The sequence below is a fragment of the Lepidochelys kempii genome, chromosome 2 (genome assembly GCF_965140265.1).
Source record: "Lepidochelys kempii isolate rLepKem1 chromosome 2, rLepKem1.hap2, whole genome shotgun sequence".
NCBI lineage: Eukaryota > Metazoa > Chordata > Testudines > Cheloniidae > Lepidochelys > Lepidochelys kempii.
The window spans coordinates 39,123,531-39,235,090 of NC_133257.1; the positions used below are offsets into that span (position 1 = coordinate 39,123,531).

At 41.6% G+C, this 111,560-nt stretch overlaps 1 protein-coding gene across 8 annotated transcripts; it reads left to right on the forward strand.

Annotated features, from left to right (window-relative positions):
* Window positions 1-1,206: 1,206 nt before the first annotated feature.
* RNF19A (ring finger protein 19A, RBR E3 ubiquitin protein ligase) lies at window positions 1,207-97,860 on the forward strand. 8 transcript variants are annotated; one of them, XM_073330439.1, is made up of 13 exons: window positions 1,207-1,429; window positions 4,381-4,537; window positions 6,528-6,648; window positions 8,063-8,887; window positions 56,101-56,866; window positions 66,310-66,518; window positions 69,169-69,313; window positions 70,097-70,259; window positions 78,519-78,633; window positions 81,305-81,466; window positions 82,962-83,175; window positions 85,668-85,811; window positions 87,098-89,368. In XM_073330439.1, exons 5-13 carry the CDS (start codon window positions 56,271-56,273, stop codon window positions 87,786-87,788), a joined length of 2,439 nt encoding a protein of 812 aa, XP_073186540.1. In that variant the 5' UTR covers window positions 1,207-1,429; window positions 4,381-4,537; window positions 6,528-6,648; window positions 8,063-8,887; window positions 56,101-56,270; the 3' UTR covers window positions 87,789-89,368. The 8 variants fall into 8 exon arrangements, with proteins under 8 accessions (XP_073186540.1, XP_073186543.1, XP_073186544.1 ...); XM_073330442.1 differs by lacking the exon at window positions 8,063-8,887 and adding an exon at window positions 21,637-21,700; XM_073330443.1 differs by lacking the exons at window positions 6,528-6,648; window positions 8,063-8,887 and adding exons at window positions 51,111-51,277; window positions 54,032-54,181.
* Window positions 97,861-111,560: the final 13,700 nt, after the last annotated feature.

Consider the following 111,560-nt stretch of genomic DNA (forward strand, 5'->3'; position numbering starts at 1 on the left):
TGCTAATCAGCACTCAACAATGTTGCCCTACAGAAACCTCCAATAGTTCATTCTTCTCACTGCACTTTTATGTTTTAATGGGTATGAAGTCCACAGAATAGTAAATAATTACTTTGTGTTGGTGGTGCTGCTGCCGGCAAAACTGTGAAGTCCCTGCACACTAGTTCAGTAAATCAGTTTCATGCTTGGATAAATTAACATTAATATTGCCCTAAATCCTCTTGCAAATAAATTAAACTGCTCCCTTTCCTCCTTTGTTTTCAGTGACAGCAGGGGTGGCCAAAATGCAGCCTATGGAGTTCTACAAAGGAGCTCCAGGCTGCTTGGCTGGAGATGGAGCATCACATGCTGGGAGCGGTAATCTCCTAAATGGGTTAGCACTTTCTTGTTTGGAGTTTGTCTAGTGGGACCAACTAATGTGGTATGGTATTGCGACATAATGCTGTGTCACCCAGGCTGCCTTAAAACAGCAACAAGCTATTACTTGGTGACAAGTCATGACAAGACAGTCTTCTGGTTCCAAAAGCTGGGTGGAGTGCTAAGTGGGGGTGGCCTGGGAGTGATGTTGGATGGATGCATGCACAGGCTTTTCCTTCTTTAAGACGGGGAGCGCCGCCAACTCTTGTGATTTTTATCATGGATCTCAGGATATTTGGTGTTTTCCTTTAAAGCCCCAGCTCTTGGAGTCGTGAGCGTTTGTTTTTAAACAAATCAGGGTGGTTTTAGCCCTCTTCATAATGGGGGTGGGGGAGAGACTTAAGAAGATAAAGTAGGGTCCCAAGACGCAGCAGGCAAATACAAGGAATCCCAAACTGCTTATTTTCTAGCAGCTCCTGATTTGAGCCCAACGGTAAGTGTGCTCGGGGGAAGGGGGGCTCCTGGCTTTTGAATGCCTGGGGTTGGCAAGAGGCCTCCGCTGTGAGGGGTGGCAGGCAACAAGTCACCCCGATGGGAAGTCAGGGGAGCTGTTCAGTGTGTGTGTGGCGGCGGTGGGGGGCTGGCTCGGCATGAAAACAGCCCGTCCCAGCAGCTCGTTACCCCGCCCGCAGCCAGGCGGCAGGACGAGGGCCTCGGGGCAAAGGGCCCCGCCGCGTGTGAGGTGAGCCCCGCGCGGGGGTGGGGGCTCGGAAACCAAGCGGCCCGGCCCGGCGCAGCCCAGCTCGGCCCGCCCCGGTCCCGGCAGCGCCGCCTCCTGCCCCTCCCGCCTCACACACAGACGCTTCCTGCGCGGGGCCGGGCGCAGCGGGGTCGCGGCGGCGGCTGCCGAGTTAAAGGTCCGGGGGCCGGCCTGGCGCGGCTGCAGGGGCCCCTGCTGCCCGGGGAGCGGCCCGGACGCGGTCTCCGCGGCGTGCCCGGCAGGGAGCCGCCCGAAGCGCCGGGGAGGCGCGGGCGGAACCGCCTCTGGACAGGGCCCCTCGGGCCGGGGTCGGTAAGTGAGAGGCTGGGCAGGTAGCGCGTCCCCGGGCCCCGGGCGGGATCCCCGCTGCCCCGGGCGCTGGCAGCGGAGCAGCGTCCTGGCAGCCGGAGGCGGCGGCGGCGGCGGCTCCTCACATTACTGGCGGGTGAAGTCATCGTGTCCATTGTCTCCCGTCAGCTCCCGGCCGGGCCGCCAGCGGGGGGAGCCCGGGCTGCGGCGCCGAGGGGGGCGCGTCCCCCTCCCTCGCCGCACACAGCCGGGAGCTCTGCCAGGGCCGAGCTGGGGGGCGCCGCCGCGCTGTGGCCCCGCACGGGGTGGGTCAGGCTCTGCTAGCGGGGGCCGAGGCTCCCCCTAGGGCGAGGGGGCCTGGGAATGGCTACCGGGTGGGGAGACGTTACTAGCCCCATGTCCAGCTTTGCCATTAATCCCCAGGCGGGGAGAGACTGTGAGGAAACTCCCCCCTCTTCCCCAAAAATCATTGTGGGGCGCCTGTAGCACCCACACCTGGAAATGGGTCTGGCGCAGCGACTAACACACGCCTCTTGAATTGAACCTTAAAAGTAACCCTGGGTGGAGAGCGGGAGAGAGACTAATGCCCCCACCACAAGAGACTGGATTACATCTACTTAAGACCCATCATCTATGTAATGGGCCAGTGCTAGTGTAGACAAGCCTCCAGGGGCTGCTGCTGGCATGTTTAATATGTGGACCTGATTGGAGGGTAGTTAAGTGGTTAATGCCCCTTGGTGCCTTGTCTATACTAGCATTTTTACCAGTGAGTTTGCACTGGTGGTAATGTAGGAGCGGGAGATTTTCCCCCAGAAAGTCTGGTGTGGACACAGCCATAGAGCCTTAAAATTAGTGGGTGAGGGTGTGGTTGGGCTAGGAAAATACAGCTGGAAACACAACCTTAAAATGAAATATCCAGGGAGGACCCCCACCAAACAAATGACTGAGGGACCTGAACTGGTGCAGGTCTGCAGGTGGCATCCCCTGGGGCTCTACCCATAAATAAGGACATAAGGGGCAGCTCTGCTTGAGGGAGTCTCCTATGTCTTTTGGTTATGTTTTAAGAAGCAAGATGTAGAACGCTAGTATCTGCATGGAGCAAACAAGCAGGGGAGGAGATTGGCATTGGTATTCTTGAGGATTCTTAATACAATATGACTATTTCCGCATGGTGGGCACAACAGCTTTCATTTCTGTTAATGTTTTAGCGGGCATTGGTTTTGATTAGTGTTTTATATCAGCTATTCCTCAAAATGTGATGCTAATCATCACCAAGGTCAAAATTGTGAAAAGGGCAAAGTGTATTTGAGGAGTGGGGAATTGCAGGGCTGAATGCTGCAGATAGGTCTAATCAGAACCTTAGATTTTCTTCTTTTATTTCCCTGGATATTTTTCTTTTGTCCCACTCACCTCCAAATAAAACTTCTAAAACAGTATTGCCAGTGGAAAGGCTGGATTTCAGCATATGGTGAGCTACTTTTCACTGTGTCCACTGCAAAGGAAGGTTTTCAGTTTAGTATTATGATTGAGAATGAAATGTTCTAATTCAGCTTTTTCAAGAGATCTGTCAACTGACTTGTGGATCAAATCTGAGGGATCCAAATGGGAGTAAAATATAAAATGGAAATTGCACAAAAGTGGCAAAATTCATTTGCAACTACAAAAATGGTGATGGCCTTATGTGACTGCACTGTTTTGCTAAATTTTACTCATGTTGAACTGTGAAACTGTGTTTGAAGCAGTTTATGTAGCCCAGTGCACATGTAAGTGTAGTTAAAAATCAGGAAAACGTGTAGGCATTTTGTTTTCTGTATTCCCAGAAAATTAGTGCTGTTTTGCATTTTATTCAGATTGGAAAATGAAAATAAACCAGTCAGTTTCACTTTCTCTTGCACAGGCAGTAATGCTGCTGCCTTTTGGGACTACAGTTCTACAGAAAAAGGCTTATGTTTTAAAAAAAAGAATACATTAGTCTTGAAATTAGAAAAATCTGGCAAACATTTCTGTTTTATCAACACCCCCCTCCACCCCCCCCCTTTTTTTTTTGGAACAAAATATAAATATTAAGGTAAAAAGTAGTCGTCGCTTTTAAATGATCTGAAGTCTTGGGCCTTGCTCAAGCTCTCTGCATTTCCAGCCATTCTTAGCTTTGCAAAAATGAGGATAGGTTTGATCATTAATTCTAAAATTGGGAACTGAAAAATAACTGTGTCTTATATATGCAAAATGGCAGGACTTGTATGCAAGAGTCATCAGAATTCTTAAATTTCTGTTTAGTTATGACAGCAGTGGATCAGGAAGAGGGAAGATATTTGACGGATGCAAATGTGTACCTTTATAAAGTATGTCTGTCTTGTCCCCTGAGTTAACAAAATGTTATGACTGTTTCCCTTCTTATTTGTCCAGTAAGTAGGTTGCTCTTCCATACATCTTATTAACTTCCTTTCCCCCCTGCCCCTTTTACCCTGTTGTGGTACCCACCACAGTGCTCTTGCGGGCAGGACATCTGAATCCTTCCTTAGTACTAAAAATCCTGCGTTGAGGCCAGTGACAAAGGGGCTGTGAGCTTTCAAGTGCAGCAGCTATTTTTTTTGCACCCATGTCCTTTTATGCCCAAGTGCATTGTCTCTGGTATGTTGTTACTTTATTCTGGCCCTTGGCCTTGGAGAAATCATTCTCTAACATGCACCCTGAATTATAATGCAGTCTGCTGTCGATAAGTCACCAGATTTTGGAGAAGAATTTTTAATAATTAAAACAGGAGCATAGACACACAAGCACTTAAATTCCAAAGTGTTTGGTCTGACTCCTAATCTGTAACAGGAGCCAAGACTCAAACTGATTCTTGCTTACGGTTAATAAAAGTTCTTCATAGGACCAGTTCTAATGTTCTATGGTTGTTTACTCATAAGGGAGCTAATTTTTATTTTCCTTTCCCTCTGTATTTATTCCAGCTGTAAGTTTCCAGTGTCACTTCTGCATTAGCTGATGGAAGATGTGTAACTATGGATGAACCAATGCACATGCACAACTTCAAGATAAAAATGGTGTTGTATGTTGAATTGCTAAGTACAACTCACTTGCACAGGGAGATAAACTTCCACCAAGAAGGTAACAAGATGCTTTAAGCTTTGTTTTTCAGTGACTTGTGATATTTTTATTTTCTGTAATAAAAAGCTACATAAATACCTAGTAGAATACAAATTTTTTAGTACATTTGATTAGTGGCAGAAGGTGACTTTTTTTTTTTTTCCCTTGACTCAGACTTGTATGCAATTTGCCTTCTTGATACTCAGTCTTCCATGTTTTGTGTGTGTGTTTTTTTTGTTTTAATCTTGAGTGAGGACATTTTCAAGAAAAACACGAGATATGGCTATCGTTTCATTTGTAGATTTCTATTAGTCTGTTATACAATAAACTAAAACTAGAAAAATGGGAAAAAAATCAATAGCCATAAAAGTACTAATCACTTATCAAATATAGATAAATGACCCAAGCTAGGATCTTCCAAACTAAGGACCATTGCTAAAAAGAATACAGTTATGATCCCATATAGCCACTACCCTCAGTACTTTCCTTATCAGAAGGGAAGGATTGGCAACATTATTAAAATGTAACTACATTCTGGTGTTCTATAAAAGTTTTCAGTGAAAACAGCTAACTTCTGAACATTTTTTTGAGCAGACAGGGCCATCCTTACCCAGTTTCTAGAGCTCAGGGCATAATATTCTGTGGGCTTGCAGGGCCTTTTACCAATGAAAGAGCCTTACACAGCAATATCCTTAGCCTCTATTTATTAACAGTTACCAAAACAGAATGCATATGCTAAGCATATATAATGATCACCACTCCCAATAAGGCAGATGAACTTTTCCTAGTGGCCAGTCAGGATCTGGTCATCTGGAGACTCCAGCGTCTGCATGATATAGTTGGCAGGGTATTGAGGACTGGCAGCTCTGATCTTGGGTTGTGTCCTGGAGTTGGTTCCAAAGAACTTCCTTTTGGACCCCAGTTTACGTTGTTAAACTTGAGTCCTGCTTAGCTAAACCTTAACCAATCATTTTAAACTAAAGTACTACAAAACAGTATTTTTAACCAATTCTAGCCCCTTACGAAACAATATTTTATCCAATCATACCCCACCACCTTAGTTGATTTAAATCTTGCAAAATTAGTCATGCAACAGACAAACCATGCAGTTAAACAATAGAGAAATAGGGACCATAAAAACAAAACAATAAAGAACTATAGATTACACATTCACAACTTTTGAGAAGTGGTTCCTTGCCAGACAGAATGCTATCAAACAAAGTTTTCTTTAAACATCTTAAGATTTGTTTCTTTATCTGGTGATGGTGGGTACTATTGGGACAGGAGCACCTTCTTAACAGCCCAATATTTCATTGTTTTGATGTAATTTAGATGGAGTGTCAGGATGAGACGTTCTGCTCCTTGGCTCATGGCTGCTGCTGTCCTAATGCAGAAAAAGGCTTCAGACCTCACAAAACATGTCTTCAGAAAGACAATTGAAAGGTGCCCATCAGGAATTGAGTTTGCTGCAGCTGTGCTTATCATAGCTTAACTGTTCCTTTATATTTTCTAAGTAGTTCTTCCTGACATACTTCATTTTATCCAAATAATCTAGAAAATACTCTATAAAACACCTACTGGCTTTTAATGTGGTAATTGACATAGCTCTGGACTTTCTAAAGCTGCCAAACAATGTTATGGCCATCTCATTTGTAGTCCACTGGATTTTCTGGCACGTGGGGGATGGAGCTTTTCTTTTAAACTAAAGCTCATTGCCCTTCCCTTCAGTAGTCCCACATATTTTGTGGAGGAACTAGACTATGCCCTCAGGGCTGTTTCTATGGAATTCTCTCATTTTATCCTTTTCACAAATTATCCGTGTCACCTCAAGTTTTGGGAATTTTTTTTTAAATGAGTATCAATTTTAGCAGTTGACTACTTTAATCAGATTTCATTGAGAATAAATTGGCTGTTTTGATGGAATCTGGGCAAAAATTATTTCAAGTCAGTGATGCCTTCTAGTTTTGAAGAAAAGGTACTTGACAGAATGACACTTTTTTTTCCAAAACAGGAAAAACTTCCTTTTCTGCCAAAGCTCCAAGACATCAGCACAGCCATGTTCCTGTTTCCATATGAGTAGCTCCTGGGAGCCAGCTTTATCCCATTTAATTTTTGGAGAAACAGCTTTCAAGGTGAATTATAATGGTTGTGAACCTCAAAGAGATCATTTTATTAAAGACTGGAGGTTTGGGCTGGAAACTGTGCCATGTGAACATGGGTTACTGAACATAGGGATTTTACAGTGCCTATCAACTTAAGGGAAGCTTACTGTCAAGTTTCTATCATTACAGCACCAGTGTTCCTAAAGTATGGTATACCAGGAGTATATTTTTTTATTCCCTCCCTCCCCTTTAAACACTGTCTGCAGAACCTGAACCACAATCATGATGATGACGACAGTTGTAGCCCTTCAGAAAGGGGAGATGTTGATGGGGCCCTACCTAGACACTTTACTCATCCAGTTCCCTTTCTGTGAAGGAACAGAACTTTCAGTATATTCTAGTTAACTAGCTTAGTGGTAAACAGGAATGGGCATGAGGGAGAATGTTGACTGATACTTCTGCAGTAAATCTTTTTCTGGAGACTCCGATAAGACATCAAAGTAGAAAAATTTTTTTCCCTTCATGAAGAGGGTGGAATAAACTGATCCATTCAAACCAGATAGTTTCAGTCTTCAACTACACCAGTCCCCCAGAGCTTCAAGTCACCTTTTCAGGCTTGAGGATTTGGTGCTGTACGCTGTCCAGACTTCAAATGCTGCAACTCTTCCTGTCAGTACGATCTCTTCTTAGTCCCTCTCATTCCGTGATACTTTAATCACTGAACAGCCAGACATGGTAGAAGTGTCTTTTTGGTTATAATTGGACTGACCGCATGTTATAACAGAAACCAGCAGGCTGTTTGGAAATCCACTTAGGCGCCAGGATGACCTAGGCCCTTTGCTTCATCATCATCATCTAGGTAAGCATACTAATGCTGGTTGTCCTGTCTTCCAAACATGTAGCACCACAGGGACATCTGACTTTGAACGGATGGTATGTCTGTAGTGGCCTAGCCCAATTGGCAAGGGGATTGAAGAGTAGAGCCCAACAGGAAACTGGTTCTTTTGGTCAGTTGTGCAGAAGTATCCTCGCTTCCCCCCCATCTGCTCTTCATGTTTCCAGAGCCAACAGTTTTACAATAGACTTGCTGATTTGCAAACAAGTTCAGCTGTGAGATCTGAGTCTGGAAGCTAAATTCTTTAATCTTGACCAATTAATAATGTATCTTCAAGGAAGATTTCTTTTCCACAAAGGAATCAATGTCCTGCATCAAATACCTCACCCTAGGAGATCTAAATCAGTACTCCATTCTTTATTCTTTTGCTGTTCAACCTAGGAATACACTGCTTATTTATTACTTTTCTCCAGGTGGTACTTTGCACTTGTCTCAGCTTCCTACCAAAAGTGATCTTTTTCCCCTGCTTCCACATAAGGGTATAGCTATTTACTTTTGTTGCCTTTATAAATTAAATAGCAAGATACTTGTATTTTGTTTTAATATTAGGAGAGCCTAAATCATGTCTCCAGAGGAAGTCAGAAGCCCTGTTCATTCAATTTGAAGGTCATAAATGGAGCTGCCACATTTTCAGATTGTCTAACCAAATGGACCCTGAATGGTATCCAGAGCCTACAAAGCCAAAGTGCTGGTGTGCCTGGGAATGTGTAAGATTCCCCATTCAAGCATCCTAGGCTAGGAGAATAGAGAGAGGAACAGTGCAAAGCTACCTCCTGGTGATTCTTCCCCATTTTCCAAAACTCTGTGGTCTTAAATGTCTGTACCTGAACTGATACTGCATTTGGTCACTGGATGCCAAGAATATTTCTCAGAGTTCCTACCTGACTCCTCCTCCTTCTTCTTGCCACCTTTGCTTGTTCCCCTTTTTGTTGCCCAGGTTTACATTTTCTTGTGTGGTGGACTTCTAGTCCCAACTCTTATCTGCATTAGTGGCAGTGAGTCTCAGAAAAATGAACCTTTCTACCTCTTCTGTGATCTGACACCATTGCAGACACCCAACCAGAGTAAGAGTACAAGAAAGCCTCTAAGTCTCAATGGAGGAATACAGAGTTTTCACTATTAACAATTAAGTGACAATTCCAGGATAAAGTAGATCATGGATTAACTAATTTGTTTTCAGCTGTGGAAAACTCAACAGGAATAAAGAGAAGGATGCACCCTTCCTTGCAAGAATGCAAAATATCTTCACTGGGACAATCTGCACCTTGCCTGACTAAGGAAGGAAGAACAAAAACTCTTGTTTTCAGCACTTGTTTAGCCAGATCATAGAAAAACAGCTACACAGATAAATTTCTCCTGTATTGCCGATTCAAGGTATTAGACGTTATTTGATTAAAAAAAATGTTCAAATCATGGTTTCCACAATACTTGTTTTTTGTTTTCACTACCTGCAGTATAACTAGTGTACTTTTAAAGCTAGATCTTTTGTTTTCAAAAGACTTGCAAGGAAGGTCATGCAATAATACTGCAGACCTGATTAGGTTTTTTTAGTTAGGTGATTAACATTGCCGGGGGCTTACTAGGCCTGAAAGTAGTGCCATTATGATAGAGAAGATGTATGGATAACTAAGCAGTAAACTGCAGCAAGGTATATTTTATAGGCCATATATATATATATATTTTTTTTTTGCAAAGCTTCTTTGACTTCATTGCAGTTATGCTTTATTTAGCTCTATTTGGCTGTTGATTCATGCCTTTGGTTTGTGCTGCCAACCACCAGAGCAGTGTATCAATAGTAAAGAAATGCATATCTTTGACATGTTTTAGTGCTACTGAAGTACATCAAAAATATAGCGGACAGTTTTGATCATTTAATGGTAGTGTGTTTGGGGATTGAAAGGAAAATAATTTCACTATGCTTAAAAAAATTTCAGAGAAAAAGTTAGAACTCTAAAGGGAGCAGGGCTGGGGGCCTCCAGTTTTCAATACTGTAGACCATATGGCAGTGGAAGTTAAAGGAAGCTTAAGTAGATTGTTAGAGATACTCAATCCTGAAAAGATTGAGGCACATGCTGAACTTCACTCATGCGAATAGTCTGTTTCAGGTCAGTGGGATGACTCAGATATGTGAAGTTAAACTTGTTCCTAAGTGTACACTTTTCTTTATCAAAATGGTCTTAAACAAGGAAGCTCAGAGATGAATGACTGGAAGATAAACCATGTTTGAGTGACTTCCAGTTATGTGTATTTAATTCATTTGTCAGTGATGAGCAGTACCAGTGTTGCATTCATTAGTAGTTGGTACATTAATCTCAAATCACCAGAAAGGCCAAACTAACTAATCAGAGTATGGCTTTGAACAATAATTCTTCTTAGAGTAATTTTACATGTCTATGCCCTAGTAGGTGTGTGCGCGCGCCTTTGGCACAATTGTCAGAGGACCTTTTCCCCTCAGCAGTACTGGTCAGGGCAGCTCGAGTGCCCTCCATCACTGTGCACCACTGCCTGCTGGTATAAGAGGGCAGAGCTGCCCCTGAGTCCACTCGGTTCCTACTGACTGCCAATGATGGTTGTTGAAGTGCTTCCAGACTTGCTCTTGCAAGTTTATTTCCTTCACTCTTTGTCTGTGGTATGTTTCTCACTTAGTAGTTAGAGGTTTTACCCAATTTTATTTTTGATATTAGAGCTATGCCTCACTCTCTGGGGACCAAGTCCTGCTGGTTGTATGCCAGACCGATGCCAGTCAGTGACCTGCACCCCAGTTGCCTGAATTTTCTGTCTGGGGGTGTCCCACATCAGTGACAAGTATCACATTTGCAGAGGGTTTAAGGCTCGCTCAAAGACAGAGCAGCAAAACTTAAGTGTCTCCTTATGGAGGTGGCACTTTGCCCTCCATAGAAGCTGTCCGGTTCAGAACATACTCAGAGTATGGCGATATTGGAGCAGAGTGTGCCTCCCAAGATGTCTTCAGCACTAAGTTCTATGTCTCCAGTACCGAAGAAGAGACTCCGATCTGAGAAGGACCCGGTACCTCATCCAGCTAAAAGCAAGATCTCTGGGAGGGACTCTGAGGGGAAGCTTTCCCTAGAGTGTTCCTCTGCTGCAAAGACAAGTTAGTCAACTCCAGAACCTGTGCCAGGTCCATCGAGGCCAACCCCTGAAGTTTCTATTTGTTAGACCCAAGACCCAGTCCTGGTATTGATGCCAGCACAAGCATATGCTTCTACAAAAGAATTACTTAACCTTTCTGTACCAGTGTCCCCATCTATGCAGGAGGGGTTTCAGATGGTATCCGTGACTGTAATCCGCACTCTAGCCCCACAAGAACATTCAAATATCAATGCTACTTCTGGTACCTAGGAGGCCAGTATATTCCAAGGGCAAGCCGCAGTTAATATGCCCGGTAATGCCACCTCTGGGTTTGGCTTACTTGTCTCCTGTCCACACTGGTTCTGCTCCACCGTGATTGCAGGACTCAGTCATCTTTGTCAGATTCAGAAATGGGGCCCACCACCAGGTCTGTGGCCGTTCTGGACACTATGGGGTGTCCCTCCCCTTGATAGAACCTCTCCTCACCTGTCTGACTTGACTTCCTCGAGGGTGCACCAGGTTCATCAGTACCACAGACCGGGTTCTTAGATAACCAGTACCATGCAACTGGCAGTTGCTTAGATGGCTTCTCCACTGAAAGAGGCAGATCAATCATTGCCTCAGTGTCCTGGTGTGTGTCCTTCCTCATCTCCAGATGAGTTTGTAGAAACGGTGAGCAATTTTTTTCCCCCCAGCACCAGAGGATTACAGGGCTCACAAAGAACTGCTTAAAAAAGGACTCAGATATTCAAGCAGAAGAGGTTCACCAGAAATCCCACAAGCCAGTAGACATTTTAGCTTCTGCGGGACCCTCCCAAGTGGTGCTTCTGATTAAGCAATTCTGGAACCAGTTTAAATGCTTTGGCAGACCCCTTCTACTGCCTTCATTGAAATAGACAGAGAGGAGATACTATGTCCTTCTAAGGCCTTCAAAGACCTCTTCTCTCACCTGCCCCTTGTCTCTTGGGTGGTGGCAGCAGCTGAGTAGCGGGAGAGGCAGGGTCTCCCTGCATTGACTCCAAAGAGTAAAGAATCAGAGGCTGGACCTGTTTGGTCATAAACTTTGACAGAAGGGCTGCAGCAAAGAATTGCTAATCAGCAAACTCTCCTAAGTTGTAACAACTTCGCCCTATGGGAACACATAATGAAGTTAAGCTACAAGAGAACTCCAGGTGAGAGTTCACTCTTATGGTAGAGAAGAGTAAGCTGGTGTAAAGGACAGCTCATCAAAACAGTTTGGATGCAGCAGACTCAGCAGCTTGTTCCATGGCATCTGTTATTTTTGAGGTGGTGTTCATGTCTGTAATTCTCTGGTCTACCTCTTGTAGTACAGTAGGCCATCCAGGATTTGCCATTTGAGAGTCCATCCCACTTTTTGGAAAAGACAGACTATAAGCTGCGTAGCCTAAAAGATTCAAGGGTAGCACTGAAATCCCGTGGAATTTACACATGAGCAACGAAGAGGAGAGGATTCCAGTCTTAGTAGGCTCATAGATATAAGAGCTTTATACCTTGGCCCCAAGACCTGCTGAGAAAAAGGTGCAGGAATTACTGGAGGTGATCACACACACACCCCCCATCGTGCAACAGCAGGTTCCTCTCGACCAACAGCAGAGTCTAAACATGCATTTTGACAGGCCTGTCAAGGGCAGCATACCAATACTTGCAGACCGATCTGTTCCTGCCAGTTGTTTATCCCACTTCCTCCATACTTGGACTCATGTCATATTGGATCGTGCAAGCTAAGCATAGTGGATCTGGGGTAATCCCTTGAATTTGTTTTTGTCCCCAGTCTCTCTTCAGGGATCAGTCTCATGAGACTGTTCTTCAACAGAGGGTCCAATCTCTCCTTCTAGCAGGAGTAATAGAGGAAGTTCCTCTATTCCTCAGGGGAAGGGTTTTTATTCCTCTACTTACTTATTCCTAAAGCAAAAGGCAGTCTCACCTATTTTAGGTCTAAGAAAGTAAAGTTTTGCATCGTTACACCTAGCTCCCCTCATTCCTTCCGTGGAACAGAGCAACTGGTATGCTGCCCTTGACTTAAAGGGCACTTACTTCCATACAGTGATTTGTCCAGACTGCTCCAAGTTCCTCAAGTTTGTAGGCCAAATGGAAGCACTGTGAATTGGTAATGTGTTCCATTAGCTATCAACAACCCCTCTTGTTTTCACAAAGTGTGTGGAGTCAGTAACTGAATATCTGAGAAGACTGGGAAACTGTGTATTCCCTTACTTGGGTGACTGGTTGGTGAGGGGCCAGTCTCACTTCCAAGTGCTGTCCAGCATGGCAATCATTCTGGCCACCTTCAATGCATTGGTCTTACTCGGTTAAGACATATCAATTCTAAAACCTGTGCAAAGAATAGAGTTTATTGGAACACTCCCAGGTGCTATACAAACCAGAGTGTTTCTGCCCCATTCAAGATTCCAAGTGCACCAAACCCTTTTATTGAATCTAAAAGCATATCCCATTACTACAGCACACATTTGCCTCAGACTTCTGGGGCAGATGGTAGCGTGTACCTCTCTGGCACAACACACCAGACTGCGCCTCAGGAGCTTCAGGGTTGGCTGCCTTCAGTCTGTGTTCCCCATTGTCATTGTCGAGACAGATTATTTCTTGTTCTAGAACTAATTTTGTCCTCTCTGGACTGGTGGACAGGTCCTCAGAACATTTCTACAGGAGTCCTTTTCATTTCTGTGCAGCCATCGCTCACAGATGTCTTGTCTTGTCTCTGGATTGGGGGGAACGCGCATCAGAATCCTACAGGCGCAAGGGATGTGGCCCTCACAGGATCTGAGGACTCGTACAAACATCTAGAAACTACAGTAGAACCTCAGAGTTAAAAGTATCAGAGGGGGTAGCCATGTTAGTCTATATCCACAAAAACGAGGAGTCCGGTGGCACCTTAAAGTCTAACATTTGTTTGGGCATAAGCTTTTTGTTTTTTACCCACAAAAGCTTATGCCCACATAAATCTGTTAAGTCTTAGAGTTACAAACACTTCAGAAATGGAGGTTGTTGGTAACTCTGAACAAAAACGTTATGGTTCTTTCAAAAATGTACAATTGAATATTGACTTAATACAGATTTGAAACTTCACTATGCAGAAGAAAAATGCTGCTTTAAACTTTTTTTAAAGTAAAACAAGCACAAACCATTTCCTTACCATGTCAAATATTTTTTTAAATTTTCCCTTTTTTTGCCATTTAACACAGTGCTGTACTGTATTTGCTCCTTTTTGTCTCTGCTGCTGCCTGATTGTGCATTTCCAGTTCCAAATGAGGTCTGTGGTTGGCCAGTCAGTTTGTAACTTTGAGGTTCTACTGTATGTGCTACCCATCTAGCCTGCTCAGCCTTCTGTCCCCGTGTTCTCGGCGGGAAATCTGTTAGTGTTTACATAAACATAGTTTCTATATTCTCTGTTAACAAACAGGGAGGGGCCACCTTCTTCCCAACTGTGCCAGAAGGCAATTCTGCCTTGGGAGTAGTTGGCGGATCGCTTAAGAAGGTCTTCAATGGTCATTTCATCTGGCTTTGGCCAGGCCCATCTTCCAGTTGTGGGGAGTTCCCCACGTGGACCTGTTTTCAACAAGGGTCGACGGAAAAATGTCGTTAGTTCTGCTCCCAAGGGGGGAGGGGGAGTCACAGCACTAGGGCTTTGATGGATGCTTTCCCGCTATCATGGATGAATTCCCTGTTGTATGTGGCCTTTCCTCTGATACCATTACTATCCGGAGTCCTGTTCAAGGGCAAGCAGGATCATGCTTGCTGTAGGCATATAGCAGCAGCATGACCTCAACACTGGTTCTCAACTCGGTTAGCATTATTAGTGAAGCTTCCTCTACCCCTCCCATTAGATTCAGATGAGATTTCTCAGGACCATAGCTGTCTGTTCCATCCCAGTCTACAGGCCCTCCACTTGACAGTATGATTGGTTCCTGGCAAGCACCATTGGGAATGGCTGGTTTGAAGAACATTTCAGAAGGTGCTGCTTTATAGCAGACAGCCTTCCATTAGGCATACTTGTCTGGCCAAATGAAAGCATGTACTGGAGACACACATTTCTCCGCTGAAAACAGCTAAAAAATGTTTCCATTAACCACATTTTGGATTATCTATTGCACCTAAAAACAGCAAGGCCTAACAGTTCCATTAAAGTATATTGGAGTGATTTTGGTATTCCACCCTCCAGTGGGTAGGTAGTAAATAACTTTTTTCCCCCCCAACCCCATAACTATTAGATTTCTAAAAGGGTTGTACAGACTATACCCTCCAATACAAGAACCTGTTTCTCCATGGAATCCTTGTGGCACCTTAGACTAACATTTATTGGGGCATAAGCTTCCATGGGCTCTAGGCCCTCTGAAACCTGTTTTCCCCATGGGATCTCAACCTTGCGCTAACAAAATAACGGGGCCTCTCTTTGAGCCTCTTGTGGCTTGCTCCCTATTCCGCCCCTCTAAGAAAGTGGCGTTTTTGGTAGCGATAACCTCAGCAAGGAGAGTGGGTGAACTGGGAGCCTTGGTTTCCAGACCCTCCTTATACAATTTTCCATAAGGCTAAAATTTACATTTGCCCTTACCCAGAATTCTTGACAAAGGTGGCTTCCAGTTTCCACATTAATCAGGCAATGTATTTACCAATGTCTTTCCTGATGAACAGAAGCTTCATTCATTGGATGTGAGGAGAGCAGTTATTTTCTACTTGGGCCACACTAGATCCTTTAGGTGTTCAGTGCAGTTATTTGCTGCAGTTGCAGACAGGATGAAAGGCAAACTGGTTTCAAGTTGGGATTTCCTCTTGTTGGTGCTACCAATTAGGTAATGACATACCACCCCTTAGAGCATTAGCTCATTCGACTAGAGTGCAAGCAGTTTCAGCAGTGTTCCGAGTGCAAATACCTGTTCAAGTCATTTGCAGAGCAGCAACCTGGTAATCAGTACACTCTTGCTACTCATTATACCGTTTTCTGTCAGTCCAGAATAATGCTAGTTTTAGACAAGTTGATCTACAGTTGCTGTTCAGGTAGAGTCTGAGACTCACATTAATCTGCTTGTGAGTCACCTACAGTGGAATGGATGTGCAATCACTCAAATTAAAAGGGTTACCTGCCTTTCCGTACTGTTGGTCTTCGAGATGACACGCATGTCCATTCCACAAACCTGCCATCCTTCCCCACTCTGTTGGAGTCTATGTGGTAAGAAGGAACTGAGGAGGATCAGGGGCGACACTTCCCTCTTATACTGGCATGCAGTGGTGCACATCAGTGGAGGGCACTCAACCACCCTCATTTGTACTGTTGAGGGAAAAAATTCTCTTGACAACTGTGCATGAGGTGCACACGTATGCCTGCAGTGGATTGGACACGTGCAGCACATCTCAAATAACAAGAGTTACATTAAAGTAGGTAACCATTTTTTGTCTAAAGCCATACTTTAATATGTATTTTGCAAGAACTTTAATTTCTGTAAAATATATTAACTTTGTTTTTCTTTGGTGTATGACTATTTTGTTCTCTCTAAAAAAGACTCTCTTTTCAGTTGAACTATGGCTTAGCTGTTTGTAATGCACTGCAATGTGAGAATGCACTCTTGCAGTATTTGTTAGGACAAGGGCTCTTTCAGGCCAATGGTTGGCTTTATCTAGTTGTGGTGTTACCCAAATACCATGATGAGCGCATTGGAAATATCTAGATGAGTGGATATAGTTTCTGGGGAAATTATCTGTCAGTGCAGGTATATGGCAGACTTTTTTTGAACATCTACTGCATGGTTACACATAAATAAAATGAGATTAAATATAAAATTATACACAAACTGTATTTGAAAGGATGTTGTTAAGGTTGTAAATTGAAGGAGTCAAAAGATAAATGCTAGAATTAAGGAAGGTTGTGCATCCTTAATTCATTCACCGGTATGTATCCAGTCTTAGTGTGTGTTTGTTCCCCCCCCCCCAGGTCCCTTGAATCATTTAGTGCACACTTAATGAGCAGCTACTCAATATTTTGTTTTCTTCTTGTTCAATGTGTGGCTCCATGCCTTACTCACTGCATACTGTTCAAACACTGCTCTACACAGAATTTTTAATTTCCTCAGTCTTTCTGTGGCTCTCATTGCTATAGTGCTTTACAAACGTTAATTTATCTTCTTAAAACTTCTTTGGTGGAGTGTTAATCTCACTTTACAGATGAGGAACTGAGGACAGAGATAAAAGTAAAAAGTATCCAATAATTTTGGGTTCCCAGTATGGGACAGGACCCGATTTTATCCCCCCCCCCCCCGGAGTACTTAATTATATAGCCCTTCATATTCAGGCACAGCTCCCACTGATGTCAGCTTCAGCTGTGAGTGTTCAGCCTTTCTGCAAATCAACCCCACAATATCAAGTTGGGCACCTAAAAAATGAGGAACACACAATTAGTGACCATGTGTGACCTGATTTTTTTTCCCCCTTCCCAAGCCTGATCTATTCTGACCAGTTCCCTGTCAAAGAGGCAGGACTCTCAAATCCATGGCACATCATCCCAGTTCCGTTTTCTTCCTCACATCATCCCAGTTCCATTCTCTGCCTCAGTCCAGTTTTGCTCCACAGATTTTTCATTCCAGGCCCACTTTCCTTTCCTTTCTTTCCCTATCCAGGCTCCCAGTCCCAATCTCCTTCCCCAGTAGTCCCATTTCCACCAGCCCTGTTCCTTGTCTAATCTACTTCTCTCCTTGCCCACAGTTTTGCCCTGCCCATGTTCCCCAGTGTCATTGGTTCCCAGTCTGTCTCTCCCCAGAGTCCTCTTACAGTCTGTGTTTTCCCTCCCCCCCACCTCAGCTCTTTGTCCCAGTCTATGTGCCTAGAAAATTCCCCTCCCCTTGAGTCCTTGTAAGATTTGTCTCCCCTTCACCTCAGCCTCCCCACCCAACTTGTTCCCAGTCTCTCATTCTCTGTTCCTCATCTGATCTCAGCCTTCCCCCCCTCTTCCACTTGAATTTCCAGTCCCAGTTGTCCCCCTCCTCCCGCTTTCCAGTCCTCGTCTGCCCTTACACTAAGCTCCTTGTCCCAATGTACTCCCCCAGGCCCTGCAGATCCATCTTGTGTCCCCTCTGCATTTGAATCAGGAAGCTTCACGCTTCTTGGGCCCGGTAGGGTGGTTACTGAGAGCACAGGAGAGAATCTCTCTGCTTTCGCTTCCAGGGCCAAGACCGGCCCCCACATGGACCCAAAGCAATTTCAGGGAAAGTTCTGCTTATCCCAGGGCTGGAGCATGCTCAGTGCTGATAAAATCTCCAAAGATTCTAGTTGTTTAAACTCTTAAGTCTCTGCTAAGCATTTGTGAATTGTGACCCCCCTCCCCACCGATGCTTATAACATGACCAAATTTGATTGGATTTTCACAGGGCTGGCCAAAGGCACATCCTAATTTCAAGTCCCTGCTCCAGAGTGTGGGGATACTAGAGCCCTTCAAAGAAAAGTTCGCAAATATTTTTTAACGTAGGCAAAATGTATTTTTCCCCCCTAGCCTTGTTCTTGGGAATGGCTGATCTTAGTGGCAATTTAAAAAAAAAAAATTTGCCTGAGGCAGATACCCAAATGGTTTAAGTTTGGTGAAGTTATAAGTAGTTTAAAGTGGAGTCTTACAATGGGAGGTGTCAGACAATCTTAATAGGCTGCGCTTCTAGACCAGCATAGAAATAAGAAATACTGTTGATAAAATGTAGAAGTTGGGTGAGTCATAACACATTTGACTGCTTGGTACACTGGCTTCTAGCTTGAACAGTGTAAGGTGGTTTTTTTTCTTCCATCTTAGCGTATAATTATTTGCTTAACCTCCCCTCAGCCTTAGAGGGAGCTGCTGCTTAACTACAGTATACTACATCCACCCTTCCTGCAATCCTGCTGTTGCCTTTTGGAGTCAGCCAGCTTCTTAAGTGCTGCTTCACTCCATGTGTTGCACATTGCAGCCAATTAAATGTACAAAGTAGTGTGCTGTTTTCACACTGCAGCCCTGGATGATGCATCGTAAAAGGCTAGAGTGAAGCATGCCATCTTGTGAGCTCAGAAGCTTACTCTTTTATGTGAGCCATGAACTGCAAAGTGAAACTTACCAAAGACTTTATAAAAAGAAAAGGAGTACTTGTGGCACCTTAGAGACTAACCAATTTATTTGAGCATGAGCTTTCGTGAGCTACAGCTCACTTCATCGGATGCATACCGTGGAAACTGCAGCAGACTTTATATACACACAGAGAATATGAAACAATACATCCTCCCACCCCACTGTCCTGCTGGTAATAGCTTATCTAAAGTGATCATCAGGTTGGGCCATTTCCAGCACAAATCCAGGTTCTCACCCTCCACACAAATTCACTCTCCTGCTGGTGATAGCCCATCCAAAGTGACAAGTCACTTTGGATGGGCTATCACCAGCAGGAGAGTGAATTTGTGTGGAGGGTGAGAACCTGGATTTGTGCTGGAAATGGCCCAACCTGATGATCACTTTAGATAAGCTATTACCAGCAGGACAGTGGGGTGGGAGGATGTATTGTTTCATATTCTCTGTGTGTATATAAAGTCTGCTGCAGTTTCCACGGTATGCATCCGATGAAGTGAGCTGTAGCTCACGAAAGCTCATGCTCAAATAAATTGGTTAGTCTCCTTTTTCTTTTTGCGAATACAGACTAACACGGCTGTTACTCTGAAACCTGTCAAAGACTTTATGAAATCTTAGAATGGACAGGCTAACTGCAGACATGGCACAATAAATTGAAACAGAGCAGGACAGAGAATAATCTATTAAAAATAGTTTTAGAAATCAAGAAAAAATGCTTGACAAACACCCTTTCCTCTCCTCCACTCCCCATATTTTTGAAAGGTAATACTTTCTTTATCTTTAAATACATTTGAACCCCGTTTATCCACCTTCAATTATCCAGCTCTCCATATTAACTGAACAGCCAGCGCACAGGTCCAGAAGCGGGTGACCTCTCGTGTGGCCACGAGATGGTGCTGCAGCCTTGCACTTTCCTATTCTTGGGATTATCCAAAGTTTTGAATATCCTGTTTGACCCCAATCCCAGTTATTTTAGATAAATGGGGTTCTGCAGTACTTATTTTTTCTTTCCCTCCATCATCTATTTTCATCTAATCCCAGCAGGCTTTTCTGTTACCTTATTTTTTAGTAAGGCACTGAATAACAAACAAATGCAAATAGAAAGGTATATCAGTACTAATAGTAGTTTTCTGTAGACCACCTAATTGTAAAAATTCCTAATATTTTAAATGTTCTATTTTTATTTGCAAATATGCTATTATGAAAGTTAACATAAACATAGCCTAAGCCCCAAAGTGTAGTTGTGTCTAAGGTGTTTATACATCACAAAAATGGCTACACTGGGTCAGACCAATGGTCCGTCTAGGCCAGTATTCTGTCTTCTGGCAGTGGCTGGTGCCAGATGCTTCAGAGGGAGTGAACGAACAGATCAATTATCAAGTGATCCATCCACTGTCTTCCAATCCTAGCTTCTGGCAGCCAGAGGTTTAGGGACACCCAAAGCATGGGGTTGTGTCCCTGATAGTCTTGGCTAATAATCATTGATGGACTTATCTCTCCTGGATTTATCTAATTCTCTTTTGAGCCCAGTTATACTTTTGGCCTTCCCAACATCCCTTGGCAACAAATTTCACAGGTTGACAGTGCATTGTGTGAAGAGGTACTTTCTTCTGTTTCAAATCTGCTGCCTGTTCATTTCATTGGGTAACCCAGGTTCTTCATCTAGCACAACAGGGCTTCTAGTTGCTATTATGGTTCAAATAATAAATTTAAGCGATTTAACTTTAAGGTATTACCTATTTATAAGATATAAATATATCCAGGCTAACACACGTTCCTTTGCACTCAGTTCATGGTTGTGGGTTAGTAACTGTAAAGCACTCCTGTGTTCTGGTTGGCACATTTGACTGATTATGTTAATTCCAGTGATATTAGGAACTTTGTATAATGTGACAAAGTTCCTCCTCTACCTTGGTGGGTCCTGCTGTGATTCACAGCAGCCCTCAGTTTAGCCACTTTCATGGCTCAAATCTGCCATTCACTCAGATAACCTCATCACTGGCCAGCATGGGGAAAAAGAGAACAACCACCCCCACAGTTTCTGCTGATCCACCATGTAGGTCATGGAACAGCCCAGAGACCTCCCCTCTGGTGGATCCCACAGACCAGGTCAACTCCTCCTGTGTCTGATCAGGAGTTGGGAGGTTTGGGGGAACCCAGGCCCACCCTCTACTCCAGGTTCCAGCCCAGGGCCCTGTGGAATACAGCTGTCTAGAGTGCCTCCTGGAATAGCTGCATGACCGCTACACTCCCTGAGCTACTTCCCCATGGCCTTCTCCCAACACCTTCTTTATCCTCACCACAGGACCTTCCTCCTGGTGTCTGATAACACTTGTACACCTCAGTCCTCCAGCAGCACATCCTCTCACTCCCAGCTCCTTACACACCCACCTGATTAACTAGGAGGTTTTTAACTAGTTTCCTCAAGCCCCTGATTGGCTTCAGGTGTCCCAATCAACCTAGCTGCTTTCTGGAAGGATCTTAATTGTCTCCAGGTGTCTTGATTAACCTGCGGCAACTGCCATTTGGTTACCATGGTCACACAGATTTCTTTAGCCTGGGGCTAACCTACCTGTTTCTCACTACTTTCCTATAACCATCTGGCCTTGCCCCATCACAATAACTAGAACTTCATATAGTGGTCTGCTTAAAGTGCTAAAGAACACTGATTGTAGCACTTCTACTGTTGGTTCTGTAGGAATGGCATAGCTTGTGCTATGGTAGTTTTTATGTTTAACTAAAATGGTAAGATACATATTTAAATTACATATACCATAGCAAACTGCTTTTAAAAAAAACTTAATTGTGTTTTGAAAGATTCCCTTCCATAGCATAAAATGTCCCTTTTAATAAAATGTTAATGTCTTTGAAGTGGAATTATATAAGTGCTTCCTCTAGTGTATTTGTGTAATTATTTTCTTTGGAACTGTAGGAGGAAATAAATGATTTCAGGTAAACAGTGAGGTTTCTGGCGTCCAGGAGAACTTCCTTCAAAAGTAAAGTAACTATTTTGGTTTTTTGACAAGTAAATCTGAACTTTTTTTTAAATCTTGCTGCGAGCTGTCTAAGACTTAGATTGTAAACTGAGACACTTTCCTTCTAGGTCCTTTAGGGAAGGAGTTACTACAGGAAGAGCCCCACTGGATTTATTCCCATCTATTGCATTATGAGGTTTAAAAGGCCAAACTTGCCGTTGGAGATGAGTTCCCATGCAAGAAAGAGGCATTCACTAAAGTTTTTCTGTAGTGATGTTCATAGAATCATAGAATATCAGGGTTGGAAGGGACCTCAGGGGGTTATCTAATCTAACCCCCTACTCAAAGCAGGACCAATCCCCATCTAAATCATCCCAGCCAGGGCTTTGTCAAGCCTGACCTTAAACCTCAAAGGAAGGAGATTCCACCACCTCCCGAAGTAAAGGATTCCAGTGCTTCACCACCCTCCTAGTGAAATTTTTTTTCCTAATATCCAACCTAAACCTCCCCCATTGCAACTTGAGACCATCATTCCTTGTTCTGTCATCTGCTACCACTGAGAACAGTCTAGATCCATCCTCTTCGGAACCCCCTTTCAGGTAGTTGAAAGCAGCTATCAAATCCCCCCTCATTTTTCTCTTCTGCAGGCTAAACAATCCCAGTTCCCTCAGCCTCTCCTCATAAGTCATGTGTTCCAGTCCCCTAATCGTTTTTGTTGCCCTCCGCTAGACGCTTTCCAGTTTTTTCACATCCTTCCTGTAGTGTGGGGCCCAAAACTGGACACAGTACTCCAGATGCAGCCTCACCCATCTCAAATAGAGGGGAATGATCATCTCCCTCAATCTGCTGGTAATGTCCCTACTTATACAGCCCAAAATGCTGTTAACCTTCTTGGCAACAAGGGCACACTGTTGACTCATATCCAGCTTCTCATCCACTGTAACCCCTTGGTCTTTTTCTGCAGAACTGCTGCCAAGCCATTTGGTCCCTAGTTTGTAGTGGTGCATGGGCTTCTTCTGTCCTAAGTGCAGGACTCTGCACTTGTCTTTGTTGAACCTCATCAGATTTCTTTTGGCCCAATCCTCTAATTTGTCTAGGTCCCTCTGTATCCTATCCCTACCCTCCAGCGTATCTACCACGCCTCCCAGTTTAGTGTCATCTGCAAACTTGCTGAGGGTGCAGTCCACACCATCCTCCAGATCATTAATGAAGATATTGAACAAAACTGGCCCAAGGACTAACCCTTGGGGCACTCCGCTTGATACCGGCTGCTAACTAGACATGGAGCCATTGATCACTACTCGTTGAGCCTGACGATCTAGCCAGCTTTCTATCTACCTTATAGTCCATTCATCCAGCCCATAATTCTTTAACTTGCTGGCAAGAATACTGTGGGAGACTGTGTCAAAAGCTTTGCTAAAGTCAAGGAATAACACATCGACTGCTTTCCTCTCATCCACAGAGCCAGTTATCTCGTCATAGAAAGCCATTAGATTAGTCAGGCATCCAGCTACCATTATTAAAAAATTGTGGTAGCATTCGGGATCCAAGTCGGGTCTTGGGCTCTGTTGTGCTAGGTAGTATATTGATTTGTATGAAAAGACAATGCCTGAAGTCAGAGAACCTACAGTTTAAGAAAAGAACATAAAATGAATGCTGGGGTGGGGTGAGGGAAGGGAAGGGGACAGGACAGGGAAGACAAATATATACAATAAAAAAAGTAAATTTATAGGTAGAATAGTTGACTATCCCCATCTGCCCTTTACTTGCCAGTTTTTAATTGGCTGATTTTTTACAAGTATCATAAGAGATGTTTGTTTGTTCTCTTACTAATTCACCAAATTGAGATTGTCAATGGGGTTCCCACTCATTAGGGCAAATGAAAAATGTTCTACTGTATGCCTGTGCCACCTGTAGGCACAAAGCAGCTATGTTGTTTTTCCACTTTTAGCAGTCTAGAGGAGACATCCCTGTAAGCTTACCTGTGCTTTATCATGTCTTCATTCCTCTCTACATGCTACTTTTTACCCTGGTAGTTGGGATGAAGGATAGAGCTACATTTCTGATAGAATGCTAATGCTGATCCAAGCAGTTGTGTGGGAGTAGTAGAGCAACTCTATCCCTCTGTTTCTCTCTACCTAGAAAGAATCTTTGTTTCTGCTGGGAGGGGAGGAGTGGAGTTTAGTGGGAGAGGCCAAAGCATAGCCTTAATTGGGTGTATGCCCTCTTGGAAAGCAAGCAACCCTTTTAAAATACGTTCAAGGTAGAAATATGTTTAGAATAGTGTGAGCATATTTGTACTACTTGTGGTGTACCTGTTCAGTCAGTCCGGCACCTCTTACAAGCATGAGAATTAACTTAAATGTTAAATATCTAGCACTTGTATAGTGTATTATATCTTCAAAGTATTGTGCAGGCATTAAATGAGGCAAAAAGCAGATGTAAAATGGAATCTTATGCCAAAAGTAAAAAGCAAGTACTTTAATGTGACATTACAGTTGATTTTACATGTACAAAAGTCATCAGATTAAAATAGGATTCCCACTACAGTTGGAATTTAACTCTCTTGTACATATGCAATATTTCATGGATTTAGGATGATTCACAAATACAGTATTTTCTAAGAAGGCCAAGTGATAGCTATGGTTCCCCCAGAAACCATCAGTTTTTTTTACTTTTTGAGCACACAAAATATGAACTATACAGTTACGTATTTGGTTGGTTAACTTTCTCAACCAGACTTTTTAAATCTCAGAGCACACGTTCCTCATTGCAGACTCGCACACTTTAACTTCAAATGCAGGAATTAGAATTAATCTGAGCATATAAAGAGATCTAATGCTTCTTAAAGTATAAAATAGTCTTCCTTTTCACACTCCTGATAACTCAAAAGGCTGAACAGGCTTTTACCAAACTTCTTGTTTCTTATAGTACAGTATACGAACACAAGACATTTTAATGATTTTTTTTCCCCTCAAAGTTTTAAAGGCCCTAAAATGGCGTCTTAAAAATAATTCCTCTGAGCAGTAGCTCCAGAGTTGCTATTGATATTACTTTTTTAAATTTTAATAGCTTTTGTCAGTTTATAGAGGTCACTACATACTTTGTATCCAATCAGAGTGGATAGAAGATAAAGACTAAACAGAATTTCAACAGGGAAAATATCAGTCTTACAAGTTTGCACAGTACATAGTAATTTTCTTAGGAGTGAAAGCTATGTACTATCAGTAAAAATTTAAGTTGCAACATTAAAATTAGAGGGTGCATTTGCTTTTTTTGTTTTATTTTATAGTGGGGGAAAGAAATAGGAAACAGATCACTTTGCTCTTTGAGAAGCAACACATCTCTTCAGCTTCTGTGAATATTTACAGATTTTTAACCTGGTAGTGACATTTTAGATGGAAGTCTTTTCTCACCTTTGCTATTGTTTTGCAAGTCAGCCCAGTTGCGTGCAGGTCGTGTGTAATTCTCAATTACAAAACAAACAAAATCCATTTGAACAACTTGAAACTTCAGAGACCAGATGAAGAGGACCGGTTAGCATCTTGCTGTAAGGAGACATAACTTGTCTTTTCCTTTCTCTGAAAAAGCTACTATTTAGTCTGCTATTGGGCTCATCAGCTTTCTTATGTTAATTTGTTAGCAGTAGCAATTTTCTGTCCTTCCAACCTTTTGGCTATTCCCAGCTAGGGATTTTACTATATCAGCCAGTACTATTCTTGACCACTCCCAAAGATCATTTTGATGCCCATCAAAATGTATGCTGTCTGAGATGGCAGTTTAGCTATAGAAGCTGCTATCATAAAAGCATAAACACCCCTCCCTGCCACCCCACCACTTTCATGGTAGGACCGAACACTTTCATGGTGCGTTTCAACTTTTCAAGGTTTATTATTGCAGGCTGATTAATTTCCTGTTTTTCTGCTAATGTGATGCCAAAAGTAGAAATATGTTATCTTTCAAATGTTTGTTTTTTAATTAAATCTAGCAAATTCGTAACTTATTAATTTACAAGGAGTTGTTTAGGACTTTTAATGAAGGAAAAAACACCCTCTCTCCCCGACCCTCTCTCCCCCAAATGCAGTCTCTTTGCCCAGCCAATCCAGGTTCCCGTCTCAATCTCTCTCCCCCATCTGGCCTCCAATCTTCCTCCGCCCTCCTATTCTCTGTCCCCACTGGGTTCCGATTTTTTTCTCTCCTTGTCCAATCTGTGCTCCTCCCTCCCTGGTTTCCTGTCCCAGTCTTAGTTCTCTCTCTCTCTCACAAATAAACAGGTCTCTTCTTCTCTCCGTCACCCCCACCGCACACTTCCTCTGATCCCTCACCTTTTCCCCCACCCCTTATTTCTCACTCCCAGTCTCCTTGGCCACCCCGTCTTTAGGTGAATTATCACAACTTTTATCATTTTAAAAAATATTTATAAAATGTGGCCTTTAGGCTCAAGATGCCAGAATACAATATAATAAACAACAGTTACAACTCTACATTTCTCAAAAGGTGAGAAGACCGATTACTCCTTTCAAGAAACCCAAATCCCACTCCTTTCAAGCAGGTGTGTGTGGGGGAGGAGGGGAAGGGGAAGAGCATGTGTGTCAGGAACTTCTAATGATGTCACAGCTTCTCCTTTAGTGCATAATATTGTGGAGTAGGAAGAAATAACAGAAAATCACATTTACAGAACATAATCAGGTAGAGGTAGGTTAGAAGTATAATTTTTTATTTAATATTTAATTATATTATTTAGAATGTTAATGTTTGTAGACTTCAGAAATTCAAATTTAGGTGTGGTGACAGTGCAGCTGACTTGTTAGTCTTCCTAGAAGTTTTTTTTACTTGAAAAACTTCTCTAAAGTGAAAACAGCAGAATAAAGCTGCAAATCCATTTTAAATTTCTGATTATTTGTGTGGAGAAAGTGCAGCTGCATTTAAAGAATGTTTCTTGTGACAAGTGCTTACATATAGATAGATAGTTCATTTTTTCTTCCAAGAAGTACTAAAAAGTGTTCCATAAAAATTACTGTAGGCTAATGAAAAAATAATAGGTACTTCACAAATCCTAAAGGATTGCATTTTTTTTTCATATATTGAGATTTTCTTTCTTCCTAAATATGCATCCCCTTTTGAGGGTGGGGAAAGAGATCTTATGTAGAAGGACATCTAAGCTATCATTGCAGCCCAAATTCCTTGCTCAGATAGTAATCCAGCAGGGTTTTTTCTTCAGTAATAGGGGCGACATTCAAAAGATTAGTGATTTATTAAAAGGAAGACTGTGTGGTATTTTTAAAAAAAGAAAAGGAGTACTTGTGGCACCTTAGAGACTAACCAATTTATTTGAGCATGAGTTTTCATGAGCTACAGCTCACTTCATATGCATCCGATGAAGTGAGCTGTAGCTCACGAAAGCTCATGCTCAAATAAATTGGTTAGTCTCTAAGGTGCCACAAGTACTCCTTTTCTTTTTGCGAATACAGACTAACACGGCTGTTACTCTGAAACCTGTGGTATTTTTGTACTTACAAATCCTGGAGGGTTTTAAGAGGAAAATATACTGGTGTGTCAGTGAGTGAGAGAGAGAGAGAGAGAGGGTTAAGTTTCATATTCTAAACATATAATTCATGTGTTTAAAAGGGTGCTTTTGTCTTTTAGAAATAGCCTTGTTAAAATATTGGACTCTAGGACTTGGGAGATCTAGGTTTAATATCAGACTCTGCTACAGACTTCCAGTGTGACTTCAGGCAAGTCACACAGTCTCTGACTCAGGTCACCATCTCTAAAATGGGAATGATACTTCCTTTCCCCTGTTTTTAGTGTCTTCTCTATTTAGACTGTTTGAGGCAGGGAATGTCTTATCTGTGTATCTACAGTGCCTAATATAGTGGGTCCTGATCTTGGCTGGGGCCTCTAGGTGTTCTAAATTAGTATGCGTAAGAGTGTGTGTATGTGGTTTTTTTATATATAATATATATAGAACCCTCCTCCCACATTTATTTATTTACTTACTTACTTACAGGAGTCACTGGCAGTTCTCATCTATTTCATATATATACATATATATGTGAAGTAGATGGGAACTGCCAGTGACTTCTGTAAATAAAGTTGCCTACAACTTTTTCCTATTACAAAACCTTGTTTTTAGTTGCTCAAAACTTTAACTGGGCTGAAGTTTGCCAAGGTGGGTGTCTGCCTCAGGCTGAATTTTTTTTAATGTTTTAGAACAAATGGTTCAACTGTTTGAGAATATCAAAAGAAAGTTTTATTGCCAGTATTTGGTGCGGGGAGAAGAGGGGAAACAACCAAAAAACTTAGTTGTTTCATTGAGAAGCTCTAGTGCATGGGTTCCCAGACTTGGTTTGCGACTTGTTCGCAGCTCCTCCCGCAGCTCCCATTGGCTGGGAACGGCAAACTGCAGCCAATGGGAGCTGCAAGTGACCGTACCTGCGAACGATCAGGTAAACAAAGCATCTTGAGGCCCACCAGGGGTTTACCCTGAACAAGCTGCAAACCAAGTTTGGGAACCCCTGCTCTAGTGCCTCCATGCTTTGGCGCAGGGACTTGAAATTGGACAGAGGTGTTGCCCTAGGGCCAGAAAGCAGCCTTTTGTCATCACTGTGAAGAGCCACACATTTAGCTTTTGATGATTAAACCTTTGAAAAATCATTGTTGACACCTGCTCAGAGGCTTGTTAGTTGGGCAGCCAAATTCTCCAAAGATTCTACCTGTTTTAAGCATGCTCCCGCCAGGGCTTTTGAAGCTGAGCAGATCTTTCCCTACAGTTGCTCCTTCCACATGCCAGAGGGCTGCTGTGATTCTGGGCACAGAATTGAGTGCTAGAAGACTCTCACAAGCTCTCTGTTCCTCTTGCTGGTGTCTGAGGAGGAAGAGGAAGTAGTCTGATTCAGAGGGAGGACATGGAAGGGTTGTGAGATTGATAAAGAAGAGAAGGTGATGGGGACTGGGGACATGCCAATGGACAGCCCCAGAAGAGGGCATGCTGGGGGACAGGACAACAACAGAAGGGTCTGTAATCCGTAGAACGCACCCCCTCCAGAATCTGGAATTCCTGAGTTCCAACATTCATCTGTCTAGCAAATAGCTGTGAAACCCACTGATAAGATGTGTCTCATCATCTTCTAGTGGTTGGTGCACATAGAGGATAATGGCTTACTACTACCAACAGTTACTCCATTAGTTAAATTGCAGAGGTCTGTGTTAAAGTCCTTGAGTTCCCAATCCTGCTAATAACCCACGTGGGGTAAGGATGGTTCCACATGATGGAATGTGTGTTTGGTCAGGGGGGTGTTTAAGCTTGAAAAATTACATTAATCTCTCCCCCCCCCCCCATGTTAAACAAATGTTAAGGTGATAAAGTCAAGCACTCAATTAAGGGTCTATGAAACCATTGTTCTGGCCTCCTTGTGCCATTTGCATTATGCTACATCTTTAACTAGATGATCCCATACGATTGTTCCCATAGGATACCTGCCACATTCAGTGCTCAGGATGGTTGTGTAGGGAATGAGGCTGTTGTCTGAAGGACCTGTGCCTCATTTAGTGTAAAAGTTAGAGAGGGTGTGTAGTGATTGAGACGGGATTATAGGATGAGAAAGGAGGGTTTTGTGGTTATGGCAGTGCGGTGCCACACTATAGAATTAAATGCTATGCCAGTTTTCTTTATAGAGTTCATATGTAATGCAGAGCAAGTCACTTAAAACAAGCTTCATCCAGGTGGCCACTGACTGCATGTTACTCATTTATTGGCTGCCCAATTTAAGATAACCAGGGCCTAATTGCACAAGTGCTGAGCACTCTCAGATGCAGCTGAAGTCAGTGGGAGCTGCTTTGAATCTATAGGGTAATATAAAAATGCTAAGTACTCTGAAAAATCAGGCTCAAGGTATCTCTAGTTGGGCATGCAACACTGGTGGTCGCTTAACAATTTTGGCCATAAGATCACAGTACTTCTGTTCCCTATCTGCAAAATGGGGATAATATACTTCCTTTACAGGAGTACTATGGAGATTAATTCATTAATGTTTGTGAAGCACTTAGATACTGTTGTGATGAATACTATAGAAAACGAATATCATGAGAGAAGTAATAATTCTCTTTTCACTGTTGGGTTTGGATGGTGTGTGGTAAAGGCATAAAAGCACACACTGAATGATGAGGGAAAAAGTTACCTATTCAGTGAGCTCCATCCTGTGGACTTAATGAGGCCAGGGTCTTCTGAAAAATAGTTTGTGATCCTGTAATTAAACATCATCGTAATTCAGCTCCCTTGTGCGCTTGCATTAAGGTTTCACAAGGAACTTTAATTGTGGTATTTGCTAAGTTTACACTGCTTCACTGTGCAACCTTAACGTTCCTTTAGCAGTTTTTTTCTGTATTTGAATATATCTACTGTACATATAAAATGTGTGCAAATCTGAGATGCAATAGAATATTTATTGGAGAGACATTCAATAGCTTATATATGCCAAAACAATGAGATGTGTTATAATTGAACGTATTGTGGAAAGTATCTGCTCCCAACATTAAAAATGCCTTTAAATAAAATAGTCCCTGTGCACGAACACCTAGGGAGTGTCTCTCTGCAGCACTGTACCCATTTAGCAGCTGGTGTTTTTTCAGGGAAAAGACCCAGTAAGGCTCATTACCTCCCCCATATGTAAGGGGGATGGAAATTGCTTTCTTGGGAGAAAGGGTCTAGGGTGAGAAATCCTGAGGTAGGAACCCTCGCAGTGGACATGGCTGCAGAGAAGGCTTGAGTTGAACTTTGTTATATTATTAATTTATTTGTTAAAGCCAAACCTGAGAAAGGGAAATGAGGGTCTGATGTTGTATATTTTTAGAGTAGGCTGAGGTAGCTACTTACACAATGAAATTAATGGGTTTTGGAACTGGTGTTGGAAGAGGTGTTCCTCTATCCTCTCACTGCATCAGACCCTCCCACCCCCGTTTTTTCCTCTGCCTGTTCAGATCATTTGCATGCTATGATATCATTGGTGGGGTGAAATGAGTGAACAAATGAGGTTGCATCAAGGGCTCACATGCCAACAATACCATTTATATATAGACTGGTTGATACTGGTAGATTTGTGACTTTGGAGGTAGCTTTCCCTTTTACCTGCAGCCCCCTTTTTACCTGCAGCCCCTACCCCCACTTCATCTCTCTTCCCCTTGTTCCTTCCCCTTTTCTCCTCCACCTGTCCTAGTTGTTATGCAGCACTGTGACATCAGAGGTAAGTGGATGCGCAGCTGGTGGTAGGCAGATATAATATATAGAGCATGTGGGGATTGTATCCACACAGTCAAAGCTTTTACATTTTAGGAGCAATCTCACTGGCTAATTCTGATTTAGCCTCTGCCTTATTTTCTGCTGCATTTACTTGAGGAATAGCCACAAATCTAGCTGAAGCTGCTCTTAACTTTAGTGGGGAAGTGGGCTGATTTAAAATATTCTGCTTGTATTCATTTAAATCTAAACTAAGTTATGAGTAGAACAGTGATATTTTTTGTTTGTTAAATTTAACTGCTCATTTGTCTACTAGGATATAATGTCCGCCTGACCCATGGTTATTTAAAAAGCTTCGCTCAGCATACATTATAGCTTGGGCTGAAGTTGTTAGTATTCGCAGACAAAGAAGGTTTTAGGATCCAAGATAGAACAGTTCATTATTGGGTAGTAGAATTGTGACATCAGAGTTAACTTGGCAGATCATTATCATGGCAGAGTTAACTTGGCAGATCGTTATTTGTATTTAATACACATACTGCACTTGTACTGACTAAAATACTCTAGGTATACCTTTTTTCTTAAACTTAAATCCCATTTCGTGACTAATGTCACAGTCATGGAACAAAGCTCCCTGATGGCCATGAGGTGAATCTCTTCATTGCTCTGGCTGAGCAATAGTGGTATTGCTGCTCCTTCTATGAAGTGTCTTTTGTAATGTCTGTATGTTTGTAACAAACTACTGTTACATTTTGATCCAATTTGAAAGAATTATTCTGTAAATGACATTTTATGTAATGTGCAGCAATTGAATGCTCTTTGATCAGTAGAACAGTTCTGGGGTAAAAAACATTTTAGGCAATTCAGCTGCAAATTATGAATTAACAAGGTGGCGGGGGGAAGGGGAGGTAAGAGAATTTTTCTGTCTCTGTATCACCACCCAGCAATGAACATTTCATAGGCATAGCAGAACAAAGGGCAGAGAGAAGACTTGAGAAAATAGAGAGGCAGAGCAGCACTGATCAAGCCCATCCTGGGATAGGCTACTAGATATGATATAATGCACTGGTAATTGACAAGGTTATATAAACATTAAGCAGTTCTGATGGTATCACATGCACAGGACTCAATGAGAACACGTGGAAGCAAAAAAAAATTTTATAGTGTGGCTGGTTGAATAATTACAATTTGGTGCATTTTTAGAATATTTTTAAATAAATCATATGACAGTTTTTTCACATTCACGGGTTTATAGAGCTGGGTAAATAATTTTAGAACTTAAAGTTAAATAAAATTTCCAGTGACCATTATGCAAAGTACTGTTTTAATAAGAACAAACTTGATTTTTGCAGATTATTGTCAAATTCTAAAAACTTAGAATTTCAACAAGCCACATTACAGGAAAGCCACATTACAACTGACAATTTTGAGAATCTTTTGTTTTTTAAATTCTGTAACTTTTCTATGTCATTATCTTACACACTTAATTTCACATGAAATATTAGTTAATTTTAAAATAATTGAAATTAATAAAGTAAATTTAATTACCGTGTTCACCATGTTTTCCCTCTGGGTGCAGATGGACCACTGAATTTTAGCAGAAAGTTTCCTTCTGCCAGTGTTGGAGTTATAGGCCTGGTTTAATTCTATTCTGTTGCAGGTAGGTTCTTATATAACCCTAATCACTGTAATATTTGAGTGCCATCTAGTAGCGCGTTAAGCAAAGTTACTAACATCTGTCACATGTGGTTCAGTTTTTCTCTGATCCCCTCCTCAGCAAGGAAATTGTATACAGTCTAAGTTTGGGTAATTTAAAAAATAAACCAAATAAGCACATACTGTTTTGTGTTTATATTGCGGAAGACAAGGTTAAATAAGTATGTCTTGAATTTAGGAGCAGAATGTGAGGTTTGGCGTTGTTTTTGGTTCCCATGGATATTTCTTCTTCAGTCTGGGACCAGCCACTGAGAAATCTGTCTCCTGTGTAGATTATCATTACCTTTGCGGTAAAAAGTTCTGTAGTGCCTGAAGAGCAGAGTTGTTGACCACAGTCTTTTTCTTGCAGCTTTAAAAAATCTTGTAGACATCCTTGAAGCAGGCCATTGAGAGCCTGGAAGATAGGGACTGAGACCTTGAACTTGACTCCCTGTTCTTTGGGAAGCCAGGGGTAGAGAGCAGAGGATAATTTTGATGTACTTTCAATAGCCCATGTTGCTGAGGAGATATACTGCTGCATTCTGAATTGGGTGGAATTACCTAAGGGCTGATGCTTTGTGCCCAACTATATTTCATTGCTATAGTCCAGCTGGGATGTGATTTACCATATAACTAAGGGCAGATCATCACCCACCAGGATGGGATAGAGTCTCCTAGTCCAATAGGAAGCATTACTTGAAGACTTCGTGTCAGAGTTTAGTGTCAGCAAGGAGCATACCTAACCTAAAGACAGATTTGACTCATTGCTGATGTATACCTTCAACCAAAGAAGACTGCACCATGGCTTCCAACTCTTCAAAGCTTTCCTCTGCTCACCAGTATCACATCTCTGGTGCTTGTATTGAGTATCAAATACCTGTTCGTTATTCATAAGCTGAACATGTCCAAACAGTGGGCCAGCTTGGTGTTTAGTGGCATGTGGTAAAGCTCAAATAGAGCTGTCTCATCTGCATATTGCTGGCACTTTGAGTCCATGTCATCTTAGCAGTTTTTCTAATGGCTGCATGTCAGTGATGAATAGGCCCAGAGAGAATTGAGCCATACGGGGATGCCACAAGTGAGGGGGTCTGGTGGGAGAGATGTAATTTCTCTTTATTTTGTTCTTTGGGTGCATTCCTTCAGGAAGGACTTAAACCATTTTAACTTGTTTCCATGGACCTCTGCCACCTCTCAAGTGGGGAAAGTAGTATCTCTTGGCTGCCAGTGTCAAATGCTGGAGAGAGGTGTAGTTGAGTGAGGGTGGATGTCTGCCCTCTATCCATCAATACCAGGAAGTTATCCATCCGTGCCATTAAAGCTGTTTGCATTAAAGCTGTGTTGACTTGAAACCAGATTCTGCCAACTCTAGACATTGGCTTCACTTAGAGACCCTAACTACAAGCTTATCTATGAAATAGCTCAGAAGTGGAAGGTTTGATACTGCACAGTAATTGGCTAGCTCCTATTTATCCAAGGTAGTTTTCTTCAGTGTTGGTCACTATTGTTAATTTTTGAATGAGGAAGGGAAGATTCCCTCCCTAAAGGCAGCACTGGCGAACTTCAGCCATGAGTGGCTCATGACTCTTTCACCAACCAGGAAAGGCAAGGTTTCAGAGTCACAGGTGTTGAGTCTATTGGCCAGTATAGGGGGAATGGATCCATGCAGTTTGAGAAGTGTTTACAAATGCTCCTGATCTTTTCAGCAAAGTAAGATGATAGTTCTCACTGCTGGGTTCTGCTGTGGAGTGTGGTAATCAGGATTATGAATTGATTTACCACCCTGGATAGCTCCTTAAGGTGAGATGTGGCACTTCTGTGGAGGCTGTGGAAGCTTGTCTTGGTGTAGGCTTTGAAAAAAAACTTCATTTTAAACCTGTTTCAGCCCTTGTTTTCTACCATCACGCTCAAGTTTTCTACCATCACGCTCTCAATCTAGTATATGTGGATGAAGAGGCCCTCTGGGATGGTTGAAACTAGAATATGAAGATAATGATTCACAAGATCTTCAACTCATTCTGTGGGTAGTATGCTATTATCCTTTAGTATATTTTGGAATTTGATGGGGGCCCATGACACTTCCTGCTTGAATCAGGATCGTGTGTCTTTCTTTATGCCTGGGAGCTATAAATGCTCTATTACTTGTATGAGGTGATGGTCTGTTCAAGATAATGCCTGGGTTGTGATGTCCTCACTATTGATATTTAATGTGAGGATCAGGTCCAAAGTATGACCAGTTATGTGGGTTAGACAAGAGGTGACCTGTGAAAGTCTTAAAGAAGCAAGTGAGGAGATGAGTTTTTTTGAACTTTAACATCTGAGGCCTTGTTACTAACAACACTGAAGTTTTCCCAGGATCACCTGTCTGGAACATTTCACCACCATCATTGACAAGGTATCAATGAGCTCCCTTATAAACCCTTTAGTCTTTGATGTCCATATTGTGCCCATGCTTTGTTAGCTCTGACTCTGGTATGTAATTCAAATGGCCTTGTTTTATTTGTCTCATCTCTTTTGGATTTGACGTTTGAAGAAAAGATGAATGCAATGCTGCCTCCCTGCCTTATCCTGTCTACATCAGGCTTAGCGGCTTGGAGGAACATGGTGTGCCACCATAAGGCTTGAGCAGTTTTCCAGGCAGGTGTTTGTGATGCAGGCTGTATCAGGGGCAATAAGGACTTGAATAGAATAGAATTCTGCCTCCCTATTACTCCTTTCTAGCCTGGCTCCATCATCCCTGTATACCTTTCCTCCCTCTCCTTGCTGCCCTGAATGTCTCCGTAGCTCCTCAGCTACCCCCTTGCTAGCCTCTTCATTTAATTGTCTTCTCTTTATGCCTTGCCTCCCGTCGACATACCAGTTTTCTGCAGCAGAAGTCAGACCATTGGAGGTTTGCCACATGGAGAAGCTCTCCCTATACCGCAGCAGCAGTCTTCAGCTGTCCGGCATCTTTATCTGTACTGTCCCCCACTCTCTACTCTTTTTAAATGGCACTTATTGTTAAGGACGCCAACCTCAGATTTTCTTAGGGCGTAATAGCACATCCTAGGCTTCAAAAGTGTCTGCTGACAAAATTTAAAGTATCTTGTTGAGGTCACAGTTGAGTTTGCCTTTGAGTGTGATTTGTGTCCGACGCCTCTTCTCTCCTCTTCCCCTCAAGGAATTGTGTGGTTGTATGTTGGAATTGAAAAAGGAATTTGGCAATGCATGTCAATGGCAACTGTTGTGTATGTGATAGGAAATATATCTGAATTAACAAATTTTTGAGTTGTAATGTATACAGAGTAGGCTAACTTTTCATAGAATACTTACATTTTTTACATTTGCCCACCTCTTTAACTTGAATAACAATTTTTTATTTTAGTTTTTAAAGCTAGCCATCTCAAAAGACTGTTTCTGTAGCTTTTTTCCTTTAAAGGAGTTTGGAATAATGACTCTTAGAAAGAAAATGATGCATGTCTCCTTTACAAAACAAGAATTTTTGAAAGCATCAAAACTAGGTTATAGTTTATAAATCTTTTTTCCAATATCAGAAACTGTTGAGCCACTAAAAATATGAAATACCTGCTTCCTGTTGTTCAAAGGATGGTTCCCTAAATGTCCTGTGCATCAGTCATTCCGTCCCATTAATAACTTCATTTCATTTTTTAAGGTGCAATGCAGAGCTAAAACAAAAAATTAGTTGTCTGAGATTTCTGGGTAGCATGCCCCCACTAATTAGCTTCCTAAGGGTATTAAGCACAGAAATTTTGACTGCTTTTTAAAAATATTGTGTTTTTCCCATCTGGGCAATCCTCGTGGTACTTCCTAGCTCACTGACAATATCTCAGAAGTTTCATTAGAAACCACGCAATTCATAATAGGCTACTGTATTGGAATCCACTGAAATTTATGGTGTATGATGCCGCATTCTGGGCTATCACAGTGAATCAGGACGTCTTTTTTCAGTTTTTCTGCATTGTTAGGTGATGTGTCTGCCTCCTTTGTACTTTTGCCATTTTTGCAATGGCTTTGCTGTAGGCAATGTTTCCTATCTGGGACTCCTACTCAGAACGTCTCTCGGATGGATTATTTTTATTTCTCTGGACTTCTCTCTGTCTCTCTAGCTTTTGACTTCGTTTAGTTTTTCAATCTCTATTCCTCCTGTTGTTTGGCCCCTTTTCTTTTGTGCCATCTTCTCTTAGGTTTATCTTGAAAGAAAGTTGCACCGGTTTAAATAAAGGTGTGATTTTGTTTTGTTAGGCTGATATATTAAACTAGTACAAAATCTACACTTTTTAAAAAAATTTAATTCAGCATGTCTTAAATTGTTTTTAGGTTAACTTGATAAGGAATGGAGTTAAGATAAATTGAGATTAGCCAAATGCAATTGAATTAAGTGTGTCCGTACAGGGTTTTGAACTGGTTTAACTACTTGGGTTTACAGCTGCATCTTTAGTTAAACTGGTACAATTTTGAACATAGACCATATAAAAGGAAGGCTGTTCCTGTGATGAGGATACTCGCGTGGTACTTGGGAGACCCAGGTTCAGTTCCTTGCTCCAGCATAGGCTTGCTATATGACCTGGCATCAGTCATTTAGGATAAAAATTTCTTAAGTCTGTAAGTCACATTTTTAAAGATGTCTTAAACACATAAGTCACTTATTAGCCATTTCTGAAACTTACCCTTAGTCTTTGTGCCTCCATTCCCCATCTGTAAAATGGGAGTAATAACACTTCCCTACCTTAAAAGGGTGTTCTGAGCTGTATCCTAGTTTCCATGATTAAAACCCCCCAAATTCTCGATGACAATAAACCATAAAAATCCACATTTTTCTATGATTAAAATAAAACACTGAGCTTTAGTTTCCCTAGCCACAATATACATAAATATCAGTTGAACACAGTGTTTTACTGATATACAATAGAATCATAGAATATCAGGGTTGGAAGGGACCCCAGAAGGTCATCTAGTCCAACCACCTGCTCGAAGCAGGACCAATTCCCAGTTAAATCATCCCAGCCAGGGTTTTGTCAAGCCTGACCTTAAAAACCTCTAAGGAAGGAGATTCTACCACCTCCCTAGGTAACGCATTCCAGTGTTTCACCACCCTCTTAGTGAAAAAGTTTTTCCTAATATCCAATCTAAACCTCCCCCACTGCAACTTGAGACCATTACTCCTCGTTCTGTCATCTGCTACCATTGAGAACAGTCTAGAGCCATCCTCTTTGGAACCCCCTTTCAGGTAGTTGAAAGCAGCTATCAAATCCCCCCTCATTCTTCTCTTCTGCAGACTAAACAATCCCAGCTCCCTCAGCCTCTCCTCATAAGTCATGTGTTCTAGACCCCTAATCATTTTTGTTGCCCTTCGCTGGACTCTCTCCAATTTATCCACATCCTTCTTGTAGTGTGGGGCCCAAAACTGGACACAGTACTCCAGATGAGGCCTCACCAATGTCGAATAGAGGGGGACGATCACAATAGAATCCCATTATCTGATCTAACTGGGACCAGGGCCAGATCAGATAATTTGATTAAAAATTTGGATAATCCGGATAATGGAGGCTAGGATAAATGGGGTTCTACTGTACATGGTTTTTATTTTTTCACAAAATGTAAAAACTAAAGATTCTATGTAAAAATGCAAATTCTGCATTATTCCATGGTAATCAGATTTCTAGGATCCCTGGTTATGAGGATAAATGCATTAGGGAGTTACACATTTTGTAGCATCTTTAGTCTGAGCTTATTGCACACACCAGGGGCTCCTTTCATCTCTCCATTCCCACCCACAAGCTCCCTAAGTGTCATCCTCCTCTATTTCAGGGACTCACTGCAACTCCTCCTAATTTCCCCCTTCTAGTGGTTCTATGTGTGCCCTGTTTCTTCCTCCTCCATATGAGGGTGCCCCAAGCCAGGGCCTCTGTGTGCTTGCCCTGTTTTCCCCCTTCATCCATACACCATTATTTGTTGTCTGTCTGGAAGATAAGTCATTCAGGGTGTCAGCATGATTAAACTCTATGGGAGGATGAAGATAAATGAGGGCATTTGTATCCTAGAAGACATAATATGTGCCATTAGTCTTTCGTTTGGCATAAAGAAAACTGCAGAGATGCTTGGACCTATGATTTGTGTTAAATTTGTTCTGAACAGATGGCAGGGGCTCCATGTGTCCCCTGTGCTCCCCATTTTGGTTTTCCAGTTTCCCCCAAAGATCAAGAGGATTCTGTCTCTTAATGCCTTAGAACATTCCCTGAAATTTTGAAAATGATCAGATGTATTGTTCAAAAGTTATTGTGTTACAGAAGTGCCATTGTGTTGTATGTAAGGCTGTGCAGGCTTGACCAACTAAAAGATTGAGGCCCTCAAATGCTATAGTAATGTGGGCCACCTTACGTAGAGCTCAATATACTTAAACATTTTTCTGTCCTGTAGATCTCGCCTCACATTTTCCTTTCTCCCTGCTATTGTGCCATATGCTGTGTATAGGCTGCTGTTTTCCCCCCAGAAGTGGCTGTATTGCAGTATTACTGTAAATATATATTTCATGAGGCACTTTACTACCCGTTAGGGTGATAGACTATATAAATGTAATTATTTTTGATAATAGTACATTGTTTTATTTTGCTGTCTTTCTCCCTTCTCCTTACTCACCCTGCCTGCTGAAGAGTGGGATCATTAAACCTCCTTGCCCTTGCTTTCTTTACTGGCTGCTGAACCTGATGTTCTGTGGCAATAGAAGATATGAAGCAACATAAAGGTGTGCTCCATATAAGGCTTGGTGCTTGCTTGCATAGTGAAGATGTTGGAGAGCAGTGCCTCTGACTTATCTGAGAGCATGACAAAAGGAAAGAAAGTGCTAGTTGGTCACACTGGCTCAAATCAAGCACTGAACAGTACACAACTCCCTACTGGGTAATATGACTATGTAACTATGTAAATAATTGCACAACTTCTTTTTGCAGTTACTGTCCAGTTCTTGTCCAGTATCCAAGCTTTCAATTTTTTCAGAAAAGTATCTAGCTTTCATGGTTGCAAAGAAAATGTGCAAAATACAAAGTGAAATCTGACACACTATTGTGTTCCTCAGTGTGTGGTCAGTATGAAAGAATAGCTCTGAGATGTGTGAATGATTTCCATTCATGTCTCTGGGCTGTTAACTCTAAAGCCTCATGATAATACTTGAAACATGAGCTAATTCTGTGCTAATCATTGAAACAAACACCAAGCTATTATATTAATATTAATCTATCATTGAATGTCATGAAAGATACTAGGATGTGGTGGTGGGGAAATAAATTGCTGTCTAAGTTTGCTGAGGTGGGGAATCAGAATAAAAGAAATGTAGGGCTGGGAGGCACCTGGAAGTCATCAAGTGCACAGAAGTTCAGGATCAAGTAAACCTACACCATCTCTGATAGGTGTTTGTCCAACATGTTGTTAAAAACCTCCAATGATGGGGATTCCACAGTCTCCTTTGGAGGCCTGTTCTGGTGCTTAACTATTATTATAGGTAGAAAGTTTTTCCTAATATCTAACCTAAATCTCCTTTGCTGCAGATTAAGGCTACTACTTCTCATCTTCATGAAGAACAACCGATCACTGTCCTTTTTTATAATAGTTCTTAATGTATTTGAAGACTGTTAGCAGGTCTCCCCTCAGTTGTCTTTTTTTCAAGGCTGAACATGCCAGTTGTTTTAACTTTTATCTTTTTTTGTTGTTGTTGTTGCTCTCCTCTAGACTCCCAATCTGTTGCATGTTTCCTAAAGTGTGGCGCCCAGAATTGGATACAGTACATGAGTTGAGGCCTTTTGAGTGCCGAGCACAGTGGGACAATTACCTCCCATGTCTTTACATATGACACTCCAATTAAAACACCCCATAATATTAGCTTTTTTTGCAACTGCATCACATCATGTACTCGTATTAAATTTGTGATTCACTGTAACCCCCAGATCCTTTTCAGCAGTACTACTACCTAGCCAGTTACTTCCCATTTTGTAGTTGTGCATTTTTTCCTTTCTAAGTGAAGTACTTTTCACTTTATTGAATTTCATCTTGTTGATTTCAGACCAATTCTCTCATTTGTCAAGGCTGTTTGAATTCTAATTCTGACCTCCAAAGTGCTTACCTCCTAATTTGGTGTCATCTGCAGATTTTACAAGCATACTCTCCACTCTATTATCCAAGTCATTAATGAAAATATTATCTAGTATTGGAAGTATCTATGGGGCCCCGGTAGATTAGCCCTCCAATTTGAAGCAAACCGTTGATAACTACTCTTTGAGAATGGTGTTTCAAGCAGTTTTGCACCTACCTTATAGTAATTTCATTACCATATTTCCCTTGTTTACTTATGAGAATGTTATGTGGGACTGTCAAAAGCCTTTCTATAATCAAAGTACTTCACAGCTATTGCTTCCCCCCCTCCACTAAGCCAATAACCCTGTGAGAAAAGAAAATCAGGTTGGTTTGTAGGGCTGTCAATTAATCACAGTTAACTCTTGATTAACTAAAAAAAAATTAATTGCAATTAAAAAAATTAATTGCAGTTTTAATTGTGCTGTTAATAAAATACCAATTGAAATTTATTAAATATTTTGGATGTTTTTCTAACTTTTCAAATGTATTGATTTAAATTACAGCACAGAATGCAAAATGTACAGTGTTCACTTTATATTTTTGGTTACAAATATTTGCATTGCAAAAATGATAAAAAAAATAGTATTTTTCAATTCACCTCATACAAGTACTGTAGTGAAATCTCTCTCATGAAAGAGCAACTTACAAATGTAGATTTTTTTTTTGTTACCTAACTGCACTCAAAAATAAAACAATGTAAAATTGTAGAGCCTACAAGTCCACTCAGTCCTACTTCTTGTTCAGCCAGTCACTCAGACAAACAAGTTTTGTTTACATTTACGGGAGATAATGTTGTCCACATCTTATTTACAGTCTGACTTGAAAGTGAGAACAGGCGTTTGCATGGCAGTTTTGTAGCCAGCATTGCAAGGTATTTATCTGCCAGATATGCTAAACCAGTGGTTCTCAAACTATTGTACTGGTGACCCCTTTCACATAGCAAGCCTCTGAGTGCGACTACTCCCCGCCCCACCCCCATTTAACACCATTATAAATGCTGGAGGCAAAGCGGGGCTTTGGGTGGAGGCTGACAGCTCGCGACCCCCCACATAATAACCTCATGACTCCGTGAGGGGTCCCGACCCCCAGTTTGAGAACCCCTGTGCTAAGCATTCATATGCCCCTTCATACATTTAGGATAATTGGTCTGTAATTCCACAGTTTCTCTTTAAATGGGAACAAAGATGGATACTGTGCTTGCACTTCTACAGTCCTCTGGGACTTCACCTGATTTCCAGGAGCTTTCAAAGATGAGTGCTTTAGCTAGTTCCTTAAGTACCCTGGGATGAATGTCCCGTCCCCCCCTACCCCCACACTCACACACTTTGCATCAGGACAGTTTGCAAAGTGAGATGTCTTAAACAAACCTAGCCCTCTGATGCTGGCAGACCAGGTACCACTCATGCCAAAGACCCAGGCCTAACTGAACACTTAGGCCTTGTCTACGCTGCTGCTTTACAGCGCTGAAACTTTTTTTCACACCCCTGAGCAATGCAAGTTTCAGCACTGTAAAGTAGAAGTGTAGACAGTGCACCAGTGCTGGGAGCTAGTCCCGTCATGGACGTGGGTTTTGTTTTTTTGTTTTGTTTTTTTTTACACTGCTGGGAGAGCCACGACGACACAGCCATGTTAAAGCGCTGCCGCAGCAGTGCTTTCACGTTGGTAGTGAAGACATACCCTTACAAATGCATAGCTGGAAACCAGTCTTGCTTACCTTTTATGTTAGCATTATCAAAATAAGTATTATATGTTAAATTGATAATGTTTTTAGTGTTTTGTAAAAGGCTTGTAGGATACTACCTACATTGTTCTCACTCGACTAAACCTCATATTATAAAGTGATAGCATTTGCATTGTAAATCTCTGTGACATGTAACTCATCAAACAGGAAAAAAGCTTTGTGTAATGATGGTCTCTAACTAGATGTTAAATCCTGCTCATTAAACTCAGATGAGTCATTGTGTGATATCAAAGGATCAGAGTTAAGTGCATTTCTCCTCTCCCCCTTCCATGAAGAAGGGACCTGCCTGGGAACTCTTACTGTTGCCTGGTTACGGCCCTGCCTGTGTGTGTGTATTAGAGGAGGTTTTACCTGCCTGGCTCAGCAAGACAGGTTAAAGGGGCCCATGCTGGCAGAACAGGTAGACTCAGTGGTATCTCAGCACATCAGGTGGCTTCCCAGGTGGTTTTTGTTTTCCATGTTAGGTGAATGAAGTTGTGGGGGACTAAACTCTGATTTATTTGCTAAATTGCAGCCAACCTATGTATAAACATAGTACTTCATGGTATTTTTTTACTGTTAAGAATAAAATGCAGATGAACAAAGTTCAGAGGCAGAATCTTTAACTCAAAAGCAGTTTAAAAAGCAAAAAGAATGGAGTGTCAGCTTTAATTTGACTAAAGTGAAAAATAAGCTTCATACTGACTGAAAACTTCTGGCAGATCTATCATTTTGTTCTGCTTATTTGGGTCTTTGTCAAGACTGGATTAATGAAGTAGTTAAATTTTTGGTCCTTTTTGTAGGTAACTCTAATTCCTTATATTCAGGATTTCCTAATGCCCTAAGAACCTTCTCAGAAAAGACAGGTTATATTTAAATTCCTTAGCACCATAGATTCATAGATACTAAGGTCAGAAGGGACCATTATGATCATCATCTAGTCTGATCTCCTATACAACGCAGGCCACAGAATCTCACTCACCCACTCCTGCGAAAAACCTCACCTATGTCTGAGCTATTGAAGTCATCAAATCATGGTTTAAAGACTTCAAGGAGCAGAGAATCCTCCAGCAAGTGACCCGGGCCCCATGCTACAGAGGAAGGCAAAAAACCTCCAGGGCCTGTTCCAATCTGCCCTGGAGGAAAATTCCTTCCCGACCCCAAATATGGCAATCAGCTAAACCATGAGCATATGGCCAAGATTCACCAGCCAGATACTACAGAAAATCCTTTCCTGGGTAACTCAGATCCCACCCCATCTAACATCCCATCACAGGCCATTAGGCCTATTTACCATGAATAGTTAAAGATCAATTAATTACCAAAATCATGTTATCCCATCATACCATCTCCTCCATAAACTTATCGAGTTTAATCTTAAAGCCAGATAGATCTTTTGCCCCCACTGCTTCCCTTGGAAGGCTATTCCAAAACTTCACTCCTATGATGGTTAGAAACCTTCATCTAATTTCAAGTCTAAGCTTCCCGATGACCAGTTTACATCCATTTGTTCTTGTGTCCACATTGGTACCGAGCTTAAATAATTCCTCTCCCTCTCTGGTATTTATCCCTCTGATATATTTATAGATATATTAATGTCTCCCCTCAACCTTCTTTTAGTTAGGCTAAACAAGCCAAGCTCCTTGAGTCTCCTTTCATAAGACAAGTTTTCCATTCCGTGGATCATCCTAATGTGGTCTGCACTTAGAGTTAATTAGGGTTTTAAATGCTGAATTTTCTATAAATCCTGCTTTGGTGTTCTAACTTGGCCTACAAGCAGGTCAAACAAGAAAGAGATTCTTCATTGGAGTGATTCTTTGATGCAAGCTGGCTCCCTTTTCAAATGAGGGGAAGGAACAGTTTGTGTTTCATTTTAATGAAAGTATTGCTACAGTTGGATTTGTATTCTAGTTGTGCAGTTTCATGGAATAGTTCTCTTTTATCACTCTTAAACCCTTAGGTTGATAGCATTTTCCAGACAGACAGCCAACAAATTAAATGAGTTAGGACACCCCATAAGTAGTATACCTCCACAGAAGCCAGAGGTGAGAACACTTGTCCATAGTCACAGAAGGATTAATTATATTTATGTAATCTATGCTTGTGATGTTTTGGAGTTTAATGGAGGAAAAATTCAAATTGTGCATAAGAGCTTAATTTGTAGCTGTGCAGTACTGCACAGATCTATACATTTTGCGTTGTTTGGGTTTCCATGTGCCTACACTAAATGATATCTGGCTGATCACTTTTTGACCTTGCTATGTGATGGTGTTTACCTGTTTACAGTAGTGCTCAAAATTGGCTACATGCACTTTCTAAACAGTGGTCCAGATCCCTGGTCTTGTTAAGATCACTTTATTCAGTGGGACTGATGCAAAGTGACCTTAGAGCTACCCTGAGGGTGCATCTGAGGATTCCTTCAACAGGAGGGATCCTTGCTTTATGCCAGCTCCTCTGTCACAAGGAATGAGTTGAAGCTGGATGGGGGAAGTGGAAGGTGTAAGAGCTCATATGTATTTCCCTTTGCCAATTCCCATTTGGTGGAGAGCTCCTTATTAGTTTGTTGCACCAGTCACCCTGCGAGAGGCATAATGTAGCTAACCTTTGCCTCCCTCAGCTGCATTGAAGGTGAGTTTGGTGCATCTGACATTTGTGACCAGAGAATATATAATCTCTGACCTGAAGCCCTTACTGGTTGAATCCAACAGAAAAGCAGACTCACAGAGAAAGGGAGTACAGCATGCCTTTTTTGGTAAAATGTGTGAATCTGCAAGTCTCTCTAGCCTATCTGTAATTATCTAGATTTTTTTTTTAAGTCGTCATATCATACGTGGCTCTTCATGGGGGATTTGAAAGGAGAGCGCATAGTCCCTTCACAGATCATCTGTGTGCAGGCATTCTGCAAATAGGGGGTAGGATAGAAGAAGTTGCAAAGATGGCTGAGAAAGGTCTTGAAGAATGGGTTAATGACAGTGATGGGAGGACAGGAGGTGATACAAAGTGATAAGGATGGCTATATATGAAGGGCACATTTATGTAGAAAACTTGAAGACAAGGGCAAGAAGCTTGAATTTGGTGCCTTAGAAAAAGGGAGCAGTGCCAGAGTATGGTTATCAACTGGCTATGAAGGTGATCTTGGCAGCACATTTTGTGTGGATGGGAGTGAGCAATGTGGGAGTTGGGAAGCTCACAGAGGAGGAGATGACGGTAAATAAACAAGAGATGAAGGCCTGAAAAAGAGTTACACCCTTTTCTGTCCATTCCTAAGGCTGAATCTTATAAATGTTATGGAAGAAACAGTGGTAGGAATTGTATATGGCCTGTGTATGTGGGTCAAGAGAAGGAAAATTGCAGCTGCCTTTACCCACACTGGGCACTTCCCCAACTTCTGGTCTGCCCTCATGTGAAGTCAGACTAAGTCCTTTATTTGTAAAGTGTCCATCAGCAATTATCCCTAGCTAAATCTTGGTATCCAACAGCAGTCAGGCTAAATCTAAATACATTTTCTTGGCATAGTACAGAAAATAGAGAGCTAAGCAAGGAATAAAGTTTGGTTAGAAAACATAACGTTTGTATCTTAAGAGGTTCTTTACAGACCGATATAAAACATGGCTCCTGCTCCAAAGAACTTATAATTTAAATTCAGAATAACATAGTTTGAGTGATAAATGTTGATGGACAGGTCAAGAGAGTATTGCAGCGTTATAAGGTCTTATGTTTCTGTTGATTTGTGATGTATGTTTTTGTTTTGTGTTTTGGTTAATATTTGTTTAATTTTAGCAGGTCACTATTTAAAAAGCTTTAAGATAGCCGCAAATCTTAGAGGTTTTTGTTTAAGTAAAGTTAACCCTTTGCATAACAATAAATCCTCTTCATGACTCCTAGTAATATTTGGTGGGGTTAGGTTAGTGGGAGTTAGGTATGTGTGCAAGGCTAAGAAAATTACTTTCTTCAAACTTCAAATAAGTTAGTAGTTAAAAAATAAAAAAAGGCTTAGTGTGTATGAACTTATTAAAAGTGGTCTGTCTTAATTATATTATTCTTATTTCCATACAGAAGATTTCAGTTTTTGGTTTTGGGTGGGGTTTTTTGTTTTTGGTTTGTTTTTTGTTTTTAATCTTTTAAAATGGCAGATTCTACAAGGCTTTTCCAGTCCTCCTACACAGTAAGGATAGTAACTGAGATGATGGGAGGATTCGGAGGAGAAATGGAGACTGTCAGTGACAAAATAAACTTTAAATTCCTTGATGGTATTCTAACATGTTATACATAGTACCTTCAACAGGAGCCACTTCTGAAAACTGGGTCATTTATTTAGGAGCCTAAATACAAATAAGAGCTTAACTCTATACTCCTCTTTGTAAAAGTTTTGGTGCCTGTGTATGTAAATAACCAAGAGACTTCTATAAATAAAGACAAAAATTAAACCAAAACAATATTGCCCTCTTATGCAGACGTTAGAATGGTACCAGATACTACAATAAGAATTTCATGTCCTGCTGGTGATACTGGTTGGTTAGGGTTTATCCATAAATTCTTTAGATTACTAAGAGAAAGACTGTGAAACTAAATAAAGGAAAATTTAGGGTGAATATCAGATACAAATTTGTGTAACACTGAGGTCTTATTTTAAACGTAACGACCTCAACACCTGGGACATTGTAAATCAAGAGTGGACAGAGCTCCTAATATATTACATGAAAAATTCCTGTATTTGCAGGGTGAATGGACTAGTTACATTTAAAAAAAAGCATTTTTCAATCTCTTTTCTATAATTAATAAATGTATTTGTGTTTTAATTTCAAGTCTGTTTTCCCGCTAAAGAATCTTAATAAATTTGAGTTTTAATAGTCTTAATAAAATCCAATATTGCTATCTAAATTCTCTATTTTCAAATTCAAGCTAGGGGAGTCAAATAATTATTTTTACCACATTTGTATTAACCTTAGGAACATTAAATGGAAAAATGCATCCTGATGATGAGTTACACCTAATTCTAGATCTTCTTTAAAAAATTGATTTGAATGGAAACCAAAAACTACCTTAAACTCAAATATGTGTTTAATAGACATGTATTTGCTCACCTTTGCTGCAGCATCAGCAATGAAAATACATACTAGTCCCAGAGTATTGCTGATACCATTGGTACTGGTGCATGCACACACTTTTCAGCATGACATACTGTTAGGTAAGTTGAAGTGTTAACAAAACAAATGTTAGATTAATTTCTGTTCTATTCAAAAGACTGGAAATGATGTAGAGTGGAAAAGGTCAAAGTGAGTAGGGTAGAAAAGCATGTAAATTGCTTGAAGAGACCGTTACAAAGAAAAAAATTAAAATAAAACAATATTGTGTCCTTTTAAAAAAGGAAAAGTAAGAATTATATTCAATCTTTTCCTCGGTTTAAATAGATTTTATCATATTTAACCAAAATTGCTCTGCCTCTATAGTTTGTTTCCCTGAGGAAAAAAATTAAACATCACAACTTATGAGGAATGCTTCTTATGCATTTATTTAATCAATCATAGAATATCAAGGTTGGAAAGGACCTCAGGAGATCATCTAGTCCAACCCCCTGCTCAGAGCAGGAGCAATCCCCAATTTTTACCCCAGATCCCTAAATGGCCCCCTCAAGGATTGAACTCACAACCCTGGGTTTAGCAGGCCAATGCTCAAACCACTGAGCTATCCCACCCCCACCCCCACCCCCCGTAATGATCCCAAATGTTGCAGTAGAAACCTGAGGACTAAGCTCTAGTCTTGGCAAGTAAATCTTTTTTTAGATAATCTTTGAGGCATTCTTCTAGTTAGAAGAATATATCCATTTTGCTGTATCTTTCCATAGATCGTACCATTTTTCTCATTAATCTGGGAGAAAGCCAGTAGGGGTAGTCCGATAATAACACTCTTTCCATTCCAGTAGAAACTCATGAGAATGTTAAACAGCTACTGATGTTAGACATTTTTAAATCCGCAAGTCCAGGTAACTTGCATCCAAGAGTTTTAAAAGAGCTGGCTAAGGAGCTCACTGGACTAATAATATTGATTCCTCTTCCTCCCCCCAGTAAATCAGGAGAGTTTCTTGGCCAGTTAATCTGTGCAACAACATCAACTTGCACCTCTGGCAGTGAGGGTGAAATATCTGTCTTGGGGTGATCTTCCTTCCTTTCTCCCTCTCCTGACCCACCTTTGCCTGCAGGGCTGGCAACAGTGTTTAAAGCTCACAGTAACTTGGAAAATGTTAGCAGGGATGTTATTAACTTAGATCCGGTCCACACTAGGAAATTAGATCAGAATAACTATAATGCTCAGGAGTGGAAAAAATCCCCATCCCCATGGGACAGGACCTGCCACTGCGAGCTGAGCTTTTAGTTTTTTGTTTTTCATTGTATTTCACATTTGCTCTGCTAAGTCTTGTGCTATTTTGTGCGGATCTGACCATAATTAGTTAAGTTATCACAGTGAAGCTAGTCTTTATACCCTCTCTTCTGTAATGGCTACTCATGTGTTGTCTATTCTTTTTAAAACTTTGTAACTAATAATAAAAGCCACATCTACTACAAAAGAGAGAATGGCTAACTCTGTCTTTCAGATTTTGAATCTGGTATAGGATAATTGTAAGTTGCCCTTAAATAAGTGGCAACTTCTGTATTCCAAAAACGAGGCAAAGTCTCTTAGGAATTGGTCTTGCTGGAGAGTGAATGATTGATATATCCCATGCAAAGAGAACACCAAACTGAAAGAGAACATTTATTAGAACATGGGAAAAACTTTGCTTATAAAAAGTGCAGTTGATGAATCACCATAGCTGCTATTTCTTGATTCGCACATCTGTTGAAATTGGCAAAAAAATCTTGGAATGCGTGTTCTTTCCTCTCTAGAGAAAGGAAGGGAGGGAGGCTTATATTCTTCTTCTTGGTTACTATACTTTTTCAGAGAGTTTATTTCCAACAAGTTTATCACCATAAATTAATGTTTTTTTACTATAACTGATTTGTTTCATACTTGTGCCTGAAGATAACACTTTGGTATATATTACTGTTGCTTTCAACACCAAAGATTACGATAAGGGAAACATTAGCCAAAAAGAGTTCGGTTTTGTCAGGTTGTTTGTTTTGTGCATTCGATAGTATTTGATCAGTTGCACTATCATTAAGACCCACACAGAAGACAGGGGAAACTAAATTCGTTAACAGGAGAGAGAGAAAGTATGATTGTAAAAGCATAAAAATCGGCAGGGGAACTCAAGCAAGTGTAGTATGTGAAAATTTTTTTCACCAGATGTCACGTTGACAGTGTTCCTGTAACAGAAACAAGAATAAATGTTGCTTCTTTGAGAGATGGTCCCTATAGTATTCCACTGAGAGATGTGCGCATGTGCCAGGTTCCCAGAGCCAGAGCTTTTCCAAGTAATAGTGTCTGCACATGCACCCTGGCATTGCCTTGTGGTTTCACCCGAGACCATAAAGGGTGGAACAATCGACCATGTCTTCAGTTCCTTCACACCACCCAAGATCCGCGTCAGAGCTTCTTCCTTTTTCTCTCCTCTTTCGTGACGCACTTTCCAAAAAAACTGCGTTTTTATTCTTGTGTATATAGTTCAGATTTGACTGATTTTAGTAGTAGTTTTAGTGCTCATAGTAATTTTTCTAGGATCAAGGATTTTGGGACTCTGCTTTGGTGATTTTTCCACCAACCCTGCCCCCTCACCCCCACCCCCGCACCTGTGTCTGGGCACTGGATTATACCAAAGATACCAGGATTCAAGGTCGGCACTTCTTTCCTTTGCTTGTTTTCATTCAACGACAATCCTGTACTGCTTGGAGGAAGCCCACATCACGTCCAGGTGCGGTATCTGCCTCTCCTTCCCTGCCTGTGCCCAGGAAGGCCAGGCCCTATGGCTTAAGACGCACCTCATATGGGGCCATAGTCCGATCCTGAGCAGTACATCATGTACGCTGACCTGAACGGTCCAGGAGCCTCCTATCGCAGAGTCCCAGTCCAGATCTGTCGGTACCTGCACTATGGATAAGGCTGCAATTTAATCACGGAGGTCATGGAAATCATGGAATCCAAAGACCTCAGCCAGCACTGGCTGGGAGCTGTGGGGTCCCATGCCACCTGTGGAGGCAGGGAGCTGCGGAATACCCCTGCAGCTCCCAGCCACTGTGGGTGGCAGGGGGAGCCCTGCAGCTCCCCGCTGCCGCTCTGGGCCACCACAGGCGGCAGGGGGGAATCCCCACTGCTCCTGGCAGAAAGGGGTGGCGGGGGGGATCCCAGCCACCCTGGGCAGCAGGGGAAATACCTGCCACTCCCAGCCGCCACAGGTAGCAAGAGGGGCCCTTGCTGCTCCCAGCTGCAACGGGAGGCCGGGGGACCCCCACAGCTTGGAGCCGCCAGTGGAGGGTGACCCTGGAGCTCCCAGCCCCGCTCTCCCCCTCCAGCTGCCCAGGCTACCCATTTTGTCATGGATATTTTTAGTAAAAGTCAAGGACAAGTCACGGGCTTCTGTTAATTTTTCATTATTGTCCGTGACTTGTCCTTGACTTTTACTAAAATATCCATGACAAAAACTTTGCCTTAGCTATGGATACTGTGCTGGGGCCTAGCCATGAAACCCAGAAGAATGTGCATAAACATGGTAGTAAGTGTTCCTCCAGATCCAAGAAAGAGGCTGCATTGTCCATGAATTCTGGCCATGGAGGAGGCGTGCATTCCAAGGCTCAAAGAGTGAGAAGGCGGCTCCTCATTCACTGGATCCACCGGTCCGGGTTCCCAAACTGCACACCGTCCTGCATCAGCTCTGCTAGCGCAACATTAATCATTGGTATGGAACCATTATACATCCTTGCATGCTTGTATTTTAGCAAATCCATTTCCTCACTTTAATGGTTGTAAAAGTAAATAAAATAATTTTCTGAAGGTGTTGTTTTGGCTTCATATTTATTGATTTGCCAAATCCAGATGAGTAACCCCAGAATTTTGCTCTTTAGGTCAAAGAGCTGCCTTTTAAAATTTGGCTCTCTAGTTACATTTTAACACAATGTATACTTTATTTCATGCGGCTCTGCTAGAATTTGTCCAATTTAGAAATATACGTATATTATTTAACGTTGGATTACTTCCTACAGACTTGTGAGTTTGTAGTCCGGATTAGACCTCCACCTAGAACTATTGTCATTCAGTTTTGATACTATTTGACAAATTAACAGCAATACCATCATTTTTTAATTTATCCCCAGTTTTACAGACATTCCATCGAATTGCTTTGCACTGACTTTTTGGCGCTGGAGATGGAATTCCATTTCTGAGTACTAATTTCAGTTCACTGAAATTAGTAACTCTACTTTTCAGTTTATTTTTTGGCATACAGAATTTGATAAAAATGAGTAGCAAAGAATTGGTTGGTGTATAATACAATAATTATATTCCATGTACCTTAAAAATGGAATAAGAAAAGGAGTACTTGTGGCACCTTAGAGACCAACCAATTTATTTGAGCATGAGCTTTCGTGAGCTACAGCTCACTTCATCGGATGCATGCCGTGGAAACTGTAGCAGACTTTATATATACACAGAGAATATGAAAAAATACCTCCTCCCACCCCACTGTCCAGCTGGTAATAGCTTATCTAAAGTGATCATCAGGTGGGCCATTTCCAGCACAAATCCAGGTTTTCTCACCTCCACCCCACCACACAAATTCACTCTCCTGCTGGTGATAGCCCATCCAAAGTGACAACTCTTTACACAATGTGCATGATAATAAAGTTGGGCCATTTCCTGCACAAATCCAGGTTCTCTCACCCGAACCTGGATTTGTGCAGGAAATGGCCCAACTTTATTATCATGCACATTGTGTAAAGAGTTGTCACTTTGGATGGGCTATCACCAGCAGGAGAGTGAATTTGTGTGGGGGGGTGGAGGGTGAGAAAACCTGGATTTGTGCTGGAAATGGCCCACCTGATGATCACTTTAGATAAGCTATTACCAGCTGGACAGTGGGGTGGGAGGAGGTATTTTTTCATATTCTCTGTGTATATATAAAGTCTGCTACAGTTTCCACGGCATGCATCCGATGAAGTGAGCTGTAGCTCACGAAAGCTCATGCTCAAATAAATTGGTTAGTCTCTAAGGTGCCACAAGTACTCCTTTTCTTTTTGCAAATACAGACTAACACGGCTGTTACTCTGAAACCTGTCATAAAAATGGAATGATACTGCATGTTGACACGAAGTCTCATTTTCCTTTATAAAGTGGAAAAATATTAGTTATTGAAGCTCTGTAAACTTGTTTTATAAGTAGGAGAATTCTACAAGCATTTTGTTTTCATTTAGTTTATGGATTTAGTACACAATTACTTAACAGCAGTGCCTTTGACAAATGAACCTTCATTTGCTTCAGGAGATACAGTATTTTGGATCCTAACAGATTTTTTTTTTACCCTCAGTCAAGTTAAATCATACGTGTCAATATATGTAATATGCAGTGTTGTAGCCGTGTTGTTCCCAGGATATTAGAGAAATTTGGTTTGTGAAGTAACAACTTATTACAGATGTAATAGTAATTTTAACCACTGTGAAGTGAGGCACGATACAAGAGAACAGTCATCATTCAACCAGGAACAATATAGCTTTTTTAGAATTCAGCTATGAATTTAGTACTATTGTGCATGATGCTCTGAAATAGAAGCTTGTTTTTAATTTACTTATTATAGCATTTTAAATATTTTACTTCAGATACAGTCTACAGCATAATGCATCCCTAGGGTTACCACCTTTCTAATTGCTGGTAACCAGACCCCTGAGGCCCCGCCCCGTCCCTTGCTACTCTCTCTCCTCCCTTGTCGCTCACTGGGTCATCTCCACTCTCCCTCTTCTCCCCCTCCTCCGGGGGCTGGGATGGGAGCTGCTGCTCTCTGACAAGGAGCCTTCCAGCAGGTAGGAGGGTGCCCTGCCTGAGCAGGAACTGGCACAGGTTAATGACCCGTCGCCTCCACCCACCCCATGGTAACCAGCCTTTTGGTGTCCAATCAGTACATCTGACCGGACACTGCCAGGTCCCCTTTTCGACCAGACTTTCTGGTTGAAAACCAGGCACCTAGCAACCCAAACATCCCATCAGTGAAAAAGAGAAAAAACGTGTTTTAACAATACTGAATGGATTTTGCTTGCGAAATTCCTCATTCCCAAGGCCTTGCAGCCTTTTCCAATTTGCAAGAGAGGACATCAGTTTGAGTGTGACTGGACTGTTAACTGGGAATGCAAATAATAGTATGAAGCTGCAGGTTTTTAAAAGTAGGCCTTCCTTTACACATTCTGGCAGCAAAGTTGCTATGGAGATGACTCCTAGATTTTCTATACTTGCATCCTACATGTAAATGCTAATGCTGTTGCAGCAGAGGGATGATGAAGTTACTGTAAGATCTCAGTAATCTGTTCTTGGTGAATCAGTTTGTCAGAGCATAATACAGTAGTTTAAATACTTTGTTCCATTTAGTATAAATTGTTTATGTATATTGTGACTGCAGAATTTGTTTGCATGAATTATGCATGATGAATATGAACATTTTATTTCACAGTCCCATAAATGCAGGACTTGAAATATACCAACTTTGAAAGAAATACTCTTAAAGCGCCTAACCATGGTTCTCGGTGTTAGTGAAACCAGCTGTCATTTCATGACTCTTCAGTATTTTCACAGCATAGCAGTCATATGATGAAATCATCAGGTATTGCTTACAAAATTGAAATGTCAATAAAATGGAAATAGAAAATGCTTATAAATACTAAAAGTGTAAAATGTGGTGGGAAGTGAGACATTAGATTCTCCTCACAGTAATCGCTATGTGCTGTGTTAGTGGCTGTGTTTTAATTATCCTCTTGGCTGCAGGTTTACAGCTGTTTGAGAGGTTGTTTTTAGGGTGTGGATTTTTGATTTTCTTTGTTTTTGTTTTGTATTGGTTTTAAACAAAGATGAGAATGACCTCCCCAAATATGTGCACTAGCCTATCCATGATATGACCATATTTATATCTTGATTTACTGTTTCTTGTTGCACATACATGGTATCAGATCTTCCTCTTGGAGAGATCAGTGGGTTGACGTTTCCACTGCTAGTCAATCTTCTTTTGAAACCTCCCCTGCTTGACTTTGTGTTCTAGGTGTTGCTGATTTGGCTGTTGTGGGAAGGGTCTGTAGACATGCACTTAGTTACTGTTCAATCAGTAGCTGGTCCTATATCTAGGATACAAATTTTGTAATATGCTCATTGGCATTGGCTCAAGGCTCAAATGCATTGGCTCAAGGTCTCCTGCTCAATATGCCGACACTTAACAGATTCCTAAGTCTCCCATCTACCAACATGTATAAAAAAATAGAATTTGTAATATATCACATTATGTAAACCCTATAAATCCCTCCTCCTCCTTCCTATTTGTTTCTAGCAGTTAACTTCAGTATGACACATCGAAAACCAGTTGCAGTCCTCCTTTTCCATATTGAGGTAAAGTTTGAAACACTGAGAAACAAAATATAAAGGCCAGCAATGTGGTAGTCCACAGTACACCGGAGCAAGCCAGTACATCCAATTGTATGACATTGACATCTTCTAGGAAACACCTCTCATTTTCCCCTTATTATCAAAAGTCGTATTATCAGGTCTCATGTTTTCTGAGAGCCAGCTAGCCCCCTGTATGGAAAAACCTGTGGGAAGGATGGGTAATGGAGGTGCCCTTACTGCATTTTTCTGTAACTGGCTCCTTTGCTAGAAGACAGTGGAAAATGGAGGTTGTGGATTTTGGAGGCCATGCTCCCTCCCAGTCTCATGGATCCATGAAGAAGGGAGACCCATGCTGTGTTGCAGGGGCAGCTACTATTCTGCTGGTTCCCCTTTTCCCTGGAAGCAAGATCCAGTAAAAGAACCATGTTGCCATTGTCTGAGTCTCCTGGCAGCTGCTTAGTAGCAGCCACAGAAGGAAACCTGAAGGAAGTACAGCTCCAATCTCTATTACCTCCTTCCTGGATTTCAGCATGGAAATCCCATGTTTGTTTTTTCCCCTCTTGCCCTGTTTCTAGAAGTACAGACCCTGAGTGGAAGGATATTCATATAGAGCATGTTTTTTTAAAATTTTTGTTTTGTTTTGTTTAGCTATAGTGGTTCTATATGTGTCTCTTCTCTTCCTCCTCTTCCCCTCCCCCCCGCCCCAACTACAAAGTATTGTAGCCTTAATAGGTTAAACACTATAAATCCACTGATTACCCTATACTTCTGATTGGAAGAGCTGCTTATATTTTATTTTCCATTGTTGTTTTATCATTACTTGTATTACAGTAGTTCCTACAGGAGCTGTTGCCCTATTGTTTTATTCTCAGCACAGTGTAGTAAAAAGACAACTTACAACCTTGGTAAATGACAAAGGTGCAGCAGATTAATGAATCAAACAGATAGATAAGGCTGTTGGTGAGAAAGGAGGAAGAGTTAGCAGTAATATGTATAATATGAGAAATACGGTGCTCAGGTACTACGCTCTTTTTTTTTTTTTTTTTTAGAATTAGCAAAGGGACTGAATGAATATGATTCTAACCTGTCCTTTTTTCCCCACCCCCCGCTCCTTCCCTTGCTCCTCTCCCCTCCTCCCCCCCCATTCAGATAATTTCTATGAAGAGTTGGCAGGAAATAAATGCGTGTGAAGAAGTTTCTGCATGAAGACTGTCTGTCCAGTAGCGATTACCCGACAACATGACTTAGCATATGTCCTCTCATATTGAATTGAGCCTTAAAAATGATTAGGGTTACATGTTAACTTCAATACACTTCTGATGAATGTTCTAGAAATGAGTTTGCATCGGCAAATGGGTTCTGATCGGGACCTGCAGTCTTCTGCCTCCTCGGTGAGTTTGCCTTCAGTTAAAAAGGCACCAAAGAAAAGAAGAATTTCATTGGCCTCTATCTTTCGGAGGAAAAAGGACACAAAACGCAAATCCAGGGATTTAAATGGAGGGGTGGATGGAATTGCAAGTATTGAAAGTATACATTCGGAAATGTGTACAGACAAGAACTCCATTTTCTCCACGTATACCTCTTCAGACAGTGGAGCCACCTCTAGCAGCAAACCAAGTGGCGACTTCATGGAGTGTCCCTTGTGCCTTTTGCGGTACTCTAAAGACAGATTCCCAGAAATAATGACTTGTCACCATAGGTCTTGTGTGGATTGCTTACGTCAGTATCTCCGGATAGAAATCTCTGAGAGCAGAGTTAATATCAGCTGCCCAGAATGCTCTGAACGATTTAATCCCCATGATATTCGTTTGATATTAAATGATGACATCTTGATGGAAAAATATGAAGAATTCATGCTTAGACGGTGGCTAGTTGCAGACCCGGATTGTAGATGGTGCCCAGCTCCAGACTGTGGGTAAGAGTGCTTCCCTCCCCACCCCCCCATCCTTTCTTTTCCCATCTGATCCAGTGGGGCATATTGAACTTCTCTAACTAGTAAAATCACTGTCACCAAATCTCCCCTATCATCTCTCTACATTATTGTTTGAATTTGTAACAAGTAAATTAGAGTAATTCTAATGTAATCATTTCCACATTATTGTTGACAAAATGTTTTATCCTCTAACCAAGAAAATTGTGGAAACAGATTGTTCTAGTTTGTGAATAAGGTATATAAAGCAAATCAGGTGACAAAATAGGTAAGATAGGTGCATGGAGCCCCAAGTACTAAGTGTAAGGCTATTTAAAAGGAAGGATGAAATGTTGTGCCTTAAAGCACTGGCACTTCAAGTGCCAGCAGCTGGGGGGGGAAGCAGCAAAAAAACCCTACTCCAACCAGAGTTCTGACCCCAGAAAGGGAGACGTGCTAGAGACTCTATCAGGTACACTAGGGACATTGCTATTGCTTTTGATTTTATGTGTAAGACACTCAGATATTGTGGTGAAGGGTGACTGTAAAACTGTGATAATTCATTTGTTGTGGTAGTGAGATCAAATGGTTATAGTATTTATTTTTTTTTTTTTACAAGTTACGGTAAGTACTTCCAGCAAATTAATTTACTGAGTTAAATATAAGCTAAAAAGCATTATTGATATCTAATATAAAAGAAAAACACCCTGAGAAATCTGCTTGAAAAGTCTTTTTAATTCTAGTTCTCTTCACCTGCAGACAACAGTCCACTTGCTGTTGGTTGTGAGATATACCCGCTGTTGTTCGGGTTGCCAGGCATCCAGTTTTCAACCGGAACACCTGCTCAAAAAGGGACCCTCACTGCTCTTAAAAGTCTGGTCAGCGGTTCATCAGGGCTAAGGGAAGCTCCTTGCCTCTGCGGCTCCCTGAAGCGGCTCAGATGTCCCTGCGGCCACTAGGCACAGCGCTGGCCAGGGAGGCTCTGTGCACTGTCCCCACACCAAGCGCCAGCTCCGCAGCTCCCAATGGCTGGGAATCTGTGGGCAAGGGTAGTGCGTGGAGCCTCCTGGACACCCCTGTGACTAGTGGTCGCAGGGATATACCAGCCGCTTCCGGGAGTCGCCTTAGATAAGCACCACCCAGAGCCTGTATCCCTCACCCCCTCCTGTGCCCCAACCCCCTGCTCCAGCTGGGAACTCCCTTGCAGAACCCACACCCCCTCCCGCAATCCAAAGCCCTTGGCCCCAGCCCTAAGCCCCCCCCCCCCCCCCCCCGCATCCCAAACCCCTCATCCCTGGCATCCCCAGTCGGAGCCCTCACCCCCAGCCCCAGACCTGAGCCAAACCCTTCATCCCTGGCCCCACTCCAGAGTTTGCACCGCCACTGGAGCCCTGAGCCCCTTCCTGCACCCTAAGCCCCTCATCTCTGGCCCCACCCCAGAGCTCGCACCACAGCCCGGGCCCTCACTCCCTCCAGTTTGATCCTGTTTAGTACCAGAAGAAGTTTGCCTAAACTTTGAATCTATTGTTTAAATCAGAGGTGGGCGAACTACGGCCCACAGGCCACATCCGGCCCACGGGACCGTCCTGCCTGGCCCCTGAGCTCCTGGCCCGGGAGGCTAGCCCCCAGCCCCTCCCCCACAGCCTCAGCTCACTGCGCCACCAGTGCAGTGCTCTGGGTGGTGGGGCGGTGAGCTCCTGGGGCAGCGCAGTTGCAGAGCCGTAGCCTGACCCTGCGTTAAGGGGGCAGGGAGCGGGGGGGTTGGATAGAGGGCAGGGGATTTTGGGGGGCGGTCAGGGGCTGGGCTGTGGATAGGGGTCAGGGCGGTCAGAGGGCAGGGAACAGGGGGTTTGAATGGGGGCAGGGGTCCCGGGGGGGCAGTCAAGGGGAGGGTTGGATGGGGCAGTGGGGGGCAGTTGGGGTGGGGGTCCCGGGGCGGTCTGGGAGAAGGGGTGGATGGATGGGGCAGGGGTCCCGGGGGGGGGCAGTCAGGAAGGAGGGTGGGGTGGATCGGGCGGTGGGGGGTCAGTTAGGGGCAGGGAGTCTGGAGGCGGTCAGGGGATAGAGAGCAGGGGGGTGGATGATCTCATTTTGTGATGTATCCTTGATTGATTTGCTAATTCACAAAATGTATTTATTGAGCACTTCTTGTAAAATGCTGTAGGTACCTCACAGGGCGAAGACATTTTCATTGACCCAAAGAGCTATAATTTAAAGTCTAAATGGCACAACATTCTGGGCTTATAAACAGGAGGGGAAGAAGGGTGAAGGGAGGAGCAAGGAAGGATAAGGATAACAAATAGTAATATGACAAAATAAGTAAAATAGGACATACCATAAGTGAATATAAAATGTTGCCAAAAAATTCCTCTGGTAGGAATTCTAGGCCCTGATCCTGCAAATATTTATGTGTATGCTTAAATTTAAATGTGTGGGTAGTGCCATTGACTTGAATAGGAATTCTTATGTGCTTAAAAAGAAAAGGAGTACTTGTGGCACCTTAGAGACTAACCAATTTATTTGAGCATAAGCTTTCATGAGCTACAGCTCACTTCACTTATGCTCAAATAAATTGTTTAGTCTCTAAGGTGCCACAAGTACTCCTTTTCTTTCTGCGAATACAGACTAACACAGCTGCTGCTCTGAAACCTGTCAGTATGTGCTTAAAGCTAAGCACATGTATAAATGTTTGTAAAATCAGAATCCTAGGGTAGGCAGGTCTTCATCAACTCTTATAATCCATTGTTGGCTTAAATCTGTTGAAAAGTAGGTTTTATAGACACAGTGGTAAATGGATCTAGCTATAGGAGCCTTATTTATACCAGAGTTCCCAGTAGTTGGAAGTTTTACAAAAAATTCTTAGGGTAGGCAAGTTTCTTTTAAAAGATCTTGCTTTTTTGTTTCGTCCCCTTCATTCCTTCCCCTTTTGATTGTCCAGTTTTGTGATAGTTTCTCAGTCACTACTGCAAGTTAGGGAGTTTCTTCTGTGCTTGTGTCCTATTTTTTTCAATTAAGTACAATCATTGATTTAAAATTTGCTTGCATGATAAAAACTTAGCAAATTAAAACAAAAAATTGTTAAATCTGATACCTATTACTTTATATTCTGTACTTCACTCAGTATGAAGAAAGAATAGAGTAGCTTCACATTTTTGTTATCCTGCACTACCATGGTGTTATGGTTGTAGGGGAATGTGTACATCCAAACAAACTATTTTCATTTTTTAGTGTTACAAAAACTTTTGTTACATTCTGTATAAACTCTTTTAATAAACAACCTAATTTTGGAATTTAAGTATATTTTAGAAAAACATACTTGGTTTGCAAATTTAATCGGGGTATTTTCCATTTGGAGTTTCTAATTAATTCTGTCACTTTAAATTTGTATCAACAGTGAGTTTTATTAAAAAAAAAAAAGCATAAATTTTAACTGAGAAATGCCATTTGAAAACACAAACATTAAGGGTGTTCACACTGTCTCTTAGGAACACATCAGTATAAACAAAATTAGGATGAAACATAACTAGTCAGACAAATTTACAGTACTTTGGCACATACACTTTTTGTAGTGCTGAATGTTTTCATATGTTTTTCTAATAGTTTTTTAATAAGAATACAGTATCTTTTGAGCCTACCTAAGTTTGTGTGTTTTATAGGTAGTTCTATAGCCCTACCTGGTAGGTTTGCCTGACAATTTTCATTATAAGATCCTGTTTTCAGTGGCTTATAACTTTTATCAAACTTCCACCATTTGGGAAAGAACTTTCCATGCTGGGTGTCTGCCTCTGGTAGAATATTTGTAGAAAATATCAGCCAAAACAGTTCAGCAATTTCTGAGAAAAAAATCTAGTGACCTTTTCTTTCAGAATCTTTTAATATCCCCCATGCTTTGGAGCAGGAACTTGAAATTTGACAGAAGGGAGGCAGGGTGACCTTTTGTGTTAGAGATGTGCCTTTTGCTATCCAAGTAAAAATCTCCCAAATTTTGGCCAAGTCATCCTTTTAAAAATTGCATTTTACACATACTCTGTAGATACGTTCTAGAGTTTAACTGCTAAAATTTCCAAAGATTGCATCCTTACATGGTCCAGCATAGCTCATCTTGTGCTAACCAGATGGCACTTGTGCCATCCCCACACAGCAACTGAACATGCTACGGCCCAGGGCAACAGACTTCCTTGAAATGGTTGATCCCAGCTGCTCTGGGCAGGGATAAGGTCCAGGCACTGGACCTGACTTTCCTGTTGTCTCAGTGCTGGACCTCCTCCACTTTGGTGGCCCCCAGGCAGCAGGAGGAGTAAGCAGCCCTAGTGAAATGCAGAGGAGAAACAAGGTGGACCAGTATAGCCGTAAAGCCTAGATTTGGAAAAGGAGTCTGGTGAGACTGGGGCTGGAGGTAGGGAGAGAAATTGGGACTGACTGGGTGGGGAGGCTGGGACTGTGAGCCGGCAGGTGAGAGGAGAACTGATTGGGCAAGGAGATTGGGAATCAGGAAAACTGGGATTGGGGAACCAGGGAGGAAAATTGGGTGGGAGCTTGGGGAGCAGCACAGATTGGATGAAGAGCTAGGAGAAAGGGCAAGACTGGGACTGGCTGGAGAAGGAGACTGGTAGTAGGAATGAGTGTGTGTGAGAGGGAACAGAAGGCAGTTCTGACAATGAGTTGGGGTGCAGAGAGAGAATGGGATTGTCTGAGCAGGGACTGGGACAAGAAGGCAGGAAGTGGGGGGATTGGGACAAGGAACTGATCAAGAAAGTCCTATGGCCTGTGTTATCCAGGAGGTCGGACTAGATGATCCAGAGAGGTCCCTTCTGTCCTTGGAATCTGTGAACCAAGGAGAGGGTGTGGGCAGAAGACCGAGATTGGATGAGGGAACTAAAAGGGAGACTAGACCTGGGGGCCAGTTGCAGGGGAGCGAGGACAAGAGAGACAGATCCACAAAGACTTGAGAAGGGGTGGGGGGAAGCTGGGGCCGGATGTAGGGAAGGGGAGAAACTGGGCGTGAGGGGGACACTGGGACTTATACAGCAAATCCAGAATGGAAGAGTGGGACTGATTGGACAAAGGGATTGGGATGAGAAGCAGGAGGAGTGGAGATTGAGATTGACTAGAGAAGGAAAACAGGACTGAGATAAGGAGCCGTGGTGGGTGGGAGCTGTAAGAGAGGGTTGGGGCAGGGCAAAGGGTTCAAGCTTGGGGGGAAGAAGCAGAGAAGAGGTCTGCCCACTAGAAGAGTACACTCCCATTCAGAGCCTGAAATGGGACCAGAGATTTCAGCCTTTTTCTGATGTCCGCACATACCTGCGAAGCCAACGGTGCACCCTTGCCCTCTAGTGCTGGTCCACTTGCAGAATGGCAGCCTAGTATTGCTATCCGTTACTCAGCTCAGGTGACCGAGATGTAGGCAGTCTTGCTGATGGCTCGAGTGGGTGGCAGTATAGTGCTAGATGATGGAATTTGTTTTTTCAGTTTGCTTTTTTTTAAAAATTGGGAAATTTTGCACAATAAACTGTTAAAAGGACATTATTAAGGTTGCATTGTAAAGCACTCAAAAGTTCGGAAATGCCAGAATTAATGGATTGTGATAGTAAGTGATCGTATAATTAAAGACTATTTTTTTTTTCCACATTCAGTGTGCTGCATTCAGTGCAGGATGGACCTGCTCTGGGGATGGATCAGGGTTGTGTAATAAAGTGTGTTGTCTGTTGGACTCCTGCCTCATTTGTTGAAAAAGTTGGAAGATGTGTAGTGAATGAAGTGAGGGGTTTTAGCTGAATCCCTGCCACTGCTGGACTTTCTATGAGATGCTGGGCCAATCACTTAAACCATCCTTTTTTACAGGTGGTCACTAATGGTATGTTCCTCATTTTTTGGTGCCCAAGTTGATACCCCAGGGTCTGATTTGCAGAAGTGGTGACCACTCAAAGCTAAAGCTAAAATCAGTGGGAGCTGTGCTTTGAGCAAATTAAATACTATTTAATGCTAAATACTCTGAAAATTCAGGCCCTGGGAATCTCAAATTGGGCATCCAAATTTAGTGGATGTCTTGACCTTAATCTCTTTGCCTCCATTCCCCATCCGTAAAATGTGGATAATATCACCCCTTCACCTCTTGTGTATTGTGAAGATAAATTGATTGGTGTTTGTGAAGCACTCATACTATAGTAATAGGCACCACAGAAAAGCCCATGAGGAACTTAATTCTGTCTTTCATAGCAGGGTTTGAACAGTGTGCAATAAATTAAGGCCAGGGTCCACACATTGAAATATGAGGGTAACACAAAATATTGAATAGCTGCTCATTAAGTGAGCACCATCCATTCTGTGCACTGAGTAAGATGGGTCTTTGGAAAAATAGTATGTGATCGTGTAATTAAAGACTGTATCATAATACCTACCTATGCACAAAGGAGTCAAATTAAGGTTTTCTGGGCAATCTTAATTCTTTCACTTCCTAACTTTTGAGTACACTTTGCAACCTTAATGTTCATTTCATACGTTTTGTGTGTCTGTGTAATATACAAATACTTTACAGATACTTGTGTGCCATTTTCATGTACAGTAAGAACATCTTTATTGAATGCTTGTAAATTAAAAATTAAGGGGAATGACTGCTAGGTGCTCCACAGCTATTTTGGTATTGGATAAAATAATTTCAAGAATAAATTCTTAAAGAAATACACAATCTCCAGATGAACAAACATATGCTTTAACTGTTGCATGGTGCAGCACTAGGCATTCTCTTCTAGATCTGTGCTTTGACAAACTGAAAAGTATTAACATGCAAAGTACATAGATAAAATTGAAGGTTTATTTTTCTCAAATTAGTTATTGCTGTGAGATGTGCCACAATTCAGGGCCACTGTACGTGTGTTCCTCCTCCATGGTCAGTTAGACCCTGAGCATGTCAGCAAGACCCACCACCCAGACACTTGGGAAGGAATGCTCTGAGTAACTCAGAGCATGTCTGCACAGCAAATTAAAACCCACGGTTAATGTGTGCCAGCCGGCTTGGGCTCACGGGGCTCGGGCTGCAGAGTCGTTTCATTGCCGTATAGAATTCTTGGCTCGGGGTAGAGTCCAAGCTCTAGGACTCTGTGTGGTGGGAGGGTCGCAGAGCTCCAGAATTCTACACATCCATGAAACAGCCCTGCAGCCAGAGCCCTGCAGTTCCAATTTGGCTGGCACAGGTCAACCATGATTTTTCTTTTCTGGGTAGACATCCCTTCAGAGCCCTCCCCATCTACTGTCCTGTCTCTGGTCATTGGGAATATTTGCTACAAGCAGTTGCAGGTGGCCACATGCAGTTGTAGGCAATCTCATCATAGCATCTTCTCTGTAAACTTCACAAATTTCAGTTAGGTACAATATTATTCACTTTGGGTAACATTTTCAAAAGCCCCTTGATCATATAGGTGCCTAAGTGACTCAGGCACTTTTGAAAATGGGACATAGCTTCCTAAGTCACTTAAGCGCTATTAAAAATTTTACCCCTCCTGTCTTATACTATTGTTGTTTTTGTAATGTTAATCACCTGCCATCGTATTCAGCCTCAAATGTTACTTTTTCAGTACTATGTGAACTAATTTCTGAATTAAACATCTGTCTCTCCTTGTTTTTTCTGTGGTGCCCATTGCCACAGTATCTAAGTGTTGACAGTGCTCTATAAATGTAAAATCATTGACTAAGATTTTCAGTAAAGACTATTGACTATGGGTGCCCAGTTTGAGGTTGGTGTTGGTACCAGTCCTCTGAAAAGCCAGGCTCCTTTAAGGTGTCTCAGGATAGCCCTTAAAAATGGAGAGAACCAAAATCACTAATTACATTTGAAAATGTTGAATGTTAACATTTCCATGCCAACATGAAGATTTTTTTCCCCCCTTAACGGTTTAATGTATACTTCTTTTTCCTTCCTCAGAGCCACTTGAGGAGCCCAAGGGCTTCACTTTCCTTTCCCCCATCCTTCTAATCTTATGCATGCTGTGTCACAGTGATCCCCTTTGCAACACAGTAGTATCAGAGGAAACATACTCTCTGTGAAACCTGAAACACAACACTATAAACTTTTTTGAGTGGATTAGCAAAACAGCAATTTGCTGTGCATCTTTTTCTGAACGTGCTGTTTCTCCCATACTCTTTATCTTCATCAACCTAGGAGTAAGGGACTGGGCAAGACATCTGAACTTGGATGTTCTTTGTGGCAGCACATGTTGTGCTTCCATTAGACCTCTCTAGGCTGTTCTTTATTTGGTTTTGTGGTAGTATGAAGGTAATTTTGCTGTAAACAAATGCTGTATAATATGCATGCTGAAAAGACTAATCCACTCAAATGCTGTGCTAATCTTTAGTTTTTAAAATGGTCAAATAACTCTTTCAGGTAATTACACTCATGTGAATGTTTTGTTTTCCATAAGAAACTATAGGCAAATGGACAATCAGTAAAGTTTCCCAGTAACTTAATCTTTACGTGTTGTAACTGCAACTTATGGAAATTCTTAGAGGCAAACCCAGATCCCATGTCTCCTGGATGCAAAAGGCCCTGAATATGTGATTTGGTGTGCACAGAGAGGTGGGAATGAGGTCACATGGGATTTGCCGTTTTAAAATTCTGTTGTAACACTTGGGTATGCTCTCAGGCCTGGATTTTTAAAGGTATTTAGACTGATTTAGGAGCCAGTCTCATTTTCAGAGGGGGTTTAGGCACTTAGTCTTAAGTCCCATTTTGGCTCCTATATCAGTTAAGGGTTATAATGCTGAGTGCAGCAATACCTAGATACCTTTAAAAATCTGTGCTTTGTCCTTTAATTCCTAACCTCAGCACATATTTGCCCCTAAAAGAAAACCTGTTTTTAGACAATTAGCTTGTGTTCTTAAGACACTTAATAGATATCCAAAAAGACAATTTATCATTTCATGTTTGTAGGTGTTGCATCAGTGTGTCAGACGTGCTGGAGTATTGACTTTACTTTTTCCCCAAGAAGTGATTGCTGCAGGGGACTATGCCATACTGAATCACTGAATTATAAATCATGTTTGTTTATTTTAGTGCTTAGGGACCAACTGAGATTGGGGACCAGTTCTGATAGGCACTGTACAAATAGAGTAGTACACAGTCCCTGCCCCAAAGAGCTTAGACTGTCAATAGATAATACAAAGGATAGAGGAAGGAGCGTTCTGACAGCTTTAGTTTCTGGCTAGCTCCTCCCTGCAGTTTTCCCCCAAACCTACATGGCAGGGGGGGAAGTCCCTCTGCATCTGTCTTAGTGCCCCTGGAGGTGTCTGCTCTGCACAATTTTGGATCTGAGTAGGTGGGTGGGGTGGCCGTGGCTAGGGGCCCCATTCTTCCCCAGTCCAACAGTACATGCTTAAGCTGCTGCCCTAGTAGCTGGTCTATAGATACTGTTTTTGTATTAACAAAAATCTTTCTCCTACCCCTTTGATCATTTAAGATATGCTGTGATTGCTTTTGGCTGTGCCAGCTGTCCCAAACTTACCTGTGGGCGTGAAGGCTGTGGTACTGAGTTCTGCTACCACTGTAAACAGATTTGGCATCCAAACCAGACCTGTGATGCTGCTCGCCAGGAAAGAGCCCATAGTCTACGCCTGAGAACAATTCGTTCTTCATCTATTAGTTACAGCCAGGAGTCCGGAGCAGCAGGTATGTGTGATCGTGTGTCTCTGTAGAATGTCTTACTAGTACAGTTACATGATTAGTATTACCAAAGAAAGAAATATGTGATGACTTCATTAGCTCCAACACTCATTCTTTCTTTTTTTTTTTTTTTGGTACCAGTTTCAGAACCATAAAACATTAATACAACTTTAGATTAACTTTAAAAAAAAAAGTGCTGGGTTTTTGGTTTTTTTTTTTTTGGTTTTTTTTCTAATATGGGAAACTTTGGGTTTTCAGTAATGGTAAAATCATGAGGGTATAGCGCTGATGGCTTCAATTGTTACAAGCCTTTTTAGGGTTTTTAAATCTTGAGTTCTTTTATAGTTTAGAAGTGTAATCCTCAGTGAACTTGCAGCCACGTATTCTTGAAACACTGCTGGCTGGCTGGAACCACTCTCCTCCCAACTGCACAGCTTCCACAGCTGAAACGCAATATTTTTCCCAGTGGGTGGAATTTTGACAAGGTTTAGAATACTGGTGTAAATAGACCTGAAAAAGCAAAATGATGATTGGTTTACCCAATACCCACACCCTGTATAAGAATGCACAAACTGTTACTACACATGAGGGATATATCAAGGTAATTTCTGCTTGTCAATAAAGTGCTTCTGCATTGGCCAGCCAGAAATCAAATAACTCAGACATGTGAAAATTTAGTCTATTGCGACTGTTACTGAGTAGAAGGAAGGTTTGACTAATCAGTGGAGCAATGATTTGGTATCGCCAAGCGTTGCCTGTTTTGTCTGACGCACACTTTGTCAAATTAAACTCTCTTGCTCGTTTATCTCTTCCCCAACCGACTCTTCTCTCTGACTGGACTAATTAGACATATGGGGGGAAAGATTCTCTCCTGCGTTCTGTGTCCAGTTATGTCTCCCTGATTCTCTGACCTAACCCTAGCCTAGGGGCAGCTCTAACTTGTACAGTATGCATCTGGTCCCCTAGAGATTACATGCCAGTTGGGAATCGATAGCATGCACCATACTTTTGTCACTGCCTCTTCCTGTGCATCACGGTCTGTGGGGAGGATGGTGTAGGACAGGGGTGGGCAAACTTTTTGGCCTGAGGGCCATATTGGGGTTCCGAAACAGTGTGGAGGGCAAGGTGGGAAGGCTGTGCATCCCCAAACAGCCTGGCCTCTGCCCCCTGACTGCCCCCCTCAGGACCTCCCACCCATTCAACCCCCCCTGCTCCTTGTCCCCTGACTGCCCCCTCCCAGGACCCTCCGCCCCTACAACTGCCCCCCCGGGACCCCACCTCCTATCCAACGCTCCCTGTCTCCTGACTGCCCCGACTCCTATCCACCTCCCCACCTCCTCGCAGGCCCCCCAGGACTCCCACGCCTATCCAACCACCCCCTGCTCCCTGTCCCCTGACTTCCCCCCAGGACCCTCTGCCCCTTATCCAACTCCCCTGCTTACCACCCCCTTACCATGCTGCTCAGAGCATCAGGACTGGCAGGTGCACTGCCCAGCGGGAGCCAGCCACACCGTCACAGGCGGTCCAGTGAGCTGAGGCTGCGGGCGAGGGGGGACAGCAGGGAAGGGGCCAGGGGCTAGTCTCCCCGGCCAACAGGACGGTCCGTCCTGCGGGCCGTAGTTTGCCCACCTCTGGTGTAGGAGCTGGTTCTGCTGACTCTACACTTGTGGCAGACTCTCCCATGCTAGGCATGGTCTCCAGCAGAGAGAATTGGCAGGAGTTTTCCACTGCCCCATTTTCTCCATCGAAAGCCTACTGGACTGCACCTTTCTTCTGCACCACCAAGTTATTTCTGACCAGCTAATCAGTGGGGCGTGCTTTACATAACTAATGTTGCTACACAGGGGGTGATTTATGTTGCTATGGTGAATTGCTTGTCCTGTAATTCAGAATCAGAGTAGCAGTCTGGGAAATAGTCCAGAAATTGCAACAGAAAGTCTTGTCAGTATGCCATATCTTGTCTTTCCTATCATTAAGGTTACTCTTTGGGAAACTTTCATTTTTAAACTTGTCAGTGACAGAAATAAACCCTTAGCGATATTTTCAGTATTAAGCTCAGTTAATAGTATTAGAAAGATTCTGATTTGTCTGTTTTCTGTAACAAATATAAATTTATCTGGTTTGGGGAGAAAGAGCCATTAAGGGGAGGCCATGGAGCGGAGTTAAGAGCAGAGGAGTGAAAAAGAGAACAAAAACTATGGAATATTGAAGGTGAAATGCATATTAAGTGTGAGGAAGAAATAAGGGTTAGGACTCAGGAGTGAAGATTACAGAAGTATGAAATGTGGAGGGGATTATATGCAAAGACTGCCTGTCATCATTCATGTTTATTATTTTGTCTGTTTAATATCTAACTTATGTTTTATTGACTTCGAAAATCTGTGTGTGTGTGTGTGTGAAGCTATTGATGTATCTAAATGTGATATATGTTAATTTGTTGTGATTAGTTCTAGTTTATTGATAGTTTGAAAGGGTCATGACTTAAAAACCACCTGCAATTAAGGATTTAGTAAAGCATGTTTATAAATAAGATTTAGATATGTCTGCGTCAGAACTACTGTGATCAGTCAAATCTCATAAGTATTTCTTGTCTGCATTTAGATAAATTTCACTTTTTCATAGAAATAGTATGATCTTCATGTTTCATTTTAAACAGCTGATGATATAAAGCCATGCCCGCGTTGTGCTGCTTACATAATAAAAATGAATGATGGAAGCTGCAACCACATGACTTGTGCTGTATGTGGTTGTGAATTCTGTTGGCTATGCATGAAAGAGATCTCGGATTTGCATTATTTAAGGTATGTTTAGGAAAAATCTTTATAGCTATAGATTATCTGAGACAAATATTTTCTCATTTTATACATTCAGAATTTTACCTACATCCTGTTTCCTGATTTTTCATTACTTTGCTTTTCCCTGTTTTGACTTCTTGTTTAACTTCAGGAGTGACTGGAGTGTTTATACTAGTGCAGACTGATTTAAAGTTCTGCTTGGATGAATAAATGTTCTGTGCTAAAATATCTAGGGCCAGGTTGTCCAGTCAACCAAAGGCTGTCTTGTGTCTCAGCAGAGTAGAGAATTATCCTCTAGTGTTTATGTATGAGAAATTCAATATATTTTTTTCATTTAGGTCCTTAAAATAGTCATTTCATCTTATTTCAGAAAATAAAAATCAAATGTTCTCTCACTTTGTTTCAAGCTCAGAAAGGTGGATGCAGCACATACTTAGTGTGACCAAATGAATGAAATGGTGTAGATGTTCACAATAGCTACTTTTACTGCAGTTCTAGTGCTGATTATTTATTTTGAGTGTTAACTTGATATAACTGGAAGTTATAGTTTCCATGTGAAAGTGATAACTTGTGTTAGCACTGAGCAGCACAAGACATTATGTGGTATGATTCATAGTGCATTTCAAAGGACATTGGAGCATCTGAAAGGTCTGAAGAAATAGTTTTTAAACACTCAGTCACCATCGGTGTAACATGAATTTTATTAGATATTGTCATGTCTTAAAGTAACTTATCATTGGCTCATTTCTAAGCAGTTGTTTGTGTTTGTTTACAATTCATTTCTATTAGCCCATCAGGTTGTACATTTTGGGGAAAGAAACCATGGAGCCGTAAGAAGAAGATACTGTGGCAACTGGGAACACTTGTTGGAGCTCCAGTAGGAATAGCTTTAATAGCCGGCATTGCTATTCCTGCTATGATTATTGGAATCCCTGTGTATGTGGGGCGTAAGGTAAAGTGCACTGTGCTGCTTACCTTGCTTCTGTTTTGAAATGCAACACTCTTGATCATGTACACTGGTGTACTTTCAGTTGGCTCTGTTCACTATTCCTTCCCAAATAGGTTCAGCCATAACTTTAAAAATGGTTAGCATCCTCATTTTATTTGTGAGGGGCCATGTTTTTCAAAATGTGGCTCTTCCGTTTGCACACACACAGCCCAAAATATTTAAAAATTGATTCCTATAATTTGGCCTATAAATCCTTACTTAGGCACCTAAATAAGTGGCCTGATTTTTAAAAGTCCTGAGTTTCCAACCTCCCTAACCCTACTCAGATCTGGACAATAAAAGAGGAAAAGGTGGTAAAAAAAATAAATTCTTAGCTTTTCCCTTTGGATCTCGAGCAAGAAAGAATCCATTGACATATTAGTTGAAAATCCTGCTATATACATATGCATATGCCCACACATTTCTGTGTTTGTACTTAGTGGCTTCCAAATTCATTAAGTTACTAGGGTATATACATTTACTGATCACCAAGTGCAACTATCCACAGCTAAACGCAGTGTTTTTTGTTGATGTGGGAATAGACAAGGAATTAACACATTAACCAGTAAGTAGTTGGTATCTTTCCTCCAGCAATAAGGACTACTACTAGGAGTACTAGTGCAAAGCAAATAACAAATAGCAGATAAAATTATTCTTGTGTGTTTGTTCTATCTTTTCCAAGTTTTGTAATTCAGGGTCAAAAAGTAAGTTATCCAAAGACCTTTGAAATGCTGTTTTTTGAAGTGTTAAGATGCCAGATCTTTCACTTGAGTTACGCTATCCTGAACTTCTTAAATCCTCAGGTTATTTTATGTTGTTTTATCAACTTGAACTCGTGGTGCCATTGACTAGTCCACGCTTGCATCTGCCAGTCTGCCTCTTGGTGCTCCAAGAAATTGTCATTCCTTTCCTTTGCCTCTGCCCCCGTTCTGATGCTGGTCTGGAGTTGTGGAGACTCATCTCTGCCAGGCCCCTCCTTTTTCAGTCCATTCTCTCCAGTAAATTTTCTCACTTTCTGCTACTGTTGCTTTAAAAAATAATCCACACTATTCCCTCATGTTTTAGCACGCTTGCTGGGTCCTAGCAAAAGAGAAGAACAATAGCGATAGTTGAATTTACATACAAATTACTAATAGCTTCTCCCTCTCTCTCTTTGTTCTTATAACACCCAGATCACCTAAGCACCACACATATATAAATAAATTGACCTTTACAACAGCCCTTTGAGGTAGAGAAGTATTGTCCCTTTACATCATAGCCTAACCTGAAGAGTAACATCAAAAAAGGGACGGCTTATTTCCAAGAGCAACAGGGAAGTGTTAGTACCATTATACAAGGCATTGGTGAGCCCTCATCTGGAATACTGTCTCTCCCATGTTTAAGAAAGATGAATTCAAATTGGAACAGGTGCAGAGAGAGGCTGCTAGGATGATCTGAGGAATAGAAAGCCTACCTTATGAGAAGAAACTCCAAGAGCTTGGCTTGTTTAGCCTAACCAAAAGCAGGCTTTGGGGAGATATGATTGCTCTCTAAAAATATGTCAGAGGGATAAATACCAGGGAGGGAAGAGGAGTTACTTAAGTTAAGCATCAGTGTGGGCACAAGAACAAATGGCTATAAACTGGTGATCAACACGTTTAGGCTTCAAATTAGAAGAAGGTTTCTAACTATCAGAGGAGTGAAGTTCTGGAACAGCCTTCTATGGGGAGCAGTGGAGGCGAAATACCTAACTGGCTTTAAGACTGAGCTTGATAAGTTTACTGAGTGGGATGGTATGATGGGACTCCCTACAATAGCATGTAGCTGATCTGTGACTTCTAGCAGCAAATATTTCCAACAGCCAGTGATGGGACACTAGATGGGGAAAGCTCTGAGTTACTACAGAGAATTCTTTCCCAGGTATCTGGCTGCTGGGTCTTACCCACATGCACAGGGTCTAACTGATCGCCCTATTTGAGATTGTGAAGAAATCTTCTCCTGACTCAGATTGGCAGAGACTCTGGGAGGGGGTAGGGTCACTTGCAGGTTTAAACTCATGTAAATAGTGGATTCTCTGTAACTTGAAGTCTTCAGATCATGATTTGAGGGCTTAAGTAACTTGGCCAAAGGTTATGGGTCTATCACAGGAGTGGGTGGGTGGGTTCTGTGGCCTGCAACGTGCAGGAGGTCAGACTGGATGATCGTGATGGTCTGGTCCCTTCTGACCTTAGTCTATGAACTTGTCCACACTGTAAGTTACTTCAGAATAACTTACGTTGCTCTGGGATGTGACTAATCCACACTCCTGAGCAACGGAAGTTATACCGATCTAAGCACTGGTGTGGACAGCGCTATGTCGGTGAAAGAGCTTCTCCCACTGACACAGCTACTGTCTCTAGTGGAGGCAGGAGTTATTGAGCCAAAGGGAGAGCTCTCTCCTATTGTCTTAGAGCATCTCCGCCACAAGCGCTACAGCGGAGCAGCTGCACCAAGGTGCTGTAGTGTAGACGTAGCCTTTGAGTCCACGTCTAATTCCTGACCCTAAGAGCTATGGAGAGGGCTTGCTAGCCAAGTTTTGTGCAACAGTGGTCACCAAGACTTTGCAAATTCATGTAAGATTTGCTGCAGACAAGCAATTTGGCCTGGCAAATTTCTGAAGTCCTAAGGGGAGCAGACCATAAATTAAGGGGTTTGGCCCTGCAAACCCCACATAGGTAAGAGAGCAGTAAGACCCATAGGGCTTAACTACCTCTGCCTTCAAACTCTTCTCAAGTGGGGACAAGGGCACTGGAACAATTCCTGCCCTCCTCCTTCTCAGTTGAACCTTGGTAAAGGCTACGCTGCTGAAACCCCTTCTCATGTCCCACTTTATTAAAACTATATGGAAAAATAAGTTATTAACTTAACAAGATTTTGCCATTGCTTAATATTTAATAAAGGTGATTGAAAGGAAGAAACAGTGATTTATCCCTCCTTTTTTAAGTTGATTGCAGCTACAAAAATAATATATGTAAAAGGCAAAGAATACATGGTGTGGCAGTCTGTTCACCCCTCTTACAGGACTATGATAATTTTATACAAAGTATTCCTCATGAGATATCATTTGAAAACTCATAATTTGCTGACCACTACTGTCCTGGTAAAATATGTGTGGCAGCATTGTATGTAAAGTTATAAGATTCTACTGTATGACATTACTGAGGCATATTCCCAGTTTGTGCCTATTTCTGGTAACTTGTTCCTCAAATGCAAACTGATGCCCAGCCAGGTATCAACAAAATCAAATGGAATATCCCCTGATCAAGCGGCCGTTCTTTGGCAGGAAAAAGGGTGTAAGCAAGGATTTTACATGTTGGCCAAAAATAGAAAGCTGGAAGTTTCCATCCCATGGACTTTCTGTCTCATGAACCTCAGCTGGAGATGATTTTCTACGAAAAGTACAAAGAATGGGGAACAGAAGCCCCAAATTGTCTCTCCTTTCATCTCTACTCATGGTATCAACAACACTTGAAGGACAAAGAAAGCATCATTGGACTGGAGAGGGATCCTGGCTGAAAGATTCAGCCAGTAAGACTCCAGTAGTAAGAAGAGACCTTTTGCTTTGAATTCACTTAGCTTGTTAAGTTAGGTATTAGTTGTGTTTTTACTTTTTATTTCATTGTAACCAATTCTGACTTTATGCCTCACTAGTTGTAATCACTTAAAATCTACCTTTCTGTATTCTGTTAAATTTGTTTTATTGTTTTATCTAAACTAGTGTGTGTTTGGATTGAAGTGTTTGGGACACTTCATTAGGGATAACAAGATTTGTCTGCATAAATTTGAGGACTGTTTAATTAATCGCAGTTAACTCACATGGTTAACTCAAAAAATTAATCACGATTAAAAAAAATTAATTGTAGTTTTAATTGGACTGTTAAACAATAGAATACCAGTTGAAATTTATTAAACATTTGTGGATATTTTTCTACTTTTTCAAATATATTGATTTTAATTACAACAGAGAATACAAAGTGTATGTTACTCACTTTATATTATTTTTGTTACAAATATTTGCATGTAAAAATGATAAATAAAAAATATTTTTCAGTTCAGCTCAAACAAATACTATAGTGCAATCTCTATCATGAAAATACAACTTACAAATGTAGATTTTGTTCTTGTTGTTACATAACTGCACTCAAAAACAAAGCAATGTAAAACTTTAGATTCTACAAGTACACTCAGTCCTACTTTTTGTTCAGCCAATCACGAAGAGTTTGTTTACGTTTACAGGAGGTAATCCTGCCTCCTTCTTATTTACAGTGTCACCTGACAGTGAGAACAGATGTTTGCATTGCACTTTTGTAGTAGGCAATGCAAAGTATTTACATACCGGATATGCTGAACATTCATATGCCCCTTCATGCTTCGGCCACCATTCCAGAGGACATGCTTCTATGCTGATGATGCTCGTTTAAGAAAAAAAAATGCATTAATTAAATTTGTGACTAAACTCCTCAAGGGGAGAATTGTGTCTTCTGTTCTGTTTTACCCTCATTCTGCCATTTACTTAATGTTTTAGCAGTCTCAGATGATGACCCAGTGCATGTTGTTTGTTTTAAGAATACTTTCACTGCAGATTTGACAAAACCCAAAGAAAGTACCAATGTGATATTTCTAAAGATAGCTACAGCACTTGACCCAAGGTTTAAAAATCTGAAGTGCCTTCCAAAATCTGAAAGGGATGAGGTGTGGAGCATGCTTTCAGAAGTCTCAAAAGAGCAACACTCCGATGCAGAAACTACAGAACCTGGATCACCAAAAAAGAAAATCAATCTTCTGTTTATGGCATCTGACTCAGATGATGAAAATGAACATCTGTTGGTCTTCACTGCTTTGGATCGTTATCAAGCAGAACCCGTCATCTGGAATGGTGGTCGAAGCATGAAGGGACATATGAATCTTTACCGCATCTGGCATGTAAATATCTTGCAATACCAGCTACAACAGTGCCATGCAAACACCTGTTCTCACTTTCAGGTGATGTAAACAAGAAGCAGGCAACATTATCTCCTGCAAATGTAAACAGACTTGTTTGTCTGAGTAACTGGCAGAATAAGAAGTAGGACTGAGTGGACTTGTAGGCGCTAAAGTTTTACATTGTTTTGTTTTTGAATGCAGGGTATTTTTGTACATAATTTTACATTTGTAAGTTCAACTTTCGCAATAAAGAGATTGCACGACAGTACTTGTATTACGTGAATTGAAAAACACTATTTCTTTTGTTTTTTACAGTGCAAATATTTGTATAAAAATAAATATAAAGTGAGCGCTGTACACTTTGTATTCTGTGTTGTAATTAAAATCAATATATTTGAAAATGTAGAAGACACCCAAAAATGTTTAAATAAATGGTATTCTCTTATTGTTTAATAGCGTGATTAATCGCAATTAATTTTTTTAATCACTTGACAGCCTTAATAATTTTCTATTAATGAAATGATGGACTTTATATGAGCTTGTATTGTCCAGAAGGGTGCTGGGCTGTAGAAGACGCACATTTCTAGGGGGAAGTTGGGACAAGAGTTTGCTGGTGTTGCCCTGCAGTATAATTGATGAGTGTCTGGTTATAGCACTCATACTGTGTAGCTGGAAGTGATTTACATGCTAGTGGCTATGTGTGGGCAAACCAGGAGTAGTTGCTCTCACAGCAAAGCAGTGTAAAAGGCACCTCAGGTTGGAGAATTGAGGGGACACAGCTGTCTCAGTCCAGATTGTACCCTAGGGATGCCTGAGTGGCGCAGCAAGGAGCAGGGTACCTGCACAGCTTGTTGTTTTGAGTGAAGTTTGCATTTTAAGCACTGGTACAGCAATTTTAAGTTAGTCTCATGTGTGGTGGCTAGAAACAGTCCAAGGAGGCATAGTTCGTTGTTTTCTGTTTGCTTATTTCAGGTAAGGGAAATGGAAATGGTGAAGTATAAAAATGAGCAAAAGTGAAACAATTACAAAGTTGAAGCTGGCTAGAGTGGAGGTAGCAGAAGAAGAGAGAACGGCCGTACCGAATGTGGAAAGCAGAGATGAGACTGAAAGAAGCAGCTGCTGCATGGGAAGCTGAAGAAGCCACCCATAGAAGAGCGATGGAGCTTAATGAACAGGAAGCTGAACCCCTTAAGCGAGCTATGGAGCTGAGACAAGAATTTGAGGAGAAGGAGAGGAAATATAATCTGGAGCTGATAGAAAAGCATGGGAAGATCCCAGAGTCACCAACATCTCCCATCACTTGAGGAATCCATGGCTAGGACCAGCTGTGTCCTACATACAGAAAGACAGACTGCACTAAGGAATACTTAACCACTTTTGAAAATCTATGTGAAATTCATAAGATTCCTGGGGACAAGAAAATCCCCACAATGGTTGCATAACTGTCTGGTAAATTTTTGAATGTATTTAATGAACTGCCAGTTCAGGAAGCTGTGATGTATTCTTAATTTAAAGAATCTGTTTTACAAATATTTCAAATCACCCCTGAAGTGTATAGGGTGAAATTTAGAAATCTTAACAGCAGTATTGGCATGAGTCATAGTGAATATCCCTTTGAATGATGATGCACAGAAAAAATTTGCTTTCATCCCTGATACAGACTCTGAATTCTCAATGTTACTGTTTGGTTTAATTAATGCTGGGGCCATGTTCCGGAGTCTGGTGAATAAAGTGTTAAATGATTTACAGAACTTTGCAAGAGCATATGTGGATGACATTGCAAGAGGGGAGATATGACCCGTCTGTGTGTTCACCCCTTTGTACAAAATTTATCATAGTTTTGTAAAAGTACGCCTTGTGAGATATCATTTGAAAACTTATAATTTGCTGATCATTAATGTCCTGGTAAAATGTGTGGCAACATTATATATAAACTTAGAAGATTCTACTGTATGATGTTATTCAGACATATTCTAAGTTTAGAGAAGCCAGCACAAACCAGTTCCTCAAAAACAAAAGGCAAACTGATGCCTCAGCCACGTATCAACAAAATCAAATAGACTATCACCTGGATAAACAGCCATTCTTTGGCAGGAAAAAGAGTGTGGCAAGGAATTTACATCTTGGCAAAAAAACCCCAAAAAACCCCAAACAGCTGGAAGTTTCCATCCCACAGACTTTCCGTCTCCTGAGCCTAAGCTGGAGATGATTTTCTAAGAAAAGTATAAAGAATGGGGAACAGAAGCCCCAGATCATTTCTCCCTTCATCTCTACTCATGGCATCAACAACACTTGAAGGACAAAGGAAGCATCATTGGGGGCGGGGTGTGTGGAATCCTGGCTGAAAGATTCAGCCAGTAAGACTGCTAGAACATGGTGAGAGAGACCTTTTGCTTTGAATTCACTTAGCTTGTTAAGTAAGATTCTGACTTTTATGCCTCATTACTTGTAATCACTTAAAATCTTCCTAAAAAGAAAAGGAGTACTTGTGGCACCTTAGAGACTAACCAATTTATTAGAGCATAAGCTTTCGCTCTAATAAATTGGTTAGTCTCTAAGGTGCCACAAGTACTCCTTTTCTTTTTGTAAAATCTTCCTGTAATTAATAAACTTTTTTCATTGTTTTATCTAAACCAGTGTTTGTTTGAACTGAAGACTTTGGGAAACTTCAGTTTGGATGACAAGATTTGTGCATATAATTTTCGATTAATGAAATGATGGGTTTTATATGAGCTTGTATTGTCCAGGAGGGTGTTGCGCAGTACAAAACGCACATTTTTGGGGGAAAGTGTGGGACTGGGAGTTTGCTGGTATTGCCCTGCAGTGTAATTCATTGGTGGCTGGCTATAGCACTCATACAGTATAGCTGGGAGTGATTTACAGGCTAGAAGCTGTGTGTGGGCAGACCACAAGTGGTTGCTTTCATAGCGAAGTAGTGTAAAAGGCACCCCAGGTTGGAGAATTAAGGGGACGCAGCTGTTCATCCATCTGGATAGTACCCTGTGGAATGTCACGCATGGGGATTATAGGGACTTCTAATACTTATGCTTTCTTTTTTTAAATTGTATAAATTAATGTAAAATCACTAAGAAAGATGTATTATTTAATGTCCTTCTTTGAGAGGCTAACTTTTAAGGAGTATATAAGGATTTAAATTAATAGTATATAGTCTCTAGCTGAGAGCACACAACAGACTGCTCTATAGCAGAACAGAGCCAAAACTATTTACATTATGTTATGTGCAATGTATCCTGAAACCCTCCTCTTTCTTCTTCCCTCAAGATCCACAATCGATATGAAGGCAAAGACATTTCGAAACACAAACGGAACTTGGCTATTGCAGGTGGTGTAACCTTGTCTGTAATCGTTTCTCCAGTTGTAGCTGCAGTAACTGTAGGTAAGCAAATACCACCACTGCATGAGAGTAGTACCTTGCAACCAAGCATTTGAGAAGACTTGTACAGACTCTCATTAATAAATGACCCTCAGTGAATTAGGAGGTATTAGCTTCATTTTATAGATATGGAAATGGAGGGATAAAAAAGTTGAGGTTTGCCCCAGATTACACTGTAAATTGCACTGGAGCAGAGACCAGTGTCAAGACGTTAGAGAGGCTGCATCTAAATGAAAAATTATAAAAAACTTCTTTAATCTTGTAATTTTCATGTTGAACTTGTTTTCAGATTTTCATAATCTAACATTTTTTCTTTAAAAAGAAAATATAATTTAAAACTGCTTTTAAAAGGTACTCTAAAAATGGCACCATGGGGTCCTTATGTGTGTGCCAGTGATTCCAGAGCAAATTTGCTCAATTTGGAATTTTGAAATTTTTTTAATAATTCTTTAATATCTGACACTGCAAGCTCAAGTTTGGTCTTCGGGAGACAAATTGGGTTCTTTCCTTCTCTCACTGAGGTTTGCATTGAAGAAAAGTAGGGTTGCAGCTGGTGTCACCCTCAGCATATTCCTGAACCAGAGCTGTGTAGGAGAGACGCCCCTAATTCTGTGGGTACTGGGCATGGCTACAGCCTTATTGCCCTCCCACCCAACAGCTATTCCTCCATGAGGGGAGGGGAAACTGCAGAGAGGAGCCAGCTGGAAACTCCAGCCAGTAGGAGCAGAAGCAGCCAACGCAGGGACTTCTGGACAGAACTGTCTCTGTCTACAGTTCTGTATGGACTTCCTCTGCCTTTTGCTTATTGGCTTTCTGCTCCAGCCCTCCCCCTACCTTTGCCACAGTCTCTTCATCCCAGCCTCACTCCATACCTGCCCTCTTACTGTCTTCTCCCCCACTCTGTCCATCTCACTTCCCTTCCCTTTTCTTTCCATCTAGCTTCCTCTTTCAGACAAATGGATCAGACAGATTTGTCTGATGCCTCTTCATTTCCCCCCATTCCCCCAAGTAAATCCACCCAACAAACAAAACAAATATCGTGGAATGCTGTTTGCTGCCATCACATTGTTCACTCTGCTTGCGTGTTCTACCCCTTCCACCCATCCTGTGCCTGTCTTATTTGTTTAGGTTGTAAACTCTTCAGGGCAAGGACTGTCTACTCTGTGTTTGTGCAGTGCCTAGCATAATGGGGCCCCAGTCTTGATTGGCCCTTAGGCACTACTGTAATAAACATTATTATTAATAATAATAATTAATAATACAATCAATGGTACCTTTGGCTGAATAGGGGAAAAAGGAACCCAGTTTGTGTCTCAGATCCCAATACAGGTTTGCAGGGCTAGCAGTTGGGAGGGAAAAAAAATCTATCTTCTACTTAGGCATCCATTGGCCTGGACTTCACTCATGGGTTACAGCTCTTCATTACTCCTTCACAGAGGTAACAGCAGGGTTTTTTCCCCACTCCTTTTACTTTTTTTTTACTTACTCCTTTTACTTTCGGTTGCCTCTTTGGGCCTCCTGCACCACCACACTCTTACCCTAGTTTACTTTGCCTTCGAGAGAGTAGCTTGAGGCACACTGCTCTCCACAGTAGAGATCCTGAGTGTGAGTTTCCAGTGAATTGGATTTTCAGTAATTGGAACCTATTGACCTTCCTTTTAGGGCAGACTGAAGAGCATCTGTATTCATCTGTATTGCAGCTGCTTTGCTCCATATGGGTCAGTTTGGCCTGGCACAGCCTGCCATTTTACTGCACCTTTCACAGGCTTCCACCAGCAAAACAGCAGAATAGTCTAGTGCATAGTGTTAGAGATCTTGGGCCAAATGATTAGCCCCTACAGTGTGTGGGAAATGATGCTCTGTTTGTATGAGTGTAGCCTAGCCCAGACTGCCTTTTTACTACACGTTTCACTGGCTTTGCTCATCAGTTTTCTCTTTTTTCATTTGTAAACTGAGATACATAAACCCCATAATGACACTTTCTTAAGGGCCGATCTTACCTCCGTTGAAGTCAGTAGCAAAGCTTTCTCTGACTTCAGTAGGAGCAGGATCAAGCCCTTAATTACACTGGCAGTAGTAGGCATTTCTGGTTTTAAAGATACTTGAAATAGTTCTTTTCTCTCACGTCAGAAAAGTTTTTAATACCCTTTAACAAAGCTTATTAAATCCGATAAGTGTAATATATATATTGGTAATGGACATAGTGTACATGTCTACTCATCCTATACTATACTATACTATACTCTTTGTCTCCCATTGTTGGTAGGAGAACCTTCTTTGCATGATGATGCCAAAAGGGCAGTGCACATGCACGCTATGTGCTGGAGTCGGAAAGTTTTCATAGCAGTGCCCATTGATCCCCATGCATGCAATGCGTCCCCCTTGTGCTTTCAGTTGAGGCTATAATAGGGTATATGGGTCAATGTCACTCCAGTTCCCTCCTCTTTTGCTATCTGGAACAGCTTTCATGTTTCACTCCACCTTAGTGATTTGCCATCTGTTCTCAAATCTCACTTGAAAACCATATATTTTCTTAATTCCTTTCTCTTCTTCTGTAGATTTATTTTAACTGTGCATTATTAAATAATGTAGTTACAAAACCTGGGATAGTTTAATAAAAGGTGCTGAAGCAAATAATGATATTGAATGAAAAGCTCTATATTTTCCTTTGTAGGCATTGGTGTTCCTATTATGTTGGCTTATGTGTATGGAGTTGTTCCAATCTCCCTCTGTCGCAGTGGAGGCTGTGGGGTGTCTGCAGGCAATGGAAAGGGTGTCAGGATAGAATTTGATGATGAAAATGATATAAATGTTGGTGGAACAAATGCAGCAGTAGGTAAGAGAATTCAATATTTTTTTTTCCTGTAAATTTAGTGTTTTGTAATAGTTGCTACATTTGAAAGCCTAGGACACTGAAGATCTTTCTTTGCAGAAGAGCTACAGTGCAGGTAACAACAGTGCAAGTCGCCTCATGCTGCCTTACCTATGTGCCTAAACTGCATGTTAAAGGACCCATCTCCAGCAATAAGGGTAGTTGTTTTTGTGCCATGATGTTTTTTGAACTACAGGTGCCTGGGATGTGGACTGAGCCCACTACCCTTCTGTCTTATGTTCTGTTCTGTGTAGGTTGTTAATCAACCCTCATCACTGTAATACCTGAGTGCCTTCCAATAGTGCATTAAGTGAAAAAGATCACCAAAGAGCCATCAGAGGGTAACCGCTTTCTCACTCTTGATCTAAGCTGAATGCAAATAGGTGACTTAGAGGTGAAAAGCATTCTATTGCATTACCATTACCATTCCCTTTGTACCATCCACTCTCTCAGAAATAACAATTTAAGAATGAGCGTTTTAGTCAAAACAAGCACATTTTAATTTTTTAGGCCTCGAGCATTGATCTGTGTGAGTGGACACTTGAATGGAGCTTCTTGGTAATCACTGGGGCACTTGGTAATCACTGGATGCAGTGTTAGACCCAGATGAGAGAGAACAAAGGCTTGTGTCCCTTCTCGAATAGTTAGTTCCCATAGTGCAAATTCAAAGAAGTGATGCAAACATCTCCTCTCACTTGTTCTAATCAAGTGCTGACTTCTGGGTATGTCCTCCCCCAGGCTGAAAGGAGCGACATAAGATGAAGCTGTTGGTTTTCATCTCTTCGTCTCTAAGGCTTTGTCTACACTACCCCTTTTATTGGTAAAACTTTTGTTGTTCAGGGGTGTGAAAAAACACACCCCAACCAACATAAGTTTCGCTGACAAAAGTGCTGGTGTGCACAGCACTCTGTCAGCAGGAGAGGCTCTCCTGCTAACAGACATAGTGCTGCTCGCTGGGGGTAGTTTAATTATGCCAGCAAAGAGCAGCTACACGGATACCCTTACAGTTGTGGTGGTACAGCTATGCCGCTGTAAGTTCTGTAGTGTAGACATAGCCTAATAGGGAAAAACATCCTGTCAGATATCGTTCTACTGCTGCTTTCTTGAATTTTATAAATCTGTTTTTTAATCAAACTAAGACTTCCTGCTGGAGAGTTCCTACATGTAAGGTGGCTTCAGGTTACCATTCCTATATAGCATTAGGTATTTTTAAGCCTTTCAACAACTTATCAAACAAATGTATGGTTTCAGTCACAGCCACTCCAGCAGTCCCAACTGAGAGCCTGTTTTACTTCATATTGTAATCTTCACATGGTGAATAGAGTGTGTTTTCACATATTGTCTAGATTCTTTGGCTCCTTCTGGTGTTATTCCAGAAGCAGTTTTCTTATCCACATTTAAGACAGAGTTAAACTTTCTATTTCCTTTTGTATTTCAAGCCTGTTACATTTTTATCTAGATACCACTTCAGTAGCAGAGGCCCGTCATAACCCTAGTATAGGAGAAGGAAGTGTTGGAGGATTAACTGGAAGCCTGAGTGCAAGTGGCAGCCACATGGATAGAATAGGAGCCATTCGGGACAACCTGAGTGAAACTGCTAGCACCATGGCACTGGCTGGAGCTAGTATAACAGGGAGTCTGTCAGGAAGTGCAATGGTCAGCTGTTTTAACAGGTAAGACCCACACTTTCTGCTGTTCTGGTATCTAGCTTTAAATGTGAGGCGAGTGTAAGTGTGTGTGTGTGGGGGGGGGGGGGGGGGTGTCACTATTCTTGATATTCAGATCATTTCATGTTTAAAATAAGATGGAGTAAAGTTAATTGTACTTTTGCATAATTCACCTGTATCCATGATGTCACAATTTTAAATATCCTAAATATGTCTGTTCCTTGACAAGTGAGTCCACTAGCTATAATTGTTTACTCTAACCCACATTTAAAATACCCAATGAAAAACTTACCAGCATCTGTCTCATTTTATGATGAGTATTTTAAGTATCCATTCAAAGCTTTCAAATTGTAATTTTAAAAATAAGAATAATGTGCACATGCCTAAACTGAGTAACTGCAGAGTTGTATTTGTCCTCACCTCATTATGTCTCACCTAAAATTTAGATTGTAAGTGCTCTGGGGCCCAGGGACTGCTTCTGTTTCCTGTGAAGTACCGAGCACACCGTGGGGTACTATACACTAATAAATAACGAGTGCTGTGATGCAGTTTATTTTGCCAGTATTTTATATACTAAGAATATTTTGCATAAACACTTTGTTCACTTAATCAGTTAAATGTTAGTATGCAAAGTCACACTGAAATCAGAGGGATTTGCATAATATCCATGCTGCAGACAATCTATAGTCAGAGCCATTGCTTAACAGACCATTAATAAACACAGATACTGAATGTGCATGCCAGCTACTCTTCAGAATTAAAACTCTTTTTTTTTTTTAAAAAGGCAGAAAAAGTGAAGTGGCCTTCAGTAAGGAGTAAATGACACCAACACCTTGTTTTAAGTCAGCCTAGTTTTAGTGTGTGAATAAAAGGGTGAGGCTGAGAGGATTTTTCTGACAGGCCTGAATGTGGAAATAGTAACTACAGTATACTGCTGTGTTATATAGCTTATCCTCTTGGGTTCTGAAATCACAAGTGGATTGTGAAACGTTTGCCTCACAGAGGAGGATAAATTCCATATGCTGAAGCAATCCAAGATTCAGTATTATCTTCCGGCAATCTAGTTGTTTGTAACCCAGGTTGTAAAACAAATTCTTAACATTTTAATCTAATTATTTTTCATTATGAGCCATACTTACGCACACCAAAGTCAATAGAAAGATTCCCAGACTCCAAATGTGTAAGGTCAGGACTTTGCCATTTATAAGTAATATAATCATCCCAAATATGTAGCAGTAACGATATTATAGCACCCACTCTATCTTCACATAATCTCTATATGTCTGTATAAGAAATCAAAAACTTTTCTTTTACTGATAACAACATGATGCTATTATATAATCATTGGCTGCTTCACCTTCATACCAGATCCCAGATGCCCCTATCATTATGGCCTCACATCACAGTTACCTTTCTTTTGCCAAGAAGGACTCTGGAGACCTCATTGCGGACCCAAAATGCCACTAATTAACTCCCGAGGAATCACTTCTGAGTAATCTGAAGCACGTAGCTGCTTTGTTGGCCATGCTCCATTCTCCACCCCAGAGAAGGCAGAACATCTCTTGGGAGAAGTGTCAAAATCTAGCAGTGAGGGTGGAGCTCACCTTGTTTCTTTAGTACCATTTTTTTGGTTTAAACAATTCAGATATCCAGGGTATGTTGAATTGGTAAGGACAGGATAGAAACCTCTGTTTTGACACTGTATACATTCTAGAGAGAACTTTTCAAGCAGAGATACTTTGCCTTGTACAACTGTCTTCTCCTTTACCGGGAAGAGAAGTACTTTTTAAAAAGAAAAAATAACAAATCTATGCTTCCAGTTCATTGTCAGAATGTATGGCTAGACAATAGGTAAAATCTCAATGGTATTTTAAACTGATTTTTTTCTTTACATACTTGCTCACACCTGAATTTGGGTGGTCTGGTTTCTATAATTCTCCTCCGATGGTTCATACGTAACATCACTATCACAGAAAGCAGAATAAGGAATGCAGCTCCCTGTCCTGCATTCCTTGATTAGCAATGTCTTCTATTATTGCAGGAGGAACATGGGAAATTAAATGGCCTGAACTTAGATTTTTGGCTGGCAGAAACGGTCTTTGCACTTTTTAAATTATGGTAGTCATCTCTTGGTTACTAGATGAAGTGTCTACAAAATCTGGAAACCTTAATCTGGAAGTCTCTCATAATGCTCAATTTTCCTGGTTGACCTGCGACATTTTCTTTTGGTAGGCGGTTCATTTTTAGTTTACGATGAGTCTCATTTTCCTGAATTGAAGAGACCGCATTTGTGACTGATGGAGCAAAAGAGAAGTGACCATTTCAGTAAATAGGTATCTTTCAGTGTTGGGGAGACACTTGTCAACTGTTCCTGATATCACATGGTGGATAACTTTACAAGATGAGATACTGACTCTTAACCCAGGTATTTCAATTATGGTAATATTATGAAGGTAACTTTTTTGACGTTTTCTTTTATTTGTTTAAATCTCTCCAAGGCTGGAAGTTCAAGCAGATGTGCAGAAAGAACGGTACAGTCTGAGTGGAGAATCTGGCACAGTTAGCTTGGGAACAGTTAGTGACAATGCCAGTACCAAAGCAATGGCAGGATCCATTCTGAATTCCTACATCCCATTAGACAGGTAAGAACAATATGAGGAAAACAGAGAAGACTCATGAGTCTAGTTGATAAAGGATATTTCCAGGGTACTAGGCCAAATGACTTATCTTGATAAGGGATTCCATCTACAAGATTTACCTTCAGGATTATGCATATATATGTATCTTACACACCACAATTTACAACAGGAGTCGGCAACCTGCAGCACCCGTGCCAAAGGCGGCACACAAGCTGTTTTTTACTGGCACGCTGCTGCCAGCCAGGGTCCCGGCCACCGGTCCCGCTCAGCCTGCTGATGGTCTGGGGTTCCGGCCGCCAGCCCCTTGCCAGCCGGGGTCCCAGCCATTGGCCCCGCTCACCTCGCTGCTGGTCTGGGGTTCCAGCCGCTTGGCTCCCTACCAGCCGGGGTCTGGGCCTCCGGCACTGCTCAGCCCTCCTGCCAGCTTGGGGTACCGGCAGCCAGCCCAGGGCTCTGCTTCTAGCCTGGGCCCAGTGCTCTGCAGCCCTTATCAAAAATTACACTGCAATTAGCTTAAAAACTTGAAAACTTAAAATATTACAGTAATCGTTAAAAAATGTATAATGTTAATAAATACATGGGTTTGATGAAACAAAGTAGTTGTACTTCTGTGCCTGTGCTTAATTTGTGTTTTCGATGATTTACCTTCTAAAAAAAATCTCGCATGTCTCGCACCCCCAGAAAGGGCATCTCGCACCCCCATGGTGTGCTTGCACCCCAGGTTAAGAACCACCACACTAAATTGATAAGATCTGCATTTTAATTTAATTTTAAATGAAGCTTCTTAAACATTTTAAAAACCTTGTTTACTTTACATACAACAATAGTTTAGTTACATAATATAGACTTAGAGAGAGAGAGACCTTCTAAAAACATTAAAATGCATTATCGGCACACGAAACCTTAAATTAGAGTGACTAAATGAAGACTTCGCACACCACTTCTGAAAGGTTGCCGACCCCTGATATACAATATCCAAGTGCTAGTTGCTGCCAGGCTAATGATAAACATTTGGATGACTATATGTTCCCAATTGGAATACTGTCATGGTAGCACAGTAAATAGGTGGATCCCAGATTTTGTTTCCTTTTAATTAATTTTGATTTAGAAAACCCTTTTAAAATGTATAAAACGATTCGTTTAGAAAAAACCTTGAATATTGCAATTTAACGTTCTTGTCATGTCATGCACATAGAAAAGAGACAAGGGCATGTTTTGCTTTGATGATGAAACTTTTTGTAAGTTGTCTCTTAAAGATGGATGCTTTGACCATTTATTTCATGTTCTAGGGAAGGCAACAGTATGGAGGTGCAAGTTGATATTGAATCGAAACCAGCTAAATTCAGACACAATAGTGGAAGCAGTAGTGTTGATGATGGCAGTGCTCCAGGTCGCAGTAATGCTGGTGGTTCATCGGCCTGCTTGCCAGAAAGTAAATCTAGTGCCACCAAGTGGTCCAAAGAAACAACAGCAGGAAAAAAATGTAAAGGTAAACTGAGAAAAAAGAGTAGCATGAAGATAAATGAGACCAGAGAGGATATGGATGCTCAGTTGTTGGAGCAACAAAGCACAAACTCCAGTGAATTTGACTCTCCCTCTCTAAGTGACAGTATCCCATCTGTAGCAGATTCCCACTCAAGTCATTTTTCTGAGTTTAGTTGCTCTGATATGGAAAGTATGAAAACCTCATGTAGCCATGGTTCCAATGATTATCATTCTCGCTTTACTGCAGTTAGTGCTCTCCCTGAGGTAGAAAATGACCGTTTGGAAAACTCTCCACATCAGAGTGCAATTCCTGTGCTTGCTCCACCGGCCCCAAGCGCTGAAGGTCCACAGCTGAGTTATATTGCTGAAGAATGTGTTAATCATGGAGCTTCAACTGACATAGGTGTAGGTCTTGGTGAAACACTGAAAGAAACAAATAACAACCATTCACAGCATGCTGTGGAATTAAACACTGCAATTCAGACTGAAATTTAGACCTGCAAGTGCTGCAAAAATAGATTTACCACTAAAGAACCATGTCTGAAAGCTGGTTGAACTACATGTGACTACTGTAAGTTTCAAGTGGCCAGCAGAAGCAAGGTTTTGATGCAATTACATTTTATATATGCCTGTCTAGGAAGGCAGAATGCTTCATGTGGATCTTGTTACTGACCTGTATGAAGTATATGAAGGCTTTAACAAGTGCATTACAACAGGACAATATGTTCATGTTTTGTATTGTTGCCACAACTTTGCTTGAAAGTATATACTTGTGTAGTCAGATAAACAATTGGCTCATTCATAATATGTTAAATGCTAAATTGAACAATCTGTACTATACTGTTCACTTGCAAAATGTGGGGCTTAGGATAAGTGGATGTTAGGTCAGCAGTAGTAACTTAATGAAACCGTTCTAGGGTGAACACTAATTAGGGGAAATGAGAGGGTCACAGAGACCTTAACAGTAATAAATCTTTGTCCGTACTAAATATTTGTACTGACCATTTTGCCTCCTAACTGGACACAAATTTCAAATGTTTGCATTTAGAATGAATCACATATTCAGAGCTGGATGCAGCCTGTTTCAGAAGTGCTTGTATACTTGTACACCTTGAGCAAGTTTATGGCATTTTGCATAATTCTGAAATAAAGAAAATTGGAACTTAATATGTGGTACAAAGGTGACATTTCCTTATGAAGAACAACAGTCCAGGTAATTCAATTATATATGCATCAGATGGCAACAGATACAGCTACATATACTGTATAAAAACTGTAAAATAAGAATCCATTGACTTGTAAACATTGCAGAGAGGCGTATACAGTCACCTTTCATTAGTGGAAGAACAGTGCCCCTTTGATTCTTGGTGCCTTTGGAATAGACTGGGTTTTAAGTGCCTGGTCGTTTGAGGATTTTACTGTAACGTTTTCCAGAATGTCCTCTTTGACCACCTTGGACTATAAAGGAAAACTTTATAGAAAATAAAATGACTGTGGTAGATAATGTGTATAATAATAAAGAAGTATTAGCCTACCAAAGACTCACTCAGGCTTAGTGGATAACTTTTACATGACATCTGTCTGCAAAACACATGAACATCTTCAGTCACAGAATTAAAGCACAGTGCAGAGCTTGAACAAGTACAAAAGATGGGTTCCAAATCTGACTGGCTTTTCTTTTTTCTTTTGCTTATGGAAGATATACAACTAAACACAAGCTGAAGTTGGCAAAAGCGTCTGCACTATTACAATTTTTGCTGCATAGTTCATTAAACTGAAAAAAAAAAAAAAAAAGGTGGCTATCAGAATAACAGTTAACAATGTTCTGTCTTGTGTTCCTCGTAAGTATTGCCATTATGGTGCTACCCAAAGTTTGGTATGGTAAAAAGAAAAATGCCATGGGCTGCAGTCCTCTTCCATGACTTATCCCCACCAAGTTCATTAATATGCTTATAACACTAGTGCCAGTTATGTTATTGGATAATGCTTGTTATGGTATTTGTATATTTGCAATTCAGTTTTGCTCAATAATATGCGTGTAAACTGCATACCTGAAATAAATGTCTACATAATAACTTTTTAGTTGTCCTTTGTTTAGTGCACAAGTGGCCTTATAAGAATGTGACAGTTCACTGATGAGACTTTTCTACAAGGAGTGGTGCACTCTCCTTTCCCATTGCCTTTGTTCATATTCATTTTGCTAGTTATAGCTTCAATGGGAGGTGAAAGTTTCTGGCACCCAAAGTATTTTTTCATACTACTGCAAGGTGACCTTGCTTTTTTCTTCTTCTCTCCTGCCAAAGTAGTGACCCACATTGCCACTTCAGTAGGCAGGAAAGTAAATTGTTGACTCAGAGGACAGAAATGTCATAATTGTTTGACAGAAACATATGCTATTTTTCCAACATATAGCAAGTGGGCTGACAGCTAGCCACTCAGTTTGCTGATCACTTACCATTTTTCCTTTAGAAAATTAAACAAAAACACATGCCCTTTCTTCCTTCACCTGAAACAAAATCCTATGAGCCACTCAGAAAGCAGTTTATCATAAGTACAGCAAACTTGAACAATGTTTATGGATAACCAGGTTTCTGATTGGCTGAAGAGCACATTCATTAGGTCTTTTCCCTTAGTCTGTCACAGTATGTTCAATGGTGGTCAATGATACAGTGAGAAACTGTCATCCAACAAAAGGAATAAATGTGTCCATCCCATTCCCAAACTGTATGTGAGCAGTAATTTTCTTCAAGGGATTCTGGTAATAATAACAAATCACAAGAGTTAGCGTTATAGTGATGATGTTCTCACCAGAGTAATTGGAAGTAAATTGTCTCTTATATTTGTAGATTATACTAAATAAAATGCTTAACTTTATTTTTCTATATCTGTTCTATGTTATTGTCATTGTCCCTCTTCTGTTTCTTTCATTACTGCTTCTATTTGCCTCATTTTGAGTTTGAGTTTTAAAACTAAGTACATTGGTACTGAATAATATTAACTTCTTATTTTGGTGAACATCAGGATTTACTAATTGACTGAAGTGAAGCTGTCGATGTTCATCTAAATGTGAAGTTAATATGCATATCTTGGATGTTATTTTCAGAACTATTATGAAATCTCTCCATCAAGGTCATGAATTCAAGTGCAAGAACCACATGGCTGTCTTTTTAGTCAATCTTTTTGAGGCAGGAGTTCCTTGTTGCATTTAACAAAGAATGTAAATCTGTTATTGGCTTTCATTTATTCTAAGATTAACTTTGCATCCATCATTTCCTATAGTAGCAACAAAGTAACTGCAATCTAAGATTGCTGCTGAAACTCAACCACTGCTGTTAAATTCCATATTTTTAAATTCAGGTATGTTCTCTGAGCTATTTTACAATTGGAGTTTAGCTGTGTATTGGAAGTAAACTGAATTCCTAGTAGCGTCTACTATATCAGAGAATTGTTGATAATTGTATCGCAAGGACATACCGGATCGATCAGCCTTTTATTATTTGATGCTTAAAGTAAAAAATAATTCAGCATGGCACCTTTAGGAAACTTTAGACATGACTTGAACTCTTGTTCCAGTGACTCTCACTGAAATTTTTCCATTTTTGGAAATTGTTTCAGTGTTTCCTACAAGTAGATAAAGGTTAAGCCATTAAAATACCTGTTCTATGCACGTCTGGATATGTTTCTGAATTGGAACATTTGAAATGTTGCACAAACATTAACACCACCTCTAATTAGATCAGCTGCAAAATTTATGCTCACCTGAGAAGACTAGTTTTTTGTGACGGGTAAACATTTTTTCATTATAATCATTGATTTTGTTCCACCCTGCAGTAGCAAATTTTTCCTACATTTATGCAAAGCTGAAGTAGTTAGCTGTTTCAAGCATATAACCTTTCTTGTGAGTACTAAATAAATTAAACTAGAGTATGGATTCACTCAATGAGAGGGGGAAATATTTGGAGGCAGAAAGACGCTACTATGTACCAGCTAAGGGTTCAGAGTTCTTATTCTCTCACCCAATGCCCAACTTCTTGGTGGTTCAGGCTGCTTCGGAAAGGTCCAGGCAACATCATCATGGGTCAACCCCTGTGGACAAGGAGGGTAAACGCTTAGACTTGCTGGGGGAAATGGATTTCTCATCCTCCAGTCTTTAGGAGAGCTAATTATCAAGTGGTACTGGCTAAAAATGATTTCCTGAACTGTGCTAAGTTTGAGGAATTTACCAACAGTCTCTCACAGCAGGATCATTCTCGTTTCCAAACTCTGATAGAGGAAGGAAAACTAATAACCAGGACCACTCCACTCTGCATTCGATGTGGTTGATACTTCCTCTTGAGCCATGGCTACTCCCATTGTTATGCAAAAGGCCTCCTGGCTCCATGCCTCAAGGTTTTCCAAGGAAGTTCAGAATACTATCAAGAACATCCCCTTCGATGAATCTCATCTCTTCAATCAGAAGACAGATGAGTCCTACACACCCTGAAAGACTCTAGGGTTACCCTTCGATCCTTGGGTATATACACACCTGCCCCTAAGAGGAAGGTCCACAGACAATCAACCTCTTCGTGGTAGAAGGCCCCAATACATCTACCATCAGAGACCCTATGAACTGCATAAAAAGCAAAGGATTCAAAAATCCCACTTCCCTGTGCCCTCCACATCAACAATGACAGCTCAATCCCAGCCTCCAGCCTGATGGTATTTTTGATGCAGGCTTGAATCTCATTCTTTTGGTTTTGACATGCCCCCACTTTGAACACTTAGCAACTTGCTCCATGTCCCTCGTCTCCAGGAAGATTGCCTTTCTGACAGCCATCGTGCTGGCACAGTGATGGCAGACCCTCCATACACTGTATTTCACAAAGCTAAAGTTTCTTTACATCTACACCCCAAATTTATCCCTAAAGGGATTTTGGAATTTCACCTTCACTAATCCATTCATTTGCTTGTATTCTTCCTGAAACTGCACATGACTACAGAAGTGCATAGGCTCCACTCCCTAGATGTTCAAGCTTTGGTCTTTTACCTGCAGAAAACCATTCAGAAAGGCTCCGAGGCTGTTTGTTGCTACAGCAGAGTTGATCAGATGGCACACCATCTCCACCCAGAGAAGTTCCGAATGGATATTGGGCTGTATTCTACTCTATCAGATCTTGAACCTCCTCCCCCTCGGTGGTACAAGTACACTGCACAAGAGTCTAAGCCATGACTGTAGCATCCCTTCAGGACATACCCCTCCTAGACAACTGTAAAGCAGCCACATGGAGCTCTAGCCACACATTTGCAAGACAACTATACTCTGGTACAAGACTTGGTGGCTGCTGCTGCCTCATTTGAGATGGTAGTTCTCTACTCAATCCTACCATTCCCATCCTCGCACCATCCTCCTACTTAGATACTGCTTGTCAATCACCCACCAAGGAATACAATAGGGACCATCTTTCAAAGAAGAGGAGGTTACTTACCTGTAACTGGAGGTTCTTTCAGATGTGTGGTCCCTATCAGTATTCCACTAACTACCCTTCTTCCCCTCTACTTTGGATCTTATCTGATTCACAATGGAGAAGGAACTGAAGAGGTGTTCAGTCCACACTGCCCTTTATCACCTCGGTTGGGAGCACAAGGCAAACCAGAGCACATGTGGGGAGTAACATGCTAGTTTCAAATTCTCTAACTCCCAGCGCACATGCCTAACCCACAGTGGAATACATATAGGGACCCCACATCTCTAAGAACCTCCAGTTACAGGTAAGTAACCTCCTCTTCTAGATTTCCTCCTAAAGCCTATTCTGCCTCTTGTGCTAGTTTTGTTTTGTAACTGTCAGTGTAACAAATTATAAATAAATTTCTTAAAATTGTACCATGTTTAATTACCAAAGTTGTAATTAGCTTCTGCTGCCACGCGAGGTCAGTTTGCGAAGTATTTTTATTATACAATGGAGACTTTCTACGGAAACGCAAAGAACAGCAGAATCTATGAAGCTTGAGATCTGTGACATAACTGAGGAAGTGATGAAATGCAACATTCAAAATGTCTCAATTCTGGCTGTGCCAACCATCCTGTGTGACCTTGTTCAGTTTCATGTATAATACACAAGATTTATTTCAGTCTTCATGAAGCACTCAATTCCAGTAGTGGCTTGTGGCCAGTGAAGGAATCATAGAAATGTAGGGCTGGAAGGGACTTTGAGATTATCTAGTCCAGGCCCCTGCAGTGAGGCAGGACCAAGTAAACCTAGACCATCCCTGACAGTTTTCTCTAAAGTTATTCTTAAAAACTTCCAATTATGGGAAGTCCTTAACTTCTCTTGGAAGCCTGTTCCAGTACTTAACTATCCTAATATCTAACTTAAATCTCCCTTGCTGCAGATAAAGCCCATGACTTCTTGTCCTACCTTCCATGGTTATCAGAATGTCATGTGAACTGTGTCAAAAGCTTTGCTAAAATCAAGATCGATCATGTCCACTGCTTCCCTGCAGCCAATAGGCTAGTAACCCAATGAAATAAAGAAATTAATTTGGTTTTGCATGATTTGCTCTTGACAAATCCTTGCTGGCTATTACTTACTACCCTAGTAGCTGTTAGATGCTTACAAATTGATTAATAAGTTGTTTCAGTATCGAAGTTAGGCTGACTGGTCTGTATTTCCCCAGTCCTCTTTAAAGATAGGTACTATGTTTGCCCGTCTCCAGTCAGGCCCTTATCCATGAGTTCTAAAGTTCCAACATTGCTTCAGCTACTTCCTTAAGTACCCTAGATTGAAATTTTTCACATCTTACCAACTTGAACACAACTGACGTATCTAAATATGCTTTAACCTGGTCTTCCTCTATTCTGGCTTGTGTTCCTTCCCCTTCGTTAATATTAATTGGGTTAAGCATCTGGTCACAATTAACTTTTTTAGTGAAGACCAGCAAAATAGGTGTTAGAGAGCTTATTCCTTCACTCTCCCACTTCCCTGGTCCTTCTCGCATGAACAGAGAGCAACAATACCCGAAGTCCAAAGGTGCAAACAATTCGATGTTGATTGGGGTGAACTTCCAGCAAGCTTAAATACAAGTTCCTTTTTCCTTATTTTCGAATCCCAACTTACTTCCTGTTTGCCCCTAATTTATATAGTAATATTTCTTAGCTATACCTTAACCAATCATTCTACTGAAATTTAACTAACCAATCCTAACATATTGTAACATGATTAGCTAACCAATTATATCCCACCATAATAATTAGATTACACCCAGCAAAATTAATTATACAGCAGACAGAAACAATCACAGAACCAGACAGAGATTATACAGACAAACAATAGCAAAGTGGGAACTATAATGACAAAACAATACAGAAGTGAGGATTTCACATCCCAGCTATTGATAAGTGAGTTCTTGCCAGACAGGATGCTATCAAACTAAGTTTCCTTTTACATTTTCTAGGCACTTCCCTTTCTCTGGAGGTGATAGGAATACAGTCCTGTCCTGATAGTGCCTGACAGCCCAATAGCACCTTATTTCAATGTGACTAGTTTGGAATGTGAGGATGTGACTGTTCGCTTCCTAGCTTATGGCTGCCTCTGCTGCTTAGCCAAAGGCCTTAGCCTAAGAACAGGGCCTCAGACTGTCACAGTAAGAGAAGGACCTTACACCAGCAGACAGTGATTTTGATTCTTTCTTTTATACCTCTAGAACTCGCCAAGTGATAAGAATACCCCTAAATTCTTAAAGTACAGGCCTTTGCAGACAGGCCTGAATATCTATATCCTAACAATAGGTATTAAATATCTCAACCTCCTTGCTCACATCTGTTGTTAGCTCTGCTTTCCTGCTAAGTGGTGAACCTACACATTCCTCAGTCTTTCTCTCACTCCTAATGTATTTCTGGAACCTCTTTTTATTGCTGTTTTATGTCCCTTCCCAAGTGTAACTCATTTTATGCCTTTCCCTTTCTGATTTTGTCCCCACATGCTTGTGCTATTCTTTTGTACTCCTCCTTAGCAATTTATCCAGGATCCTACTTTTAGTAGGATCCCTTTTTGATTTTTCAGGTCATTAAACAGTTGAATGGACAAAGCACTCTTACCTTGTTAATCGTTTGCATCTATTTAGGGTAGCTATTTTGGCATTTCCAGGGTGCTACTCGCTGTGGTATTCAGGTACCAGCACTGTAGATGTGGTTCTGATTTTCAGTGTCAGTGTAGTAGTTTTCTTTCTGCTCAGTATGTTGTGATGCACTTCTGCTATGCCATGGCCTAGGGCAGTGGTTTTCAATGCCATAGTATAACAACATGCTAAAGCAGAAGCTAGTTTTGGTTCCTCCCCCCTCAAGCAGTCATAAAGAAGTGGAGAGTGATCATGCCTTTCTTGGATCTGCTTCTGATCTGGGGTACTTGGAACGATTCATGTGTGATTTTGGGTGATCACTTAGGCCACATCTGGTGTAAGTAAGGGTATTTAACATGCATCATTGCCAGGAGGTAGCACTTCAGCTATGTCCATCTACCATGCTTGCACTTTCTATGAGACACTGCCTAGACCTAATGTCTACCCCTATTTTAAATACAGGGAATGTCACTCAGATAGTAGAATCTACTAATGTAGAATGAACTGAGTGTATTCATCAAGTATTTCTGGAGCAAATGGATTGGGTGCACTGAGGAGAGAAGGGGAGGTTTGCAAACTAAACAACCTTCCAAATAGAGCAGTATCACATCCAGCTGATGAGTCAGGCTCTTGGGCATTAATGACTGACTTGAGTCCTGGTATGGTTCCTGTGCCAAACTGTAATGAACCACCTGTGCAAAAGCTGTAGCAGTGCTCCCAGCTGACCATACACTAGTATTACTGAAAAATGTCTCTCACTAGCTTGTAAAATGCTGTATCAATGATTAATAATTTGTATTTCTCTGTGACTGTAGGGAATAAAATCAAGCTAGGGAAGGGGAAGAAGCATCAGCTAAAGCAGAAGCCTAAATGCAGAACCAGCAGTAATGCCACTTGCGACTTCTTATCCTTGCCTGTCGAATCAGACCCCGTGAAACGTCAGTGAATGTGGAATTGCCTTGGGAGCTGCACAAGTACTGAATGGCACCATTCCTGGCTCATGTTCTCTTTCAGTCCTATTGTATGATAGGCCAGCCCCTAGCCTTATTTAATCCTGCCACAAGCCTGTGCTTGCAACATAAAATTGCTATTAATGCTGAAGTTTTCCTTCTTTGAAGTGCTATGAGTTTAAGGGGAGCAGAGAGATCACCCATTTAGCCGGGAGCCAGTGCCCTCTATGAACACAGCAAGAGAAGCCACGCCACACACATAAAGCAAGGGCCCCATAGACCTTTAATCTCCCCTCCTTTATGACTACTGGACTGGAGGAAGTCTCCAGTTACCCCCTCCTGCAACTAGATTTTTATTTTGGGGGCAGGGGAGGAGTTCACTTCTGTCCTAAATTAAAGTCCTGAGTCTGAGGCTGCTGTTGTCCAAAGCCTGAAAGTGAAATGATGGCTTCGGTGTTCCACATCACAGTAATGACACTGTCCAGTCTTGTTAAACTCACGCTGCTGCTTTATACACCAGAGCAATAGTGATACTAGGGATGTGCAGACCCAGCAGGAAAGCATAGCAGCATGTACACCTGGAAAGTTGTCTCTAAAGGTTTGCAAACTTTGATTATGAAAACATGGCTTGCAGTCTACACTCACTAATACATTAGGCTTCCACACACACACACTGGAGAACACTTCCCCTCCAACCTGAGGAAAAGATTTTTTTAAAGTGTGTTACTGCTTATTTTAAGAAAAAAGGAAAGGCCACATAGCCATTTGTCTAGATTAGAACCAGGTTAACTTTTGGCACTATTTACATACTAAGGTTGTGGCTGTAGTCATGAAACACTGTGACCTTGTCTAGACTAGCAAGCTTACAGTGACACAGCTGTAAGATCACTGGTGTACCACTCCATGCGGACAGGCAAGAGTTCTCTTGTTGGCATAAATAAAACTCCTCCACAAGCGGTGGTAGTGGGAGAAGTGCTGCCACCAACATAGTGCCGTCCACACTGGTACGTCTGGTGATGTAACTATGTCACTCAGGGGTGTGGTTTTTTTTATACCCCTAAGTTACCTACAAAAGTGATATGTAGACAAGCCCCAAGTCTTAGCAGACAGATGTTTATTTAAAGGGGTTTTAAATATGTTTCTACATGCGCCATTTGATTGTCCAGAATCACTCCTCATTAGCAAAACACATCAAATGCTGCTTAAGTTACTTCTGGGGGAATTCTGCACTACGGCGCACCTGCATAATGAATGAGCCCTGCATTTTTAATTTTTTGTGCAGAAAAAAGCTGCTGCTGAAATGTTGCTGCAGTTCTGCTTTTAGCCCACCAGAGAATAACTTCTGCAGTTCCACCTTTTGTCCACAAGCGATGATATAACAAAGCAGCAGCTCCCGGTCAGTGAGGGAAGAGAAAGAGCCTGCCTTCTTCGCAGCACCTGGCAGGCGAGGTCAGGAGACAGACAACATGGGGTGCTGGGGAAGGTGGTCAGACAAGGGCTCATTAGGGTTAGTGGGTGAGGACAGACGGGGGCAGGGGCTGAATGGGAGTGGAGGCGCAGGGCCACGTGGTGATAAGGGCAGGGGTACAGAGCTACATAGGGATGGGGTGGCAGGGTGGGGACATGGGGAGGGTGTACAGAGCCACATGGTGGTGGGTGTCTGAGTGGGGGGGGGGGTGGAGGAACAAATGGCCAGGGGGTGCAGGGACACATGGGGACAGGGGCCAATGTACCTGACTGAATGGGAGTGGCCAGGGGTCAGCCAGGGTCTGCATGGGGGAAGCTCCCTAACAATCCCTCCCTGCCCCCACACCAAAAAAACCCCCATCTGTTCCATACTTTTCCCATCCATATCCAACAACCCTCCAAGTTCACACCCAGATTCCTTCCCAGCAATTTACTTCCCTCTCCCTCGGTTTCACCATTACTTCAGCTTCTAAGGAGTGTGGGAAGTATGGTTCTGTGTTGTAGTTTCATTACGCAGAGTGCTGTACTAATATGCCTAGTAAGGAATCTATTTGTCAAAAAAGATTTCCTGAATCTTTTTTGTTATCTGTATTGTTACAGGTATTCTGAAATAAATTACCAAAAGTAATTGAAACTGGTGTGGTTGTGTTGTTTTGCCAAATAATATGTGCAGAAGTTTTAATTTTTTGGCACAGAATTCCTCCAAGAGTATTAAGTGATTTAAAGGGAGGAGTAACTGCTTGGCACACAGCAGGTCAGATGCCACTGATGAACACTGATGTCAGTAAATTTTGTATTAATGCAGTGAAGTGCTGCTACAATGTGACCTTTGCAGTTGGGTCATGTTCCTGACATCAAACTTTATCTGAATGATCACTTAGCATACAGGCATCAAGTCTGGTACAGAGACTCAGATTTCAAACTTTGTAAGTTATTCACCATAGACTCATGCATCCTGCCATTTGGGTTTGGGATAAAGGAATGGAGTAGAATTTTTTTTAACAAATAATGACATAATTTCTATTATATAACTTAAAGGAACTCACACGCTTTGGGTATGTCTACACTGGAGCAATAATACCCAACTCAGACATTAGCGTACTAGCTGAGCGATCTAGTGTACTAAAGCTAGACGTGTAGCCACCACAACTGGAAATCCCATCTTAAACCCTGGACCCCTAAAACCTCAACTCCTCAATGAAGGCTTTTGTTTGGGAATCTAGTCAAGCGATCATTTTAAAACAAGCTCTTAGTAAACGAGGCTGAGGCTAGAAGGTCAGGCAAGATTCCCTTGCCTTCATTAGTGGGGAATGGCTGCAGCATCTTTAACTATGTCACATATAGTACTGCTGGAATCATTTTATACATGCCGGTCTTTTTGTCCACTGTCCTTTATTTTAATGTGTCCTCTGGAGCATGTGCAAGAATTTATATTTGACCTAATTTGAAGGGGCACGTACTGCACCCCCACAGAGGCCTGGGGCCAGGAGGTGTTCATGGCCCCTGGCCTCCACCATGGGGCTGGAGGAGTTCTGTGCCCTCGACAATTGGGGAGGGGGGCCTGTGCCCCTACTTGTCCCACCTTGTGCACGACCCTGCTTTTCCTCCAGGCAGACTGGCAGGGGGTCTCTGTTCTGTCCCTACATGACCACTGCCTTCCCTCCACCTTGTGCCTGCAAGAATCTAGTGTCCCTGGCCCAGCAGCTATGCAGGGAGCCCTCTGCAGCTCCCCTATCGTGGCCCCACTTGCCCTCTACCTAACACCCAATCACTGCAGTCACAAACCGGGGGCCGAGAAGAGAGAGGTTATATTCACAACCACATTTAGCAATGGATTTTTCTCATCAATTTCAGTTTGTCAGTTGAAAGCCATGTTTACCGCCATCAATTTAAATTGAATCCTGACAAACCTAAGAATAATGGTACTGCCCTAAAAACTGAGGTGGGTTACCATGCATACCACCATTCTCATTTGCCCATCATTGTACTGGGCTTGTGGTACTCAGCATTATGTGGAGTGGAGGGGGAGCTACATTGAACACCTAGTACCTCTTTTTTTTCCTCCCTGGACATGGTACTGTTCCCCACAGAGTCACTTTAGCACCCTCTGCAAACGACAACCATGTATGATAATAGCAGGGGAGGAGAATGGAAAGAGAGCATTTTGGGTGAGGGTAGAAAAATCGATAATGTGGCCCTGGGAGGAAAGAGACCACAAAGGCTTAAGAGAAACACAACAAGAATTCAGAATAGGAACAAAGAATAAGAATAAAGCCCACAGGGACATTAGGAAAGTTGGGACTCAGTTCTCCACGGGTGATACAATGATGGAAGCTGCAGTGAAGATAGGGCTCAGGCGTTTTTAACTTTGTCATGGTGTTAAAAACTTAACCTTATCTACACAACAACTTCCATTGTTACTACAGCCAATGGAGCTGACTGTTGATGAATACACAGCCAAGAGAAACTATTTCTGATGGATAGATTACAGTCAGTAACAGACAAGAATGCTGAATCAGGATGGGGCTGGAGCAAAAGGAAATCTTGACTTGGGTAACATCATCTGGTTATCACATTATGCTACATCAAAAGTTACAGTGATGTCTTAACTTTTTCTTTTAAACAAATCACATGGGTATTGCGATATGATTAAAACAACTCCTGTCATACAAAACAAGGAAAAGGAAAAGAAAAGAGAGAAAGGGAAAAAAAAGGATAGTTCCCTCTAAAAATCAGGTGTAATAAAGGCTACAATTCCTGCTCTATTAAGATTTTCTCCTCTACTGAAGGGTTTTCAAATTTATCCTTGGAAATAAGCACCTCAATCTACAGTAACATAAAATGCTTGGCTTTCAGTAACAGCCTAATAAAGAAGAAATTACTATTCCTTGTACAGGTTGTCATTTAAAAACAGCTTAAAGCATAAAAACTTTGCTCACTGCCTTTGGCATATTTCTTTAATGTCTGAAGAAGCTTAATATGCTATTGCAAATAGCGTTACTTTCATTTACACCAGGTAACATCAACACTTTCAATGCCAATGTCAACTCTGACTTGAATAGAATAGGGGCCAAAACACCAACATATAATTTTTTTTGCTTAAAAAGAGTTTTGCTCACCATGAAATGGATTCTTTGCTGCTGCCATTAGGATCCACACAGACCTCCCCCACAGCCAGTCCCAGCCCCCTCACCCAGCCCCCCACTGCTAAGCCCCAACCACCTTAACCTGGACCTCTGGAGTCACATTCCCCCTGCACCCAGGACCACCCCCCCCCATGAGACCCTGTGAATCCAAATAGAGGCACCCAAACCCAGATTACCACACACAGAACCCACTCACCCCACACCTGAATCCCCCCACATTAAGCCCCTCCACACTTGGATCCTGCTGGGCTGAGCCTGCCTGCCCCAAACCTAGATTAGGGGCCAGTGCTGGGAGTGTGTGCAAGAATGTCCCTCTCACTTCCTATCTTGGTGCACTTGGCATGGAGGGGCAGGGCCCTGTGGTGTTTCTGGGGCAGGCCCAGGCCTTGCGCTGTGTCAGGGGTAGGTGCATCTTCTTTGCCAAGTAGGTGTCCCGGAGGGGAGAAGTTCCTGGATGATCTCCCACCTCCATGCAGCCAGTGGCCTGTGCTCCTCATTGCCATGCTGGAGGCTCCACATTTATTTATTGACAAAAGATGCAGAATTTTAAAATATTGTGCACAGAATTTTTTAGTTTTTTGGCACATGTTCTCCCCGTTGTGGGGGAGCCGAAGTGCACAGAGCCAGCCATGGAGAAGTTGGTCCATGCTACTAGCAGCAGCATCCAGGGGCTGGCTGTGTTGAAATTGTGGCAGCTATAAAAAGTTGCAGTGTCTGCCAAAAACTGCGGTTCAAGCAACAAAATCATGGTCCTTGATTTTCTTACAGCCTTTGTCATTTACCAGACTACCAGAGTGGGCTGAACGAGGAGAGAAGCTGCTAACAGAAAGAAAATGACCAGGTAAGTCATTTCTCATTCTGTTGCACAGCTTCTCTCTTCATTCATTACTCACAGGAAATAGCGAGCAGCAAGTCACAGCACTGGGGACGGGGGGCCGTGGGCAGAATGAGCCGAGTTTAATACTTATTGTAGAATAACAGGCAGGAATGGAAGTTCATCCCATTTAAAGCAAGAGCTTTATAAACAAAGACGTTATGTGGGAATCAACCTAGTACCACCTTGCTACCAAAGGATACCTCTGTAAAGGAATGGAATCTTACTTGGCAAATCTTCCTCTGATGAGGCTCATACATTCTCCCTCCACTGCCTCTAGGGCAGGGGTCGGCAACCTGCGGCACGCGCAGGGCCGTCCTTAGGATTTATGGTGCCCTAGGCGGGATTATTAAACTGGTGCCCCTATGCCTGACTTGCTCTTAGCAACACATACAAACTTACAGTACTGGAAAACTTGCCCTCTGCACTTTATTAAAAACAGTTTAACTTCATTGAGCACCCTGTAATGGCTGATGGACTAGCAGGAAAGAAGTAGCGCTATAGAAAAAAATTTATTTCTTGACAGAATGATGCAAATAATATAATTTTTTAGATTTGTCAACATTTTATTGGAAATTTCTATGAAGCGGTATTGAAACAAGGATTTGTTTTTAATTAAAAGCGATCTTTCTGGCTTTTTTGGCTGCAAAAATCAGTAATAATGACATCGTATGACAAAGACAAAGTGATGTCTTGTTCGACTGCAAGAATAGCGAGACCAGTCAAGCATTCCTGACTCATTGTAGAATGGAGATAGTTTTTAATGAGCTTTAGTTTTGAGAAACTCCGTTCTCTGATGCTACTGTTACAGGAATTGTCAGCAGAATACGAGTGGCAATGTACACATTAGGATATATGTCAACAAGTTTGCTGATATGAATAAACTGTACAATGTTAGGATAAAGATATTCAGGCCTGTCTGCAAAGGCCTGTACTTTAAGAATTTAGGTGTATTCTTATCACTTGGCTAGTTCTAGAGGTATAAAAGAAAGAACCAAAATCACTGTCTGCTGGTGTAAGGGCCTTCTCTTACTGTCACAGTATGAGGCCCTGTTCTTAGGCTAAGGCCTTTGGCTAAGCAGCAGAGGCAGCCATAAGCTAGGAAGCGAACAGTCACATCCTCACATTCCAAACTAGTCACATTGAAATAAGGTGCTATTGGGCTGTTAGGCACTATCAGGACAGGATTGTATTCCTATCACCTCCAGAGAAAGGGAAGTGCCTAGAAAATGTAAAAGGAAACTTAGTTTGATAGCATCCTGTCTGGTAAGAACTCACTTATCAATAGCTGGGATGTGAAATCCTCACTTCTGTATTTTGTCATTATAGTTCCCACTTTGCTATTGTTTGTCTGTATAATCTCTCTCTGGTTCTGTGATTGTTCCTGTCTGCTGTATAATTAATTTTGCTGGGTGTAAACTAATTAAGGTGGTGGGATATAATTGGTTACATAATCATGTTACAATATGTTAGGATTGGTTAGTTACATTTCAGGAAAATGATTGGTTAAGGTATAGCTAAGCAGAACTCAAGTTTTACTATATAATCTGTAGTCAATGAGGAAGTGGGTGTGTGTGAGTGGGAGGGGGTGGGAGGGTGAGGGTGTGGGAAATGGGAACAGGGGTAAGAAAATTGGAATCATGTTTTGCTAAAGGGGGAAATGGGAACAGGGAATGGGAGTAAGGAAGTTGGAATCATGTTTGGCTAAGGGTAGGAATGGGAACAGGGACACAGGTGTAAGGCTCTGTGGTGTCAGAGCTGGGAAGGAGGATACTAAGGAAGGAAACTGGAATCATGCTTGCTGGAAGTTCACCCCAATAAACATCGAATTGTTTGCACCTTTGGACTTTGGGTATTGTTGCTCTCTGTTCATGCGAGAAGGACCAGGGAAGTAAGTGGGTGAAGGAATAAGCCCCCTAACAATGTCCATCATCGATTTTGCATGTGGCAACACTGATGACAATGTACTCAATTCTTTGTACAGTTCAAGTCCATTTAAATCAAAACTATCACCCTGCTTCAGGAAGCTCTCTAGGTTCTTGCACTTTGTCATTTGCTGCTTGTGTTTTCCTATTTCGTTGAATTTAGTTATGTTATACAAAAATACAAACTGTTCATGGTGTGACCTTTCATCAATGGTAGATATTGCTTTATCCATCACAACATTAAAAAATTCAACCTCAAATTTATTTTCTGGATCGTCTATGGGCTCATCTGTGCCTTCATATTCCGCTTGCTGTTTTTTCCTTGAAACTCGTGTCACGTTTGGACATGGAAATTTTGGTTCTATACCAAGTGCCTGTCCAAGCTCCCTTGCTGTAACCTGTGCTTCTTTGAATCAATTTTCTCTGTATTTCACTCAAAAGTCTTGTGTGTTGTTTAGTAAGGTAAGTGTTGAATCAAGCTGCATCATTGGACTCTGCATTATTTTGCTTACACTTGAGATTTTAGCAAGAATGTCATACCAGATTATGACAGATGTTAGAAACTTGAAGCTGGATATTTCAGAGGCCAATGACGGTGTTTCACTTTTAACTTTTGAATCTCTGGCTTCTTCCGAAATAGCAACCAGTGCTTCATAAACTTCCTCAGATTGATGTCTCAACGTTTTTGCACTTTCTACTCTGCTTTCCCAGCGTGTCTCAGATAGAGGCCCAACGGTAATACCATTGACATGTGCTTTGATTATCTGCCATCGTTGAGTGGAAGCTGAAAAGAGCATGTAAATGCGTTGCAGCAAACCAAAAAAAGAAACAGCTTCTACGGAAAACTTGGCCATATCACACAAAATCAAATTAAGGCTGTGGCATGCACATGGAACAAAAAAGGCTCGTGGATTTTCTGCCAGCAATCTAGCTTGCACGCCAGAAATGCATCCTCTCATATTGGCACCATTATCATAGCCTTGTCCTCTAATGTTCATTACGGACAATCCCATTCGTTTTAGATCATCAAGGAGAGCTTGAAGAAGTCCAAAACCTGTAGTGTCCTCTACTTCTAAAAATGTGATAAATGATTCCTTAACTGTAATCTGTGCTGAATCACTAATGTCAACAAATCTCACTACTAATGACGTGTGTTCTCGATGACTTACGTCCGGAGTGCAATCTAGAATTACGGCAAAATATTTTGCCAAAGTAACCAATGAAACTCTTTTGTCTCTCACTTTATCACTCATTAGCATGATCAGTTCATTTTGAATTCTTGGTTCCAAACAGTGGTCATGTATTTCATTTTCAGTTACTCTTCGGAGATGTTCACTCATCACTGTGTCAAATTTTCCCAGCAGTTGTATAAGGCCCAAAAAAATTGCCATTTTTGGGCTGGAATAATTTCTCAACACTTCCTCTAACAGTAAGATTGTTTGTTGATAGATATTCAACAATAGATAACAGACGTTCAAGAACACGACGCCAATGCTGCTTCTCTAACTCCAGCAATCTTTGGTTTTGGGCATCAAGAGTTGTCTGATTTTTTAACCTTACGCTCAGATCACACCATTGGTGCATACTTTCATTGTGGTGTTGTGCCTTTTCATGTTGCGGTAATATGTGACTAAGATTTTTCCAATTATTAATACCCATGGTTGCTATCTTAAAATTGCAACTATTGAAAAGCTTGCATGGGAAACAAAATACAGCATCTTTGCATTTAGAGTACACAAGCCACCATCTGTTGACAATTTCACCATTAGAAAGTCTTTTGTAGTAATTGTTTTCTGTGAATTTCCTACCTCTAATGTCTTTAGGATATTCAAGACCTTTTATTCTCCCAGGGCCTTTCTCAAGTATAATGGCACGGAATTCGTTGTTTAAAGACCGCAGCCATGCGCCAATGTCATCTATATCCCATGCTAGTACAGTTTCAACTGTTGTAATTTGTTGTTTTGTGTCTGCATCTGTTTCAAATGATTGTTCTGTGTGTTGTTGCATTTCTTGAGCTTCCTCTGCATAAAAATTTTCTTGGGCAGTTACTTGATGATCTTGATCAACTTCGTTGTTTTCATGACGTACAAACTTAAGTAGAGAACCCTTCTGTGCTTGTACAGCTAATCCTTTTTCATCTTTCCATTTTCTTTTCTGTGACCCGGAAAGTTGTTTTCAATACGACATAACTCATAAGGATGTTTTTTAAAGAAATAACTGTTTAAATTATCAGATCATCAGAAATATTATTTAAAATACCTAATATAGGATACTCGTGAGTCTGTGACCTTGAGCTAGTGTGAACACACCTCACAAGGCGCTCTGCCCTGACTGAGACCCAGTAGAGTTGAACACCCATGTCATTTTTACAAAGCCACTTTTTAGTTTTAAATGTATAGTGGGCATCAGTCTTAATGTTAGTTACAACTCTCTATCCACCTTATACTGTAACTAGATCAATGGCATTATCCAGTTTAATAAGCTGGGTTTCCAAGCAGTGGGAAAATATAACCCTAGTTTTACTCCTAGGTAAAGCACAAAGTGACCAAAATGAAGTCAGCCCAGAATCATCTCCTCTCGATTAAGGCAGCACAGAAATGCGACAGGAGTCCTATTGTGCCTTATTTTTGTTTGGAAAGACATTAGCAATAGCAGCACATTTTGGGCACGGCCAGAAATACATGACAAATCACTGCCTCTAAAGTTCCATCAAAACCTGACATTCTCACAGCTCCAGCATGATCTGCTGCACAAATTGTTCACAAGGAAGCGTCCCTGGCTTTTTTAACTCATATTAACCATGTATTTACTTTATGAAAGTTGGACAAAATATTGTGAAAACGTAAGACATTGGCTGCCCAACCTCTGGGCTGGCAGAAGCTACACTGACTCACTAGGAAAAAAAGCAAGAGACTCTGCGTACACCATATGGTCACTCTGTACACTAGTAAGGAGCTGAGCATATTGCAGTTGTTAGAGGGCTCTATTTAGCAGTAACAGGGCTATAAGAAAGCCAGTCAACATTTTTTGTTTCTCTGATGAAAACTGGCCCACTCCCTGCCCCAAACCACACTTGTCACAAATAATTGTCAACAACTTAATTTTCTGGTTTTGGCTAAGATATTGATTTTTTAAAAAAAATATTGAAATTGGATTCAGGATTGTTAGCAAGCATTTTTAGCAAACAAAGTTGTTAAATTACAAGCTAAATGGCAACACAGTACAGCTTTCATGCTTGGCTCACCCCCCAGCCTGCTGGTCCAACAGCTGCAGTAGAGGAGGAGATAGGCGGAAAACTGCAGGACTCCAAAATACATCTCTTAGGGTGCAGAGTGGCAACAGCAGCAGCAAACCCTCAGGTCCGAATACATGCTCCGTGGGGGGCGGAGAGGAAGAGGAGGAAAGGGGGGTGCTCCGTGGGAGGAGAGAAGAATGTATGTTATGGGGGCAACAAAGGATACTGCCAGAGCCGCCAGCCTGCCTCACCTCAAGCAGGGGTAGAGAGTCACAATCACAGGTGAGTTCCTTCCTCCTCCCCTACCCCCGCCCCTTCCCAGAGACCCCGGCAGCCAATCCCCTCCCTCCCTCAAACTGCGTTGCATCCGGCTCTCTCTAGGACCCAGCAGCCCTGCTCTTACATGCTCCACTGCTTCGCATCTGTCCAGGCTCCGGACAGAGTGGGGCCCTCAGCAGAGTGGTGCCCTAGGTGGCTGCCTACTCTGCCTATGGCTAAGGACGGCCCTGCACGTGGCAAAGGCGGCACGCGAGCCAATTTTTACTGGCACGCTGCTGCCAGCCTGGAATACCAGCCACCGGCTCTGCTCAGCCTGCTGCCAGCCTGGGATACCAGCCACCGGCTCTGCTCAGCCTGCTGCCAGCCTGGGATACCAGCCACCGGCCCCGCTCACCTCGCTGCCGGTCTGGGGTTCCAGTTGCCAGGCCCCCTGCCAGCTGGGGTCCAGGCCTCCAGCCCTGTTCAGCCCTCCTGCTGGTTTGGGGTACCGGCAGCCAGCCCAGGGCTCTGCTCCTGGCCTGGGCCCAGGGTTCTGCGACCCTTATCAAAAATTACACTGCAATTAGCTTAAAAGCTTGAAAACTTAAAATATTACAGTAATCGTTAAAAATGTATAATGTTAATAAATACATAGGTTTGATGAAACAAAGTAGCTGTACTTATTTGCCTGTGCTTAATTTGTGTTTTCAATGATTTACCTTCTAAAAAAATCTTGCATGTCTCGCACCCCCACGGTGTGCGTGCACCCCAGGTTAAGAACCACCGCACTGAACTGATAAGATCTGCATTTTAATTTAATTTTAAATGAAGCTTAAACATTTTTAAAACTTTACTTTACACACAATAGTTTAGTTATATCATATAGACTTAGAGAGAGAGACCTTCTAAAAACATTAAAATGTAGTACCAACATGCGAAACCTTAAATTAGAGTGAATTAATGAAGATTCAGCAAACCACTTCTGAAAGGTTGCCGACCCTTGCTCTAGGGACTTCTATGAATAGTTTCCAAGGTGCCTAGCATGTCAGCTGGTGCAGGATTTTTATATCTTGTCTGCAGCATCTTTGAGGCCCTAAGGCATTAGCATTTTGGATAGAATGAAAAGAACAGGGTACAATAAACATATCTCAAGCATATAGAGTGCATATCTTTAGAGATCTAGGAATACCCATTTATGCCACACACTTCCAAGAGTTAGAATAAAATAATGGGGGAGCTGTTTTCCAGGATTTGTGGAAAGACGATGAAGTTACTCATCTTGTGCAGTAACATTGGTTCTTTGAGATGTGTGTCCCTATGGCTGCTCCACTATAGTGTGTCTGCATCCCTGCACTGCTGATCAGAGAACTTTGGTAGCAACGTCCATTCAGCCTGCATATGCACTGCTCCTCACCTGCCATGAAGCTAGCCAGCGTGTGTAGGTGAACCCTTGTTGGATCATATTAAAGAGGTTCTGTATTAAAATCACAAATGAGTTTGATTCCCCATAGTTTAAATTCCAGGGTATTACTAATTAAGAGGTCTCTTGGTTTTTGGTACTGTTTCTCTCCCTCTACGTGTGAAACTTGCAAACTGCTAATTGTGTTAGTACATTCTAAGACAGAGTCTGTTCTCAAAGCAATTCTTTGTAACAACCACCACTCAAACAGAGAGAGAGACTCAAAGCAATATGCTGTAACAACAGAAACAGCACCCAGAGATTCCCCGCCCTTTTGTTGTATTCATCTCGCTTTGTTAACAATTGTGATTAAAATAGAGATAGAGGATGCATGTGGATGGATGCTTGGTGTGGATAATAACTGAATGATCAGGGAGGTGCCAGCCTAAGAATCCAGTGTCTATTGGCTGAAGAAGGCGTCAAGTGGAAATAACGAGAGGACCCCTGGAGGGCAGACTGGAATCCACCCAACAGCCTCAAGAATGGGAGAATCAAAAGAACAAGATAACATCTGGCAGCACGGAGCCATCAGGAATGTGGCATCTGCTGATTGATTCAGCAACAGCATGATGAAGCAATTCCCATAAACTGGCATAGGAAGAAATTCCTAATAAAATGGACTCTAGAAAGTGAGAACTTTGGGGTCTGATTCTGCAAACCAACTTCCAGGAGTATCAGATGAACATCTGAGAAGGCCCTGCTCCCTCCTCATGTCCAGGCCACCTGGCTAGTGGCTTGGCATGAGCAACTCTAAGGCTGGTAACTATGATAAAAACCTTGCAGAACCTATGTGTGTGTGTATGAATGAATGTGTGAATAAATATGAGATTGAATGGAACGTTATAGCTATAACTAACTGCTTACTATGATTCTTTCTGTATTCACAATAAATGTGGTATTTTGCCTTTTCCCCTTTAATAAGATCCTGCTGGTTTTTATTTTATTGGTATAACACCCTCCTCAGTTCCTTTTCTACTGCAGTCAATAACAAGAACTCTGGAGGGTGGGGAGGGTGTGTCATGGAGCACCCACAGGGGGACACATCTCAAAGAACCATTGTTACTGCACAAGGTAATTTCATCGTCTTCTTCTTCGAGTAGTGTCTCTGTGGGTGCTCCATGGTAGGTGGCTCCTGAGCAGTGCCCAGCACTGTGTCTGCAACCGAGTGTACATACTGAGGACCTGGCATACAACTGAGGATAAACTAACAGGCCTTTAGTTTCCTGGATCACTTCCCCCGCCCCCCACCTTTCTTAAAAATAGGAACTATATTAGCAATTTTCCAGTCAGAGGGTATGACCCCCCCAGATTTACAGATTCATTAAAAATCCTTGCTATTGGGCTTGCAATTTCATGTGCCAGTTCCTTTAATATTCTTAGATGGAGATTATCCAGACCCCCAAATTTAGTCCCATTAAACTGTTTGAATACGACTTCCACCTTGGGTGTGGTAATTTCTACTTCCATATCCTCATTCCCATTAGCCACCCTGCCACTACCCCTAAGCTCTCTATTAGCCTTATTAAAAACTGAGGCAAAATATTTGTTTATGTGTTGAGCCATGCCTAGATTATCTTTAATCTCCACTCCATCCTCATTGCTTAGCAGTCCCACTTCTTTCATTGTTTTCTTTATATGGCTAAAAACCTTTTACTATTGCTTTTAATTTCCTTTGCAAGGTCCAACTCTGCTTGGCTTCTAGCAGTTCTCACTTTATCCCTACACTTTGACCTCCAAGAGGAATCTTTTCTTGCTGATCCATCCCATCTTCTTTTTCTTGTAGGCTTTCCGCTTTCTCTTAAATGACTTGTTTGAGATGCTCTCTCATCCAGCTTGGTCTGCAACCCTTCCCTATAAATTTTTTCCCCTTGGTTGGGATGAAGGCTTCAGATACTTTCTGTGACCTTGACATAAAAGTAATTCCAAACCTCCTCCACATTCAGATCCTTAAATTCTTCAATCCAGTCCACTTCCCTAAATAATTCCCTTAATTTTTTAAAGTTTGCCTTTTGAAATCAAGAACCCTGCTTGCAAATCTACAATATTTTTGTTTATCCTTTCATTTAGTTTAAACTGAATTAACTCATGATCACTCGAACAAAGGTTATCCCCTACAACCAGTTCTTCTATGAGGTCCTCACCACTCACCAATAGAAAATCTAAAATGGCATCATCTCTTATTGGTTCAGCAACTATTTGGTGAAGAAATCTGTCAGATACCACATCCAGGAAAATCTGGGCCCTACTGTTATTAGTAGCACTTGTCTTCCAATCTATATCTGGGAAGTTAAAGTCTCCCATAATCACACAAGTCCCAGAAGTATTTATTTCATTAAAAACATTAGAGGTCTCTATCCATATGCAAATCGGATTGGGTGGTCTATAAACACACCCCAAGCAATATATTAGGGGAACCTCTAGTAGCTTTCTTCCCCAAAGTGATTTTGGCCCTAACAGACACTGTCTTATCCACTTCTAATTTCTTTACAGCCTCTCTCATCATTAATATACAATGCTACTCTAGCTTTACTTTTGTCTTTCCTGAACAGCACAGACCTTCAATACCTGTACTCCACTCATGACTACTATTCCGCCATGTTTCTGTTATCCCTATAATATCGGGTTTCACTTCCCGCACCAGTAATACTAGCTCATCCATTTTGTTACCCCAGCTCCTTGCACTGGTGTACAAACATCTTAGTTGTTTCTGTTTGGCTTCACCCACATTCCTCACCAAACTGGGTAAAGGAATTCTACTGCCAGTTTCACCTACCGGACTGTTAGCTTCATTGGTATCGGCACTATTTTTCCTCTGAACATCCATTCTCCTACCCACTGCTGTTCCTTTCTCCATTGCTG

Bases quoted from the DNA above. Each gene is read 5' to 3' on its own strand.
- RNF19A (XM_073330444.1), top strand. From the start codon at position 56,271: ATGAATGTTCTAGAAATGAGTTTGCATCGGCAAATGGGTTCTGATCGG. The intron at 78,634-81,304 runs GTAAGCAAATAC...TTTCCTTTGTAG, and splicing joins TGTAGCTGCAGTAACTGTAG to GCATTGGTGTTCCTATTATG. The intron at 83,176-85,667 runs GTAAGACCCACA...AATCTCTCCAAG, and splicing joins ATGGTCAGCTGTTTTAACAG to GCTGGAAGTTCAAGCAGATG.